Source organism: Bos taurus, chromosome 21, assembly GCF_002263795.3.
Source record: "Bos taurus isolate L1 Dominette 01449 registration number 42190680 breed Hereford chromosome 21, ARS-UCD2.0, whole genome shotgun sequence".
NCBI classification, from domain to species: Eukaryota; Metazoa; Chordata; class Mammalia; order Artiodactyla; family Bovidae; genus Bos; species Bos taurus.
In genome coordinates this window covers 33,872,958-33,989,862 of record NC_037348.1, presented here as the reverse complement: position 1 = coordinate 33,989,862, position 116,905 = coordinate 33,872,958, and the positions used below count along the sequence as shown (strand labels likewise).

At 48.1% G+C, this 116,905-nt stretch overlaps 3 protein-coding genes and 1 long non-coding RNA gene across 7 annotated transcripts; 2 read left to right on the top strand and 2 right to left on the bottom strand.

The window, feature by feature from the left end:
* Nucleotides 1-34,634: 34,634 nt before the first annotated feature.
* CYP1A1 (cytochrome P450 family 1 subfamily A member 1) lies at nt 34,635-40,715 on the bottom strand. Of its 2 annotated transcripts, none has more exons than XM_002696635.6 (7): nt 40,615-40,715; nt 37,347-38,209; nt 36,666-36,792; nt 36,488-36,577; nt 36,272-36,395; nt 36,040-36,126; nt 34,635-35,877 (listed from the first exon to the last, which is right to left on the bottom strand). In XM_002696635.6, the coding sequence occupies exons 2-7, from the start codon at nt 38,181-38,183 to the stop codon at nt 35,592-35,594; spliced, it is 1,551 nt and encodes a 516-aa protein (XP_002696681.1). In that variant the 5' UTR covers nt 38,184-38,209; nt 40,615-40,715; the 3' UTR covers nt 34,635-35,591. The 2 variants fall into 2 exon arrangements, with proteins under 2 accessions (XP_002696681.1, XP_005222075.1); XM_005222018.5 differs by having other exon boundaries at nt 37,347-38,206.
* Nucleotides 40,716-59,786: 19,071 nt separating this feature from the next.
* CYP1A2 (cytochrome P450 family 1 subfamily A member 2) lies at nt 59,787-66,754 on the top strand. 2 transcript variants are annotated; one of them, XM_015459269.3, is made up of 8 exons: nt 59,787-59,835; nt 60,471-60,570; nt 60,972-61,811; nt 62,587-62,707; nt 63,175-63,264; nt 63,534-63,657; nt 65,231-65,317; nt 66,036-66,754. In XM_015459269.3, the coding sequence occupies exons 3-8, from the start codon at nt 60,981-60,983 to the stop codon at nt 66,331-66,333; spliced, it is 1,551 nt and encodes a 516-aa protein (XP_015314755.1). In that variant the 5' UTR covers nt 59,787-59,835; nt 60,471-60,570; nt 60,972-60,980; the 3' UTR covers nt 66,334-66,754. The 2 variants fall into 2 exon arrangements, with proteins under 2 accessions (XP_015314755.1, XP_010815441.1); XM_010817139.4 differs by lacking the exon at nt 60,471-60,570.
* A 735-nt stretch (nt 66,755-67,489) lies between these two features.
* Nucleotides 67,490-73,929, bottom strand: LOC101903178 (uncharacterized). 2 transcript variants are annotated; one of them, XR_009492161.1, is made up of 3 exons: nt 73,783-73,929; nt 71,525-71,584; nt 67,490-68,281 (listed from the first exon to the last, which is right to left on the bottom strand). It is a non-coding gene; the product is annotated as an uncharacterized lncRNA (long non-coding RNA). The 2 variants fall into 2 exon arrangements; XR_814089.4 differs by having other exon boundaries at nt 73,793-73,929.
* A 23,773-nt stretch (nt 73,930-97,702) lies between these two features.
* Nucleotides 97,703-116,096, top strand: CSK (C-terminal Src kinase). The gene is made up of 13 exons (NM_001075397.1): nt 97,703-97,927; nt 111,474-111,553; nt 111,877-111,990; nt 112,095-112,207; nt 112,522-112,741; nt 113,500-113,593; nt 113,803-113,868; nt 113,950-114,049; nt 114,144-114,234; nt 114,688-114,761; nt 114,850-115,045; nt 115,152-115,238; nt 115,489-116,096. The coding sequence occupies exons 2-13, from the start codon at nt 111,539-111,541 to the stop codon at nt 115,669-115,671; spliced, it is 1,353 nt and encodes a 450-aa protein (NP_001068865.1). The 5' UTR covers nt 97,703-97,927; nt 111,474-111,538; the 3' UTR covers nt 115,672-116,096.
* The last annotated feature ends 809 nt before the right edge of the window (nt 116,097-116,905 follow it).

Genomic DNA, 116,905 nt, shown 5'->3' with positions numbered 1-116,905 from the left:
CTTAGAGAATTCTGCTGTATTGTTTTGGAACTTTGACCTCATGGAGAGATCAATCACCCAGACTTTTAAGTTTCTTAAAGCTTTTAAGAATTATTGAGTTTCTCCTTTGATCTACAGAGAATGGCAAATACATTCAGAATTGGAATGGAGAATCATTGTTTCACACAGTTTTACACAAATGGTATGTTTTCTCAGCAGAATTGGGGATGTTCATTAATTGCACAAAAAATTCAGATTAAAGATCAGCATCTTATAGAGTTAGGGAAGCCAGGGAGTCATGCTATAAAGTCCTTCCAAACTCCTTGTCCTTGCTACAACCACCATGTATACAGACTGACTCAGTGTGTTAAAACTGAACGCTAATTGGGACAAGAAATACACATGATGTGCCTGAAACATACTGTTGTACAAGATAGCAAATAAGCTATCAAAGACAACTACATTTTTGTTAAAATAACTCAATGCCAACTTGAAGAGGCTCCCATTGGTCAAAAGTAGGACAGTTTGGACATCAATAATAACAATAGAAATTCATCAACTATATTAAGATCCATGTGTCACTAATGATAATTTTTGAAAACTTAATTTGAAACATATTTAACTGTACACCTGGTGCTCTCACTCCTATTCAAAAGAAATGAAAAATCTATATTAAAAAAAAAAAATAGTACACGAATGTGCTTGGCAGCCTGAGAGTGGCAGTAGGCATTACCATCCCAGGACAACATTTTGGCATCCAGAAAAAGTTACATAGAGTTTGGAAGAGGAGGAATCCAGGCTGATTACAACAGAGGCACTTTTTATGGTTATACCCATTTGAGGATTATCATCTGCAAAAACAATGCTAGAAATTGATTTCAGAACTCCTCTATCTTATAGCAATTGATAGCATATAAAATTGCTTATTAATAGCATAGAGAAACAGTATTTTTTTTTAAGTACAGAGACTTTCCTGGTGGTCCAGTGGTTAAGAATCAGCCTGCCAATTCAGGAGATAAGGGCTTAAATGATTCCAGGTCTGGGAAGATTCTACATGCTGTGGGACGACTAAGCCCATGCACCACAACTACTGAGCCCACATTATAGAGCCTCATGCTCCACAGCAAGAGAAGCCCACGCAATGAGAAGCCCACGCACTGCCGCTAGAGAGTAGCCCCTACTTGCCACAACCAGAGAAAGCCCACACACAGCCATGAGGACCCAGCACAACCAAAAATAAATTTAAAATAAATTTAAAAATATAAATAAAATTTTCATTCCATAGTTCTTTGATTGGTTCAGTAAACATTTGTAGAGGAGCTGCCTACTAAGTGTCCTGCACTGTGCTAGGTACTGGGATAGGAATAAAGCACTGCTTTCAAGGTGCTTACATTCTAGAAGGAAAAACAAAGAATTACAGATGAGCATGATACAAAAGCACAGAGCACCAAGAAAGCACATAAAACAAGGAAGTGGGAGAAGCAGACACAGACAGGGGAGCACAGGGTTTCCTAGATGTGACATCTAAGCTGATGTACAAAGGATGAACAGGGATTAATTAGGTGAAACTTGGAGAAAGATCATTTCAGTAAAGGGAGAGTTACATAGAAGGCCAAGGAAATGTGCGTTAGCACAGCCCACCAGGGAAACACAAGGAGTTCAGCTTGGAAGGAGCATAAATGTAAAGGGAGGAAATGATGATAGATAGATCCAGAAAGTTAGACAGGAGCCAGATCCAAGAGAGCCTTCCATGCCATCAGGAGCTTGGATTTATGCCAAGGGCAATGGGAAACAAATGCAGAATTTTAAGCAACGAAATACCCTGGAGAATGGAGTTATGGAGAATGGACTTAAGAGAAACAAAACTGGTGGGAGTGATATCAGATGAGAAATGGCAATAATTCACACTAAGGCATTAGCAAGTCAGGCTGATAAGGAGAAGACAGTTTATAAAGATGTTTAGGAGAAATAGAATCAATGCCTAGGTTTATGGCTAAGACAGAAGATTGTTTGATGGTGCTGTTTGCTCAGATACTGAACAGAAGAGGATGACGATCTTATAGATAAGCAGTAAAATGATAAATTCTGTTCTGCTTATGTTGCATTTAAGGTACTGTGGGAGCAGCTGAAATCCTTAGATTTGGGACACTGGCGGCCTTGCCCTTGACTCACTCTGGAGGTAGCTTCCGCTCTGATTTTCCTTGAGCCAAGACTTTTCTGTGGTGTTCAAGTGACAGACTGCTCAGAGCTCACACCCCTCCTTCCAGACCTGCTTCATTTTGCCTTCGTAAAATTCCCTAACTGTCTCCCAAATGGCTCCAAGCCCACTTTCAGCCTGTAGACAAGCCTCTTCCCCAGGCCTGTCCTCCTGATTGTGAACCTCACCATCATACAAAGTCCCCAAGCCCAAGGAGTAGCCAGAAATGGGACTACTTGGGAGGAGTGAGGCTGAAGACTGGAAATTCAGGCTGAGATGAACACACCTGTGAACCTGAGAAACCCTCACCATAGAAGGGAGCAGGAAGGAAAGAGGAGGGGGATAGGGACCTCCGTGTGTCCTCTGGCCCTGGCCATGCGCATGCCAGGAGTAGGTCATTTTACAGTCTGGAATGTGTGGCCATCTGGTGGGAAACTGGATATATAGATCTGGAGCTCAGGAGAGAGATACGAGGTTTAGAATTCATCAATAATCAGGCAGTAATTGAATTTCCAATAATGGAGTATCCAAGAATAACACATAGCATAAAGAGGGTCAAAGGCCAAAGACAGAACTTCAAAGCACACCAACATTTACAGGATACACACAGGAAATAAGTGTTTGGGGGATAATGTTTTGTAGGTAAAACCAGTGAACAGCACCCACTTGCCTTTCCTGACTATAGGAAGGAGAGATTGTTTTAACAAGACTCGCTTCTGCCTTAATGTGCTTTTGGCCACCCTAACAGTCTCTATCAAGGATATCAACCATCAGAGAATTAAACAAAGTCTTAGGTCAGTAACAGCACAATACTCATCTATAGTTCTTGACTTGACAGTACCTGTCATGGAGTTCTAGAATGGTAGAGATGAAAGGAAACCTTTGAAATTATCTACTTCATCCCCCATTGTATGGGTAAGGGCTTAGCAAATTAATGGTGGATTCAACATTGGAACTCGGGTCTCCATGACTTATATGTAGGCAGAACATGTCCCAGTCTGCCTAAAACAGTCCCAGTTCACCCCTGTTACTCATAATAATTATTATCACCTACCTTTATCCTTAAATATGTTCTGGTTAGACAAAAAATTCCATAGTCACCTTATTTATATAGCATAAATTTTAGGGCCAAGCAAGCATTGCTATTTATTTATATGATTATTTATCTTTTATGTGATCTCAAAGGTTTAAGTGTCTCAAACTCTTACACATCATTTTATAAGTGAGGTAACTAACATGTGAAAACAGGTTCCAGACCATAAAATGCCAAACAAAGATCAAGATTAAAAATAAAAACCTTAGATTAGGCAAGAGTTTCTTAAATATGACACCAAAAGCCCAACAAAAAAAGTCAGTCAGTTCAGTCACTCAGTCACATCCAACTCTTTGCAGCACACCAGGCTTCCCTGTCTATCACCAACTCCTGGAGCTTGCTCAAACTCATGTCCATCAAGTCAGTGATGCCATCCAACCATTTCATTCTCTGTTGTCCCCTTTTCCCCCCGCCTTCAATCTTTCCCAGCATCAATGCCTTTTCCAATGAGTCAGTTCTTTGCATCAGGTGGCCAAAATATTGGAGCTTCAACTTCAGCATCAGTCCTTCCAATGAATATTCAAGGTTGATTTCCTTTTGGATTGACTGGTTTGATTTCCTTGCAGTCCAAGGGACTCTCAAGAGTCTTCTCCAACACCACAGTTGAAAAGCATCAGTTCTTCAGTGCTCAGCTTTCTTTATGGTCCAGCAACAAAAGTAAAAATAGATAAGTTGCACTTCATCAGAACGAAGGGAAATTGGGGCTTTGACGGACATATCAAGAAAGTTAAAAGATGTCCCATAGAATAGAGGGAAATATTTGCAAATTATATATCTGATAGGGCTATAGTGTCCGGAATAAATAACTCTCACACCTTAACAACAATAAAATGAACAACTCAATTTAAAAATGGGCAAAGTACTTAATAGACAACATCAAGTCTATCATGGAAGTTAATGGGAAAATGGATTTATCTCATAGGACTTTGTCTCACCCTCAAACTTGTAAATTCCTCATTTCATTAAACAAGAACTCCCCAAAGAAATGAATCCAGATTTGACAAGGGATAGTTTTGCATTTTGGCTGAAATCATCTAAGAATTGCCTTCCCCTTCTATCTCATTCTGATGAAATAAACTCAGGAATCACTGCAGATGAGGTTGGACTTGGAGGATCATCCCAAGGAGTCTGTAGTCAACCCCTACCACTAGAAACCTCTCTCCCTCAATGCAATGTCCTCTCTCCTCCTACACCTCTCCCACCACACCCTGTAATCCTTACCATGTCCTTGGTTTTCTCTTTTAAACTTCTTTCCCAGTGTCTAAATTAGAAAGAATTATCTTAATTTTTTTAATGAGTCAGGGATAGATATTGAGCAAAGAACAGAGGGCATCTAGAGCTGTGGTGGATAATAGGGGAAGGTGTGTTGCCCATCTGAAAAGACGTTCAAGAAGAGAACAGGCAGCACTGTCGCTGGCCAGGCCCCAGCTTCACCTGAGGCCCCTCCTAGCTCCAGCCGTCAGCCTCTGTGTCCTCCCCTTTCTTCCATTTCTGGGATCCTCAGAGAGAAACCAGCTCAGCAACAATTGGCCTTTTCAGATGCTGCCACTGAGTTGCCACTTCTTCCTCCAGTCCTGGGGCTTTCAATAGCTTCAGGAACATCAGCTTCACAACTCTCAGGTTCCCAGGCAAGACTAAGGGTTGCGTGCAGACACACTCGTGATTTTCCTCATCTGGTCCTGCGAGCCAACTATTAAAATGTTCAGGAGAGGCAATTTCACTGTGCAGACACATAGGTGGACCCAAAAGAAGTAGGGGAGGAGGTTGGATGGGAAAGCCTCCCAGCTCACCAGGTCTAACAGTCCACAGTCAGGGCTTCCTTCCAGGTTTGTTGAGCTCCTGGGGACTTAGAAGCTAGGTGTCCTCCCCAAGCATATTTCAAGAATCAGACTACTGTGCAGAATGTTTACGAGTTCAGGACACTTGTGCGTGTCCCCCATATCTCAAATAAGTGAGCACTGCAAGCTGTCTATCTTCTTGCTCTCCTCCTCACTACCACTCACCTCACAGCCATATCCTGACACATCTGATGCTCCCCTTGCAAGGGAAGTGTTAGGAAAAGAGGGAAGTAGATGAATAATTTCACATACAGGGTAAAAACATTTGCAAAAAGTGATAAACCCAAGAATGCTCTGTTTCACAAGTTTGCAATTTCTTTTTTAAAATGTATTCATTTATTTACTTGTGTGTGCCAAGTCTCAGTTGCAGCATGTGGAATCTTCAATCTTTGTTGCAGTATGTAGGATCTTTTTAAGTTGTGGCATCAGAACTTCAGTTCCCATGCAACTTCAGTGGCAGCATGTGGGGTCTAGTTCCCTGACCAGAGATCAAGTCCAGGCCCTCTGCATTGGGAGCATGGAGTCTTAGCCACTGGACCACCAGCGAAGTCCTTCTTTCTTTCTTTTCTTTTTCTAAAGTAGATTGAGAGTATTCTGTGAAGGAACCACCAAGAGATGCTCAGGAAAAGTCCCAATAGGGAAATATATCTTTACTCATCACCCAATCCTTTGGAAAGATCAGATAGAGGTGTGAACAAGAGAAAAGTTAGCCCAGAGAGGAAAACAAGATGCTCCAAATCACCCAAAAAGTTATCAGAGAGGGTCTGACTAATGAACAAGTATTTATGGTATGCTAACCATGTGCTCAGCCCCAAAGCTAGAAACTGGGATGGAGGCAACAAAGAAATAGGCCTGCCCTAAGGAAGCTTATTGGAGAAGGCACTGGCGACCCACTCCACTCTATTATATTCTATTATATTCCTCAAGTCTTCTGTCTGCTTAGCCCATGATCCTGGTATATTCCTTGCCAAAACATAGACCCCTATACTCTCAAGCTTAAAGAGAAATCTGATAGAGGTTAATACTGTCTGTGCCATTCTAAAGCTTAGTGGACATTATGGAGGCAGCTGTCTTAGGTCGGTCAACTCCAGGGCCCCCCTGGGAAGAGAAGCATCCACTCCCCAGTGCCTCCTCCTTCTACTCTCCTCCAGCTTTCCACCACAACTTTCTGTCTTGTGTCTCCGACACTACAACTATTCCTACCCCTCCTCACATACAATACCACTAACCTTTATGTTTACTTTGCTAACTTATCAGATCATATCCTCCAACAACATGACTTTCATATCTGCCACTTTGAACTCGGCATATTTCTAATATACTCCACAATACCACCAAGATATTGCTACAAACTCCAAAAAGTTCAGATCTGTGTTTGGCTAATGCTATATAAATGGGAAACTTAGTTATGGCCAGCCCACAAGGATTCCTCTACCTGTGTTCCTCCTTTCTTATCCCCATAATAAAAGGCTTTCTATGCTGCTTAGCAACTCATGCCCTGCTCTCTAAGGTTTCTATTATCATTACTACAATGTTGCCTTAAAATGATGACAAAAAGCCACAGAATCAATTGTTCTGCATTTTCTTAAATTCCGTATCTTTCTATTTGGCATCCATTGGTTAATTACATTAACTGTGTTTTCTTCAGAGAAGGCTATGGCACCCTACTCCAGTACTCCTGCATGGAAAATCCCATGGATGGAGGAGCCTGGTAGGCTGCAATCCATGGGGTCGCTAGGAGTCGGACACGACCGAGCAACTTCACTTTCACTTTTCACTTTCATGCATTGGAGAAGGAAATGGCAACCCACTCCAGTGTTCTTGCCTGGAGAATCCCAGGGACAGGGGAGCCTGGTGGGCTGCCGTCTATGGGGTCGCACAGAGTCAGACACAACTGAAGTGACTTAGCAACAGCAGCAGTGTGGCCTCACCAGCTTTACCATAATATATCCAGTATACACATTCTTAGAATAGGTAAGAAGTATCTCATTTTGTAGTTAAGAAAATGTAACATGAGGGGACTTAAGTCACTTACTGAGGATCATACAGTAAGTGAAGGAGCTGAGGTTTGAACTCAATTCTCATGACCTGATCTTGGAAAAACCTTAAATTGTAGTTTAGAGGTATTTTCCAAACCCTCCTTATAGTATCATTTGACATTTTTACCTCAGAGTCTTAAAAGCTACTGTACAACCACTATTTTGAAAACTGATTCATCAAATGACATTGCAGAGATAACAAAAAGATCAGTTATGGGATCATCTCCATATAAATACACCTGATGACACCTGGACAGACAGAAGGAATATACAGAGCTGTGAAGATCTGGGGGCCTAAAGCAGAATATTGTGGTCTTTTCTTCTGTTAGATTAAAAAGGTTCAAAAGGGAGACTTTAAGGCAATTCCCTGATGGTCCAGTGATTAGGATTCTGCACTTCCACTGCCAGGGGTCAGGATTTGATCCCTGATTGAGGAACTAAGATCCCACAAGCCACATATGGCAAAAAAAAGAGGGGGGGGGTGGTTAAAATGGACAGACATGGTGCTTCTTATCAGTCTCAAGGGTATGATATTAGAAATCATGTTCCTTGAAATTATATCAACATCAAGTACAGTGCTAAGGAATATTGTTCTTTTAAATAATAAGACCCTGAGAAATTTTGCTGTTGAAAGAGATGGTTGGATGGCATCACTGACTCAAACTTTAGTTTGAGCAAACTCTGAGAGATGGTGAAGGACAGGGAAGCCTGGCATGCTGCAGTCCATGGGATCACAAAGAGTCAGACACAACTGAGCGACTGAACAAAAGCAAAATCCTATCAGGGAAAGAGAAAAATAACGTTGGAGGAATTACAGTTTCCAATTTCAGTACTTCCTATAAAACCACAATGATCAAAACCGTGTGTGCTGCCATAAAGACAGACATATAGGTCAATGGACTACATGTGAGGGTCCAGAAATTAGTCCATACATCTCTTGTCAATGGATTTTCAACAAGGAAAGGGGAATGACTACTTAACACACCAATGTATCTATGTGATACATTATCTAAAGCAATGTAATGCTTAAATAATAAAGCAATGTAATTTGTTGGAACTATTACAACCAACTAGTCTTATTTCCTCAATATAATCAACCTGTATTATATACTTTCTTACATTAAAGTTATTAATTGTGCACCAATCTGATCCAGAAATTAATTTCCATGAATGAGCCTAATCATAATGGCAGCTGGTAGCAAGTTTAGTAGAATACACTAATAGAAGAGACCTCATCAGTATATTTGAATAGACAAATGAGAAATCCAGCAGTAAGTTACATTTCCTGAACTAGCTGCTGAATCTAAAAAAAAATGAGCTATCTCTATATAAAAAGTCAAGTTTTCTGACCATTAAAATGAAAAATAGTGAGAAAAATTAAAAATAGTTAAAAGAATTAAAAAGCTTCCCTGGTAGCTCAGTCGGTAAAAAATCTGCCTGCAATGCAGGAGACCTGGATTCGATTGTTGGGTCAGGAAGCTTCCCTGGAGAAGGAAATGGCAATCCACTCTAGTATTCATGCCTGGAGAATCCAGTGGACAGAGGAGCCTGGCAGGCTACAGTCCATGGGGTCTCAAGAGTCGAACATGACTAGCGACTAAACCACCACCAAAAGATAGTGGTGGCTACCAAAATCAGTAGCCCTTTTCATAGGCATGATCTTGATTGAAAGGTCTTGCAGTTGAGGTGTCCACTTCCATGAAGTCCCTGCCTCTGGACTACAATGGTCCTGCATATCCTGACTTGGTCATTTGGTATATTCTGACAAGTGTTTGTGATGAAACTTTTTGATGTTCCTTCAAGAAGACTGAGTTTTGATCTATAACTTGGAGCTGGGACCTTTAGGTAAGTGCAAGGAAACAAAACAGAAACTACTTGAGCATGATAAGACTGAATGGCTCTAGTTCATTTATTTTAATACTCAACTATACTAGGATGAGGAAAGCAGAATCTCTGTTGAGAATAATACACATAAATCTATAACGCTTTCATCAGCCGTTTATGCCATTAAGTATTTTCATGATTGTCCCCCTTTACCAGTGTTGTGTTATTATTGTCACATGTTTTCATGTTACTAATCGTCAGGGAACGTTCAACTGTAAGGAATCCAATATGTTGTACTTTTCTTTCTTTGTGTGTCGTTTCTCCAGGATTCTCTGTTCCTTATCAGTGCCTATTCCGGGAACGAGTAGAGCTGCATGCAGTTCTCAGGACTGAGATCATGGGAAAGGGTACCTGCTTGGATTCCTTTCAGTAACTCCCTTCAATGACTCTTTTCAACATCAGCGACCTTGTATGTATTAGACTATTTTGTTTCAATTGATGGGATTTCATCCTTTGTAATGGCTGAGTAATCATTTTACTAAAGATATATAAGCCTGCATTTCTGCTAATAAAATACCGTTGTTCCACTAGAGACTTGGGTCCCCGTGTCGTTCTTTCTTTCTCTTTCTCTCTCTCCCTCTGGCTAATTTTCTAGAGCGTAGAAACCTGCCAAGCTCACTTTCCTGCCTGGGTTTTCAAGACCTCTTTGAAAGGATGCCCTGTGCCTCCGTGAGCAGTACAAGCCCTGTCCTAGGGCTTTATTGGTTCTCTGCATAACCCAGGGAATACTAGTCTCTTTCTTTTGCTTTCTTATCATTGACTCCGGACCACCAGGTTCCGGTCCATTAGAGGACCGCAACAAGTGGTGTCCGAACAGGAAGGAACCTGGTATACATGACATTTTGGACGGAGTGACTCGGGACCTGTTGAGGTTGGGACCTATTGAGGTCAGTAAGTACTAAGACAACGGTCAAACGGCTGGAAAGCCCCATCATTTTTCTACTTTACTTCATCATTTATTTAAAGTTCAAAGACTTTCAGTTTCATGCAAACAAATAGCGGCTTATCTCCAAATGGTGGAAAACTATCTTGACTGTAATAATTGTAGTCATCTTATTCTTGCTGTTTGCTTTTTATGTCTGTAACTATTAATGATTAACTATTATATTATTAAATATTATTTAATAAATTATTATTAAAATAAATATATTATTTATTATAAAATAAATTATTTATTTTAATCAATATATTATTTATATATTTAATAATATATAATTATAAATATATAATTATAATAAATATACAATAAATATGTTGTTTATTATAAAAATAAATAATTGTTAAAATAAATATATTATTAAATATATTATTAAATATTAACTATTATATCTAAATGGCTTAGACATTTAAGTTACAAATGATTATTCATGCTCCTGCAGTTTCCACTGCCTCCTCTAGCTATTACTCAGGGCCCCTAGATCAGAGACCCTCTATATAAAGATAAGGGGAATATATTGCCTCAACAGTTTAAGGCCTATGCCCCTTCCCAGCAGGAAGAGGTTATAAAATGATTTCTCCACCCCTTTCCCTGACAACCATATTCTCCTAAAAACAGGAGAAAATGAAAGAGTCAAAGCTTAAGCAGACAGGAGTCCAGGGCCCTATAAAAAAAAAGCAAACACTCTTACTCATGCTTTCCTTAAGCCCTGTGCAACAATGTATCTTATGAAAAACTGACCTTTCTTTAGGTCCAGAACTAATGATTACACAACACAAAGTCTTACTCATAAAAATGCTTTTCTTAGGCTCTATGTTAATGATTATAATTGTAACAAATCTTGCCTAAAAACTTGTATCTCAAGACTTGTACCCCTGATTGCATAGCAACAATATATCTTGCCCAGAGATTATCTAGAACCTGTTCTCCCTGGCTAATCTTGTGCCAAAGTTATCTCTGGATGTATGTCTTGAGAAAGGGCCTAATAGAACTCTTACAGCATTGAGGTATTCTTTTTACCTATTCTCAACAACTAATTAAAAAATATATAAGGTCTCACTTAAACTAATGAGACAAGTACTCTTTCTACCCCCTTTTTGATATCTATGACAGAAGCTTTCTCTGTTCTTTGAGACGATAGAAGCTCAAATACAATGCCCTCCTTTATTGCATGAACAATTAAAAGAAGTTACCCGTGAAGCCTGAGATCAAATTACTCCTCAAGGAGAACCTAAAGGTAGTTACACTAAGATATTACAAGGACCTAATGAAACCTATTGGAGAAGGAAATGGAAACCCACTCCAGGGTTCTTGCCTGGAGAATCCCAGGGACGGGGGAGCCTGGTGGGCTGCTGTCTGTGGGGTCGCACAGAGTCGGACACGACTGAAGCAACTTAGCAGCAATGAAACCTATGCTGATTTTCTAGCTAGACTAAAAACTGTTATTTCCCATAGTATGATTGGAAAAAAAAAAAAAAAACAATATACAACTAGAAAAACTGCTTGCATATGAAAATACAAATAAAAAATGTCAAAAAGCTATAGCTCCAATTTGTGAGACTGGGACTATTATTGATTATTTGAAGGCTTGTCACAATCTAGGATCAAAAACTCAAGAAATGCAAATGCTAGCTGAAACAATGGCTGCTTACTTTAAAAGGGGAAATAAAAGATGTTTTACATGTGGAGGTAAGAACCATTTAAAAAAACACTGCCCTAAGAAGGCTAATAAAAAACCTTCAAAAATCTGCCCTCACTGCAGTAGGAAAATGCATTGGGCCAAAGATTGTAAATCTAAATTTGATATTAAAGAAAAACCTATTCCGAGAAATTCCAAACAGGGGACCCCCCCAGGCTCCCTTCAACAAAAACCTGGGACAAATTCCATCTTCTCCCTCAAACCCTCAACATCCGGCAGTGCTGCGGTCGATATACCAGCCCTAAATGATTTTCTCCTTTACCCGTGAACAGTCCCTCCTAAAATACCTACCGGACTTTTTGGTCCCCTGCCCCTACAAACCTTCGGTCTTTTACTTGGCTAATCTAGTTTGACTTCTAAAGGAATTACTGTTCACCCTGGAGCAATTGATTCAGATTATAAAGGAGAAATTCAAACTATGATGTCATCTCAGATTCTATGACAATTCAAAAAGGGGGACTTAGGGTAACTTCTTTCAATTCAAAAAAATTGCTCAATTACTTCTTTTACCTTACATTTCTATTAACTCCTCTGATGCTGTACAGTTAGACAAGGCTGTGGTCCTTGTGTGATTAGATGTGAAGAAAGCTGAGCGCCGAAGAATTGATGCTTTTGAACTGTGGTCTTGGAGAAGACTCCTGAGAGTCCCTTGGACTGCAGGGAGATCCAACCAGTCCATTCTAAAGGAGATCAGCCCTGGGTGTTCTTTGGAAGGAATGATGCTAAAGCTGAAACTCCAGTACTTTGGCCACCTCATGCAAAGAGTTGACTCATTGGAAAAGCTTCTGATGCTGGGAGGGATTGGGGGCAGGAGGAAAAGGGGACGACAGAGGATGAGATGGCTGGATGGCATCACTGACTCGATGGACGTGAGTTTGAGTGAACTCCAGGAGTTGGTGATGGACAGGGAGGCCTGGCGTGCTGCGATTCATGGGGTTGCAAAGAGTCGGACACGACTGAGCGACTGAACTGAACTGAACTGAGTGCTGTACAGACAGGTGGATTCGAAAGTACAGATCAAAAATAATCGTTATGGACATCATTGGTATCTAAATATGCCTGACCAAATATAAATATCAAAATTAATGGTAAAAGATTTTCCGGCCTCCTCAACACTGGATCTGATATTACTATTATATCCAAACATTTATGGCCCAAATCCTGGCCTATGCAAAAAATCACTTGCCAAATTGCCGAAATTTCTCAAACCAAAGTACAAGAGGTTTATCAGAGTACTCGAATTTATCCATGTGAGGGGCCAGAAGGCCAACCTGCAACATTAAGACCTTATGTGATAGATACACCCCTTAATCTAATAAAAAAAGATTTACTTATGCAATGACAAACTCGTATATACATTCCACATTTTTCTTACGGGCCACTGCTCATTTAACAAACAAAACAACTATTAAAATAACAAAAAAATGACAAGCCTATTTAGACAGAGCAATGGCCACTTACAAAAGAGAAATTACACGCTGCTAAAAAAATTGTGATTTCCTGACTTTCTTGTTATTCATTATATAGATGATATATTGTTTTCACCTCCATCCGTTTTAAAAACTCAACACATGTTTGATATAGCTCAACAATGCTTAAACAACTTTGGGTTAATCATTGCCCCTGAAAAAATTCAACCTCTATGCCTTACCAGTACTTAGGATTTGTTGTTAATAGACAACATATTACTCCCCAACTAACACAGATTCGTACTGATAAATTATCCACCTTAAATGATTTTCAAAAACTTTTAGGCAATATAAATTGGATTAGGCCCTCTTTGGACATTGCTAATTATCAACTAACTAATCTATTTAATACTTTAAGAGGAGATCCTAATCTAAATAGCCCTCGATCACTTTCTCAAGAAGCATGAGAAAAACTCTATTTAGTGCAAAATAAACTACAAAAACATTTTCTTACCCGCATTAGACTAGATTTACCTTTAAAATCATTTGTACTCCCCTCTCTTCATTCTCCCATGAGACTTCTTGCCCAACAAAAACACCCAATAAAATGGATCTATACCCATTTTAGAAAAATAAAGTCACTTAACACCCTACATTGATTTAATTGCTCTAATCATTATCAATGAAAAAAATAAGACTAAAACTCCAGTTGGTTCTGATCCCCATAAAATTGTAATACTTATTAATAAATCTCAATTCAAAAATACATTACAAACTTCTACCGATTTCCAAATAGCTTTTCTAAAATATTTTGGGAAAATTTCATTTCATTATCCCTCTAACAAGCTATAAAATTTCTTCAAAAATTCTAAATTTATTATTTCCCACATCATCAGCCCACAGCCTATACCTCAAGCTAAAGTTCTCTATATAGATGAGACTAAAAATGCCAAAGCCTCATTCTGGTCTCTCAAAAAATATAAAGTCTTTTATACTAAATTCCATTCTGCTCAACAAAACAAATTATATGCCCTTATTCAAGTTATTTGCCTACATCCCTACCCCATTGATATAGTCTCTGATTCTTTATATTCAGTTTTTGTATTAATAGAACTGCCATACAACCCAGCAATCCCACTGCTGGGCATACACACCGAGGAAACCAGAACTGAAAGAGACACATGTACCCCAGTGTTCATCGAAGCACTGTTTATAATAGCCAGGACATGGAAGCAACCTAGATGTCCATCAGCAGACGAATGTATAAGAAAGCTCTGGTACATATACACAATGGAGTATTCAGTTCAGTTCAGTTCAGTCGCTCAGTCGTGTCCAACTCTCTGCCACCCCATGAATCGCAGCACGCCAGGCTTCCCTGTCCATCACCAACTCCCGGAGTTCACTCAAACTCATGTCCATCGAGTCGGTGATGCCATCCAGCCATCTCATCCTCTGTCGTCCCCTTCTCCTGCCCCCAGTCCCTCCCAGCATAAGAATCTTTTCCAATGAGTCAACTTTTTGCATGAGGTGGCCAAAGTACTGAAGTTTCAGCTTTAGCATCATTCCTTTTAAAGAACACCCAGGGCTGATCTCTTTCAGAATGGACTGGTTGGATCTCCTTGCAATCCAAGGGACTCTCAAGAGTTTTCTCCAAGACCACAGTTCAAAAGCATCAATTCTTCGGTGTTCAGCCTTCTTCACAGTCCAACTCTCACATCCATACATGACTAAAGGGAAAACCATAGACTTGACTAGATGGACCTTTGTTGGCAAAGTAATGTCTCTGCTTTTCAATATACTCTCTGGATTGGTCATAACTTTCCTTCCAAGGAGTAAGCGTCTTTTAATTTCATGGCTGCAATCACCATCTGCAGGATTTTGGAGCCCCAAAAAATAAAGTCTGACACTGTTTCCACTGTTTCCCATGAAGTGATGGGACCAGATGCCATGATCTTCGTTTTCTGAATGTTGAGCTTTAAGCCAACTTTTTCACTCTCCTCTTTCACTTTCATCAAGAGGCTTTTAAGTTCCTCTTCACTTTCTGCCATAAGGGTGGTGTCATCTTCATACCTGAGGTTATTGATATTTCTCCCGGCAATCTTGATTCCAGCTTGTGCTTCTTCCAGCCCAGCATTTCTCATGATGTACTCTGCATAGAAGTTAAATAAGCAGGGTGACAATATACAGCCTTAATGTACTCCTTTTCCTATTTGGAACCAGTCTGTTGTTCCATGTCCAGTTCTAACTGTTGCTTCCTGACCTGCATATAGGTTTCTCACGAGACAGGTCAGGTGATCTGGTACTCCCATCTCTTGAAGAATTTTCCACAGTTTATTGTGATCCACACAGTCAAAGGCTTTGGCATAGTCAATAAAGCAGAAAGAGATGTTTTTCTGGAACTTGCTTGCTTTTTTGATGATCCAGCAGATGTTGGCAATTTGATCTCTGGTTCCTCTGCCTTTTCTAAAACCAGCTTGAATATCTGGAAGTTCATGGTTCATGTATTGCTGAAGCCTGGCTTGGAGAATTTTGAGCATTACTTTACTAGCGTGTGAGATGAGTGCAATTGTGCAGTAGTTTGAGCATTCTTTGGCATTGCCTTTCTTTGGGATTGGAATGAAAACTGACCTTTTCCAGTCCTGTGGCCACTGCTGAGTTTTCCAAATTTGCTGGCATATTGAGTGCAGCACTTTCACAGCATCATCTTTTAGGATTTGAAATAGCTCAACTGGAATTCCATCACCCCCACCAGCTTTACTCAACCATTAATACATTTGAATCAGTGCTGATGAGGTGGATGAAACTGGAGCCTATTATATAGAGTGAAGTAAGCCAGAAAGAAAAACACCAATACAGTATACTAATGCATATATATGGAATTTAGAAAGATGATAACGATAACCCTGTATGCGAGACAGCAAAAGAGACACAGATGTATAGAACAGTCTTTTGGACTCAGTGGGAGAGGGCAAGGGTGGGATGATTTGGGAGAATGGCATTGAAACATGTATAATATCATATGTGAAATGAATCGCCAGTCCAGGTTCAAGGCCTGATACAGGATGCTCGGGGCTGGTGCACTGGGATGACCCAGAGGGATGGTATGGGTTGGGGGTGGGGGGTGGGAGGGGGGTCAGGATGGGGAACACATGTACACCTGTGGTGGATTCATTTTGATGTATGGCAAAACCAATACAATATTGTAAAGTAAAAATAAAATAAAAGTAAAACGGAATTACCTTTAAAAAAAATAAATAAAAATAAAAATTATAAAAACCTCCACCATAAACTCCAATCAACCTATTATTCAACAACTTTTTTTTCGAACTACAATCCATTATTAAAAACCACACTTCTCCCATTTATATTACACATATTCGAACACATTCCTGTCTTCCCAGTCCTGTGACTCATGGTAATGAACAGGCTGATAAACTTGTTTCCTTTGCTACTCTGAAAAACAACATGCTCTGGTGCACAACAATGCTGGCTTCTACACCAGCTATGAAAAATCCCATACCGGCAGGCTAAAAAATTTATTAATAATTGCTCTACTTGTAGACCCCTACATCTTCGACCCATTGCACAAGATATTAATCCTCGGAGATTACAACCTAATGAACTGTGACAGATGGATGTAACTCATTGCCCTAAACTTTTTCCTTCTTCTTTCCTACACGTCTGTATTGACACAAATTCTTCTTTTTCTGGGCCACACCTCTTCGCGGTGAAGCTACACAACACATTATAACTCACCTATTAGCTTGTTTTGCTACAATGGAAACCCCTAGTTCTATAAAAACAATGGCCTGCCTATATTTCAAGTTATTTCAAACAATTTTTACAAACATTTTCTATTAAACATATTACAGGTATTCCTTATAATCCACAGACACAAGACATAGTCAAACGAACACATCACACATTAAAACTACAAATAAAAAAATTAAAAAAGAGAAAATACACGGGAACACTACTCTCTTCCTTATCTAAAACAGACTTTACTAGATTCCAACATAAGCTGTTCTTTGAACCTATAACTATTTGTTAATACAGCTTTATTTGTTTTAAATTTTTTAAACTTACCGCAGGGAGATATCGTGACAAGAGTAGAAAAACATTTTGAGGAACCGAAGGACACTTCTCTTCCTCTGCCCATTTGGTACTAAGACGGGTTAACTAATCAATGGAAATCTGGGAAACTAATCTTACAGGGAAAGGAGTATGCTTATATTTCTCCAGATGGATCCAAAGAAGTCAGTTGGCTCCTTCTTCAGAAGATCTGCCCCCAGGAAACCACTGTTGTTCAAGATAGAGAGGAAAAGACCAAATCCACGGAAAGAAAAAATTCCAGTACAAGCCATGGCAGCTTTAGAGATTTCCAAAAAACCCACTCGACGTCGTCTACCTCATGATCTCCCTACTTGGGGACAGATGAAAACCCTTACTAATCAAGCTGAAAATCTGATTTCTCAACAGGGAATACCTCGGAGTCCTGAAAATATTTTTGTTGCTATGCTTGCTTTGCTTGCTTTCGCTTCCCCCCTTGAGCTGAACTAACTAATCATACTTTCTGGGGTTACATACCCAACCCCCCTTTATTACATGTTGTAGAATGGACAGAAAAGGGACTGATCGTATCAACCAATGATTCCATACATATGTCTTCTCCCTGGAGCCTGAAAGGGCCCTCACATCCTGAGGAGGAGGGAAGACTAATTAATATTTCTTTAGGTTATGAAGTCCTTCCTTTATGCATGGGCCCATCGGAATTATGCATTAACATTAGCCAACTAACTTGGGCTTTCATCCTGCCTCCAAAAAAGGACTTTCGGACATTGCTTGGATTATTTATTGCCCTTTCTTTTTATGAGAACCATGTCAACACTACTGAAACTCTAGGGAAAGGACAAAAAAACATTATTCAAAGGGTTTACTTATAAGAACTTTAAGTATATTCCTGTTCACTGGGACAGGTGTCAAGACAATCAGGAAAATTAATGTTTGTGGCTAAGCACACCATTGTCGATTGGGGACCCCACGGTGTGTGGTTATCTAACTGTTAAGATGATATTAAGGGTACTGTGTGTGACTATGCCGCTCAAGTAGCATAGAAAGTTACTAATACTATGATGGAACATTACCATGACAAAGGACTTCTTGGCTGGCTTGACGGTGAAATGGCACCCCCTCATTCTCGAATCATCCTCAATAAACAGATTGGGCCTGAACAATGGGACATCTGGAAACTTGCTGCAAGCACTGAAGAACTTGGGACTTGGACCAGACATTTCACAGGACCAGTCTTAGTCATAGTAATTATTTCTTTCGCTATAATCAATCATATTTCATACAAGCTTGTGTTCCCCTTCCTTTTGTTATAGCTATAGGAAACTTACAATTCAATAAGATTTTACGTTCTGTAACTTGTATAAATTGCAAACTCCTCTATTTCCTTAAGAAATGAATCCCTTTTTATTCTTTGATCTCGAAGTAATTTGTGGTTACCAGTAAATCTCCCACGGCCCTGGGAAGAAGGCCCCATAGCCAGGCTTGCTTCCCCGTTACTTACTAAATTACTCCAACTGTCTAAAAGATTCATTGGATGGCTGATTCTTGGCATTTGGGGATTAATAGCTATTTGCACCACTGCTGCTGTCGCTGGCATTGCTTTACAAACTTCAATTCAAACACATAATTTTACCCAAAATTGGACCAAAGATGCTTATACTATGTGGGCCACTCAGGCTCAGATAGAGGAGGAAATTCAAGATGAAATACAAGAAGTAAAAACAGCCATCAAATGGGTTGGAGATCAATTAATAGATTTACAAAAATGGGCTTTGCTATAACGTGATTCAAATTCTACTCAATTTTGTATTCAGATCAGATCAGATCAGATCAGTCGCTCAGTCGTGTCCGACTCTTTGCGACCCCATGAATCGCAGCACGCCAGGCCTGCCTGTCCATCACCAACTCCCAGAGTTCACTGAGACTTTGTATTACCCCTGTTCAGTTCAACTATAGTGCCTACAATTGAAAATAAATCAAATTTCATTTGCAAGACTTACATGATAATGCTTCCTTAAATGTACAGTTATTATAAAAAGAAATCTTTGAAGCCTTCTCTAAGAGTCTGCCTTCTTCCACTAATTTGGAAACTTTACCTGAACAACTAGCTGATCAATTATCTGGGCTAGACGCTCGAGGATGGTTACAGAGCATTATACATAGTATTAGATCTGAAATTGTAATGCTAATAATTGTCCTAATGGTTATATGCATATTATACTGATGCCTTTCAACTAAAATTCTCCAAACTAAACAAACTCTTTTGGTCAGGACCTTTTTCACTAAAGTATCTACGGTCACTCCCAATTATGAAAAAGTAAAAGAGGGGGAATTGTCAGGGGACGTTCAGCTTTAAGGAATCCAATATGTTGCATTTTTCTTCCTTTGTGTGCCATTTCTCAAAGATTCTCTGTTCCTTATTAGTTCCTATTCTGCGAACGAGTAGAGCAGCACACAGTTCTCAAGACTGAGATCATGGGAAAGGGTACCTGCTTGGATTCCTTTCAGTAACTCCCTTCAATGACTCTTTTCAGCATCAGCGAACTTGTATGTATTAGACTATCCATTTTGTTGCAATTGATGGGATTTCATCCTTTGTAATGGCTGAGTAGTCATTTTACTAAAGATATATAAGCCCGCACTTCTGCTAATAAAATACCGCTGTTCCACTAGAGACTTGGGTCCCCGTGTCGTTCTTTCTTTCTCTTTCTCTCTCTCCCTCTGGCTAATTCTCTGGAGCGTAGAAACCCGCCAGCTCACTTTCCTGCCCAGGCTCTCAAGACCTTTTTGAGAGGACGCCCTGTGCCTCCGTGAGCGGTACAAGCTCTATCCTAGGGCTTTATTGGTTCTCTGCATAACCCAGGGAATACCAGCTTCTTTCTCTCTTTTGCTTTCTTATCATCGACTCCGGACCACCAGGTTCTGGTCCATTAAAGGACTGCAACAACTAATTAGCATCTTTTTGTTTCAGCTTGAAGAACTCCTTTTAGCATTTCTTTTGAGGCAAATCTAGTGATTATGAACTCCCTTAGCTTTTGTTTGTTATGAAAAGTCTTTATGTCACTTAGGGCTTAATATAAAATAGCAGCGAACGTGATTATATGCTATCTGATAATATAGCCATTAAATTAATAAAATTAGTTAATAACATTAATTGTATTTTTAAATTTAAACTTTAAATAATATTGTCACCCAACATTGTAGCGTATGACTAAATCTTTACATGTATCCATATAATAATGTTACTAAGAAAAAATTTTAAATATGATAGGAAAAGGGGACTTATAACTAAGGGAAAATTATGACCTATAATAAATAATAATCTTTGTCCTTTGTTTACTATTCAAGCTTAAACAGAAAGATGCTAATTAGTAAAAAATAGACTGTTAAATCTATAAGATGCTCTACGTCAGCCTCATGGTAACCACTAAATGAAAAGCTACAGTAGATTCAGAAAAGATAAAGAGAAGGGAATCAAAGCATACCATTATGGAAAATCATCAATTCACAAAAGAAGGCAACAAAAGAGGGAAAAAGGACAAGGGATATACAAAGTAACCAGAAAACAGTTTTTAAGATTGCATTAGCAAGTCCCTGTGTGCATGCAGGCTCAGTTGCTTCAGTCATGTCCTTCTTTTTGTGACCCTGTGGACTGTAGCCCACCAGGCTTCTCTGTCCATGGAATTCTCCAGGGAAGAATACTGGAGTGGGTTGCCATTTCCTCCTCCAGGGGATCTTCCTGACCCAGGAATGGAACCCAAATCTCTTATGTCTCCTGTACTTCCTGTACTGGCAGGCAGGTTCTTTACCACTAGCTCCACCTGGGAAGCCAATATCCTTATACTACCTGTCAGTTACATCTCAATAAGGCTGGGGGGAAAGGTTAAGCTTTATAAAGGGTAACTGTGTTTGGATGTAGCCAAAGAATAAGAAAAAGCTCTTATCTTAGTACGTTTGTTCTAACTGTCCTTTAAATGCTAATTTTCTTGGGTAATCATACAATTGTTTGTTGTTATTGTTTAGTCGCTAAGTTGTCTGACCCTTTGTGACCCCATGAACTGTATCCCTCCAGGGCCCTCTGGCCATGGGATTCTCCAGGCAAGAACAAGCAGTGGGTTGCCATTTCCTTCTCCAGGGGATTTTCCCAAACCAAGGATTGAACCCACATCTCCTGCATTGGCAGGCGTATTCTTTACTGTTGAACCACCAGGAAAGCCTTATTTATTTTATAATGAATAGTAACTTTCAAGAGATCAAATCAGTTATAGATCTTAAAAACTAAATTTGTTACTTAAAACAATTAATACAATGTTAAAAAATATTAATAGGAAAAATTACCAGAAAAAAGAAATTTTTAGAATTTACATAGATAGCTCCATTTTTAAATTATTTTTTAAAATTATTTTTAATTGGAGGATAATTGCTTTACAATGTTGTGTTGGTTTCTGCAGTACAACAATGTGAGATGCCTCAAGTTTTTGAATTTTTTTAATTTTTATTTTTTTTAATTATGAAAGTCCGATAACACATTTACAGGAGACTTGGAAAATACAGAACAAGGTTACATATAGTCCCACTATACATTACAATTTTAAGTAGATAAATTAAGATTTTTAATTAGAGTTTCAATATCAAAGTCTCAAAAATTAATAGAATAAATATACAGAGAAGTAGAAGGATATAGTCAGAGAAGGCAATGACACCCTACTCCAGCACTCTTGCCTGGAAAATCCCATGGATGGAGGAACCTGGTAGCCTGCAGTCCATGAGGTCGCTAAGAGTTAGACATGACTGAGCGACTTCACTTTCACTTTTCACTTTTGTGCATTGGAGAAGGAAATGGCAACCCACTCCAGTGTTCTTGCCTGGAGAATCCCAGGGACAGACGAGCCTGGTAGGAGGCCGTCTATGGGGTCACACAGAGTTGGACACGACTGAAGCGATTTAGCAGCAGTAGCAGCAGAAGGATATAGTAGAACTAAAAAACACTGTGAACCAATTCAACATAATTAACATTTATACAGTTTTCACAGAATCAGTTCAGTTCAGTTCAGTTGCTCAGTCGTGTCCGACTCTGTGACCCCATGAATTGCAGCACGCCAGGCCTCCCTGTCCATCACCAACTCCCGGAGTTCACTCAAACTCATGTCCATCGAGTCGGTGATGCCATCCAGCCATCTCATCCTCTGTCGTCCCCTTCTCCTCCTGCCCCCAATCCCTCCCAGCATCAGAGTCTTTTCCAATGAGTCAACTCTTTGCATGAGGTGGCCAGAGTACTGGAGTTTCAGCTTTAGCATCATTCTTTCCAAAGAACACCCAGGACTGATCTCCTTTAGAATGGACTGGTTGGATCTCCTTGCAGACCAAGGGACTCTCAAGAGTCTTCTCCAACACCACAGTTCAAAAGCATCAATTCTTCGGCGCTCAGCCTTCTTCACAGTCCAACTCTCACATCCATACATGACCACAGGAAAAACCATAGCCTTGACTAGACAGACCTTAGTTGGCAAAGTAATGTCTCTGCTTTTGAATATGCTATCTAGGTTGGTCATAACTTTCCTTCCAAGGAGTAAACATCTTTTGTTTCATGGCTGCAGTTACCATCTGTAGTGATTTTGGAGCCCAGAAAAATAAAGTCTGACACTGTTTCTACTGTTTCCCCATCTATTTCCCATGAAGTGGTGGGACCAGATGCCATGATCTTAGTTTTCTGAATGTTGAGCTTTAAGCCAACTTTTTCACTCTCCACTTTCACTTTCATCAAGAGGCTTTTGAGTTCTTCTTCACTTTCTGCCATAAGGGTGGTGTCATCTGCATATCTGAGGTTATTGATATTTCTCCTGGAAATCTTGATTCCAATTTGTGTTTCTTCCAGTCCAGCGTTTCTCATGATGTACTCTGCATATAAGTTAAATAAACAGGGTGACAATATACAACCTTGACATACTCCTTTTCCTATTTGGAACCAGTCTGTTGTTCCATGTCCAGTTCCAACTGTTGCTTCCTGACCTCCATACAAATTTCTCAAGAGGCAGATCAGGTGGTCTGGTATTCCCATCTCTTTTAGAATTTTCCACAGTTTATTGTGATCCACACAGTCAAAGGCTTTGGCATAGTCAATAAAGCAGAAATAGATGTTTTTCTGGAACTCTCTTGCTTTTTCGATGATCCAGCAGATGTTGGCAATTTGATCTCTGGTTCCTCTGCCTTTTCTAAAACCAGCTTGAACATCAGGAAGTTCACGGTTCACATATTGCTGAAGCCTGGCTTGGAGAATTTTGAGCATTACTTTACTAGCGTGTGAGATGAATGCAATTGTGCAGTAGTTTGAGCATTCTTTGGCATTGCCTTTCTTTGGGATTGGAATGAAAACTGACCTTTTCCAGTCTGCCAAAATCTATCGAACTATATCAAAGTTTTGAGTGAATATAAGTTAGAAATCTAGCATTCTATTCATACTAAGTAACTGGAATCAAAATGTCACATTTTTTTTAGCTAGGCAAAAATTCATAAACTTTCCATAATATATATTATATTCTACATAATATGTGTGTGTGTGTGTGTGTGTGTGTGTGTGTGTACAAAAGCTGTTTACTACGCCTGATAAAGACTTAAGAAAGAACAACAACAACAAAGAGATGGAGAAATAGGAAAACAAACTAAATGAAATGGGAGCTCTGAATATGAAACAAAAAAGGTGAAACAAACTAGATAAGAGTAAAAGATCATCAGATAGTCCAGTTGTTTTTAAACATGGCTGCTCATTAGAAATACATTTGGAGCTTTGGAGAAGAATAGCAATACCTGGGCATTTGTAGTTTTCAAAGAATTCCAAGATAATCTGCTATGCATCTGGATTTTAAAAAGTGATTACAAGTTTTTCTATTAAATTATAGTTTTACTGATATAGAATTCTATTATTTTCTGTTGACCAATCATGACACAATAGTGTTAAGCGAATAGTTGCATAATCACAGTAGTAAAAGATGTTTATCAGTTTTCACAATCAACAACCAGACAAAAAATAAAAGGTCATTACAATTGCAAGCCATAATGGGAACATGATTAACCTAACAATATAAAATAATTACACACAATTTGGGGAGTTAAGTAGAGTGATGAGGTAAATGAGTGACCTGTATTTAACCCTAGACAGCATATTAAAAAGCAGAGACATTACTTTGCCAAGAAAGGTCGGTCTTGTCAAAGCTATGGTTTTTCCAGTAGTCATGTATGGATGTGAGAGTTGGACCATAAAAAAAGCTGAGCACCAAAGAATTGATGCTTTTGAACTGTGGTGTTGGAAAATACTCTTGAGAGTCCCTTGGACTGCAAGGAGATCCAACCAGTCCATCCTGAAGGAAATCAGTCCTGAATATTCATTGGAAGGACTTATGTTGAAGCTGAAACTCCAATACTTTGGCCACCTGATGTGAAGAACTGACTCCTTGGAAAAGACCCTGATGCTGGGAAAGATTGAAGGCAGGAGAAGGGGACGACAGAGGATGAGATGGTTGGATGGTATTGCTGACTCGATGGACATAAGTTTGAGCAAGCTCTGGGAGTTGGAGATGGACAGGGGAGCCTGGTGTGCTGCAGTCCATGGGGATGCAAAGAGGCAGACACAACTGAGCAACTAAACAACTGACTACAACTTATTAACCAAGGCCATTAACTTAATTATTCCCTTTTTTCCCCTTTGGAGTTCAGCTTCAGCTACAAAGACAAATTTTTTTTTAAGTCTTTAAAGAATTAACGTATTTAAAATGCTGTATGTTAAAATCTTCTCTTTCTTTTAAAAATTCTTTGAGTTTTCTTATTATATATTCACATGAGTCTGTAACAGATAACACAGAGCTCTTACGGATTCTAAGGGACCTTATAATCTGATTTAGTAGTTTTTTTCTCTCTCTCTTTTTTTTAAATGTTAGATTTGTCTAAATGGATTAGATATTCCTAAAGTGTACATTAAATGAAAGCCTTTCCAACAAAAAGACTTAAAAAAACTGAGTTATTTTCGTTTTTGTTTTGAGGAAGATACTTATAAAATAAGACTCCACCTGCCAATGCAGGAGACACGAGCTCAATCCCTAGTCCAGGAAGATCCCATATGCCACAGAGCCCAGGGTCTAGGGCCCACAAGTCACAACTACTGAACCCCTGCGGCTGGAGCCCGTGCTCCACAACAAGAGAAGCCACCTCAATGAAAAGCCCACGCACACAACAAACAGTAGCTCCCACTCGCCACAGCCAGAGAAAACCCTTGCAAAGCAATGAAGACTCGGCACAGCCGGAAACAGATAAATAAATAAGTAATTTTTTAAAATCCACAAAAGTTCCCTAAAATGACCACTGTGATTCAAACAATCTTTTTTAAATTAATTTATTTATTTGGCTGCATTGGGTCTTAGTTTCAGCACATGGAATCTTCCATCTTCAGCATGCAGGATTTTTTAGTTGTAGTATGTGGAATCTAGTTCCTTGATTAGGGGTCAAACCCAGGCCCGCTGCATTGGGAGTGCAGAGTCTTAGCCACTGAACCACCAGGGAAATCCCTGATTCAAACTATCTTTAATGAAAAATTGCTATTTTAACCAAACAGGCTTAGGAATTAGGGTTACAAAGAGAAGTAGCATGAAGCAAGAATTTAACCCAAAGGAGTTTGAGGTAAGCTGCTGACAAACCCAAATAGGTACGGGAAGAAAATAGCATGATTAGAACAAAATATGGATGTTTGAACCTAGCACACAGCTGGGAAGTACCATACTGGTGCAGAGATCTCTGACTTCACTTCCAACAGCCACCATGTTATCCTGTAGCAAGGCTGTGGAGGAAGAAATACCATATTCCTGCCACCAAGGCACTGCTTTTCTCCAGACAAGACATAGAATGCCCAGCACTATTTGTCCATGAGTCTGATGAAGCTACAATCATTAAGATTGCTAGATTCAGCAAATAAAAACACAGGATGCCCAGCTGAATTTAGACTGCTGTAAATAATACATTTTTTTAAAGTATAAGTATGTCCCCAAAGTTATTAGAACTCTCAGGAGCCAGTGTGGAAAGGGACTTATTAGGTCTGTGCCTCTATTCCCTAAAAAAAAAAAAAAATGCTCCCTTATGACAATCAGAGCAAAACTACCAAGGAATGAGGAAAAATCATTTGACAAATCAAGTAAAAGTAACAGAAGACAAACAGGTTTAGTAAAAGATTGCCTAATGCTTTCCAAGTATTAACCAGAGCGAGAACCACAAAGGAGCCTAGGATATCCTAGGATAACAGAATACAGCAATGAGAACTCAGCAGAAATATGTGAAGCTCAATATTGTCCTCAAGACAGACCCAGCAACAAACCAGAAAATAATCAATGAAGGGTATACAATGAAGGGCTCTATTCTATCTGAATAGAGGGCTTAAGCATGGAAGGTTCTGTGGAGTTGCCACGATGTGAGGGCGTTCATTCTAATGAAATTTCCAAACTGTTAAAATAAGCAGATCAGCAGAAAGAGTAAGTTGAATTTATTTAACTTGCCAAGCAATAGAGTTGTGCGTTCATTTGGAAATACCATCTTTCCCAAACCTTTCAGCCAGGACTCTAACTGTTAATATTACCCTGAATATGCAGAGAGAATTCTGATCGGCTCTTACACCGAATATGAACAGCTTCAACATTCTGTAAGATTGTTGATTCTGGCCTCCTGGTCCATTCGTTAAATTGAGATATACATCATATGTATACTGTAATAGTCATCCCTGTATTTATTTGGATGAAGTAGTATAGGCTTTTTTCTAACTGTTACATTGAAATATAGCCAATTAACCATGTTGTGATAATTTCACGTGCACAGCAGAGCAATGGAGCCAGATACACGTATCCATTCTCCCCTAAACTCTGCTCTCATCCAGACTGCCACATAACATCGAGCAGAGTTCCTTGTGCTATACAGGAAGTCTTGTTTCTGCCCCTTTAAAGTGTGCAATTCAGTGGCTTTTACAATACTATATTCACAAATGTGCAGCCATCACTGCTAATTCCAGAATGCTTTCCTTACCCAACAAGAAACCCTATATGCATTAGCAGTCACTCTCCATTCTTCCCTCTCCCCTGGCAACCACTAATCTACATTCTGTCTCCAGGGATTTGCCTATTCTGGATATTTCACATAAATTGTATCAAACAATATGTGACCTGCATATAATGTGTGTTCTGGCTTCTTTCACTAAGCGTAATGTTTTCAAGGCACATTCGTATTATCTCAAAAATTAGTGATTCATTCCTTTTTATGGTGAATAATATGGATATATCACATTATCTTATCCTTTCATCAATGATGAACATGTGAATTGTTTCCACTTTTTTAGCTGCTATGAATAACACTGTTATGAACATTTATGTGCAGATTTTTGTGTGATATTTTGTGTAATATTTTCACAACAATCATGTAAAAAATTTTAAGAATGTTAGGCACAACTAAAAATGGAATTTCTGGGTCATATGGTAATTCTATGTTTAATCTTTTGAAGAACTGTTTTCCAAAGCACCTACATCATTGTACATTTTCACAGTGATATATGAGTGTTTCTTTTTATGAACACTATGATATATGGACACAAGCCTCCATAATGAGGCAAGCACAGATTACTCAGGAGAACTTCCAAGAGGAATAACTGATTCCCTCTTCATACATACTCTGCCAATTACAGTTCCTTGAGTGGGAATAGCACAGCTAAAAAATGTTCAAAACTTGTCTCTGATGTACCAGAAATCATATAGGACCCTACTTCTGCTCTGAAAGCCCACGAAATACTCTAAATCAATTAACAGGAGTTATCATGGACAATCATATACCCCATGGTTTTCTCTACTCCACCAAGTCAACACTGCTACACTTATGCAAATACTACAGGGCAAACAGAGAAAGCAACCTGATTTTCTGAAATAGATCCAGTTGAATTCTGGGATATGTTTTGATTGCAAGTAGTTAATAATCTAGGTCCTTGGCTTCCAGACCTATCAAGAAAACTAATAGTCACCTTGATCTTGATAATTGCCTATGTTCCAATACATAACAAACAGCCTATCCAAAATCTAAGTACCACTGAGGCACTACTAGTAGGGCAGCCATTGTCATATAGACGGTCCAGTTCAATGATTGATTGCATTCAGTGATGTCCTTCTTAATTAGCAAATTGATCTTAATCAGCAAAACCTTGGCAATGATGAAAATCTGAATATAATGTAGGTATGTCCTGAGACCTAGCTTTGTCTCTTCTTGACCAAAAAGGAGGATGGAGAAAGAGCAGCTCCTGACAGCTGGAATTGATGTGATACTCCCAGCTAGACCACAAAGTATTATTACAGGCTGTTCTGGTGCTCCTAGGCCATTTTGTTCTCCCCTTCTCTGGTTCTTTCCTCACAGAACACCAGTCCCATACAGGTTATTCTGAGAACATATAAAATGAATTCTTCATAGACACACAAGTAGAATGACTTCAGGAAGGAAAGAATAGGGAGTTATTGCTTAATGAGTATAGAGTTTCAGGGTTCTGATACTATGGATATGAATGATGCTGATGCCTTCCTAACATTACAAATGAATTTAAACACTTAAACTGGTTAAGATGGTTGATTTGAGCGTAAGAGACATCAAGATGTGGCCATAAATGCATTCAGTTCAGTTCAGTTCAGTCGCTCAGTCGTGTCTAACTTTGCAACCCCATAGGCTGCAGCACACCAGGCTTCCCTGTCCTTCACTATCTCCTGGAGCTTGCTCAAACTCGTATGCATGGAGCTGATGATTCCATCCAACCATCTCACCCTCTGTCATCCCCTTCTCCTCCTGTCTTCAATCTTTCTCAGCATCAGGGTCTTTTCCAGTGGGTCAGTTCTTCCCATCAGGTGGCCAAAGTATTGGAGCTTCAACTTCATCATCAGTCCTTCCAATGAATATTCAGGACTGATCTCCTTTAGGATGGACTGGTTTGATCTTCTTGCAGTCCAAGGGACTCTAAACAGTCTTCTTTAATGTCACAGTTCAAAAGCATCAATTCTTTGGTGCTCAGCTTTCTTTATGGTCCATCTCTTACATCCATACATGACTACTGGAAAAACCTTAGTTTTGACTAGACAGAACTTTGTCAGTAAAATAATATCTCTGCTTTTCAATATGCTGTCTAGATTTGTCATATCTTTTCTTCCAAGGAGCAAGCATCTTTTAATTGCATGGCTGCAGTCACCATCTGCATTTTGGAACCCAAGAAAATAAAGTCTGTCACTGTTTCCATTGTTTCCCCATCTATTTGCCATGAAGTGATGGGATTGGATGCCATGATCTTCATTTTTTGAATGTTGAGTTTTAAGCCAGTTTTTCACTCTCCTCTTTCATTTTCATCAAGAAGCTCTTTAGCTCCTCCATAAATACATTATGGATCAGTAACTCATTGATGTTCACTTCTGCTGCCTTCCAGACCACTGAACTTAGCCAGGATCAAATTCACAATAAATCGCCTTCTAATCTCTGGAAAAAAAAAAATGGTCAAGATGGTAAATTTTATGCTATGTATATTTTAACAACATTGTTAATGGAAAAAAAAACAAAGCTACTTTATAATTTTGTCTAAGCGCAAATAAAAGCAAGGTCACAGTGCTACCCACCAAATACCCTATTGTCCCCACTTTCTGACAACATCTAGTCTAGATGTTGTCTAGATGTAGTCCCCTACATCACTCCACAAAGCCCAAATCATTTAATTCTTTCCTAACATCCTTTTATTGAGATCCTCCAGTTCCCCATGATGTGTTTTCTCTCTCACTGTGATGAATAAGAAACCCAGCTTGCCTAACTAGGTGTGTTCTTGGTGGCCTTTGACTGAAGGGCACTGACAACACATATAAATTATATTTCTGTTTGGTAAAAACCAACACAATACTGTAGAGCAATTATCCTTCATTAAAAAATAAATTTTAAAAAGTTAAAAATTCTATTTCTAAAAAGCAATGAGCAATACAAATTATTTATATTATTTCTTTCATTTTTTAAAACAAGCACTCTTGAACCACACTCAGGTTAAGAAATAGAACTTTAGTGAAGGACAGGGAAGCCTGGCATGCTGCCGTCCATGGAGGTCTCAAAGAGTCAGAGAGGACTTAGCGACTGAGCAACAAAAACAAGCCTTCTATATATCCTATTTCAATTATAACTCATTCCCTCCCTGCAAAAGTAACCATTTTCCAAACTATTATAGTAATTATTTCCTCATTCTTACAAGACTTATAGCCAAGTGTGTATTTCCTAGACACCATAGTTTAGCATCGTTCATTTCTAAAAATCCAATATGTTGGGACTTCCCTGGTGGTCCAGTGGTTAAGACCCTGTGCTCACAATGCAGGAGGCCTAGATTCGATCCCTCATTAGGGAACTAGATCCCACATGCTGCACCTAAGACCTAATGCGCACCCCCCCCCCCAAATTGATGTCTTTTAAGTCGACAAGTTTTCCTTCCATCTGCTTCTTTTCCTTACTCTTTTTCAGTTGAAGACCCCAGGGCTTTTGACCTGTAGAGTTTCCCAAAGTCTGAATTTTACTGGTTATTCCCTGATATTTCCATTCAGCGTGTTTCTTCATCTCCTATATTAATTGCAAATTGGCAGTTGGATGCAGACAGTTGACCAGACTCTGGTTCAGTCCCTTGGGAAAGACCGTGGCAGTACTGGCTTCTTTTACCAGGAGGCACATATCTGGTTTTCTCTCCTTTTATGATGCTGGCATTTGTTGGAAGCAGTGGCGGATGCAAAATAGTGACATTCCAATTCCATTGTTTCTTTTTTTTAGCATTTTATTTTGTATTGGAGTATAGCTAATTAACAATGTTGTGATAATCCAATTCTATTAATTCTTTTTCAATTATTCATTGGAATACTTTCATTGAGAGATGTTTCTTCTTGTGGTGAGAGGTGGAAAGAAGATTTAAGAGGGAGGGGACATACGTATACCTATGGCTGATTTATGTTGATATATGGCAGAAACCAACAAAATATTGTAAGGCAATTATCCTCCAATTAAAAATAAATAAATTTTTAAAAAGAGATGCTTCTTACATACTATTTGGTTATCTGCAAGTATAGTTCATATAGGAAACAGGATGAATGCTTGATTCTGCTTTTGTTTTTCATTTTTTAAGGTAATGAATTGGTTTTTCTGAAGATAAACAACTAGTCTAAACAGATATGTGTATATGTGCATGTATATATATGTCCTTGTAGACTCATGGATTCAAAGATATTTGATAGGTTTTCATCCAGGGCAATTTTATTATTGACAGTCAAGTTGTCCAATCTTTGACCTGTTGGAGGCTCTTCTGTTGGGCTCCTGCTTGGCTTGATCAACTTGATAGTATTTGTGGCTTCTTTGCTATCTGATATGAACAACTGTTTCAGGTCATCTTTTACATTTTCTGCCCTGGTTCTGTAACCAGCATTTCTCCAAGAAGCCTTGGATGGTAATTTAAACATTCAGGATGCTCACTGTTGAGTTGGTCATGGTTTCTAACATTTAGAAATATATATACATAAGATATATTATATATAATATGAAATGAAGTGAAGTGAAAGTCGCTCAGTCATATCTGACTCTTTGCGACCCCATGGACTATACAGTCCATGGAATTCTCTAGGCCAGAATACTGGAGTGGGTAGCCTTTCCCTTCTCCAGGAGATCTTCCCAACCCAGGGATTGAACCAGGGTCTCCTGTGTTGCAGGCAGATTCTTTAGCAACTGAGCTATGATGTATAATACATAATACATATTACATATATACAATGTATTTTTTAAATTAACCTTTTGTATGTTCAATGTGTACCTCCTTAACCCACAACACTCTATAGTCTCAAAATAAAAAATACTAATATTACCATTACCAATATAATTAGTGAGAACAGTTCCATAAATTGTTGTGCATATGCTGTCTCCATTTCGCCCCTTCTTTAGAATAAAGATTGGTATAGATTTTCTTTTTTCCACTGTTTCAGCTATTTTAAACTGCATAATTTGGTGGATTTTAGTATATTCACAAATTTATACAACCATCATCACTACCTAATTTCAGAATATTTCCATCAAACCTAAAAAAAAATCCTGTATCTTTCACTCTCCCCACCCCCTATCCCCTGGCAACCACTAATTTATTCAAAACTTTCTGTCTCTCTGCATTTGCATGTTTTAGACATTTCATATAAATGGAAACATGCAATATGTAGCCTACTATCTCTGGCTTCTTCACTTAGCATCATGATTTGAAGGCTCATTTATGTTATATCATATAAGCTTTTTATTTTATTGATTTTTTAATTGATTCTTGGCCATGCTGGGTCTTCATTGCTGCACACGGACTTTCTCTAGTTGTGACAGTGGGAGCTACTCTCTGATTGTGGTGCATGGGCCTCTTGCTGTGGTGGCTTCTCTCGTTGCGGAGCACAGGCTCTAGGGCGTGCAAGTTTCAGCAGTTGTGGCGCAGGGGCTCGGTAGTTGCAGCTTGTGGGCTCTAGAGCGCAGGCTCAGTAGTTGTGGCTCAGGGGATTGGTCGCCCAGTGCATGTGGAATCTTCCCCAACCAGGGATCAAACCTGGGTGTCCTGCATTGGCAAGTGGATTCTTATCCACTGGGCCACCAGGGAAGTCCTATAAGTTTTTTTTTTTTTTAAGTAAAAAATAAATCAATATAAGAATGATTGGATGCTAAGTTCCTCATCCTCCTATATAAACAGGGTTGCCCCAGCTGACTTCAGCTCCTTCCTGGAAGTAGCCTGAAACTTTTGATGAATGGGAGTGCTTTCCTGACTGAAAGCACAGTGCATGAATGGCAACCCCTGGTCACTACACAGTGCTTCAGGAAGAAGGCTGGGCTGGGGTCCCAGCACGAGATACATCTCCTCTCGGAGTCCCTTAACCAGAATAGCTCCTGACTATGTAGGTCCAGGGGCTTCCCTGGTAGCTCAGCTGGTAAAGAATCCATCTGCAACACAGGAGAGCCTGGTTCGATTTCTGGGTTGGGAAGATCCCCTGGAGAAGAGATAGGCTACCCACTCCAGTATTCATGGGCTTCCCTGGTGGCTCAGATTGAGCGTCTTCACTTTCACTTTTCACTTTCATGCATTGGAGAAGGAAATGGCAACCCACTCCAGTGTTCTTGCCTGGAGAATCCCAGGGACAGAGGAGCCTGGTAAGAGGCCATCTATGGGGTTGCACAGTCGGACACATCTGAAGCGACTTAGCAGCAGCAGCTGGTGGCTCAGATAGTAAAGAATCCGCCTGCAATGTGGGAGATCTGGGTTCGATTCCTGGGTTGGGAAGATCCCCTGGAGGATGGCATGGCAACCCACTCCAGTGTTCTTGCCTGGAGAATCCCCATAGACAGGGAAGCCTGGTGTGCTGCAGTCCATGGGGTCGCAAAGAATCGGACACGACTAAGTGACTAAGCACAGCATAGCATGTATGTCCAGTCTCTGTCCCTACTTGTTACCACTACGACTTGAGTGTTGAAATCTGGGCCAAAGTCAGCTTATGGAACCCGATGATCAAACACCTTGTTCTCCATCTGTGACCAGCCATGGGGTCTAATATAGTGCAGGACCTGAGCCCGGTATGGCTAGTGAAGAGCAAACAGACCGTGATTTCTGAGCTGAGACCCGCCCCCCACCCCCTCCAATACAGTGACCATAGTCTACCTCTTGGACTTGAGATCTACTGCTGTGAGACCCAAGTGAGTCTGCCTCCCACCTTTCAAGGAGGGCCCTGTGCATATATCCCCAAGACCTGGTCACCTTTCCCAGCACCCACTCCCCTGCCCACCCAGCCTGCTCTGGCTCTGTGCTTCACCCTCCTGTTGTGTATCTGGCTGTTAGAGACCTGGTCACAATGAATTGGGGTCTTCTCAGTTGGCTCTAGTGGTAAAGAACCCACCTGCCAATGCAGGAAACATAAGAGATGTGGGTTCAGTCCCTGGATTGGAACTCTGGAGGAGGGTATGGCAACCCGCTCCAGTATTCTTGCTTAGAGAATCCCATGGACAGAGGAGCCTGGCAGACTATAGTCCATAGGGTCACAAAGAGCCGGACACAACTGAGGCAACTTAGCACGCATCCACGGACAATGAATTGGATGATGTGTTAATGAGTTAGTTCCCCTAACCAGCTTAGGAGGCTCTTGAAGGCACCATTTTTTCATTCACTTTATCTCCCCCAATGCCTGCTTCAGAGAATGTTCTTTATCAATGTGTGATCAGTTAGAGAAGGAGGAAGGCAGTGAAGTGACAGAGTCTTGTGCCCAAACCAGACTGCGAGCTGCCTGAGAGCAGTGGCTTCTGAGAGCTCCTGAGAGCACTGCCTCCTCCTCCCCCTGTGTCCTCCCACAGCAAAACCCAACACGAGACTAGGCTCAGACTGGGCACATAGATGCCTTCATTCAAGATTTTAAAAGTATCCACCAATAAGGACTTCTGAATAATATCTTTATTTTAGCTCAGGTAGATAGATATTTCCTACACATTTCTGGATACCAGGGTTAGAATTTTCTTCATGGCTCTCAATAAGCTGCTCTTAAGCTCTCGTATATGGTAAATACAAACATGCAAGTACAATACAGGCTAAAATGAAAAGGTCCTTGTATACAAACATTTTTAAAAGACTTTTAAACACAGGGTATATTGAAAGGAGATGCAGTAGAAGGTAACTCGATTACCACCCCCCTCCCTCCTGATCCAGTCCATACCTGGATTTGGGCCCTCCCTCTGCTCTCTGCTTCTGTTAGACACAAGTCCTCAGCCCTCCCTGGACAGGAACAGGGGCCTCACAAGACCAGGTGACAGCCCCACCCCTGCCTGCAGAGAGGAAGCTCATCTCCCAGGCAGAGTGTCCCAGACCCTAGTGGTCAGATTGCTCAGCCTTGTTAAAGCAGGGAGACCACCTCCATGTCAGTATTCTGGACTGCCTCTCCCCTTCAGTCTTGATGGCTTCCAAATGTCAAAGAGATTGGTCAGGCCCTGGTGGGACCTGCTCTGAATGTTTACCAAGCCAGTCAGCCTCCATGGAAAGCCAACCAGCTTGTGGGCCAGGCCCAGGGGCTTCCCAAAACCTCTTTAGAGGTTTCCAGAGGCCTGAGGACCCTCTAGCCCTTCCAGCACAACTTTGGAAGGGCTCCATCAGCTCCTGTGTGGCCCCTGATGTGTCCACTATCTGTGGTCACTGTGAAGAAGGACAAGTCCAGGGTAGGGGGCAGGTATGATCCCTCAGGCTTGCCCACAGCTCAGACAGCAAAAAAGTCAGCCCGACAATGTCTGTGGGTTTTAGGCTCCCCTGGGCTAGGCCCCTGGCCTGGCTGCCCAGACAGGGACAGGGCTGTCTGTCCCCCAAGAGCGCATGGGCTGTCTAGGCTACAGGGCTGCCTGTCCCCTAAGAGCGCATGTGCGCCTGAAAGTGCTCACAGCGGGCGTACTTCATGGTCAGCCCGTACACGGGGGTCATGTCCACCTTCACACCCGGGGTCACACAGAATTCCACCTGATGCAGCAGGATGGCCAAGAAGAGAAAGACCTCCAAGCGGGCAATGGTCTCACCGATGCACTTCCGCTTGCCCAAGCCGAAAATAATCACCTTCTCACTCAGTACTTTGTTGATGGTGCCATCAGCAGTGAGAAACCGTTCTGGCCGGAACTCAGATGGATCCTCCCAGAGCTTCCTGTAATCAGAGAGAAGCAGCTGAAGAGGCAGCCTGGGGACTCAGAACCATCAAGCGGGTTGAGCCCCAGCTGAAAAGAATAGGGTTCAGGCAAGTGGCCCAGAGACAGCAAAGTGTGAAGCTCAGGAGTGGGGGAGCTTTCCCTGCCCCCTCTCAACTTACTGGTCATGGTTGATCTGCCACTGGTTCACAAAGACACAGCGCCCCTTGGGGATGTAAAAGCCGTTCAGATTGCTGTCTCTTGTGGTACTGAGGAGGGAGGAAGCTCAGTCAGGCTCAGACCCACAAGCAGATCTCCCTGCCTCCCATACCCTGTCCTTCCTACCACCCTGATCAGGTACATGAACTGAAGTAAGGCCCAGCATCAGACAGCAGCAGATCCACGGGGCCTCACCTGTGTGGGATGGTGAAGGGGACAAAGGAGGAGTGTCGGAAGGTCTCCAGGATAAAGGCCTCCAAATAGGGCAGCTGGGGTCTGTCAGAGAGCCGGGGCCGCCGCGCCCTGCCAATCACTGTGTCTGCAGAGCACAGAGGACCAGACAGGTCAGGGGCCACGCAGACCTTGGCTGGGCCTCCTGCCTTGAGTGCTCTGAGGGAAGCCACCACCTACCCAGCTCCTCCTGAATCTTTTTTTGCACCCTGGGGCTTGTCACCAGGTACAGGAGGCTCCAGGAAAGGGCAGTTGTGACTGTGTCAAACCCTGGCCAGGGGAGAACAGAGGGAGAAGTTAGGTGCTTAGTGGGTCAGGGCAGCTGGCCATAGGAATGGTATAACGGGGTAATTCATACCGGCTCCAAAGAGGTCTATGACAACATTAATGATCTTCTCATCCGACAGCTGGATATTGGCATTCTCGTCCAGCCTCTTGTCCTGACAGTGCTCAATCAGGCTGTCTGTGATGTCCCGGATGTGACCCTGGGTAGGGAAGGCCCACAGGTAAGGAAGATCCCAAACCCAGAACTGCCTCTCCATCCAGACCTGGTCCCTTCCCATCCCTAGCATCTTCGTCCAAGAGGTGACCACACCCCCCATCCCCCACCCCCCCAGCTTCTCTTGTCTCTCCAAGGCTCTCTCCTGACCCAGAATATTTGCCTCCCCAACTCAAGGGACATTTGACACAGAGTCTAATAATATTATCATCTGCACATGCCCTTTACACCTTTCTCTCCCATGAGGCCAGAAGACCAACTCTTTAACTCTTCTTGGTTCCTGCCACAACTAGCCCAGGGTCCTGCATGGACTGGCTATCTACAGTAGATACTGCTGTGTAATGGAAAGTTAGAGGAGCTGGACAATAAAAAGTTCTATTTTCCTGCCAAGGATGGAATCCCCTCCATTACTGGCTTCAAAATCCCAGGCTGAAGGCCTGTGAGAGCTTGCCAAACTCCACTCTGCTCCAGCTATCTCTGACTCCTGACCCCTGACTCTACCTGCTCCCTACCACCCACCTGCCTCTCCCTAGTCTATACCTTCTCAAACGTTTTATAGTGTTCCTTGACTATCTTCTGTACAAAGACGTAGAACCTCTGATTCAGGTCCTTGAAGAGGTCCAGGGCAGTGTTGGGCAGGTAACGGAGGACAGGGATGAAGTCAGATGGGTTCCCGGAGGCAGTTATCTCCCCAAACTCATTACTCAGGTTGACGAGGCTAAGAAACTCTTGGTCATTGTGGTCATAGCGCCGGCCAAAGCATATGGCACAGATGACATTGGCCACTGACACCACTATATACCTGTAGGGGTCAAAGCGCCCAGGCCCTGACATCAGCTCTTGGAACTTGCCCAGGAGGTACTTGGCCTCCTTGTTCACATGCTCTTCCAGATAGCAAGAGGATGAGGATGCCGGGTCTGAGGCAGTGGAGAAACTCTTCAGAGCATTCTGGGCCAGGCGTCGTCGGGCAGCCCACACCGGTCCAGAGTCTGGGTTGAAGGTCATGCTCTGGCCGTTAGTGATCAAGGTGAAGCTGTAGAGGTCGGGCCGGCCCTTGAAATCATCGCCCTGCCGCACGAGGGCCTGCCGGACGGTGTCCAGGCCGCTGAGCACCAGCACGGGTGTGCAGCCAATGCGGATCTGCAGCACGTCCCCATAGCGCTGGCTCAGCTGCGACAGGACCACGTGTGGGTTCTTCCCCAACATCAGCATGTGCCCGAGCAGGGGCCAGCCCCAGGGCTCCGGGGGACTCTTCAGGCCTTGAGGGACCCGAGGCCGCCAGGTCCTGACCACCCAGAATACCAGGCAGAAGACGGCAGAGGCCAGGAGAAGTTCTGTGGCCGAGATGGGGATGGGGAGTCCAAACACAGAAAACATGATCCACGTAGATTCCAAGGTGGCTGCTGAGAGGTGAGATGGGAGGAAAAGGTCAATAGATCTGACAGGTGGATGGAAGGAGCCATGTGTCCTAAAATGTCAGCACACCAGTCAAGTAAAGGGAAAACCTTATCCAAAACTGTTCACTGGGCATGAAATGGGAGAGGAGATAGGAGAAGCTGTTTGTGGAGCTGCCAACTCCATACCAAGAACTTCAGTCATTCTTCATTCAGTCCTGGCCACAGCCTTTTTGGTAGGCAGCACTGAGACTCAGAAAAAGTACATAACTTGCCCAAAGTCACACAGCCAGCAACGACAGAATCCAAACCCAATCCCAACTTGTCTAATTCCAGAACACCTTACCTGCCATACCAATCTCAGTGTCAGTCTGTGATTTCCATAGAATACCTATACTATTATTTATTTCATATTTTTCTAAAATCAACTTTAAATCCACCCACTTAGCACCATTTCACACAGTAACATCTGTGTGAAAATACAGGTTTGTTTTTTCCCCTAACATATATTAAAATAAGCACATAATTGATGTGTATCACCCAATTCCCCTTGAGTATTACCCACCCAACTTGGGACAACACTACCAAAGAACTAAGGATCCCCTCTTCTTCAGCCTCATTTCACATTTGGGGAAACTGACCTCCAGAGGAGGCACTAACTTGGCTAAAGGCACCCAGCTCTCAGACAGAGCTAGGACTCAGACCTCTTGGGCAACGTTCCCTGGGAAGATTCAAGGCCCAGTCTTCCCTGTTTCTATATTCCTGTCATAGGCACCTCTCTTTGAAGAGTGGTCAGATCAACTGATGGAAAGGAATCTTCTCAGTACCGTTAGTTCTCTACTTTTCAAAGCCAGGATCTAGGGAATCTGGCCAGACACCGGGACACAGTGGGGAGGGAACAGGGGACTGCCCCCTTTCCTTACTGTCTAAGCCACAGTGCCCTTAGCCCCAGCTGTCTGAGCTCAGCGGACTCACAGTTAAAAGCAGCTGGAGGCCAACTAGATTGAGGCTCCCAGTCACAAAATTCCAGGCCAAAGTTTTCACTGGGCTCAATTCTCAATGAATGAATAGTCTGGACCTCCCCCGTTTGCCAGTCACTCAAGAGCTGTGAATAAATGGAAGGATCCTACCAGGCAAAGGCTGTAAGAAAACTCTGGACTGGAATATAAGAAACTAGGAATGGAGCTAAATTTAACTGACACTAACACAATACTTTCTCTCTCTAGGTTCAGTCTAGAAAGGGTGTGCAAATTCATGGACTCCTCTCTTCGAGGCGTGGGGCTATGACAGGGGCATCTTACTGATGCCCTGGACTGGAGGTCAGGAGACAAGGGTTCCAGGTTTTATGACATGGCCTTGGATTGGACAGTTAGTTCATTTTACCCTTCTGGGCTTCAGTCACATCACCTGAGAGAAGGGATGGGACATGATCTCTGATTCAGGGTACTCAGCTCATCTCAGATAAGAGAAAACTCAGATCTTTCCTTTGAGGTTAAGCATAGTCTGACTAGTGAAGTTTCCCTGCAGAAGAGCCACCCGAGATGGGGAGGTTTATGGTTCCTACCTGAACTACTATAGCTGTTTGTCTAGGGAGGCTTCCTGAAGGAGCTGAACCCCAAAGCACACTTGAGTCCAGACTCCTTGAGTGAACTGGGGACACTTCTAGGCCTTGGCATGTCATGAGGTCCCCTTCTGCACACTGGGTGCTCCAAAGACCCCTAGCCTTAGTAAGATGATAGGAGGCCAAGAGAGGTGTGATTGCTGAGTTTTCGGGGTCAAGTTTTCTGCAGAGGGCAGTCTCCCACACTGATCCACCCCCAGCAAAGGCCAGAGAAGATAGTGGAACAGGGAAGGCCCCTGGACAACGCCCAGGACTCCCTCTCAGATCAGCCTCCTTTGTCCAGCCAACACCTCTCAGCACTGACAAGCTATGCCTCAGGAGGGTGGCCCCAGCCAGGGGCAGCTTTTGGATAAGGCAGGGTACAGCTGGTAAGAACCCAACTTGCCTCCTTGGACACCCTGACCACGAAGAAGCCTCCTCCTCACAGAGCCTGAAGGAGTGCTGTACTGATCCCCAGTCTCTCACACTTACATCCTATTCCAACCTTCCAGGTGACCTCCATGGGGAAGCCCCCAGGCATTCCAGGAGTCAGTAGGGGATGAGCTGGAGCCTAGTCCTGGAATGCTGAAAGGGGAGCAGTTCTGGTGCTACCCATGGAATCTTGGGTAAGTCCAGCCCTTCCCCTGGCTTCGGTTTCCCCACGTAGTGAGGGAAGCTGGACTGCCTCCTTACTAAGGACACTCATAGCCTCCTTTTTTTTTTCTTTTGAGGTGCTAGACCAGGAAGACATGGAAGCATCAAAATTTTCCTTTTGGCGGAGGGAAGCGACAACCCAGAAACTCCCAGCACTCACCTGTGGCTGTGAGGGGGTGCAGAGCTGGGCTGGGAAGAGTGGTCTCTGGAACCAGGGACCCCAAAGAAGATCAGGGAAGGCTCCAAGGAATTGTCACCTTCAGAGTGAGGGTGAAAGCAATGCCACCTTTATAGACGGCTTGGGCGTGTGGCCACGCCTCCCGGAGCGCGGGGATGGGGAAAGAGGGAGGGGCAGGGGGGAGGAGAACTGGTCGCTTTTGGAAGCTTTTGGACGGAGGAAGGAGGGACAAGAGAGGACGCTGGGGGATAGGTTAAGAACCAACTCTGGGGATGCCTCGATAAAGTGCTGGCTCTTAAAGGGATGAAGGCTAGGGACCCTTGGGACTCTCAGTTCCAAGGTACCCCTGGACAAGCGCAGAGCCCAATTGGGGAGGAGTTTGGGGAAGAAATCCCATGATAGCCCAAAAGAGGGTATAGGGGTGCTCCATCCCGGGGCACGGGGACCAGTCACCCTCATTTTTGCACGCACTGAACACTGGGAGTGATTCCTCCTCTCTACCAGCAGATAGGAACCAGGCTGGTATGCAGGGGCGGAGCTGCCCGGTGATGACCTCCTAACCCCTGTTATTGAGTCCAGGCTCGCGTGAGAAGCACGGCGACCCCAGCCCCGAGGTCACTAGGGCCGGAAGGCCAGAGGCGCCGATGGGCTGGCCCCTTTCCCCAGAGCCTCCCCGACCCCCAGAACCTCCAGAGCCCGGACGAGTAGAAGTCCGCGCTCCCTGATGGAAGGTCCGGAATGCGGGAAGGGATGGAGAATGTGCAGCATTGCTGAGAGCGCACTAGCTGGACGCGTTGAGCCGCCCCTAGGATCACTCAGAAAACCAAGGGTACTTCGACCCAGAACCCTCGGGTCCTCGAGGTTCCTGGGGCTATTAGCGCTTTGGCAGGGCAGAGTAATCGGGCGGCGAGCGGATCTCCCAGCGGAGGAGGAAAGGGTTAGAAGGAGGCCTTGGGGGTGGGGGTGGAGGGCAAGAAAGGGAGCTCAGGGACTACTAAAGGGGGCGGGGAGGGGTGGCGGGCGCAGATGCCTCCCCAGGCTAGCGTGCCTGTGTCTGGTACATCCCTCCAGGGGGCAGAGGTCACGCGGCCCATCCCAGCCCCACCTGGCCGGGGGCGCGGTGCCCAGGAGTTGCGTGAGAAGGACCCGGAGGCCGGCGCAGCCACCCAGCAGCCCAACTCCCTGGCCCGGCTCGGGTCCTGGCACAGTCACGCGAGCGCGGGGGGGTGGGGGGAGTCGGGGGCGGAGCTCTTAAAGGGCCAGTCTCTAGCGGAGCGTGGGGGCAGAGGTGGAGCAAGACAAGCCGCCGAACCCTCGTGGGTGCGTGATTGGATGGGTGGTAGGGCGGTGCAAAGGGCCTAGGTTTGCGTGCAGAGCTGAGCTTTTGCAAACAAGCGGGCGCCTGAGTGTGTCCATAGTTTTGGCCCACGCCTGTGGCGGGACACGCAGCCCCAGCACCGCCTGGGTCAGCTGGTCTGTCCCCGCCCCTGCCGAGCCTTCCCAATGTAGGATGTCTAGGCAAAAAAAAAGCTTGTTTAGCTCAATCTGTCTCCAACTAACTACATCACCCGCCCTCCGAGCTCAACCGCGCTCCCCAGCCCTACAAATGGCACTGCCATCCGCTGGCCCATGCCAGAAAACAGAGCCTCATCCTACCCACTCACCTCTCACTGCAGTCAGATGCCACCTCGGGCACTGCACGAATAAATATTTACCAAACGCCTACTATGTACCAGACACTGTTCTGGATGCCAGCGACTGATACAGAAGTGAACAAAACTGACAGCCTCCTGCTTCCCTGTAGTTTACATTGTGGGGCACGGGGGATGAGAGGTGAGGCCAGAAAATGCCTAGAGAGTCTCAGAGGATGAAAAGTGCTCTAGAGAAAAATAAGACAGAGAAGGGGTAGGAATCATGTAGGGGCAGATTGCAATTCAAAGGACATTGAGGAAAGGACACCCAACCCAGGCAGAAAGGGCAGACACCCAGCCAAGAATCAAGGCACACAGGTATCTGGAAGAAGAGTGCAACTGGTAGAAGAAACAGCAAGTTCAAGGCCCTGCACAGTGGTCCTTGAAAGAAGGAGCAGTGCCAGGGGCACTGGAAATGTGCAGTGTCCTGTGACTGGGGAGTTCTGGAATTTGGTGGGAGTGAGGATGCTGAGGGTGGGGAACAGCCCTGCCCTAGATGCTGGGAGCACCCTGCTGAGAAGGGACTTCCTTTGTGTGAGACAGAGGCACTGTGAGGTCTGAGTCAAGGAAGATCACTGGCTAACATGCTGGGAACAGACTGAGGGGTAAAGGACCTGTTTCTCCACTTTGATTTCTGTCCATCCTCATGCAGGCCCCCATCATTGCTCCCAGAGTACTAATGACCTCCAGCCTGGGTACCATCTGACTTTCAGTGCCTCCAGTTCCTTCTCCAACCTGTGGCATCCCAAGTGTCTTTTCAAAGATGAAAAATCTCATTCCATCACCACCTTGCCCCTCCAGTAGCTCCCATCTGAATAGAAACCAGAATCTTTTGCAGAGCCTAACAGGAATGCCCACTTCTACTTTGAATCTTTCCTACTTAAAGCCTCAGCTAAGACATCACTTCCTCTGAGAACACTTCCTGGATCCTTTCCACAGCAAGTTAAATTTCTCCTGGTTTATTTCCAGCATTGCTTCATGGTAATTCTCAGAACATTTGATTCTTGACAGGACACGGACCCAAACTGTCACTCCATCCTCCATGCTCTAACACAGAAAATCAGCCTTGGGAAATGATCTGATAAGCCAAGACCTTGCAAGATATTAATAACAGGTAAAGGAGTTAAATCCATCTGTATTAAGGTGCATGACCAGGGTGTTGAGCCCAAAGTGCTAATGATATAATGGTGGAATTTAGGTAACAGAACAGGCAGGAGACAGGGAGGTATTGCTAGACTTCAATTCTGTCCAGCATCCTTCTATTCATTTCACCTTTGCATCTCAGGCTCTGTCTGAGAATTTTTGCAGTACCCGAGAAAGGTCTATCCTTTACACCAAGTAGGAGCTAGAGCCACAGAGAGTGGAAAGAATTTATGTGGAAGCTGTGGCAAGTCCACTTCCAAGTCCATCACCTTGCTCTGTAGCCCAGTCTCTCCTTTGGCTCTCAGAGTCCCCAGCAATTCTGTAGCTCTAGAGAATCATCCCAGAGCTACTCTGCTGGCTCAGGGGTAAATAATCCACCTCCCAGTGCAGGAGACACAGGTGTGATCCCTGATTCAGGGAGCTCCCACATGTGGCGGAGCCTGTGTGCTCGAGCCAGGGAACCACAACTACTGAGCCCGTGTGCCTCAACTACTGAAGCCTGGGAGCCCTAGAGCCCATGCTCCACAAGAGGAGCCACCACCGTGAGAAGCCCATGCATTGCAACTAGAGATTAGTCCTCTCTCTCTCCCCAACTAGAGAAAAGCCTGTGCAGCAACAAAGACCCAGAATAGCCAAAACAAATAAATAAATAAAACTTAAAAAATAAAAGAAGACTCATGGCAGCCTGCTCTTCACAGCTGAAATACCATCTGCAGAAAAACTCTTCTCTTGGTAAAAGATATGTTGCTTTCCTCACATTTCCAAGGGATTTTTTTTTCTTTTTTTCTTTTTTTTTTGTGGCCATGCTGGGTCTTCCTTGCTGTGCACAGGCTTTCTTCTGATGTGGCAAGCCTGGAATACTCTCTAGTTGCGGTGCTCTGGCTTCTCTTGTTGAGGAGCACGGGCTCTGGGGCATGTGGACTTCAGTAGTTGTGGCCCATGTGCTCAGTAGTTGTGGCACACGGGCTTAGTTGCACCTCAGCATGTGGGATCTTCCCAGACCAGGGATCGAACCTGTGTCCCTTGCATTGGTAGGCAGATTCTTAACCACTGGACTACCAGGGTCCACCAGGGAAGTCCTCCAAGGAACTCTTGATTCCAAAGAAATTTTAGCTAATTAAGCCAATTCCTGTCCCACTTCTTGGCTGGAGAGACTGAAACCAGAACAAAGAAAGCTGAAGGACAAATGACAAATCAAAGCAGAGCCCAGGCCCTTGCTTCCAGGCCAGAGCTCTTCCCAATTTGATTTATTGTCCCAGACTACCAGCAAAGCCCCAGGGGGCCAAAGGTAGACAGGCTCAGTGCCTCAGTCAGAATGCCCCCCTCTCCCCATCTTCCTGGACAAGAGTCTAATGCACTGGGGTTATGGGAGGCCCTGCGCTTCTCATCACCAAGCCTGTCTTGGAGAATAGCTCAAAAGACAGAAGGGGGCCCACAGGGGACCGGGGCAGACAAAGAGGGAGACAGGCGGGAGGTTAGAGGACCTTGACCTGGAGTTGAACAGCCAATCCTGGGTCAAAGTTTGTATGCCTTTGCGTGAGAAGCTCTTTGGCTAGAATTCCCTAGCAATCGATACTAGGAACACAGAGGGAAGGGTGGGCAGTGCAAAAAGGAGGGGTCTCTGGGCTAGACACAGTTGAGGGTTTTGGCCCAGCCTAGCCTGGAGTCTTCAGTCAGCACTGCTGAGGGCTGTGTGGTCAGGGGATGAGGAGACAACCAGACCCAGAACGAGCTCACTACCCAGTGGTGGCAGCAGGAATCACACCCGAACAGAGCCTAGGCTAACTCTGCAAATGCCACAGGAGCTGTGAGAAGGCTGAGGGCCCTAGGGGTGAGCAAAGGAATAGAGAGGCGTCCTGGAGTATGAGGAGAATAGGAAGGGCACCCCTGGCACGAGGCAGGGCCGTAACTTGAACAAAGCATGGGAGTGGAAGGTTGGTGTGAGACAGTTTGAGAAAAGTGGAGTTTAAGTGAATATGGAGAAATAGGATTTGTCTTCCAATGTGTCTTCACCCCACCAAGCCACCCACCACCCTACCTGAGATCCGAGCCCTAAGCGCCTTCCTCTCTCCTACCTGTGCCCAGAAAGACAGAGAGATTCAGTCTGCAGGATCCAAGGCTCAAATGGGGCAGCCCCTGGCTCTCTGGCTCTTCGCTGCTCTAGTCAGGCTAATGATACTTATCTATTTAAAGTTCTCTCTTTCATTCTCAAGAGAGTCTTGGCTTGGGACTTCCCTGGTGGTCCAGTGGCTAAGACTCCAGGCTCTCAATGCAGTGAGCCCTGATTCGATCTTTGGTCAGGGAACTAGGTCCAACCAGACCCTGCATGCTGCAATGAAGATCAAAGATCCAGTGTGCCACAACTAAAATCCAGCACAGCCAAATAAATAAATTTTTTTTTAATGAGTACTGGCTTGGACATACATTATATGGTTACCCCAGTCGATAGTAGAAGACCTGTGAGGGGTTTTGTGTGCCCAGCATCCATTCTCTCTTCATCTGGAAATATCACTTCATTTGTCCTTTGGGGACCACCCCACCCCTACTCTTAGCTGATAGGCTTGGTGGAACTAACCCCATCCCAGGCCCGTAGGCTAAAACATGACTCAGGCCAAGCCACTGAGAACCCTTTATGGGAGTTTTCATGAAATTGTTGGAAAAGCAAGGTTCTCTTTCTGCCAGAAGTGGCTAAGCTGGTTAGAAAATAATTCTGGACCTACCAGTGGCCATTTTTAAGAAGCCCATTAGAGGAAAGCAGAACTGAGGGATGAGGGGAGGGAGGAAAAGAATTGATGACACTGAGCAATGAGATCCAGTTATTCCTGAAGCCAGGGAAGTTCACCATAGAACTTCTCTGTTATGTGAACTGATAGCATCACCACCTCTCCCATCTTCTCCTTTCTCCCCTTTTCCTTCTTCTTTACCACTTCCTCTTCTTTCTCCTCCTTCTCCTCCCCCTCTTCATCTTTCTCTTCTACTAGGAGTTGGGTTTGGGGGCTTGCAACTGAAAGGATTAGAGCCGAAACCTGCAGGCCAGAGAGGCTTACCCAACAGTGCTCTCTGAGTGATTAAACCTCAACATTTGAGGCAGATCCAAGAAGTCCTGGGCAGGTTGGACAGAATCCTAAGAAGTTACTCTTATCTAACAGCTTCTGTGCCAACGGGTCTGCCCCTGTGCCAACAATGCCTCCATCAGCAGCATTGTGAGAGGCTAGTTTTATCTCCAGAAGGCCCCACGATGGAGTTGAGGAGTTGTTGGCTGGGGAGTGTCTGGAAAGAACCCACACTTAAGGCAGAGACCATCAGATGAGTCTGTGCCATCTCACTGCACTAGGGGCAGAGTTCATGCCCTGCTGGCCGGCTGACACCCTCCCTGGCCGGGAGACACCCTGGGAAGGAAGGTGCCCTATTTTCTCTCCCAGCTGCTAGCTGAGAAAGAGATACCATCCTTTCCCCAAGTTAAAGTTTTTGAAGACTCTCAGAGGAAACAGTCCTTATAATGGCCCGCAAGACCTTTTCAGCTGTGGCTCCCATGGCCTCTCTGACCTCCTCTCCTATCCCTCCCCCTTCCCTGGCTCACTCCTCTCCAGGCACCAGAGCAGCCTGAGGTTCCTAAGACACTCCAGGCAAGTCCCTCCCCATATCTGTCAAGATTAGTCCTTTCAGGAAACAGAGGGCCCCCTCAAACTGAGTCATTGAGGAGAATTTAATAAAGGGACCACTCACAAAGATTCGAGGTTTAGGGAAATCAGTAGGACAATGCAGCAGCCCAGGGCAAGCAACAGCAAGGCCAGAAGTGATGGGAAGAAGGAGCAGAAAACAGAACCCAGAGAAGGTGGCTGTGGTAAGGCTATGGAGAGGAGCTGGAGCCTTTGGGAGAGTTGTAGATGGCATGCCAATACCCTACAGGGAGAGAGCCTAAATACTCTGACCTCATTCCATTCATACCCTCTGATGTCCTGCTGGTACCTACCACAGACTGAACCTAGCTAGAAGCCAAAAAGCAGAGGGTCCATGCCTGTAGCCCATGGAAGTCAGTCCTCGGGGACTGAGAGAAGAAGGGTGGAGAGTGGTCTGGAGAGGCAAGTGGACAATATCAACATCCGGCCTTTGCTTCTGCCGTTCCTGCCACCTAGAGACGCTTTCCCCCCAGATCCTCATATCTTACTTACCCGAATATCATTCTCAGTATGCCTTCCTTGGCCATCCTATGTAAAACTGTTACCCTGAATCATAGTCTCCATCCCTCTTCTTAACTTGCTATTTATTCGTAGCACTTGTTTGACAGGTCTGTGGCACTGAACAAACTTTGAACATATTATGTAGGGACTTCCCTGGTGCTCCAGGGGCTGAGACTCCATTCTTTCAATTCAGGGGGACCAGGTTTGATCCCTGGTCAGGGAACTAGATCCCACGTGTGGCACAAATAAGAGTTCACATGCCGCAACTAAAGATCCCAGATGCTGAAAGATCCTGAGTACCACAACTAAGACCCGGTGCAGACAAATAAATAAAAAATAATTTTAAAAAATACAGTAGCTCCTCCCCACATGTGGCTGCTGAAAATTTCATACCTGCTCTGTATTTTACTTCTCAACGCTCTGTATGGTGTATATTCCTCAACTGAATGTAAGTGTCTGCAGAACATGCACTTTTGTCTGCTGTGCCCAATGCTTCATCAACAGCAAACTGGCACATGGTGGATGCCAAATAAACATTTGTTAAATAAATGAATTGCTGTGGTTGTTCAGTCACTAAGTCATGTCTGACTCTGTGACCCCATGGACTGCAGCCTGCCAGGCTTCCCTGTCCTTCACTATCTCCTGGAGCTTGCTCAAACTCATGTACATTGAGTTGGTGATGCCATCCAACCATCTCATCCTCAGTCGCCCCCATCTCCTCCTGCCCTCAATCTTTCCCAGCATCAGGCTTTTCCAACGAGTTGGCGCTTCGCATTAGGTGGCCAAAGTATTCGAGCTTCAGCTTCAACATCAGTCCTTCCAGTGAATATTCAGGGTTAACTTCCTTTAGGATGGACTGGTTGGATCTCCTTGCTGTCCAAGGGACTCTCAAGAGTCTTCTCCAAGCACCACAGTTCAAAAGCATCAATTCTTTGGCATTCAGCCTTCTTTATGGTCCAACTCTCACATCCATACATGACTGTTGGAAAAACCATAGCTTTAACTACATGGACCTTTGTTAGCAAAATGATGTCTCTGCTTTTTAATATGCTGTCTAGGTTTGTCATAGCTTTTCTTCCAAGGAGCAAGTGGAAAATGTCAAACCTCCAAATAGGAAAATATGTCAAGTTTGAAATGGTAGTGACCTGGTAAGATTCTGGGTCTTGTTAGGCAGGGCACCTAGTCCAAAATGGCTGGCTGAATGGATCCCCTCTCCAAAGCCAGGTCCCTTCTTCAGTACCTGCCAGATAAGTGCTAGTCATCCTGTTGCCAGGAGACACATGATCAGGCATGGTCCTGCCTTAAGAAGCTCATCTCAGCCTGGCCCAGCTAAGGCATCTGCCTCATGCCACCTTCACATTAGCCCAGGGCCAGCATCTGGACTGCATCTCACTGTTGACCACATGGCCATGATCACCAGGAGTCCTTGACTGCTTTCAGTTTCGGAGTCGCCTGGTTCCTCTCAACAGGTCTCGGCTCCTCTCCCTACAATCCGGCTCCACCACAAAAATCAGAAGAGACCAGGCACCATAGCTACTCTCAGCAGAGAGAGCTCTGCAGGGTTGGGACAAGAGGGCTCCATATTTTGATGGGCGGGGAAGGGCTGCGACAGTGCAGACCTGGGGACACTGCCCAGAGAAGGGGCTAAGGGATACCCCAGAGGTTCTCCAGGTACAAAATAATGGAGATAAAGGCAGATCTTCTTTTTCCTTTTTCTCTTCTTCCTTCAATAATATCAAATATGATTAATTTAGACCCACACTAGATATCATAATTTGACTAATTCTGCTCTGGTTGGCAGTTGCCTTTATTGTTGGGAAAATGTTTGCTGAGCCAACAAATTGTGAAAACAGCCTTGCAGGGAAATGTTTGCACTAGTGTACTGAAGGGCAAGTTCAACAGCTCAGGGGACTGTTCTGTTTCCAAGTTAGAGATGCCCTTTTACATATAAACACAGAGGTTTGCTGATAATGAATGTTCTAGTCCTCTCATCAAAGCAAGGTCTCCAAGGACCCTGCTTCATCAGCCAAGTGCTCCTGGACGTGCTCACAGTCTTTGCCAAGAAGGTGGCCCTATTCAGACCTATCAATGCACAGCCTGGCTGTCCTACCAGCCCGTCAGGCCATTTTGTTAACTTTAGAATCCTTTCCCAACTGCTTCTCAACTTGTCAACACCCAAGAGCCCTTCCCTCCACTTTCATTTTCCTCCTTCCCAGCACCCTCCCCACCCCAATTTTATCTAAGTATCCTCCATCTTTCTTTGCAGGGTTATGTGCTTCTGGGGAGGTGGGCCCCAGGGAATGGGTCTTGGTTGGTCTGAACCAGTCATTGTGGCCCAGTTACCTTGGATGAATCTGTAACATGATTCTGGCCAATATTATGTTGTAGAGATCTGGTGGGACTAAACTGAGGAAAGATTTCCTCACTCTTGCCTAGAAAATCCCACGGACGGAGGAGCCTGGAAGGCTGCAGTTATGGGGTCGCAAAGAGTTGGACATGACTGAGCGACTTCCCTTTCACTTTTCACTTGCATGCATTGGAGAAGGAAATGGCAACCCACTCCAGTGTTCTTGCCTGGAGAATCCCAGAGACAGGGGAGCCTGATGGGCTGCCATCTATGGAGTCGCACAGAGTCAGAGACGACTGAAGTGACTTAGCAGCAGCAAAAGGGATACATGACAAGAGATGCACTCTTGTCTCTCTGACCCTTGTCCTGTCTGGATATTATGGCCGGAACTTTAGCTGCCATCTTGCAATCCTAAGGGAGACAGCTTAGGGGGAAAACTGATATTCCAGGGATGGTGGAAAAGAAATTTGCAAAGAATCATTTTATTATTCGAGTTCCTTGCAAGAACAGAAACCATTCAAACTAGATCACTGAGAAGAGTTTAATAATGGGATTCTTTATAAAGGTGTGAACAGGGTATAGAGAGACTAACACAGGATATTGTGGTACCATATGACTTGTAGCAGAGAGGAGCCTTTACTGTCTTGGACCTGAAGGGGCAAGAAGAAGGATCTGTTTCTGGAATCCAGAGGGAGAGACTGTAAGTAAAGGAGAGCTACCTGACAGCAGCCGTGGCCTAGCATGGTGACTTTGCAGGGAGGGTCTGGAGAAAAAATACCCCAACTTCACTCTCCTCCCACCCTCCCATTTCATGTCAATACCTCCCATTGACAGAACCCAACAAGAAGCCAGAAGATGGGAAGCCCATTGACATAGTCCACAGAGATCAGCCTCTCAGTGTATAGAGCAGGGCGGAGAAGGGGCGGGGGTAGTGAATGTGGAGGTAAAAGAGGATTTTCAGCACAAGCTGGGTCTGCAATAATCTCATTCATCTGTTTGTTCTCTTGTCATTCTCCTCTACAAAGACAAGATCTGTCTTATTCTCTGCTGTAAGTATCCTCCTAGAACAGTGGCTGGCAACATAATTTATGCTCAAAGACTACAGTTGGACATCCACGATGTAGCAGGCACTGTACTGAAAACTGAGTGAATGAGAACACAGTTTGTCTCAAGTTGTTCATAGTCTAGAGAGAGCAAATGAAACCAAAGTGATATGGCACCGTGGTGTTTGTGCCACGAGAGAGCTATGCCCAATGGAGGAGGATCTCACCCAGAATAGGGTTCGGGACACCCTGCAGCAGGTGGACCTGGAGCTGAGTTTTGGAGGATTTGCTTTAATGGAGAGATGAGAATGTTTTGTCATGCCTGCATCATAGTACTGCAATATAAGTAATCGTTTCTAACCTGGAAGCAATTAATTTCCATGACCGTGTTTGTTGGATGGGGAAGAAGTGATTGGGAGGAGGGTAGGGCATTCCAGGCAAAGGGAACAATGCCCAGAGGCAGAAAATTAGGAGAATTCTAAGAGTTCCTTCTGACTGATGGGAAAGATGCGTGAGAGGAAGAGTGTAATGGGAAATGATGTGAAAGAAGTGAGTAGGAAATGACTCACATGCTGACCTAAGGAGTTGAGTTTGGCTTCTGAATGTCTTAAGAAATCAGTACTAAGGGATTTTACATAGGAATATGATGCTAAAAGAAGAAGAAAGGAGTATGGTGCTAGAGATAAAGAATTCACCTGTGCAGGAGATACAAGAGATGCAAACTTGATCCCTGAGTTAGGAAGACCACCTGAAGTAGGAAATGGCACCCCACTCCACCCCATCCCAGTGTTCCATGGACAGAGGAGCCTGGCGAACTACAGTCCATGGGCCCGCAAAGAGTCGGACATAACTGAGCACAGCAGCTGCTGCTGCTGCTAAGTCACTTCAGTCGTGTCTGACTCTGTGCAACCCCATAGATGGCAGCCCACTAGGCTCCTCTGTCCCTGAGATTCTCCAGGCAAGAACACTGGAGTGTGTTGCCATTTCCTTCTCCAATGCATGAAAGTGAAAAGTGAAAGGGAAGTCACTCAGTCGTGCCCGACTCTTAGTGACCCCATGGACTGCAGCCTACCAGGCTCCTCCATCCATGGGATTTTCCAGGCAAGAGTACTGGAGTGGGTTGCCATTGCCTTCTCTGCACGGATTGCACAGATGCACAATTTCAGAAAGTTCATTTGGGTAGCAGGATGTAGGCTGGGTAGTAGGGATGGGATGGGAGGAGCCTAGAACCATGCCCTCCAATACAGTACTCACTCACCACTTACACTTCAAATTGAACAGAATTAAAACTTTGTATTTCAGTTGTACCAGCCATTTCAAGTGCTCATCAGCCACATGTGGCTGGTGGCTACCCTACTGAATAGCACAAACATAGAGCATTTCCATTATCACCGAAAGTTCTACTGGAAAACACTGGCCTAGAGACAGTGAGACCAGTTAAAGACAGTGGGAACCAAAAGTGCAGGCAGGAAGTGGCACTGAGAGTCACCTCCAGGCAAAGCCGCAGTAATGGAGAGAAGGGGTGTTCAGGCAGTAGAACCTTGAGAGTTTGGTGGGAGGTGAATAAGAGAAGGAGTCTATGAGGATTCCCAGGTTTCTGGCTAGGGTGATAACCCAGAGAGAAGGTGTCTCGGCAGGGAGGTTGACAGACAGCATCCATGTGGACATGTTGAGGATGCTGGGGCCTCTGGGTGGACACATGCATCAGGTGATTAGATGTCCAAGACTGAAGCTCCCGGTCTTTATGTAATAGATTATGAGACACCCTCCCCCTTCAGCTTTAATTATTTGCCTGTGTTTCCCACAGCACCTGTGTCCACCAAGGTCTTTCCTCTCTGCCAGGTCTGGGCACAGAGATAAATGGGACTCAGCCTCTGTCTCTGAGGGGCCCATAGTCTGATTTAGGGTTTAGATTAAGTGATGATCTGGCCCCAAACTACAGCTCTTAGTGGCCAGAGCCACGTCGGAGATGAGAATGGAATGATGAGGGTCACAGAGGACTCGCCCACAAGAAGCAGGGCGAAAGGCTGCCAGTTACTGCATTCTGATCATTGGCCAGGTTGGTGAATGTGCACTAAATAAACTTGTTAGGTGACCCACAGGTGCCCATTCCCTCACCCTAACCTGAGCCCCACCCTGTGTCTCCCTAGACTCCTCTCTGGATAGTCAACTCTAAATCACCCTTCTCTCATGATAACCTCCCGATTAGCCCTCTTCCCCACCCCATGCTCACTGAACCGCTTTTCTCCCATACTCTAGTTCTGGGAAAAATTACTTAACATCTTCAGGCTTTCATTTCATCAACTGTAAAATGAAGCCAATAGCAGTACCCACCTCACAGTGTTGCTGTGAAGCTCAGATAGAGATGGCTGATGTTAAGCATAGAGCACAGAGCTTGGGGCATAGTGGGTACTCAGTAAATTTCAACTGTAAGGATTATTATTTACAAGTTCCAGAAAACCAATGCAGGAAAATGCCCAAAGTTGTTTTCACAAAGCTCTTAAACAGGTTAGCATTCTTACTTGAGAACACTAACCCTAATTCAACAGATCTTTTTCAGGATACATGCTGTGTGTCATGCCCTGAGCTAGATACTAGAGATCTGAAGAAAAGCAGAAGCTGCCCTGACCTTCAAGGAGCTCACAGTTGAAGGGGGAAACAGCATGACAGGTGCTTATTGAGGAGGGTAGCATGAGGCCTGTGGGAGGTCTGTGGGACCTCAGAGGAGGGGGTTGAACCCAGCCAGCATGGGGCAGCTGAACAGGGTATAAAATGAGGGGCAGGTATAGAATGGATAAAAAATAAGGTCCTACTGTATAGCAAAGGAAACTATACTCAATATCCTTTGATAAACAAAAATGGAGAAGAATATTTAAAAAAAAAAGTATATATATGTGCAAGCCTGGATGGGTGGGCGGGCTTGCAGGAGAATGGATACGTGTGTATATGTATGGCTGAGTCCCTTCACTGCTCACCCGAAGCTACCAGAATATTGTTAATAGGCTATATTCCAATACAAAGTAAAAAGTTCAAAGTTTGGAAAAAAGAAGGTAAATGTGTATATAATTGAATCACTTTGCTGAAATGGGACCAGAATGTGGTGGCAAACAGAGCCAGAGAGGGCGAGCAAGAGCTGCCGCTGAAGCCTTTGGGTGCCAAGCAAGGGAGTCTGGTTTTTATCCTGAAATCTATTGGGAACTTTGAGGGGTTTTAAAAAGGGAAGTAGTCAACACACACTCCAGAAAGGCTAGAGTCAAAAAGATTAAAAGCAATCCAGTAGTGGTGAGCATGAGAAGTAAATTGAACCCTCAGTCACAGCCAGTGGGAATAAAATTGGTTCAACTATTTCAGAAACTTGTTCAGTGCTAGGATCTACTAGCACAGAACTCTAGTGCAAGCCTGAGTTAGCCTAGCCTGTCATCTAGCATTTCCACTCGTAGGTCCATAGACAGCAGAAATATGTACAAAAATATGTGCGAGAGTGTTCACAACAGCAGGGCTCATCATAGCCCAATATGGAAAACAAGCCAAATGTCAATCGACAGTTGAATGGATATGGATACCTCATTGTGTATTTATATGAGGACTCATTACGTGTATTCATATTAGAACACCATACAGCAACGAGAATTACACCCAACAATAACACCCGACATCGTGGCTGAATCATCTAAAAAAGAATAAATGACAGAAGCCAGAAACCAAAGAGTACACAGTCTGCCGAATCATACACTTTAAAAATGTTTGAAATCATAAATTTCATGTTTTATATTTTACCACAGTTTTAAAAATGAAAAAATTCATGGAATTGTACAACATATAGACTGCATCTTAATGTAAACTCTGGACTTAGCTGATAATATTGTATTAATATTCATTCACCAATTGCAACAAATGTATCACACTAATGCAAGAAGTTAATAATTGAGGAAACTGGAGAAGGAGGAGGCATATTGGAGCTCTCTGTTCTTTCACCCAACTTTTCCACAAATCTAAGACTGCTATAAAAAATGAAATCTAACAGGCAACCTTGATAAATCTCAAAAATTTTATGTTGAACAAAGGTAAAACTATTCTATGATTTTAAAAATTCATAAAGTGGTTGCTTGTGGGGGTAGGCAAGGGAGCTGATTGCAAAGGGGCACAAGGAAAGTTTCTGTTGTAATGGAAACATTCTTTATTTTGCCTTATATATTGGATTGGATACATGAGTGTACCCCATATCAAAACCTCAGTGAAATGTTCACTTATCATCCTTGTATCTTACTATAGGTAAATTATACCTCAATCAAACAAAAATAACAATAAACTCAATCAACAACAACCAAAAAATGAAATTTATTAGTTTTTATAAAAATTCCATGCCAAAAAAGTACACAGCATGATTTCATTTACATGAAAAACAAAAACAGACACAGCTAATTTATGCCATTAGGAATTGGGGTCATTGTTCCCCTTGGGGAAGGAACATGGGAACGGTTTCTAGGGTGCTCCTAACATTCTGTCTTTTAATCCGAGAACTGACTACATGATTTTTGTGAAGTCTATAAAATGTTCATTGAGTTGTACAGAGTATTTGCACTTTTCTGTATCTTGTAATTCAATAACAAGTTTTAAGAAATTACTTAAAAAGATAAATCATCTCTTACGCAGTGGTGGTGGTTTAGTCACTGAGTCATGTCCGACTCTTGTGACCCCATAGACTGTAGCCCGCCAGGCTCCTCTGTCCATAGGACTTTCCAAGCAAGAATACTGGAGTGAGTTGCCATTTCCTTCTCCAGGAGATCTTCCCGACCCAGGGATCAAACCCAGGTCTCCTGCACTGCAGGCAGATTCTTTACTGCCTGAGCTACCAGGGAAGTCCAAATAATTTACGTAGAGATTCCATCCTCAGGGAGGGGAGCAGAACCCCCAGTCCTTAGATGTGGACTATGCACGTGACTTCCTTCCAAACAGCACAATATGGAGACCGAGGATGAGTGATGTTCCCGTGGAGAAATCTGGTAAACTCTGCTTCAGTCAGCTGATCACTACGAACATCAACCTTCCTGTCAGGTTGACAGTATGTACCCTTAATACGATGTGATGAAAACGGCCCTTTTCTCCTGTGGTCTTCCTACCAACAGCCCATAAGCCCAGTCTTACCTTGAGGAAAGCATCAGACAAATCCCAATAGCTGGACATTCTACCAAATATCTGTCCAGTTCTCCTGAAAAAACAATGTCTGAAAAACATTTCAACCAAGGGAAGCCTAGAGAAACAATGACTCTGTGTAACATATCTTCCTCCTTGATGAGATCTGAGAACAGGAAAGGACAAAAGGACATTAGGAAAAAAAATGAAAATCTGAATAAAGTATGACTTTAGATCATTAGAGAGAGAGAGGAAGGAAAAGACAGGAGGAGAGAGAGACAGAAATAGTCGATTTCTACTAAACCTACCCTAACCTCAAACCTCAATCATTTTATAAGAGTGAGCTAAACCCAAAGCAGATACAAAGATAAAACAGCTTTCCTTTCCTCTCAGCCACGATCCTCCAACAGGCCTTGTGCCTTTGTCAGATTCCCCAGCCTTGCCCTTTGACATCATCACAGGTTGATCTCACAGCTTTCTTGTTTTTTAGGAATTAAAAAGTCCAGTCAGTCCTAAGTAAATCAAAATGCTTCTCACGTGAAATTTCTGGTTTGTGGGAAGGGGAGAGACACACTCTCTTTCTGCACTTTCTTTCCCCACTCCCCTACCCTGGTCCCCACCATGTCCCGACTACCCCCCATCATCCCACCTCACACCCTCCTCACCCCCGACTAGGGAGAGGAAAGAGGGAGGGTGCTGGAAGATGAACCAATCTCTTTCTGTTTGGCTGGTGCTGTTTATCTTCTCTCTTAGCTCCAAATGCCCTTGTGTGTAGCAGACATTCCACTGCCAGCTTTTCATCGAGTGCCTTTTAGCCCCAACGTGTCCTCCTCATCAAACAGTTCCTAGCACAGATGCTGGACTCTGGCTGACCTCTTGCTCACCCTCAGCTTATTCTCACAAAGTACTCTCCGTAGCCTGTCACTGCTGCGGTCCCCTCCCCTCTGTAGCCAGGTCTCATCCATGCAGTTCAAGTCCAGCTCCCTTCAGCATGTCCACCCAGCCCTTAGGAGACTCACATGCTGGTAAGGTACCCTGCTTGGGCTATGCAGGCTGCCCTCTGCTACCCCTGTCATCACAGGCTGCTCTGCTCAGCCTTCGTGTCCACAAGTCTCCCCCAGATCCAGGGACACATGTCAAGCAGGTGCATGCTGTGGGCTGGGGCACAATCTCCTGAAGGTTAGCGTCCCAGCTCTAATGCACTGCTATGTGCTGCGCTTAGTCACTCAGTCGTGTCCGACTCTTTGTGACCTCATGGACTGGAGCCCGCCAGGCTTCTCTGTCCATGGGGATTCTCCAGGCAAGAATACCGGAATGGGTTGCCATGCCCTCCTCCAGGGGATCTTCCCAACCCAGGGATCGAATCCGGCTCTCCAACCCAGGTCTCCCACATGGCCAGCAGATTCTTTACCATCTAAGCCACCAGGGAAGTTATGTGACCTACAAAAAATTGTATAACTTCTTTGTGCCTCTTTTACCCCATTGTAATCTGACAATAGTATTAATTTGCACTTCACAGGATTACTGGGAATGTTTTCTAACAAATATAAAGCTTTTACAACAACACTGGGCCCATAAGCATGGAGTGCTGTAAAGCGTGTGACAGACACACAAAGGCCATAGGTTCCTCACCCCACTTCTGCCCATCTGCACTTACAGCGGAGGCATTCCCTTCCCACAGTTATCCCGCTCTTAGGGTTTGAGTCTCCTGAACTTCTTCACTTGGCTTTGTGAGCTGGGGGAGGAGAGAACCACCAGGGGACTCCTTACCAAGCAACAGCCCTCCACCTCAAGGATCCCTTTCCTACCGTAGACAATCACATACCTTCTCAGAGAGCTGACATCTGTCCTGTCTACTCTCTCCTCTCTATAGAGATAAACAGATGGTTGTATATTTTTGAAGAAAACCATTTAAAAGTAAACTGCAGAAATCATGCTGACACTTCATCCCCTAAACATTATGGTATTGAGAACTTCCCTGGCAGTCTGGTGGCGGGCCCGTGGCAAGCCAAAAACAAAATGAAACAACAAACACCACCCCCAAAAACCCTTATAATATTCGTTTCCTAAGAATGTTAATCTCCTAAGAATATTTTCTAAAATATTCCCCCACCTAATCATGATACTAGGCTTGTACCTAAGAGAATTAACATTAATTCCATAATATCATCTAATCTCCAATCCTTGTTCGTATGTCTTCAGTTGTTCCCCTAATGTCTTTTGTAGCTTTAAAAATACACTTTTTAAAATCCAGTGTCCAACATGTTTCACATACTGCATTTGGTAGTTGTGTCTCTTTAGTCTCTTTGCTCTAGAAAACGCCCCATCTTCTTTTTTTTCTTTTCTTAATGAAATCCACCACTTTGAAGATTCCAAGCTAGTTGCTGTGAAGAAGAGCCCACAGCACGAATTTTCTTCATCCACTTTTACCATCTCTCACCAAGAGGGAGGAGGCTGAGGGAGCTTCTCTTTAGAATATATGATCCTCACCATCTCTTGTTTGCAGATTAAGGACCCAGGCTGGAATTCAGAGGTGGCCAGAACATTGTTGTTCGGTTGCTAAGTCATGTCAGACGCATTGTGAACCCACAGACTGCAGCCTGCCAGGCATCCCTGTCCTTCACTGTCTCCTGGAGCTTGCTCAAACTCATGTTCATTGAGTTGGTGATGCCATCCAACCATCTCATCCTCAGTCATCCCCTTCTCCTCTGCCCTCAATCTTTCCCAGCATCAAGGTCTTTTCCAATGAGTTGGCTCTTCACATCAGGTAGCCAAAGTATTGCAGCTTCAGCTTCAGCATCAGTCTTCCAATGCATATTCAGAGTTGATTTCCTTTAGGATTGACTGGTTTGATCTCCTTGCTGTCCGAGGGACTCAAGAGTCTTCTCCATCACCACAATTCAAAAGCATCAATTCTTTGGCACTCAGCCTTCTTTATGGTCCAACTCTCACATCTGCACATGACTACTGGAAAAACAATAGCTTTGACTATATGGACCTTTGTTGGCAAAGTGATGTCTCTGCTTTTTAATATGCTGTCTAGGTTTGTCATTGCTTTTCTTCCAAGGAGCAAGCGTCTTTTAATTTCATGGCTGCAGTCACCATCTGCAGTGATTTTTGAGCCCAAGAAAATAAAATCTGCCTGTTTCCATTGTTTCCCCATCTGTTTGCCATGAAGTGATGGCCAGAACATGCCTATGCTTTATTTGGTTTCACAGGTTGTTGGAGGGGCATTACAGGAGCCTACCCTACTGACAAGCCTGGATGGAGTGCCCAGGCAGGGGCCTTCCTCCTGAGGACAATGGGAAAGTGGTCTGGACTAGCCCAGAGGGCTTTCACTCCTGGCACCCTGTCCTGCCCATGTGAGAAGGAAGCATTCCCTCCTGACTCTGGATCCTGAGAGGAGCTGGATCTTCCTCCCCAGGGACATAGCACCTATCCCCAGAAGAGCTGCCCCTGGGCCCTGGGAGGTAGGTGGAGCTGGGTTTTGTGGCCCAAGGCCAAGAGCTAATCCTTTCAACTTTTTTCGGCCACTCTGCTATCAGGTGACCAGGACAGCAGGGCCAATCTGAAAGGGGTGCTGTTTATAAAAGTCCCTCATCTGGGGCCAGAAGCTCTGGATCAGCCCCCACAATCCTGCTGACCTCCAGCACCTGCCTCTACAGGTACCTTTCTCGGGCCCCTTTCTTAGCCCTTGGGATCCCCTGATATATATCCGGGGAACCACTCGAGATAGAGGGATGCAGGGACCCTGGGTTAGGTGTAGGAAGCCTGAGTTCTAGTTCTTGCCACCCAGTTCCAGACTTCAGTTTCCCCAATGTTAAATGAGAAGCTTAGACTGGGCCTTGTCTAGGGACCCTTAGTGTGACAAGTGGAGAGGTGGGTAGGGCTCCCCACCTGGCAGGAGGATAGCCCTGGCCTGGCTGAAGCGCAGCCTCAGCCTTCAAGACTGTGGGAGGAGGATTTCCCTGGTGGTCCAGTGGTTAAGAATCCTCCTTGCAATGCAGGGGACGAAGGTTCAATCCCTGGTCGGGGAGCTAAGCTCCCATACGCTACAGAGCAATAAGTCCACACACTGCAACCAAGACCCAAGGCAGCCAAATAAATAAACATTTAAAAGCGATGAGAGATGTGAGAGACTTCCCTGGTTGTCCAGGGGTTAGGACTCTGCATTTCCGCTCCAGGGGGCACAGTTCAATCCCTAGTCTGGGAACTGAGATTCCCACATAGTGAGCTGCACAGCCAAAAGAAAAAAGACTGGGAGAATGAGGATTTGTCCTCTCTTTTGGGTCTTAATAAGGAATGGCCTAGGGAAGACAGCATCAAAAGCCATTTGCATGAGCCCTGGGACCTTGGTCTCATCAGTGTTGCGAAGAGGGGAGCAGCTCCCTGTTCCCAAGGTATGAGGAGGTATCAGCAGGAAGGGTCCCCAGGCAGGTTCCCTTTGGCACAATGCCCAGCATACACCCTGCACTGGGGTTCGCAAGAGTGCTCCCCCGTTTTGAAGTGATCACACCGGCCTCAGAATTGGAAACAGGTGATGGGCAGAGGGGAGGGCCAGGGCTGGGAGTTCAGACACTCACGTTGGGAAGCTCAGGGCTCCTTTCCAGGCTTCAGATTCTGTGATGCACCATGGATGAGGTCCTGGGATGCAGAACCTACGTAATTTACTGGATGTAACTCAGTCTTTCTCAATCTGTCTGGCTGGGAACCAAGGAAAGAATGTGAGCAAGTGCTTATTGACTGAATAAACAAGTGAATGAATGGCTCCATCTCGCCCCTCCTTCCTCTTCCCCTGCAGTAGGTACAGATGGCATTGTCCCAACTCAGTCCCTTCTCAGCCATGGAGCTTCTCCTGGCCTCTGCCATCTTCTGCCTGGTATTCTGGGTGGTCAGGACCTGGCGGCCTCGGGTCCCTCAAGGCCTGAAGAGTCCACCGGAGCCCTGGGGCTGGCCTCTGCTTGGGCACATGCTGACGTTGGGGAAGAACCCGCACGTGGTCCTGTCGCAGCTGAGCCAGCGCTATGGGGACGTGCTGCAGATCCGCATTGGCTGCACACCCGTGCTGGTGCTCAGCGGCCTGGACACCGTCCGGCAGGCCCTCGTGCGGCAGGGCGATGATTTCAAGGGCCGGCCCGACCTCTACAGCTTCACCTTGGTCACTGATGGCCAGAGCATGACCTTCAACCCAGACTCTGGACCAGTGTGGGCTGCCCGGCGACGCCTGGCCCAGAATGCTCTCAACACCTTCTCTGTGGCCTCAGACCCATCTTCCTCCTCCTCCTGCTACCTGGAGGATCATGTGAGCAAGGAGGCTGAGGCCCTCCTGGGCAAGTTCCAGGAGCTGATGTCAGGGCCTGGGCGCTTCGACCCCTATGGCCATGTGGTGGCATCAGTGGCCAACGTCATCGGTGCCATGTGCTTCGGGCAGCACTTCCCCCAGAGCAGTAAGGAGATGCTCAGTCTGGTGGAGAGCAGCCATGATTTCGTGGAATCCGCCAGCTCCGGGAATCCTGTGGACTTCTTCCCTATCCTTAAATACCTGCCCAACCCGGCTCTGCAAAGGTTCAAGAGCTTCAACCAGAGGTTCCTGCAGTTCGTGCGGAAAACGGTCCAGGAGCACTACCAGGACTTTGACAAGGTAAGCCCAGGGTGCAGGTGGTATGAGGGTACCTAGAGTCTGGGTGTGGCCCCACTCGCCCAGCACCAAGGCACCCACACAGCTGGGGTGTGGCCAAGGCCCAGGAAGTCTCTGGGACACCTCGGACCAGCTGTGTGACCTGGAGCCAGTGCCTCTCCCTCTCTGGCCTCAGTTTCCTCAGGCCTACAGCATCCTTCTCAGGGCTGCTCAAAGCCCCAGAGAGGTAACCCCGTGGATGGGGCCCTGGCAGAGCCCGCAATGTGGGGTGCTGTTATTAGGAGAAGGCTTTTGTTTTACAGGAACCTGAACCCTGACAGAGGCTAATTCCCAGCTCACGTGTCACTTTGCTTCCCTGTACTCACACCAACCTCCTCCTGTGAAATTGGACCCCTGGAGTTATTGAGAGGAAGGGTCAATGGAGTATGAAATGATACTTTAAGCCCTACCTAGGGCTGCTACTGAGCTTCCCAGGTGGTGCTAGTGGTAAAGAACCCTCCTGCCAAGGCAGGAGACGTGAGCTCAATCCCTGGGTCTGGAAGATCCCCTGGAGGAGGGCATGGCAACCCACTCCAGTATTCTTGTCTGGAGAATCCCATGGACAGAGGAGCCTGGTAGGCTACAGTCCGTACATGACTGAAGCGACAGCACACAGCTGCTGCTGTGAGCTCAACTTCCTGCCCAGAGGCCAGCAGCTGGGGCCAGAAAGGATGGGACAAGGGGCTCCAGCCTTCCACCCCAGGAGTGCTGGGGTGACCCTAAACTTATGCCCCCTCAGAACAGCATCCAGGACATCATAGGCGCCCTGTTCAAGCACAGTGAGGATAACTCCCGAGCCAGCAGTCGCCTCATCTCCCAGGAGAAGACTGTCAACCTTGTCAACGACCTCTTTGCGGCTGGTAGGAGCCAGACTCTTGCCCCTCCATCCCTCAGTGCCTGATGCTCACCCCACAGCCCTGCCCAGCCCTGGGGTCCATCAGATAACCCATCAACCACAAGTCAGGTGGTACAGGACGCAGAGACCAGGCCCAGGCTCAAGGTTTGAGCCCCAGAGGCACCACCAACTCCCGGTGAAAACCCAGCCAAGTCCCTCTCCTCCTCTGGGTCAGTTTCCCCATCTAAACAATAAAGGCTTCTTTAGTCTATAAGTCCAGGCCCTTGTAATCCCAGCAGCTAAACTTAAAAGCAGTTACTCAAGTTTGTGCAGAGGAGACTCTGCCTCAGCCCTTAGAAAAGTCAAGGTGAGGATCTTCGGGGAAGGAAGCAGAGAAAGACAGTGCTTAATACATACTTGGTGGGTGCTTGGTAAATACTGCCTTCTCATTCTTGTCTTCCTTTCTTCCTCACCATGCTCCATGTTGTCCAGGGTTTGACACCATCACAACAGCCATCTCCTGGAGCCTTATGTACCTTGTGACAAATCCTAAGATACAGAGAAAGATCCAGGAGGAGCTGGGTATGTGGTGTCCCCCAGCCCTCTGGTGGAGGGAAGCCTTGGGGTCCAAGGTCATCTGTACAATCTACATACAGCTGTTATGTGTCTACTAAGCCCTGGGTATGCGGTGGTGCCCATCCTTGCCTAGAAGATACTGGAGGGTCACTGGGTCTCAGACCTGTAAACTTGCATAGTACCACGTAGGGTGATGCCTGGTATGAACAGGGATGCAGATGCCATGGAGCAGGGGAGACAGCCCCTAAGCCTTGTGTGTCCTCTGTGCTCTGTAGACAGAGTGGTTGGCAGGGCACGGCGGCCCCGGCTCTCCGACAGACCCCAGCTGCCCTATTTGGAGTCCTTCATCCTGGAGACCTTCCGACACTCCTCCTTCGTCCCCTTCACCATCCCACACAGGTGAGGCCTGCTTCTTCTGCCCTCGCATCCCTGAAGTCTTTGCCCTCTTTTCCCTCCTGCTTCTCAGCCCTGGCCTTGGCATCTCCTTCCTGGCTATGACACCAGATTCCTCCCAGACCTTGGCTTCTACTCTGCCCCAATCCAGTCCAAACATGATCAAAGTACCCAGCTCTCAGAAAACCAAACTCTGACCTCAGCTCTCATTCACCTCCACTCACATTCCCTCCTTCAAGTATGCTCAACCCAGCCAGGCTGGCCTAACCACCCCTCACGAACATGAACCGGCCAGCCTCCAATTTTGCTTGTGCTGGAGCTTCTGCTTGGAATACCTTCTACCTCTTCTCCGGCTACCAGAATCCTATCTTATCCTATTCTAACACAAACTTCCCATCCCCTAGAAGCCTTTCTTGACTCATCCAGCTGGCATAACCTCAGTCTGATATTTTGTAAGATTTAGAGCCATTTGTGCTATAGGATTAGGTCCTGGGACGTTAAGAATGTCAAGAGAGTTAGCAAGCACTTACTTCAGTCCATATGTTGGTCTAGTTATTCCCAGAGGAAGAGGCCTAACTCCTCAGCCAGACTGGGAACTCCCCAGGACTGGCCCAGACTCCCTGCTATTTATTTAGCTCCGGAGAATGGCCAAGGGTAGAGTTGGCTACAGACAAAAGTTTAATAAACCTTTGTTGAAGAGCAGGACCTGAGAAAGGGGAAGAACCGTTTCAACCCTTCTTTGCTCCTGATATTCCCTCCTAGTATACAGTGGGGAGACCACGGTGGGCAGGCTGATGGAGTAGGGTGGAGGTAGGCGCAGGAACCTCCTAAGGTGGGGGAGGGGGCCTTCATCCTGGAGACCTTCCTACCCTCCTCCTTTGTCCCCTTCACCACCCGCACAGGTAAGGACTGCGTGTTCTGCCCTCCCACTCCTGTAGTCCTTGCCATGTTTTGTCCCCTACTTCTGGAGAGAGAAATTAGGAGTTTGGGATTAACGTATATACAACTATTATGTATAAAATAGATAATAACAACAAGGATATACTACATAGCACATGGAGGCATATTCAATATCTTCTAATAACCTACCATGGAAAAGAATCTGAAAAAGAATACGTGTATATCAATTTACAATGTTGTATTAGTTTTGGATGTGATTTGTTTCAGCAAAGTTTCAGCAAACTTTGAAACAAACTAATTTGTTTCAATTAGTTTCAGCAAGGTGATCCAGTTTTACAGATAAAATTAGGAGTTTGGGATTCAGTTTTACAGATAAATTGAATCACTTTGCTGTATATCGGAAACTAACACAACATTGTAAATTAGCTATATGTCAATTTTTGGACTTCCTCAGTGATCCAGGGGTTAAGACTCTGCCTTCCAGTGCAGGGGATGTGGGCTCAACCCCTGGTTGGGGAGATAAAGTTCCACATGCCACAGGCATGGGACCAAAAAAAAGTTTTTAAAAGATGCCAATAATTATATGTCCATTTTTTTAATGGTTAAAAAAGAAACCCTTCCAGAGACACACCTCAATTTTCCAGCCCCTGAAACTGACAGAGCCCTCTTCCCTCCTTAGCACAACAAGGGATACGACACTGAATGGCTTCTTCATACCCAAGGAACGCTGTGTCTTCATAAACCAGTGGCAGGTCAACCATGACCCGTGAGTACACATCCCCCACTGGAAAATGTGTGATGTTCAGCAGTCAGGAAAGCCGTTCGGCCCCCTAGGAACTGGTTACACAATAAAGGAATGCTGCCTCGATGGCTAGTTAGCCTGCTCTAAGGCGTAAAATGTAGGTCCATGTTTCTCACTCTAGTGCATTGACTAGGAAGTTGGTTATAGATTATGGTGCTCTGTACCCCAGCGTTCTGCATCGGGTGGTAAGGTGGAGTACCTCAGGTGATTCTGATGTGAATAACTTAGGGACTTCTTTGGATAATCCCATCTTAGTCTCCCACTTTAGTCGATAAGTAGAAGAATCATATAATTTACCATCCAAACTAGGGCCCTTCTGAGTGTAAAAAAAGATGCTATCGATAATTACTACAAAACCATAAGCATAAACGAGGATGGACTGTTGGTCCCCTTTGTATATTGAGTAGGATAGAGATGGACAGATGTTCCTTCTTTGAACTTCTTTTAAAGTATGATTTCTTTAAAATAGCAAGTTACTATTAAAAAGCACTATTTCCAAGGCTGGTGATTTTAGAGAGAGCTATGTAAAGAAACAAGCATCAGAAAACAGTTTGGCTCCTTTCTCCACTCTCCTTTCATTGCTCTATCAGATCTATTCTAACACAGAAGTCCCCCCCACCAGGCCTTTCCCCTGAAGGGTCTCCCCAACCCAGAGATTCCACTTCCTCTGTTCATCTTGCAGGAAGCTGTGGGGGGACCCATCTGTGTTCCGGCCAGAGAGATTCCTCACGTCTGATGGCACCACCATTGATAAGACGGCAAGCGAGAAAGTGTTACTCTTCGGCATGGGCAAGCGCCGGTGCATAGGGGAGGTCATGGCCAGGTGGGAGGTCTTCCTCTTCCTGGCCATCTTGCTGCAGCGGCTGGAGTTCAGCGTGCCACCAGGTGTGAAAGTGGACCTAACCCCCACCTATGGGCTGACCATGAAGCATGCCCGCTGTGAGCACATGCAGGCACGGCTGCGCTTCCCCATCAAGTGAAGAAGTTGCTGGCGTTCTGAGGCAGAGGGAAGGGAAGGGTGGGGGGTCACTGAGGAACCTTGTTTCTTTTCCTTTCTTTCTTTTTAATTAACAGCTATATATACCATACAATTGTAGGCCAACTATACTTCAAAAAATAAACAACCTCATAGAAACAGAGATTAGATTTGTGGTTACAGTGGGGGAGGGAAAATTTGAATGAAGGTGGTCAAAAGGCACAAATTTCCAGTTATAAGGTAAATAAGTACTAGAAATGTGATATATAATGTGATTGATATAATTAACACTACTGTACATTATATATGAAAGTTGTTAGGAGTAAATCCTAAAAGTTCTCATCACAAGAAATAATTTTTTCTATTTCCTTAATTTTGTATCTATTCAAGATGATAGATGTTCAGTAAACTTATTGTGATAATCATTTCATGATGCTTATAAGTCCATCATTATGCTGTACACCTTAAACTTACAGAACGCTATACATCAGTCATGTCTCAACAAAACTAAAAAAAGAAAGGGGCAGAAGACACAGATAGACAGTTCTCTGAAGAAGATATGCAAAGGGACAAGTACATGAAAAAATACTCAACATTATTAGTTATTGCATGCATGTGTCCAATTCTGTGTGACCACAAGGACTGCAGCCTGCCAGGCTCCTCAGTCCATGTGATTCTCCAGGCAAGAATCCTGGGGTGAGTTGCCATGCCCTCCTCCAGGGGACCTTCTCAATCCAGAGACCAAACCCATGTCTTTTATGTCTAACCTGCATTGGCAGGTGGGTTCTTTACCACTAGCGCCACCTGGGAAGCCCTATTAGTTATTAGGGAAATGCAAATCAAAAACACAACGAGGTACCATTTCACACCTACTAGAACGGCTATTGGAGAAGGCAATGGCACCCCACTCCAGTACTCTTGCCTGGAAAATCCCATGGATGGAGGAGCCTGGTAGGTTGTAGTCCATGGGGTCGCTAAGAGTAGGATACGACTGAGCGACTTCCCTTTCACTTTTCACTTTCATGCATTGGAGAAGGAAATGGCAACCCACTCCAGTGTTCTTGCCTGGAGAATCTCAGGGACGGGGGAGCCTGGTGGGCTTCCGTCTATGTGGTCTCACAGAGTCAGACACAACTGAAGCGACTTAGCAGCAGCAGCAGCAGCAGCAGAATGGCTACAATAAAAATTAAAAACTAGACTGTTATTTGGGAATCCCCTGGCAATCTGCTAGTTAGGATTCCATGCTTACACTGCACAGGGCCCAGATTCTATCACTGGTCAGGGAACTAAGATTGTGCAAGCTGTGCAGTGTGGGGAAAAAAAAAAAAAACTAACCTATGATCATATGATCACCTCAATAGATGCAGAAAAAGCATTTAATAAAATTCAACATCCATTTTTGATATTTAAAAAACTCAACAAAGTAGATATAGAGGGAATGTACCTCACATAATAAAGGCCATATATGATAAGCTCACTGTTAACATCATACTCAATGGTGAAAGCTAAAAGCATTCTTCTAAGATCATGAACAAGACAAGGATGCCCACTCTCACTACTTTTATTGAACATAGTGTTGGAAGTCCTTCCCAGACCATTTAGACAAGAAAAATAAATTAAAAAGCATCCAAATTGAAAAGGAAGAAGTAAAACTGTCCTATTTGCAGATGACATGATATTACATTTAGAAAACCCTAAAGACTCCACTAAAAAATTACTAGAAATTATAAACAAATTCAGTAAAGTTTCAGAATTCAAAATCAATATGCAAATATCTGTGGCATTTCTATACACTGATAGTGAACTATTGGAAAGAGAAATTAAGAAAGCAATCCCACTTACAATTGCTTCAAAAAGAATAAAATATCTACAGATAAATTTAACTAAGGAGGTAAAAGAAACCCACTTAAAACCGGACTTCTTCCCAATGGCTCAGCAGGTAAAGCATCCACCTGCAATGCAAAAGACATAGGAGTCAAGAGTTTGTTAAGCCACTCCAGTATTCTTGCCTGAAAAATCCCATGGACAGGAGCCTGCTGGGCTATAGTCCATGGGGTCACAAAGAATCAGACACGACTGAGCAACCAAACACACATGCAAGCACACTGAAAACAATAAGATACTGGTGAGAGAAAGTGAAGAAGAAACAAATAAATGGAAAGATATTCTGTGCTAATGGATTGGAAGAATTAATATTCTAAAATGTCCATACTTTTCAAAGCAATCTACAGATTCAAGACAATCCCTATCAGAATTCCAATGGCATTTTAAACAGATACATAACAAACAATCCTAAAATTGGCATAGAAGCATAAAAAAAGATCCCAAATAACCAAAACAACTTTGAGAAGAAAGAATACGGTTGGATGCATCATAATCTCTGATTTCAAACTGTATTACAAAGGTATAGTCATCGAAACAGTATGGTATTGGCCTAAAAACAGACACAATAGAACAGAACAGAGAGCCCAGAAATAAATCTATGCATACATGGTCAATCAATTTTTGACAAAGGAGTCAAAAATATCCAATGGGGATAGGGTGGTCTCTTCAACAACCAGTGTTGGGAAACAGGACAGTCAAATGCAAATGAATAAAATTGGATTGCTATCTTACACCACACACAAAAATTAATTCAAAAGGGATCAAAGATATATCCATAAGACCTGAAACCATAAAACTAGAAGGAAACATAAGTGGTAAGCTCCTTGATATTAGTCTTGGTGGTGATTTTTTGGGTTTGAAACCAAAGGCAGTGGGAACAAAAGCAAAAATAAACAAACAGGACTACACCAAACTAAAAAACTTCTTCATGGTAAAGGAAACCATCAACAAAACAAAAAGGCCGACTGACAGAATAAGAGGTGTATGCTAAGTTGTTTGAGTCATGTCTGACTCTTTGTGACCCCATGGACCATAACCTGCCATGGGATTCTCCAGGCAATAATACTGGAGTGGGTTGCCACGACCTCCTCCAGGGGATCTTCCAGCCCCATGAATCTGTAATTATATACATTATATATATTAATTATCCATATATTATATAATTAAAATTTGCAACAATATGAATCAATCTTGAGGGCATTATGCTAAATGAAATAATCCAGACAGAGAAAGCCAAATAACATATGAACTCACTTATATGAGAAATCTAAAAATAAACACAAAGTCCCAATACCCCAAACAAACAAACAAAAAAAACAAGCTCACGTATCTAGAGAACAAATTGGTCATAGCCAGAGGTAGGGGTGGGGACAGGGGTTTCATAATGGGTGAAGGATGTTAAAAAGTACAAACTTCCAGCCATAAAGTAAGTAATGGGAATGGAATGTATAGTATTGTAACTTTAGTTAACAATAGTATTTTGAATATTTGAAAGATGCTAAGAGAGTAAATCTTAAAAGTAATTATCACAAGAAAAAAATTGTAACTATGTGTGGTGACTTATGTTAACTAGATTTGTGTGGTGATCATTTTGCAATATATACAAATAGTGAATCATTATGTTTTATATCTGATACTATAATAATGTTATATCAATTATATCACAATTTAAAAAATGGACATTAACATGTTGGTGGGGACCTGGAAAAACTGTAACCTTTGTGCATTACAAGGATGAATATAAAATGATACAATCCCCGTGGAAAATGGTTAGGCAGTTCCTCAAAAAGTTAAGCATATAATTACCATGTGACCCAACAAGTCTAAGGTATTTATATAAAAGAACTGAAAACAGGTGTTTGAACAAAAACTTGCATAGAAATGTCCAGAGCAGCATTATTCTCAATAGTTAAAAGGTGGAAACAACCCAAGTGTCCAACAACAGGTGTGCGGATAAATAAAATGTGGCATCAACATATAATGGAATGGTATTCAGCCATGAAAAAGGAATGGCATTCTACAATATGTGTAAACTTTGAAAACATTATGCTAAGTGGAATAAGCCTGGTACAAAAGGACACATATTATATGATTCCACTTACGTGAGGTATCTGCTGCTGCTGCTGCTGCTGCTAAGTCACTTGAGTCATGTCCGACTCTGTGCGACCCCATAGACGGCAGCCACCAGGCTCCGCCATCCCTGGGATTCTCCAGGCAAGAACACTGGAGTGAGTTGCCATTTCCTTCTCCAATGCATGAAAGTGAAAAGTGAAAGTGAAGTCGCTCAGTCATGTCTGACTCTTAGCGACCCCATGGACTGCAGCCCACCAGGCTCCTCCGTCCATGGGATTTTCCAAGCAAGAGTACTGGAGTGGGGTGCCATTGCCTTCTCCGACGTGAGGTATCTAGATTAGGCAAATTTATAGAGAAAGAATTTTAGAGGTCACCAAGGGCTGGGGAAGGGGTTGGGAAGGGAAGAATGGAGAGTTACTGTTTAACAACTGCAGAGTTTCTGTTTGGGATGATGAAAAATTCTAGAAATGAATAGTAGTAATAGTTGCATCGTGAATATACTTAATGCCACTGATTGACACACAAATAGTTAAAATGGTAAATTTTGTTGTGCATATTTTACTACGGTTTTAAAGGCAAGTAAAACATAATAAAGTATTGTGTTCAATAAAAGGAAACAAGGATAAAAGCCATGAAAAGACACGGAGGAACTTTAAACACATATTGCTAACTGAAAGAAGCCAATCTGAAAAGGTTACCATTGTTATGAATCCAACTATATGACATTCTGAAAAAAGTAAAACAATGGAGACAGTAGCAGATTAGTGGTTGCCACAAGTTCAAGGATAAGAAGGTGGCCGGGAGGAGGGGGAGATGAACAGGAGGAGCACAGAGCGGTTTTAGGGCAGTGAAACGATTCTGTCAGTGCCATAACGGTGGGTACACGGCATTTGTCTTGACCCAAAGAAAGTACAACTTTGTTGTAAACTATGTACAACATAGTTGTAAACTGTTGTAAACTATGGATTTTAGTTACTAGAAATGTATCAATACTGATTCACTAATTGTAAAATGATTACGATTATTGCAAGTAATACAAGATGTTAGTAACAGGGGAAACTGGGAGCAGGGAAGGCAGGTACACGGGCACTCTCAGTACTTTAAAACTGTTCCAAAAATGGCCTATCAATTAAGAACACAAAAGGCAAGTAGTCCAACAAAAATATTGCAAAAACATTAGGGAACAAAGGCCCAGGCTGTCCCCTGTCTTCATGGGGCCCTGGGGGAGGCGCACTCACCATGCTCATATCTGTAGTTCCAGAGCCCTCTCTTCCCATCCGATGCGCCAGTGTTTCCACCTGCAAAATGGAGGCAGAGAGCAGAATTACTTCCATCTTATAAGAGCACTCTCTTCTAAGTGCATACTAAGTTTTCTTTGGTCTTCACAAAATGAGAGACCTATGCACTATGTTTTTTTTTTTTTTTTTAATGTTTATTTATCTGGCTGCACCAGGTCTTAATTTCGGTATGCAAGATCTTTAGCTGTGGCATTCCAGATCTAGTTCCCTGACCAAGGATGGAACCCTGGGCCCCCTGCATTGGAAGTTTGGAGTCTTAGCCACTGGACCATCGGGGAAGTTCCTGTTCATTATGTTTCATATGTATGAACAAGGCCCTTCACACACACACACACACACAAAAATGGATACAGAAAAACAGAACTTGAGGATGCTAAGACTTGGTCTTCATCTCTTCCCACACACATCTGAACTGACCACCTGCCTCCTTATTGCCCCTCCAGCCCAAGGCTCTTTCCAAGGACACATCTTTATACTTGAGAGACCGACTGGGTATAGTGTGACTCCCTTGGCGGGTTAGGGAAAATGATGGAAGAATTCTCAGGGAGGGTCCTAGGAGGTAGAAGAGAATGACAGAGAAGAATGGCTGTGCCCACACAGCTATCCTGAAATAGCTTCATCCACATGGACAGTCGAGTGAGTTCTGCAAAGTGAATCCTCTTTTCCTATTGCCTCTTATCCCTGTATTAGAGATGTATTCTGTAGGAAAAATAGCCACTAAATAGTTCAAATTGAAAATTTAGTAAGAAGATGGCTCAGATGGTGACCAGTCCCTAGGTGTCCTAGGAGGTCCTAGGAGGGACTTTACTGACTTTTGATCCTGCCAGCACCCCTTTCCAACTAGCCCATATACTTGACTGCTGGACCTCACTTCCTACCGCTTCTGAGCGATAACCACAAGGACTAACGAGCTAAGCTGCAATGCCACCTTTGGCCAACAGGACCGCTACTACCTAATACGCGCCATCTGCACTCTTGCTGACACGTTCCTTCAGTTAATTTTTGCCTTCTTTGTTTCTAATCAAGATTCAGCCTTATATGTCCTACAAATTGCAGTTCTCTGAGATGAGATGACCCACTCCAGTGTTCTTGCTTGAAGAATCCCAGGGACGGGCGAGCCTGGTGGGCTGCTGTCTATGGGGTAGCGCGGAGTTGGACATGACTGAAGCGACTTAGCAGCAGCAGCAGCAGCAGAGATGAGATGAAAACAAGCCAGACCTCATTTCCAAAGTGTTCATGCAGTGGCTGAATTGCCCCAACCTTCTGGAAATAATCATGGCTGTCTGCGGTTTTGAAGAAAATAATATAAGAGTAAAATCAGGACTTCGCTGGTGGTCCTGTGGTAAAGAATCTGCCTGCCAATGCAGGGGACACGGGTTTGATCCCTGGTGTGGGAAGATCTCACATGCTGCTGGGCAATAAGCCTGTGCACCACAACTACAAAGCCCGCGTGCCTCGAGCCCATGCTCCGCCGCAAGAGAAGCCACCACAGTCAGGAGCCCATGCGCTGCAACTACAGACTAACCCCCACTCGCCGCAACTAGAGAAAGCCTGCACACGGAAATGAAGTCCCAGCACAGCCACAGATAAATAAATTAATTAATTTAAAAAAAGAAAAAGAACAAACCCAGCCAGATTCTCTGTTAAAGTCCTGGAGGAAGAAAGCACCTCACTTGAGCTCCACTTGTCTGTTTCCAGGCCTGTCCTCACACCCAAAGCAAACTCCTCAAGGAAACCTCTGAGGAAAGCCAGCTCACCTGTCAGACGAAGGAGGCATAGCTCTGCCCCAGGGAATTGTGGTCCGAGGGAGAGGACAGTCCTATCCTGGGAACCTGAGACCCGTTCCTGCATGTCGCAAGCTGAGGAAGGAGACAGCAGCCCTACCGGGGGGCTCCAGTCTGAGGGGGAAATGAGCCTGCTCTGCAAGGCCCAGTCTAATAATTGGGCTGCAGCCCAGGCCTGGGAATCTCAAGAAACACCTCCCTGTCTGAGCAAGGAGATGGGCCCTTGCTCTGGGAGCTCCAGTCTGTCAGGGACATGGTCCTATCCTTCTGGAGCCTCTAACTACTGGAAAACTCCACTAAGGCACCCTATCGGCACACGTTCAGTTCAGTCTCTCAGTTGTGTCTGACTCTTTGTGACCCCATGGACTGCAGCACACCAGGCCTCCCTGTCCATCCCCAGTTCCCAGAGTTTACCGAAACTCACGTCCATTGAGTCGATGATACCATCCAACCATCTCATCCTCTGTTGTCCCCTTGTAAAGACCCCCAACAAGCAACAAACAGACACTACCATACTTTGCCCATCCAAGACTCAGTCAAGGCCCAGCGGCGGTCACCCTAGGTCACTGCCCTGGCTGGCTCCCTGTGGTCAGAAGTTGGCCTGAGCTTCTCACGCACACCTGGCCAATCTTTAACTCACTTGGGCTGACTTAGGGTTCCCTTCGTGCCAGGGCCAAAGGAGCAGAAATGGGACGTGGAGACTTTGCCCCCCATGCACCTTCTGCCTCCCACAGCAGGCTGGAGGCAGACTGAAACAGTTCTGTCCTGTCCCTTTCTGGGCAGGCCCTGGACATACATCATCCCAGGTTGTTCTCACAAAAACCTCAGAAGGCAGATACTGTGACCACCCCTTTAGAGATAAGGAACACAAGGCTCAGAATTGGTGGGGGAGGGACTCAAGGCTGGGTCTATTCCCCTGCCTCACCTCCGTAGCCAGGACTGTCTGGCTAGAACAGGGCAGCTCAGAAATGCAATACGATCATTGAACCGTGTGAAGAGTTGGAGAGAAAACTGGGCTGGAGGATTAGGAGCCCTGAACTCAGGTTTTAGGTGTGGTAAATTTGGGCAAGTCCCTCCCTTTCACTGGGCCTCTGATCCCCCATCCTCAGCCAGCTCTGAGGTCTTACCATAAACCAAGATCAGGCCACTGGCAATGATCCCTGGTCTGCTATGGGCAACATCCCACGAGAATCTGGCAAACTGCGGGGTGCAGGGCACTGGGGAAGGGTAATTTGGCAAAGATGAAATGGGGGGGAGACCCTATACTGGGAAAAGCCCTGGGCTGGGAATTTCATGTCAGCCTAACAGGGGAAATTAAGTGATTTTTCAAAGTCTCCTATCTTGTCCAGTTCAGACTCTCAACTCCTTTTATCAGAGGCATCCACCCCTAAGTAGCACTTTCCTTTACATAACTCAGTTCATGGGACTTCCCTGGTGGTCCAGTGGCTAAGTCTCCTCGCTGTCAATGCAGAGGGGCCAGGTTCCATGCCTGGTCAGAGAACTAGATCCCATATGCTGCAACTAACCATTCACATGCCTCAACTAAAGAGTCCTCGTGCCACAGTGAAGATCAAGGATCTCAAGTGCTGCAACTTAGACCTGGTGCCGCCAAATAAAACTTTTTTTTTTTTTTAATTAAAAAACAACCCCTCAGTTCAGGTTCTTGAGAGAGGAGTTTGATTGAACCACCCATTTGTCAGTCAGCGTTGGGTCCCCTCAGAACAGAATCTACCTTTGGTCCAAATAGTCACAGCACACCTGCCGCCTTGGCAGGTGGACCCTGCAAACCAGGCCCAGGAAAGACAGTGGCGTAGAAAAAAGCTAGCAGAGCCACGTAAGAGACCCCGTTTGTCATCTTCTCCTGCCCTGCCCACTCCTCCCCATGCCTTTAGTGCAAAGCAATCTTACCCTCACCCTCAGTACTCCCTGAGACTCCAAAAGGCTGGGTTTCTTGGCAAATTGTAAAAAAAAAACACATCACTATTCTTTTTTTTTTTTTTTTTTTACTGTGGTGTAGTTAATAAAACTGGAGTAGGAAATAGCAACCCGCTCCAGTATTCTTGCCTGGAAAATTCCATGGACAGAGGAGCCTGGCAGGCTACAGTCTGTTTGGTCACAAAGAGCTGGACACAACTGAGCTCACACACAACCAGTTAGTAAAACATAACTATTCTTATTGTTGGCCCAGCTCAATCCTTCTCTGAAAAGGAGTGTGACACTGAGGTGGGTGGTCCTTCCTGGTTCCTCCTTCTCCTCAGGGTGACCTCTGCCCAGGATCCCCTTGGTCCCTATGCAAATGAACCCAGTCACTAGGAAACCCTCCCACCCCAGATCTGCCCAGATTAGTCTTAGTCCAAAGGCAACTTGCTGCCCAAGAAAAGATGTTCCAACTGACAGAGAAATCTGAGGAGGGAGCAGATGTCTGAAAGAAGGGTGGCGAGTGCACCATCTGGGTGGGGGAAACCAGAGGCTGGATTTTCGTACTGCAAACTTTATGTAGTTCAAAGAGTCAATCCCTGAGTCAGCCCTCCACCTTAACCCTGGCATTGGCTCCTCTCTATGAGAGGGGGCTGCCACCAGAGGTCATTCCTCCACCCTGAGCTGAGTTCTCCATCCCTTAATGATACCCTCTTTCAAAATGTGCTCCCCAAGACCCTGCACTCTGGTTACCCCTCGACCCATAACGTAACACCTGATTCACAAGATGCCCCTGAAATTGGGGACATAATTCAAGGATCTGTAGCTGTAGCAGCAACTCTTAGGCTGTGCAGGGGAGGGGATATTTTTGACTGGGGAGCCTGCCTAACGTGGTGCTAGAAGTAAAGAACCCACCTGCCATCGCGGGAGACATAAGAAATGTGGGTTCAATCCCTGGGTCAGGAAGATCCCCTGGAGGAGGGCATGGCAACCTACTCCAGTATTCTTGCCTGGAAAATCCCATGGACAGAGGAGCCTGGGGGGTTACAGTCCATAGGGTTGCACAGAGTTGGACATGACTGAATCAACTTAGCACGCAGCGCACCTGCCCAATGCACCTAACCCTCACTAAGGGGGGAGGCAGCCTCTGGTCTCCCTTGAGGCCACCTGTACTCTCCCTTTAGGTCCTGTGTGCCAGCGACGTTTCTAGTATTAGAAACATGGTGATACTCAATATGCTTCCCCAGGTCAACCCTTCGCCTCTGCACCCTCCCACTCCTCCTGGACAGGTAATTAATAAGAGTCTGATCTCCAGCAAGGCCTGGGAAAGGGCGAGGGGATAAGGCAGGAGGCTGGCTCACAGAAAGAAATCTAAATCTCAGCTCCCCCACACACCCTGGGCCAGTTGCATAACCTTCCCAGGTCTATATTTTCTCAACTTGCAACTGGAGATAATAATCCTACCCCACAGGGCTGGGGAGGAGATGGAGTGTGTAATACGTCAGGTATTAAGTCAGTGCTCCACACATACATGCACACACACACCAGGAATACTGGGAAAGTCTCAGGCAGGACTGAACTCAGGATCTGGATGTGGCTTGAGCAGCTGTGTGTATCCCAGGCCCCATATGAGCGAGCCAGCATTCCTGGGACCCCGCACCCTCTCAGAGGTCTTGCCAGGGCCTGGGTTCAGCCTACTTCCTTCCACTGCTCCCCCCACCCAGCAGCTGGGGAGGGATAGGGGTGCTGGCGTGCCAGGGAACAATGGGCCCCCAACCCCTTCCGGCCCATTGCGTGAGAAGGAGCTGCGGGAAGGAAACTCACCTCCCAGTGGGACTGGCCTCCTCCGCCTTGATGTCTGCCCTAGGGAGGGCTGGAGACCCCCCATGCTGCTCAAGGAGGGGGGGCACCTGTGTACTCCAGGCCTCTCACTCTCAGTACATTCTGTTCCTGCACCTGGACTGGCCACCCCTACCCCCTTTCAGAGGCATTCCTGCCCCCCTCCCCAGGGGCTGGGCTGGGTCCTCCTGCAGGAGTCTACGGCCCTGTTCTCATTCATCTCTGTGGCCGCAGTGTGGCCTGGCTAGAGCAGTCCCGATTGGTAAGTGTTGACAACTGATTGAGTGACTGAACACAAGAAGCCAGCCGAGGGATGGTCAGGGCCCAGGGGCTGAGCCAGGAAAGATGGAAGAAAGAGAAGGCTCCAGCTCAGGGCTCAGCCAAAACTCTTATATTGCAGACAGAGATGAGGTCAGGGCCCCAGAAAACCCCACAGAGAGCACAGGGCACACTGCTGGGGGAGCCACGGATGTTCTCCCTGGAAAAGCCCTTCTGGTCCTCGGGGTTCCATTGATGTAGCAGCATCTTCACTCACACCCCCGACTTCTCCTTCACGCACGATCACCTTCACTCCAGTATGCCCAGTGCCTCCACCCTCAGACTAGGAGCCCTCTGATATGGGGGTGGGGGGCTCTTCCACTGTACCTGACCACACCTGGCAGGATATCTCAGAGGGTTCACACCTGACGGGCTGCTGACCAGAGGCTCTGGACAAGACACACCCTGTCCAGGCCTCCGTGTCCCCACGTGGCAGCCAGGGGAGTCAGTGGACTGGGTGGGACTGTCCGCAGAGCTGGGCCCTCCTGGCCTGGCTATGGGGTGGGTGCTATAGCCCAGCGCACAGCTGCGTCTGATTTGTATCTTGTTCCACAACTCCTTTTGGACACCACGACCCACCAAAGCCCTGGGCAAGGTCTTGGCTCCACCTGTCCAGGCAGGCAGCATCACCCAGTCCAGATTTCCATGCTCTCAGGTGTGACCACTGCCAGCAAGGGGGAGGAGCAGAAAGACACTTTGCAAACCTGCCTGATTACCCCACTGGCCGCCTCCCCACATCCACCCCCACCTCTGAGGATGTGCTAACCTGGGGCCTGAGAGATTCCTCAATTCCCACGGCAGGAAGGACTCTCAAGCACGAGAGCAAGCAACTCCCGTGGCCCTGGGGGCACACCTGCAAACACACGCCTGGCTGCAAGCACGCACATACCCGGCTGGCGTGCTGTTGCAGCTGAACGCACACCTGGCAAACTCAGGCACGCGTATGCACCTGGCACGCTAGGATCGTGCTGGCCCGTGTGCGCGCACCACGAGAGAGAGGGTGCCCCCACACGTGCAGCCTTATACACCCCACAGGGCTAGCTCTGAATTGCATGTCCACCCTCACCCCACTCCCCACCAGCCTACTGGTACTCCTGGCTGGGCCACCCCCCCAGGAACTCCATCTTATTGTGGACCCACACCATGCCCACTTTGGAGGTTCAGAGAATCCTCAGGGTGTGACTTGAATCCCGGTGGGGCCCAGGGATAACAATAGAGTCTAGTGCTGAGTAACACATGATACAGCAGTGAGTTTTTGTGCCCAGAAATGCTACCAGTTCAGTCATTCATTCATACAAGCTTTTACTAAAAACAAGTTTTTACTAAATTTCCCCACTGATTTCAAATCAATGGGGAAAAGATTCATTATTGCATAATTGGATACCTCCCTCCCTTCTAACACCAAAATAAATTCAAGTGGATCAAAACTAAATGCTGATAATAAAAACCATAAAAGGCCAGAAGGAAACATGGAATTGATTTTTTTTTAAATAAACTGGGAGTGAGAAAAGCATTTCTAAATTTGACATAAGTTCGAAAGCTTTACAAGGAAAGATTGATCCTACTACATAAAAAGTAAATCATTTCTATGTTTTAAAGAATCATGAACAAATTCAAAAGACATACAACAAACGTGTGCTGGATCTCTTCCATTTTGCCTCTCCAGACCCCCTCTTTATCCACCTCGACCCTGCTCTCTGTCTTGTGAAGCTGACCTGCAGTGGCCTGGGCCACAGGCTCCCTTGCCCTCTGGTTTCTAATTGGGTTCCTGGAATGGAATCTCCAATGGGAGATGGAGAACCTGTACTCTAAGTCACCCCTCTCCAACAACTCTTTCCCTGGGACTCCAGCAACAGGTCCCTCTAGTGGTATCCTTCAGGTGTCACCCTGCTTATTGAACTTCTATGCAGAGTACATCATGAGAAACGCTGGGCTGGAGGAAGCACAAGCTGGAATCAAGATTGCCAGGAGAAATATCAATAACCTCAGATATGCAGGTTGACATATGCAGATGACATCACCCTTATGGCAGAAAGTGAAGAGGAACTAAAAAGCCTCTTGATGAAAGTGAAAGAGGAGAGTGAAAAAGTTGGCTTAAAGCTCAACATTCACAAAACGAAGATCATGGCATCCGGTCCCATCACTTCATGGGAAATAGATGGGAAAACAGTGGAAACAGTGTCAGACTTTATTTTTCGGGGCTCCAAGATTGCTGCAGATGGTGATTGCAGCCATGAAATTAAAAGACGCTTATTCCTTGGAAGGAAAGTTATGACCAACCTAGATAGCATACTAAAAAGCAGAGACATTACTTTGCCAACAAAGGTCTGTCTAGTCAAGGCTATGGTTTTTCCAGTGGGAAAAATGTCATATATGGATGTGAGAGTTGGACTGTGAAGAAAGCTGAGAGCCAAAGAATTGATACTTTTGAACTGTGGTGTTGGAGAAGACTCTTGAGAGTCCCTTGGACTGTAAGGAGATCCAACCAGTCCATTCTAAAGGAGATCAGTCCTGGGTGTTCATTGGAAGGACTGATGCTAAAGCTGAAACTCCAATACTTTGGCCACCTCATGCGAAGAGTTGACTCATTGGAAAAGACCCTGATGCTGGGAGGGATTGGGGGCAGGAGGAGAAGGGGATGACAGAGGATGAGATGGCTGGATGGCATTACAGACTCGATGGACATGAGTCTGAGTGAACTCCGGGAGTTGGTGATGGACAGGGAGGCCTGGCGTGCTGCGATTCATGGGGTTGAAAAGAGTTGGACACGACTGAGTGACTGAACTAAACTGAACTACCTGAAGAACTCCCACCATTCCCTGCCTGAGGGAGTGAGAAAAAGGTGCTCAGACATGTCCCACTCTGTGTGACCCTGTGGACTGTAGCCCGCCAGGCTCCTCTGTCCATGGAGTTCTTCAAGCAAGAATATTGGAGTGGGTTGCCATGCCCTCCTGCAAGAGATCTTCCCAACCCAGGTATCAAACCCACATCTCCTGCATTACAGGCAGATTTTTTTACCACCTTAGCCACCAAGGAAGCCCCATTCCCTGCCTATACCCTTGTAAACAATCCCTTATTAACCCTTCCCGAAGTTAACCTAGCGCTAGTGATAAAGAACCTGCCTGGCAATGCAGAAGACATTGGTTGGATCTCTGGATCAGGAAAATCCCCTGGAGAGGAGCATGGAAACCCACTCCAGTATTCTTACCTGGAGAATCCCATGGACAGAGGAGCCTAGTGAGCTATGGTTCCTCGGGTTGCAAAGAGCTGGACATGACTGAAGCAACTGAGCACAGCACACAAATTAACCTAACTTGAGAATTCCATCTGTTTCCTGCTGGAATGCTGTATGACATACAGAAAAGAGAATAGCATCCTTAGTATGCAAAGAGGTCCAACCAACCAAAAATCCAATAAAAAATGGACAAAAACATGATTAACAGAAGAGGAAAGTACAAATAAATTTTAAACTATAAAGAGATGCTTATAAAGTAGTGTACTTCAGTTCAGTTCAGTCGCTCAGTCGTGTCCAACTCTGCGACCCCATGGACTGCAGCACGCCAGGCCTCCCTGTCCATCACCAACTCCCGGAGTTCACTCAAACTCACATCCATCAAGTCAGTGATGCCATCCAACCATCTCATCCTCTGTCATCCCCTTCTCCTCCTGCCCTCAATCTTTCCCAGCATCACGGTCTTTTCAAATGAGTCAGCTCTTCGCATGAGGTGGCCAAAATATTGGAGTTTCAGCTTCAACATCAGCTCTTTCAATGAACACTCAGGACTGATCTCCTTTAGGATGGACTGGTTGGATCTCCTTACAGTCTAAGGGACTCTCAAGAGTCTTCTCCAACACCACAGTTCAAAAGCATCAATTCTTCGGCGCTCAGCTTTCTTCACAGTCCAACTCTCACATCCATACATGACCACTGGAAAAACCATAGCCTTGACTAGACAGACCTTAATTGGCAAAGTAATGTCTCTGCTTTTGAATATGATATCTAGGTTGGTCATAACTTTCCTTCCAAGGAGTAAGCGTCTTTTAATTTCATGGCTGCAGTTACCATCTGCAGCAATCTTGGAGCCCCGAAAAATAAAGTCTGATGCTATTTCCACTGTTTCCCTATCTATTTCCCATGAAGTGATGGGACCAGATGCCATGATCTTCATTTTCTGAATGTTGAGCTTTAAGCCAACTTTTTCACTCTCCTCCTTCACTTTCATCAAGAGGCTTTTGAGTTCCTCTTCACTTTCTGCCATAAGGGTGGTGTCATCTGCATATCTGAGGTTATTGATATTTCTCCTGGAAATCTTGATTCCAGCTTGTGCTTCCTCCAGCCCAGCGTTTCTCATGATGTACTCTGCATAGAAGTTCAGTAAGCAGGGTGACCATATACAGACTTGACATACTCCTTTTCCTATTTGGAACCAGTCTGTTGTTCCATGTCCAGTTCTATACCTCAATAAAAAAGAGAAAGAGAGAGATGCTTGGCCTCACTTATCAGAAAAGAAATATAAATTATATATAATTTTTTACCAATAAGATTGGCAAAGGTAAAATATTAATACATGGTGTTGAAAACAGGCACTCATATTCATTTTGGTGAAAGTGAATTTAAGTTAAAAAGTAAACCGGTAAAAAAGAATTTATTAGTTTCATTAAAATTTTGAAAGAATATATATTCTTTGGCTCAGCAATTCCACTTCTAGAAATTCATCCTTCAGTTAAGTTCACACAAATGACAATAATATGTTCAATATCTTTGTTGCAGGATTCCAGTAATTCTAATAATCTGGAAATGACTAAATAAATTACGATGTGTGTGTGTGTTAAGTCATGTCAGTCGTGTCCGACTCTTTGCGACCTTATGGACTGTAGCCCACCAGGCTCCTCTGACCATGGGATTCTCCAGGCAAGAATACGGAGTGGGTTGCCCTCCTCCAGGGGATCTTCCTGACCCAGGGACCAAACCCGCATCTCTTATGACTCCTGCATTGACAGGCAGGTTCTTTACCACCAGTGCCACCTGGGAAGCCCAAATAAATTATGATAGATCCATACAAAAATAATATGCATGGCATGGAAGATTCTCCAGAACAAAATATCTACTTTTGTTACCATTTGTTTTAAAGCAGTATACTAAGACATGGGGAGAAGATCCTTGAACATCAAGGATGTTCAAGAAAAAGCAAGCCTCTTCTCTAAACAAAGTAACAGATATCCATCGGCCATGTGTTTGAGAGAGATTTTATCCTTTTGTAACTTTAGAATTTTGTATCATGTGTATAGATTTCCTATTCCAAAAAAGTAATTTATATCATATTGATTGAATATGCACTCGGGGCTGTGCTGGGTAGGGGAGACATGGCTGTGAACAAGATCAGCATGGTTATTTCTGTTCTTATAAAGCTTATGGTCTAGTGAAGAAACAGACACTAAAAAAAGGAGATGCAAGTAAATAACCAATTACAAGTTGCAATGAGCGTTATGAAGAAGAAGCAAACATACTATAAAGAGACAAATAAGGATGATGACTTTAGGTGGGTCGACCAAGGCAGGTTTCCCCCAGAAGACAGAATTAAATAAGAAGGGAAGAGAGAAAAAAAAGAGAGTTCTGGGCAGAGGGCCCAGTATGTGCTAAGGTCCTGAGGCAGGGAGGGGCTTACCATGTGCCCGTGGGCAAATCACCACCCGTCTCAGGGAAGGCACAGCCTCACAAGTGAAATAATCCCATTTTAAGAGATGGAGAGACAGACGCTCAGAGAGGGAAGACGGTTTCCCCAGGAAGGCTGGCGAGACGGGATGGGCACCTTGATCTTTTGAGTCCATGGACTCTGCTATTCTCAGTTCACTTAGGGACTTTTTCGCAGGATCACAGAGACCAAGAGCGGAGGGAAAGAGGGAAAGAAGTTGGCCACTCCCCTATGTCTTTCCACCATCTCAGGGATGAGGGAGGGGAAAATCAGAGACTTCACACACGTGCAAGCATGTACTCACACAAGGCGTGAGCACCAGGCACATCCCAGACAGCTGAGCGGCTAGCCGACCGTGGACCTCAGGCCTGAAGCCGGACACCTGCCTCTACCTGAAATTTGAAATGTGCCTCTTGTAAAACGCTCCTTCTTGGTACTTACCTGGGTGATCCAGTGGTTAAGAATCACCTTCCAATGCAGGGGACACGGGTTTGATCCCTGGTTGAGGAACTAAGACCCCATACGCCACCAGGCAGCTGAGCCTGGGCCTCCATAACCAAGCGCTCGGTGCCACGATGAAAGATCCTCCTGATGAGACAAAGACCCCACATGCTGCAGCTAAGACTCAACACAGCCAAGTAAATATTTTATTAAAATAAATAGAAAGCTGTCTCTTTTGTGCACAAACTTCAGGGCACACATGCACGTGTGTCATTGTGTATTTGTAAGCTCACGTGTGAGTATTCGTGGTGTGTTTGTACTGAGAGCTACTGAAAGACAACATCCAGTTCCTATTTTCCTCACTGTGTAATAATTTAATCAACAATCTTATGGGGCACACTATATTATTTAACCCTTTTACAGATAAGGAAGGGCTTCCCTGGTGGCTCAGCAGTAAAGAATCTGCCTGCAGTGCAGGAGACTGGAGTTTGATTCTTGGGTTGGGAAGATCCCCTGGAGAAGGGAATGGCAACCCACTCCAGTCTTCTTGCCTGAAGAATCCCACGGACAGTCCATGGGATCACACAGAGACACCACTGAAGCGACTGAGCAGGCACACACAGATAAAGAAACTGAGGCACGGATCATCACATAAATTGTCCAGCAAGTAAGTGACAAAGACTGAAACCCAGGGGTGTGGGATGGCAAAGCCCGTGCTGTTAGTTCAACAGTAGATAAATGTGCAATGAATAAATGAATAAGTGAGCCTTATGGCACAGAAGGGAAAACTGAGGTCTAGATGAGCACCTAGCAAGCTGATGTGTGCAAGGCTAGAAACCTAGCCATCACCTTCCCAGGTGCAATCACCCCCCACAGGAGCCACCTCCCTCAGGACTGCAAGATAGTGTCTCGCTCCTGCCAGGTTCCAAAATAGTCCAGCAGGCAGGAGGTGGGAATGGGCAGGATCTCCTCTTTGTCATCCTGGGATGTGTCTGAGCTCTCCAGTCCCTCTCCTGGACCTGCAGCCCAAGGGAGTCCTGGCCGTGTCTGCCCTGCACCCCCAGGGATGTACCAATGATGTGTCACAAGTGTGACCCTCTCCCCCCTCCTCGCCCAGAGAGGGCCACAGGCCCCAGGCCCCACCCTGAGGGCAGGTGGAAGTCCCTGTGCTTCCCCACAGCTGTGCCTGTGCTAAGCCCGTGCTAAGCCCCTGCAGAGCCCAGGGGAGCAGCTGACCTGGGAAGAGGCCAGGAGCTCTGAAATTCGCACACTCATCACACACAGGCCTGCTCCCTCCCACACCAGCGTCCCCTTTTAGCCTCCATACCGCACCCCCCCCCTCAAAAAAAGGCCTGTTTCCCTGCAAGGAGAGGTGTGTAAGCCCGAGATACTGGAAAGCCTGTACCATGATCTGCCCTCCCAGGGGATGATGTGAGGGACCCAGGACAGGCTACAGCCCACAGCTCAATCCGGTGCCTGAACCATCTGAGGTCAGCACTGCCCCCCTGGGTTCCCCTCCTCCTGTGCTCCTCCCAGCACCCGTATGCTTACATTGTCTTTGCCTCACGGGAGAAATGCGTCTCTAATGCCAAGCTGGAAGGCTTCCTAGACACTTGCTACAACTGTTTTCATCAAATTCTGCACTTTTCTCCCCAGTAGCTGGACTTACTGTTCAAAGGAAAGCTTCTTACGCTTCCCCATCTCCCCATCCCCACCAAACAAAGTCAGGCTTGTGATCCATTGGGAAGAAAGTTCTCCACCCATCTCACAGCTGTCCAGTTCTGCATCCCTCTTCCTGCCCCCCAGATGTTAGATCGGGTTCTGGCCCCATGTTCCTGCTTGGAGCTGGAGCAGCAATAATGCATTCTGGCCTGACCCCTCGTGGCCACTCTGAGAAGCACATGCTTCCCGAAGTCACTGACCCTCACCTGCAGTCCTGGGAAACCCCATGCCAAACAAATAGAATCTCTCTGGTAGTTCAGACGGGGAAAGAATCTGCCTGCAATGCAGGAGACCCAGACCCAATCCCTGGGTTGGGAAGATCCCCTGGAGAAGGGTATGGCTACCCACTCCAGGATTCTTGCCTGGAGAATCCCATGGACAGAGGATCCTGGAAGGCTACAGTCCACAGAGTCACAAACAGCCAGACACAACTGAGCAATTAACACTAACTAACCAAGTAGGGAAAAGTGAGTTTATTTCACAAACACAGCTTCAAGACAACCCTCAAGTCCTTCCTTCCCAGAACTTGTGGAGGATCCACCGAGAATGGCCAGAGGATTCTCCTCCCCACCACTTCCCCATCACTCCCTGGCCCGGTCTTCAGAGACACCTAAAGTAGAAATTCCTTGTCCAGCTTCCTGATGGGAGTGCACCTCTGTTCTCTTACTTCCAGAGACAGGGAACTCACTTCTCCAAGGCTGACTCATCTTTTCTGATCTGGAGCCCCAGGAACACTGATGGTGTAGACCCACCCCTGACCTCCCAGGACTCACACTGCCCACCCCCCTGGAGCCACAGGTGAGCAAACAAGGACCTCAGGTGCACAGAGATGGGCATGCCCAGTGCTACAAGGACCTGCACACCCCCTACCTCTTCTCAGGGGTCTGGTGGTCTAAGGAATTTAGGCCCGGAACCTTGGAGACATCTGAATCTGGAGGCTAACTGCTCCCCTAATTCTGCTTGAGAATCAGCCGAAGCCCCCTGAGCACTCGCTCTCTGCCAGGTCCCTCCTGAGGCTCTGCCCTGCTTAGTGCTTATGACACTGTGAGGTCAGAGCACGTGTGTTCACCGGGCAGATGGCGGTGGGGAGCAGAGCCAGAGGTTACCTACCCAGGACAACACGGCTAGTGATTTGCAGAGTCCAGACTTGACCTCGGCCTTGCTGGTGGCTCCTGCAGAAGACCCAGCTTCCAACGCATGACACCTGGACCCAAGCCAGGCCTGCTGAGAAGGTTTGGGCCAGTGGCTGCTGTCTGGCTTTTTCACGTGGGGTGCTGGTAAGGGACAGCCAAATCTGGTGCAGGTGGGGGACAGTCAGATCTGGTGCTTCTGGGTGACAGCCACTTCTGGCTGCCAGAATTCTCCAGAGCCCCCCACCTAGAGTGTTCTGTGATTCCAAGGCCATGACCATGTTGGCCCCAGCTGCCTGGACTGACCTGGTCATTGCTGATGCCCCTGAAATTCTCCCAAATAACAGGAGCAACGCAAGGTCAGGAAGGAAGGCATGCTTTGTTGAATATCTATGGTATACTGTATGCCGAAGCCAAAAGTTCGATCCCAGCCTGCCCCCTCATGCTCCTCCCTTCCAGCCCTACCTCCAACAGTGCCCCCATCTTGGAGCCCAAGGCCATCCCACCCAGACCATCCTGCTCTGCACTACCAGCTCCTCCGTACCTCGAGGGTGGACTGGCAGGCAGGATGCAACCATCCCCCCGCCCACAGCTCTCTACCCCTTCACTGCTAAACAGACGCCTGGGGACTCTGGAACTGCTGTCAGAGAGCTCCCTCATGGGGCAGGATAGAAAGCCCAGGCTTTGGGGTGGTTCTGCAAATCACATTCTGCAGGCCTCCCTTGCCATTCGGATAAGATCTAGACACTATTTTCCTTAAGGATAAGGATCAAATGAAATCCAGTGTACAAACACCCAGAATACAGTACATGTTCAACAAGGCATCCCTTCCTCCTGGTATTTGGGAGAATCCCAGGGGCATCAGCAATGCTCAAGCCAGTCCAGGCCCCTGGGGCCAGCGTGGTCATGGCCTCAGAATCACAGAACACTCCAGATGGGGGTGGCCCTGGAGAATTCCGGCAGCCAGAACTAGCTGTCCCCCACCAGCACCCCATGTGAAAAAGCCAGACAACAACCACCGGAGGAGGTTTCTGGAACAGCTGGATTCTGCCCCTCTGTGAAGAGATAACCAACCCGTCCATGCTTTCCAGACATGGCTTTTTCTCCTCCATTTCTAGTCGCTATGGGTCATCTGTCCTCATCTACTCTGGCCTGCCCTACTCAGAGCCCGCCCTGTGACACTCTCAGTTGGTAGGGGTCAGCTGTGGCTATGGCGCCAGTTGAACCCGGGACAGTGTCCAGCCCAGGCTTCGAGCAGCCAGCTTTTCCATAGCAGACTCCTGCTCTACGGGCTGCCCTGGGGCTGTCGGCCAGAACCTTGAGACTTTGCTCTGCCTGAAGCCCTGTCCCCTTTCCCTTCCCCTTGGGATCTGCACTCTGGCCACCAGGAGGCGCTATTCCCCCTCAGACCGGATAAGACCACAGGCCAGCATCATTAGAGACCAAATTCTACAAGAGGGCAGAAGGCAAGTAGTCATGGCGGGGAATGCGTGGGGAGGACAATGGCCTTTGTCTGATCGCTGCTATGAATCTGGCACTTCCCACGCAGGACCTTACCTCATCCTCCAGCCGCCACGATGAGGGCGGGGTCAGGGGGCACGGGGCAAGGTTCTGAGTCACAAACAACAAAAACCGTCCTCCGGCTAACAAGCAAAAAATAAACGTGTTCACCAAAATAACAGAATCTCAAAGAAGATAACCACAAGGAGACAGCCAGCATCAGGCCTCCAGTGCGGTTTGAACAGGATGCTGTCCCCAGCCTCTTGGCTCCCAGCTGCAACTGAAAATAACCTCCAAGGGTCCCTGGTATTTGTGGTACTGCTCCCCTTTCTGCCACACCCTCGCCCTAGCTGACCTGAAGCCTCACATTCTTTCTGCACCATGAAGGATGTAGCCAGCTCCTCTCAAGTTTTGGTCCTATCGCTCCAACCTCCATCAGGCACTCAAGACTCAGACAGGCTGCCTTTCCTCTGAGATTGCCACACTCACCGCTGACTGGCCACATGGGTGGAGGACTGGGGGAGGCGGGCAGGGCCAGCCACCCTGCCTGTAGCTGAGATTGGAGTTCCATGGCCTCAGACAGGGGGAGAGGAGTCTCTGAAGACAAGAGGACTATCTCTACCAGCTGAACTGGCTTCAGCTGGAAAGAGATGTGACCTGGAGCTCCAGGGGGCTACCTCTATGTCAGAAGAGTACCCCTGGAGACCCAGTGGTTAAGAGCTGGGGTCTAAGAAGATGGGCTTAGGGGAAGGACAACAGGGAGGCAAGCAAGAGCCTTCTTCTTGGGACTGGAACCCTGAGACCTCCAGCAGGAATGGTAGCCAGAGACCCCACGGAGAATTCAGTTGCCCATTTACTCATTCAACATGCATTTACTGCTACAAGCTCTGTGTGCCCCATGGAGAGGCAGGACAGGGACTCCCCACCTAGCCACCCACTCTGCAGAAAAGCCAAAGGATAGGGACATGTCCCTCCAGGTCCCCTGGGGCCCCATCTCGGTCTCAGCTTCTAAAACCTCCTCAGCTCGAGGAGGATCTCCTCGCTGCCCAGTTTCACCACACCCTTTAGTCAGCTCCCAGATCTCAGACACACACACAGTGGTTTATTTACAGGTACAGCACCTGGCAAGATTTGCATGTGATTTGCAAAAGCTTGACCTGAGGCTCACCAGCACCCAGCTGTTTGCAGCCCCAGCCAGGCCAGCCTCCTGCTCCAACTCCTTGCCCACCCTCAATCTAGGCCAAGTTTCCAACTTTTATACTGTGAAGACCCAAAACCCCTTTTCAGCTTTCCCCAAACAGTTCCCAGGAGGAAGCCAAAACAACACCAACTGGGCTTCCAATCCATGAGGCTGAGCCTGGGAACCTCTGGGTGGAGGTTGGTCCAGCTCAAAGACGACACTTGTCAGGTGAAGGGCTTCAAAGGGAGCCTTGAAGGGGAAACACCAAACTTTAAGAGGCTTTCTTAGGACTCCGGTTACCAAGAGACTCTCGTTCTGACTCTTTGCCACCCTATGGACTCTTTGCCACCCTATGGACTCTTTGCCACCCTATGGACCATCCTCTGTCCATGAGATTTTCCAGGCAAGAATACTGGACTGGTTTGCCATTTCCTTCTTCAGGGGATCTCTCCGATCCAGAGATCAAACCCTCATCTCTTATATCTCCCGCATTGGCAGGCGGGTTTTTACCACTAGTGCCACCTGGGAAGCCCTGGTACCTGAGAAGTAGTAAGTACATACATCCCCAGTATTTGATGAATGGATGCAGGAGGGTTACGGTTCATGAGCCATTTTGAAACTGTAGGCTCGGGAATAGACAAAAGCCTCGGGAAGCTGGATTGAACACTCAGAGGGCAGCAGGAGACAGCCGGGACTACACAGCTTGTTTCCTGAATCAGAGAAAAATATTCATCTCACCACCAGTGAGTGCAAGAGTGCCTGGGGCCACAGCACTGCGCTAAGTGATGAACTCTCCTTCATCCCTATTTAGCATCACAAGGGAGGTGAGCCTCTCATCTTAGCGATGAGGGAAGTGAGGCTCAGAAAGTTTCTGTGACCTTTCCTTTAGGTCACACCGCTGGGCGGGAGTGAGACCAGGACTCTAACGGAGAAGCTGTTTAAGTCAATTGGGTTAGAAAGGCACAATGGCATCCCGAATTCTCTGTCCCCTACCCAGGGTCTGGTGACTAAGTTCACTCATGGAATTCCCTTCAGTTTCCTTTTCTGCAAAATGGAGAGAGTAATGGTAGCTACTTCTCGAATACATCACAAGGATTAATTGACACTTAAGACATGTAAAGAGGCTTCCCAGCTGGCGCTAGTGATGAAGAACCCACCTGCCGATGCAGAAGACATAAGAGATGCTGGTTCAATCCCTGCGTTGGAAAGATCCCCTAGAGTAGGAAATGGCAACTCACTCCAGTGTTCTTGCATTGCTCCCACTTGGGTAATCCAGGATAATCTTTAAAAGGGGCTTCCCTGGTGGCTCAGATGGTAAAGAACCCACCTGCAATGCAGGAGACCCAGGTTGGATCCCTAGGTCAGGAAGACTCCCTGAAATATAGGAAGTGGCAACCGACTCCAATATCCTAGGCTGGAGAATTCCATGGACAGAGAGCGCCTGGCAGGCTACAACAGTCCATGGGATTGCAAAGAGTCGGACACAGCTGAATGACTAACAATTTCACACTTTCAAGATATGTAAAATGCTTTGGACAGTGTCTGGCTTATTGTAACCCTTACATTATTGCTACTTATTAAAATTCATGTCATGGGCTTCCTCAGCAGTCCAGTGGTTAAGACTCTGCCTTCCACTGCAGGGAGCATGGGTTCCATCCTGGTGGGAGAACTAAGGTCCCACATGACATGGGGTGTGGCTGTCCCCCCCAAAAAAATTCGTGTCACTCATTCATGCAGCCAACATCTGAGCACCATGTTGCAGCCTCCAGCGGCAGACCAGAAAACCCACACAAAGCGAGCAGTCAAGGCTACAAAGCTGAGAAGAGGGCCCACTGAGGGGCCCTGCAGAGGGGAGCAGTCCAGGCTTGGGATTTGGAGAAGGCTAGTGCCGCTTCCTGGAGGACAATAAGTCAGTCAGTTCTCCATCCACGAGCAGAAGTGACCTTTTAAAAATGCAAACACACAGCTGAGGCTATGAGGAAACCCTCAAAGAGCAGGGTCCCTCTGCCCCAAGGCGGACACAGGAGGCCCTGCAGACTCTGGTCACTGGCCTCTCCTCCTGACGCAGCCCCCCACACCCTGCCCCTCAGCCCATCCTGGCCTCTTTCTGCTTCTCCCAAAGCTCAGCCCCTTCCAGCTGCAGAGCCTCTGCTTCTATTATTCCCTCGGCCTGCCTTCCAAGCACCTCTCTTCCTGCAGAGCTCACCTGAGAGCTCAGGTGAGGAGGGCTTCTCTGCTATGTACCTGCATACACCTGCACATCCCTCCTAGCAGCAATAACTCTCATCACCCTGTTTAGCATCTATGGACAGAACATTCCAAAGCCAGGGACCCCAGAGAAAAGAAACATGTGCCATGGGGAGGACACCAGACAATTTGCAGAAATCCCAGGTTCCTTGACCAATTCATGCCATGAACTTAGCTCTGCATCTGCCTACTCCAGAGGGACTATGAACTGGGGAGCCCAGACCCATGACCTTCGAGGTCAGGAGACCAGCCAATTAACTCCTGTGTTGTGGTTGGGGAGGCCCTATATACAGGCTGCCTCAGGCCACAAGAGAGAGGTCCTCCAGCTTCCAGTGGCCTTTGGTTGGGTCACCACCACCGCTAATACCACTAAAGCCAAAAAGCCACCAAATCATCACTACCAAGATTTCTGCTACTATCATAGTAGAAATAAAGAAGCTTCCTTAAAAATTCCCCTAAAGCAAACTATTACAGTAGAGAAGAGACATTAATCTGACATTTTAAATGCTTGTGCATAGTAAGTGTCCAGTAAATGTTAGCATCATCATCAATAATAATAACAAAGTATCACACATGTGACAGCAGTCATGAAATTAAAAGATGCTTGCTCCTTGGAAGAAAAGCTTTGACAAACCTAGACAATGTATTAAAAAGCAAAGACATCACTTTGCAGACAATGGTCCATATAGTCAAATCTATGGTTTTTCCAGTAGTCATGTATGGATGTGAGAGTTTGACCATAAAGAAGGCTGAGTGCCAAAGAGTTGATGCTTTCAAACTGTGGTGCTGGAGAAGACTATTGAGAGTCCCTTGGACAGCAAGGAGATCAAACCAGTCAATCCTAAAGGAAATCAACCCTGAATAGTCATTAGAAGGACTGATGCTGAAGTGGAAGTTCCAATACTTGGGCCTCCTGATGTGAAGAGTCAACTCATTGGAAAAGACCCTGATGCTGGGAAAGATTGAAGGCAGGAAGAAAAGGAGGCAACAGAGGATGAGATGGTTGGATGGCATCACCAACCCAATGGACATGAATCTGAGCAAATTCCAGGAGACAGTGAAGGACAGGGAAGCCTGGTGGGCTGCAGTCCATGGGATTGTAAGGAGTCAGACACTACTTAGCAACTGAACAACAGCAACATTGTGGATGCTCAGAAATGGTAGTTCCCTGGTCCCAGGGGGACGGAAGTTGGAGGCCATTGGCAGCTGCCCACCCCGCTCATGCCCAGGGCCTCCACCTGTTCACAAGGAATCAGAGCTACAGGAGATCATCAGGTGCAACCCTTTAGTACAGATAAGAGGGGGAACCGAGGACAAGGGGAGAACTTGTCCAAAGTCAGGAGCCAGTCTGTCCCTGGAAACTGGATCTCCTGGGCCAGTGCCACCTATTCTGGATAAACAAGCCGAAAGAGGGAGATTTGCAATATGTGATGACTCTAGGTTCAGGTGGGTAATGCTTTCGCTCAAGGACAGCTTTGTGAGGGTGGGGACTCAGGCCCCTTGAGGAGAGCATAGGGCTTATCTGGAAGGTCAAGGCTTTGCCTCTGCATGAGGTAGGTATAGCTTCTTGCTTGATAGAGCCCACAAAAGCCGCCGTGGGTCAGGAAGGGAAAGAGGTCTCAGGGGAGGCCCATCCTGGCCCCTGGTCCCCTGAGCCTTTAGCAGCTATGGCTATCAGCCGGGCCACCCTACCAAGTGGTCCCTGATGTTGAGATAGCCACTGTGGTCACTTGCTTTCTCCTGGTCCTGCCCTTCCCTAGGCCTCTCAGCCCCTAGTGCTGATTCAGTCTCCCCAGCCACCTTCCAGGGAGGCCCTTTTTCCATTGCATCTACCTCTTGATCCACCCTACAACAAGGAAGTGGCATTCACACCAGGCCTGAGTGATACCAAAGCCCATGTCCTCTCCACCTGGTCTCCCTGCCTCCCCCATGTCCTTAGGTGCCGGTTCCTGTTGGTGCCACCAGCAGGCGTCCTCACCAGTGACCACTCGTCCACAGCCTCTTTCAGAGGATGCTCACTCCCCCAAGGGCCTGGCGGGAATTCCTAGCTCCCAGTGGGGATGGTGATGATAAGACTGAAGATGGGCTCCTAAAGCAGGAGGGCCAGCCTCTGCAGAGCCACCCAGAGGTGCTGCCAGCAAGGGAAGCTGCTGTCAGTGAGCTCAGCCTGAGCACCTGCTCTGCAGGAAGTCGAAGGGGACTTTGCTGGAAATCTGCCTTTAATCTTGGCTTCCTGTTTTCTGCCCTGGGGGACCGCCCAGACCTCTGAGTTTCAAACTATTTCACACCAGCTTCTCTAAACTGTCAGCTCAAAGTAGAGAGGCTGGGGGAGGGGAGGAAGCAGGGTGGAGGGAGGAGAGGCCCTTCCTCTCCCAGCGGATCCTGGATCCTGGGAGCAGAGCTCGTTCTACCCATAAATTTGCTTAAGCTTGGGACTTCTGGTGACTAACCCAACTTTGCATTGAGCTAGTGTGGTGGTCTTGTGTCATCGAACGCAGCCAGAAATCCTGAGCCCTGTTCCCCACATCCAGGGGTCTCCAGCCTGCCTTCTTTTCTCCATTTTCCCAAGGTAGGGACAAGTAGCCCAGCCTGGCAAAGCTGGCACTTGAGCCTACCTGGCAGGGAGGGGGCTCCTCCTAAATTTCCCCCCATCCTAAAACCCGCAGATTCTTCTCTCATCAGTTCCTTCCCTAGAGTCTGCTGAAAGGGGAGGCTGTCTGGTGCCCAAGGCTTTGGAGGTCCTCAGACTGGAACCCCAGTACTGGGGGTCAGACTCTGGGAAAGTTCTTCAGGGTTGAGCCTCAGTGGCTTTGTCTTTAAAACATGGCTCCAAACGCCAACTTGACATCTCCCCATCTCATGGATGTCCTAACCTCAGCTTGTCCAAAATACAGCTCCTGAGCGCCACCCCCAGTCTGCCCCTCTCCCTGGCCCTCCCTACCTCAGCAGAGCACCAGCATTTCCCCGTGTTTCAGCTGTACTTGATGATCAGGTCCATTTTCCCCTGGGGCCTCTGCTCTCCCCAAACAGCGCCATCACCAAAACTGCCACGTGGCTGTCCCTTGTCCGCTGGGGCCCAGGCCCATCATCAATGGCCCCACTGTACAAAGCCTCTGCACTGGTCTCTTGACTTTTGCTCAGTCGTGTTACTCCCCTACTTTAAAATCTATCATTGGGTCCACATTGCTCATATAATAAAATCCAAACTCATGTAATAAAACCTCTTCCCTACAACACCCTACCAAATCGGGCCCCTTCCTCTCATACAACCCTCCTCACTGGTCTTGTCACCTTGACCTTCTGGCTGTCCCTTAAGCCGTTGGGCCCTCTGTGTCTCTCCATCATCCCCAAACCACGCTGTCTCCTCCATCAAACATTCATTGCCCTTAAGCCAGTGTCAAATTATCCTGCTTATTTATTGATCCCACCAGGCAAGAACCAAGGTGGTCTCCTCACCCCTTCAACTCCTACATCCAGAAGGGTGCCAAGCACTTAGTAGGTGCTCAGTAACTATTTGAGTGAGGGAATGAATGAACGAATGCTGTTGAACTTGAAAGTGAACTGGCTCTTCCGCCATAGGATAGCTCTGTGGGGCCTGTGCTCGTGTATGGATTTGCCTCCTGGGCCAGGATTCAGGGAAGTTAACAAATCTATTTCATTTCTGCTCTGAAGAGGTGGAGCCAGGATGCAAATACAAGTTTATTTGACTCCAAAGTTCACACTCAGGCCACAGCAAATCCACGGGAAGAAGTCAAACATGTTTGGCGGAAAGGAAGAGAGACTGGTGACGAAACTGGAATGAGGGATCCTCACAGCCCTTTCCCATTTTGCCAGCTGATTCAATTGGGGGAGGGGAGATGTCAGTCAGGTTGACCCTTCCCAAAGCTTTTGCAGAGCTGTCGAAGTGCTTTCCTTTAGGCTGAGGGGTGGCCCCATCCGGTCCCACTTTATCATTCCATCTTGACCTCAGAGGAAAGAAAGGGAAACCAACCAAATTGAGTGCCCTCCCCACCCCCCACCCCAAGGCCTTTATCTTGCTGAATCTGCACCATCTCTCTCTCTTTTTTTTTTTTTTTTTGCACCATCTCTTGCAAGAGAGGTGCATTTTGAACTTGATCTTATGGAGGAGGAAACTGAGCTCAGAGACATTAAGTAACTAGACCAAGGTCACACAACTAGGAAGTGGTTCAGCTGAGATTTAACTTTACTGTGAGAACCCCAAATCCATGCTTTTTTTCTATTACACCACAGCTGTCTCTAAGACTTACTGGACATCTCAAAGGGCAGTGGTGTGACTACACTTACTTCCCTCCTTGCAGGGCTGGCTTCTTACTGGAAACTGGCCCAGGGGTGCATTGGGTCAGAGGGCCATCCTGTGGTTTGTCCGGGGAGGCACACCCAACTCAGCTCTGCAGTGTCTTCTCAGCTGGCTCTCCCACAAGGCCCTTGACTGTCCCTCTCACTCCCGAATCCCTCACTTCTCTTGAATTTCACCTCCTGTACACCTCCTTTCCCCATCACAGAATGACCTTCTCCTGCGCCCATCCAACCCTCAACCTACCTTCAGGAGCCAGTCCCTAGGAAGTGCCCTGCCTCCCACCTACACTGGAGTCTCTGGTCTCTCCTCCATCCTGACCGCCCCCCCTCACCCCCAACTCTACACTCCCCCCCCACACACACACTCACTGTCTGCTCCTGAGCTCAGAGCCCATCACACCCTGTCCTTCATTAACAATAATATATAGGAAGAAATGAAACCTAGCTAAGGGCTGAGTAAGTGCCTGCCACTGCACACTAAGCACTTTAGGCATATTAACTCATTTCCTCCCCATGGAACCTTAAGAAGTTGGTGCTATTACTTTCCCCATTTGGTAAACTAGAGCACAGAGAGGTTAAGTAACTTTCCCAAGGTCACATAGTCACTGACAACTTCCTCATTGCCTCCAGGCTGAAAACAAAGTCCAAGAAAGTCCCATAAGGCCTTTTGGATCTCTGTGCTCTGTGGCTTGAGGGGACCCCATCTCCCACGACTTTAGTGGCTTGAGGGGACCCCATCTCCCACGACTTTACAGGACCTACCCTGCAAACTTGCAGCCATGCTAAGCCATTTACAGTTCCCAGAGCCGTCAGGGGGCTTCCCTGGTGGCTCAGACAGTAAAGAATCTGCCTGCAATGCAGGAGACCTGGGTTCCATCCCTGGGTTGGGAAGATGCCCTGGAGGAGGGCACGGCAACCCCTCTCCAGCATTCTTGCCTGGAGAATCCCCATGGACAGAGGAGTCTGGTGGGCTACACTCCACAGGTCGCGAAGAGTCGACAAGACAGCACAGCGCAGCACAGAGATGTCAAGTGCTTTCACCTCTCCCGACCTTTGCCCATGCTTATTCCTTCTGCCTAAAGTCCCAGCTCTATCAAGTCTCCCCGTTAGCCCTCCCCTCTTTTCTGCTTCCTGTGAGCCTTGTACACCACTCCTTCACTTTTATCAATTATTTCCTAGCGCTTGTCTGTTGGCCTGTCGGCCCTGGGAACTCCTTGACAGCCACCAAGCGGCCCTGCGGGTAGACTCCAGAACAGGGCCTGTCACATTGGCAGCGCCAGGAAATGCTTGTGAACGGATGAATGCTCCTGCGGGTGAGGGCCCCTGTGCACAAACAGATCCGAGCAGAGGGGCCGAGGCCTGGCCTCCGTCGCTCCTACACTGGGGAAGGCTTGGAGGTTGCTCTAAGGCTGGCTGGCCGGACCTCCCTGAGGGACCTTCGGGAGCCTCAACGCGGGCGGGCAGGCGGGGGCAGGGCGTGCGCGCGGACACACCCCCCGCAGTGTCCCCGGCGCCCGGCAGGGGGCGCTGCTCCGTCGGCCCACGCCCCGCCGCGCGCCGGGCCGGCTCCCTCGCGCAGGCGCGGTGCCGCGGGTGGAGGATCCGGGCCGCGCTTCCTCTCGCCAGGCCTGCGAGCTTCCTCCCAGCGGAGCCCAGGGCCAGCCGAGCTTGGCCGCTGCCGCCGTCGCCGCCGCCGCGACCGCCGCCGCCCTCCCGGTCTCGCCCCACCCGGCACCCCGCGCGGAGGTCTTGCTGGGGTGGGGTCCGAGCGGGGCGGTCTCCCGGCCGCGCCGCCGTCGGGGCCACCCCCCCGGCCAGCGGTCCCTCCCGCCCCAGCCAGCCTGTGGCCGCCGGAGCCTCCGGGGCGTGGAACGCGGGGACCTTCTGCGGCGCCCCGAACCAGCGTCCGGGGCCGCCCCGGGCAGCCGGCGCGACGTCCCCGCATCGAGCCTCGGTGGCGGCGTTCGGAAGCGGAACTCTGCCGGGGCTGCGCCGGCTACATTGTTTCCTCCCCCCCGACTCCCTCCCGCCCCCTCTCCCCCGCCTTTCTTCCCTCCCCGACCCGGGCCGCGCGGCCATCCCCCTGCCTCTGTCTGGCCGTCCCTCCTCCCCCTCCTCTCGCACCCAGACCTCTTTGTACCTCACCACCCGGGGACCCCTGCGCCCCTCCCCTCCCCCCTGGCCGCATGGACCGTCCGGCAGGCCGCTGATGCTGCCCGCAGCGAGGTGGCCCGGACCGCAGTGCCCCGAGAGAGGTGAGTGCCTGGCGGGCCGGGAGGGGAGGTGGGCGTCCGGGTGCTTCCCGGAGGGAGGCGGGCGGAGGTCGCTCGTCCCGCTTCTCTTGCAGCTGCCGTGGCGTCCACACCCATCCCCCACCTCCCTTACCCCCACCTCCTTCCCGGGTTCGAAATCTCCCGGGAGTCCCTGTCAGCCGGACTGGGAGGGGAGCGCACGAGGGAGGTACTGCCTTTCCAGCCCCACAGACTTGTCTCAGGCCACCCCGAGTCTGTCTTCCCCCCACCCGCTTCGTGGGTGCTGGCTGGAGCCTGGAGGGAGGGGGTCAGCATGGACCAGGGCCCTCGGAGAATGGGCGGTTTGCCATTCCCTGCCCCGGGCCTCGCTGCAGGTTCCTCGGACTGCCTGGTTCTGACCCCTCCCTCATTCCCCCCCCGCGGAGGCCCTGCTGTCTCCAGGAAGCCCAGGGCCCAGCCACCTTCCTTGAGCCTCTGCCAGAGGTTGAGCCTGTCACCCTGAGCCTCCCAGAAGACTAGGCCTAAGCCAAGGGACCTCTGACCCTAGGGTGGGGAAACTGGGCAGGGCCTGTGTCTTGGGTGGAGGTGACACTGGGCATTATTAGGACCATGCCCCCACCTGCTGGCAGCCTTGTCAGCCCATTCTCCCAGGCTCCTCAGGGCCCAGGCCAGGTGTCAGGAAGGGGCGTGCCCAGCCATCGGATTCTTGAAGCTTAACTAGGGGTTCCTTTCCCCTCCCTTTCTGTAGACCAGGGAACTGAGGCTTAAAGGGGGAAGTTGCTGTCCCCGGCCTCTGGCAGTTAGGTTGTCGGTCCTCTCATTCCCCCCACTCTGCAGGGCTGGACTGCTATGGGCAGAGGGAAACGATACAGGTACCTTTATCCATGAGGGACATAAGCCCCCCAGCCTGGCCATGGGACCTTGTGGGATGAGCACGTGCTCCCTTACAGAGGGCTGGAGAGAAGCGAGAGGGCTTCCGGCCTCAGCACTGCCTTGTCTGGGCTCAGGCAGCATCGGCTCTGCCTATGGGGTTTCCCCCTGCTGTCTGAGGCTGGGTCCCACTCATGGGATGTGGCGAGTGCGTGGGGGCACCCGTGGGGTGTACCCCTGCTTCTGAGCTCAAGCAGTCCAGTGGGCTGTCCTGACTCAGCCCTCCTGTACACCTTTGGCTTAGCTAGTGACTAGGATCTGGAGGGAAAGACAAAAACCCTGTAGGGATCACGCTACCGCCTTGGCATCAGAGCATTGTCAGAGTGGGGACATCCAGATGGTCTCTTCCAAGCTCCCCACACCCTAATGGTCCCAGTATCTTTCTTGGTAGGGGCCCCAGCAGGAACAGGGCGAAGGTGGAAGGAGGGAGATTGGGAGTGTGGCAGGATCCTGTTGCTCCTAGAGGTGTGGGGGTCCCCTGGAGGATACAGGGTGGTGTTTGGGGCCCCAGGGGCCACCGGCAGGTTTATCCTGCTCAGGTCTCTGCCCTTGATTGCTGCTGTTTCCGGTTGCCCTGACAGGCACAGTGGAGGGTTCACAAATGTGGTGGGTCTGTGAGGTTCCCCTCACCCAGCCCTAACTTCCTTTCCAACCCGAAGGCCTAGGGCTGAAACCTGACCTGGTTGGATGCCTGTGAGCTGTCAGGTGCAGCCCAGGGTCCCGAGGCCCTCGTAGAAAGGGTCTGGCTTCAGGAAGCGTGTGTGCAGGGATTCACTTTTTCTCTGGCGAGTTTGGTGTCTTCCTCCCTGCTCTTCTGTCTGCGTTGGACCTGGGACTGAGAAGGACCGAGAGAGGGTCTCCAGCATCACTGCAGAGGGTACCAGGCTCCTAGGGGTTGAACCATCCCAGAACAGACCAGAGTTCGGGCAGAGACAGCCCCAGGGCCCACAGTGTGACGTGGCTGCCCCCTGATCGTCCAAGACGGCTGAGGTCCACTTCTTGGCTCCATCTTTGGGCCTTGGCTTCAAAGAAATAACCCAAAGGTGCTTGATCTGTGAAAGAGAAGGTAGGGAAGGACCCTCGTGTGTCTCAGGGGCTGTCCCAAATCAGAAAGGCCATTCCTTGAAATCCCAGACACCAGGACCAGAGCTAGGGGACAGGCAGGTCCCCAGAACGCAAAGCCTGCGTTGCTTACGAGAAAACTAAGTGTGTAGGTATGTAGTGTTGGGGTGCTTAATTTAGAAAGTAACAAAACAGCACTACAGACCATTTAGAGAACGAAAAACTCACCCACTGTTTCTTCCCCAGTGCCGTGGCTGTGAGTATCTTGGAGTTCCCAGCCCATCTTTCGCTGATCTTTTTTTCCTTCGTCGCTGTTGTCATTTGGGTGTGTGTGCCTTCACACCTTTTTTCATTTAATACTGTATCTGGGCATTTTCTCATGTTGCTACACAGTCTGTAACTTTGCCTCTAAAAAGCTACGGAATATTCCGGACGGCTTTGCCATAGCGGCGATACTCCAACCCTGTTCCCAGGTTTGTGCACTGTTGTTGCCCGTCTGTCGCTGCTGTAACTGTTGTTACTACAGGCCCCCATAGCCGCCGAGGGTATTGGAGAGAGTAGGCAACTTGGCACCCAGCCAACAAGTGACTCCAGGCCCAGCTGTGCCATTGAGGCCGGGGTAGAGGGATCTTGGGCAGGTCATCCTTGGAGCCAGATTTCCTTTATATACACAACAGCAATCCCTACTTCAGAGGGTAGTGTGCGGACACTGAACTAACTAACCCAGGGACTGGAAGGTGCCTGGCACAGCCCCTGGCGTCCACTAGATGCTCTGTAAGAAGGGTAGGCGTTGTTGAGAGAGTGCCCACAGCCGGCTGCCTCGGCATGTGCAGAAGACGCCAGGGCCAGGGTTGGCTGATGGCTCACCTAACCGAGGGTGGTCTCTGCCCAGGGAGCCCTTCTGAAACCCTGTGTTCAGAAACTGCTCTGGCCAGTGTCCTGTCGCCCCTCTCTGCCTTCCACCCGCCCCATCACCATGTGGAAGATGGGCTATGGGTTGGTTTCTGGGGCCTGGCCCTACCCCTTCTCCTTCTGTTCTTCCAGCATCAGAGCTGAATGAATGAGGCCTCTTCTCTGAAAGCCTGGCTGCCTCCTGTCCCTCAGCTTCAGCTACTTCCTAGGCTAGACCCACGTTTGCCCTGTAGAGACAGGGACCTACTCGCTAGGAAAACTTGAGTACTGGGCAAGGAACTCCAGGCATCCTGAGCCTCAAGCCAGGGACAGCCATGCCAGCTGCATCCTCCCACCAAGCAGCTGAAGGAGGGAAGAAAGCCGGGGCCAGGGGCCACAGACTCCAGAGCCTCCCAGCTGGGAGCTGAAGGGAACATAGATGGTCCACAGATCACTGGGAAATCTCGGGTGTTGGCAGCCCTCTCTCTGGCAGATGCTGCCCAGGTCTAACCTGAGTGTGTACTGCTGTGACATTACTTGCTTCCTCTTGTTCTGCTTCTGTAGAACGGGGGTGGCGGTGTGCCTTCCTAGCGCCACCCCAGGGACACTAGGAGGAAACCAGTCTCAGATCGGCACCCCTGGGGCCTATGAGACCATAGCCCAGATGACCAGCATGGCTCAGGAACAACGTAGGCAGAGGGTCCTTCCCGAGGTGGCTCCTTCAATGCAGAGGGCTCCCCGGTGCCTGACCTCAGGCTCCGGCCGCCAGACTTTTGCCTTTGGAGTGTCTGCCTCCTGCCTGGTCTTGGCGCAGGGGAAGTGGGCATTACAGCTGCCCTCCTGTCCCACAGCCCGGGCTGGGATGAGGTCACAGGGTGCGGTCCTCTCCACGATGCTGGCCTGGCTGGGGTGAGCACTTTGGGTGTTTCTCAGTGCCCCTGTTTCTTGGTTGGGGACAGGATGGGTGGAGGAGCAGGCCACCCCTCCATCCCAGGCAGGGAGCACCGCCTCCCCTCCTCCTCTCCTCTGGGTCCCTTCATCCAAGGGCTGGAAATAGAATCCGCTAAGTAATGATTAAAGTCAAATTCAGACCTAAAAATAAAGAGCTGGTGAGGAAGAGCTAGTGTGCTCCCTGTGTGGCTTAGGGGAGAAGCAAGCAGGGCAAGGCTGGCTGCAGAGGGCCAAGCCCTTCTTCCCAGGAGAGGCCAGAGCCCGCTGCGGGACCAGGAGTACTCCACTAATTGGGGGAGGGTCCCTGGCTTCAGGCATACCTCAGCCCATACCAGTCAGGGCCATAGTGGCAGAACCAGGGAGAGAAATCCCATTTTTCCCATGGGCAAACTGAGGCCCAGGAGGGCCAAGTGGTTTGTCCACTGACTGTCCAGGAGCTCCCCTTGGCAGGCCCCGGGAAGCTGGGGGCCCCCCTGTGCAGCCCAGCTCACCCTTCTGCCTGCTCAGTTTCTCTTCCTGGTTTTGAGGTCCTGTGATGAACGTGGCTTCTCATCACACACCAGCTCTGAACGCCTCGGTGGGGCTGGGCCTCCAACCGCAGCTTCCCTCCGCCTCCCCCTCCCCTTCCGTGCCCTGGGCCTCCAGACACAAAAGAGAGGCTGCCTGGCGCACCCCCCACCCCCTGCCGGTCTGCTCTCCACATGATTGGAAGCCCTGCCCCGGTGGGTGAAGACCTGGGTGTCACCTGACACCTGCACCCCCTGGCTGCTGCTTCTCAGCCCAACCTCTGCTCCTCACCCAGGCCCGGACATCTGTGGGCCTGGCCTGTGCTGGCCATGCCACAGGGAGAGTGGAGGGGAGAGGGAACCCTCAGAGCCCCCTGCCAACCAGTATAGGAGCCCAGGCTCAGAGAGGAGTCAGCTGGGGGAGGCCTGTGGTTCTAACTTCCTGGCAGGGCTGGGGGGAGCTCAGAAGCTGGGGATCTGCGTAGGCTGGAGCAGCCAGGAGGACTTCCTGGAGGGGCAGGGCCATGAAAATCAAGAAGCATTTGAGAAAGAGGTGGGTGGGGGCAGAGGTCCTTGGCCAGAGCCCTTACTCTCTAGGGCTGCTGACTTCTCTAGCTGCTGTGTGGCCCTGGACAAACTCTTGGCCTGTCTCTGCAAGGCAGGATATGGCACAGATGTAACCCGTGCTTCCCAGAACAGGAGGGCCGGCCGGTCCCCCCTCAGCTGCCCTCCCGCACCTGTCTGTCCAGGACGTCATCGGTCCTGCCCAAGGAGAGGGTGGAGGGTTTGCTGACCAAGTTCAGGCAGGCCTGAACTCAAACCCTCACTCTCCCCCTTGGAAGCTGGGTGATCGTCCTCAGCTGGGTGCCTCCTCTGTCAAGCAGATAAGGGGTTTTCTGAGGGTGAAGTAACGAGGGCAGGCTTGGGTCAGTAGGCTCTCGCTCCGTGCTTTCACTTTTACAGTCCATCCCGTGGGGGAGGGTGTTGGTAGCCCTTCTTCTCTTTCCCCTGGGCAGCATGGCTGTATGTTCTCTGAGACGGGGAGACCAGAGACGGGAATCTGGGGGTCAAAGTTCTAGGCCACTCACCGGCCACTGGGCCACAGTCTCCCCACGTGTAAGGTGACTAGGGTGAGGGACAAGGACAGTCTGGTTTTCAAGGGTTCGTTGGAGACCAGTGCTGAGAGGCCATATGTAAATGTAGTCAAATGAAGATGCAAAGACCACAGGCTGTGCCGAGGGGTGTGGCGGAACTGAGGTCTGGGTTAGGGCCCTGGGGAGCCCTGGAGTCCCCCCCTGCCCAGCGCATGTAGGTAATTAGGCTCCTGAGCGGTAATTAGAAACCTTTCTGGGCCAGGAGTGACAGCCTCCAGCCACAGCAGTGCCTGGGGGAGGAGGCACCCCATTAGGCTTCTCTCCTCCAGCCCCCGCCTCTCCCAAACCGCTAGACGGGATTTCCGGTCCCACTGAGCCACTGGGGGGCAGGAAAAAAGCCTGTGAGTTGCTGTAGTTTGGTTTTTAACATTTTTTAGCCATTCGTCTCACCCCTCCCTTTAGGACTGGGGTGCTGAAGGCTGAGGGAGCCCTGGGGTGGGGGGTGGACCGCACACACCAGAGGCAAAGTGAGTGGGACCCTCCTTCCAGTCCTCTCCTGACCCCCAGGGAGGTTCAGGCCTTTCAGGGGTCTTGTGCCCAGTTCTGCTGCTACCCGGCCCTGAGACATTTTGTGTAGTGGGTATGCTGAGGGCTCTGGGACCACCCGTCCAGCTTAGTGGGAACCAGCCCCTACCTCCACCCTGGTGTGTGGCCAGGGGCATCACAGTGCCGTCAGCCTGGGTGCCCCTTGCAAAACCAGAGGCGGGGCTGATTGTGCAGCTGCCAAACCAGCTCAGCTGCTGGCGTGCCCCGCCCTCCTCAGGTGCTGTCCTTTGCTGGGGTGGGGGGTGGGGGGGGTGGAGGGTCGCGCCCAGTCAGAAACAGCGCTGCTTGTGTCTGCCCCATACCTGTCAGCGGCTTCCAAACTGCCTGGGTTCAGAGCCCCTGTAGACCCCACCCCGCGCTTCTTCATTCTCAGCTAACCCTCTGCGTACCACGGTTTGAAATCCGAATCCTGGCCTGATCTAGCACAGTCGCTTCTACCTGAGATCACCTGAGATCCTCCCAGTCCCCTGCTAACACCACCCCCCCAACACTCCGCTTCCCCAGTGGCCCCGCCCCCTGTCTCTCTCGCCTGCTGAGGCATCCCTTGCACACCTGGCCGTCATTGACTGACCACCTGGCAGCTCGGAGATCAGCAGCAGGGCTGGGCACCAGGGAGAGAAGCCGAGTAGCATTCTTGGGGTCCCAAGGGCAGGACCCTCCTGGGCCCTTCCCCTTCCTGGCCATACTGACCCACCACACGTGGGGCTGGGCATACAGGGAGGCTCTTGAAACGATGGCTCGAAGAACGAGAGGGCAAGGTGGACCGGCTTGTTGCCTCCAGCGGGCTGCCCCCGCCCTGCAGCGACTCCAGCCGGGTCCTATGGCTGGACCAGAGTCTCTGGGGACTGTGGCCCCCGAGTCCCCCCCAGGTCTCCTGTGCACTTCCCTTTTCAGTGGGTATTTTTAGCTGGGTGTAAACAGTTACTGAAGGCTCCCACGCCCCACTAGGCAGTGGAGTTTTGGTGAGGGGGGCAGGGCAGGAGCCCCTTGACCTACTCTGGCCCTCAGCACGTGCTTGGCTCTGGGGTCTACAGCTGCCCCAAAGCAGGAAGAGGGCAGTTTCTGGGCTTCGCCCCTCCCTGGCAGCCTGGGCTCCCAAGAAAGCCTGCCTGAGGCTGCGGCCACTGACCTCAGTGCTTGGGCACAATGCCCAGCCTGTTCCCGGGACCCCAGCACAAGGACTGCTGGGAGCAGGGTTTGGGGCAGGAAGTAGGAGTGAAAGCCCCCTGTCCCCCAGCTCTGTGGGGGTGGGGTGGCAGCTGCTGTCCTTTTGGGGTTAAATATAGTCCTGTCGGTTGTGGGACCACAGTGTGGTGCAGCCAGCCTAGCTTCCCCCTGTTGTTTGTTGGTTCCTTCATTCATTCAGTACTCAATCACGGCCCAGCCGCTCTGGGCCTGGCCCCTGCTAGGACGTGAGTCAGCCTGGCTTTACTCCTGCAGGGCTCCCAGGCCAGGGTCGGGGAGGTTCTCACTGGACCGTGAGACGTGAGAGGCTCTGGAGGCCTGGAGCAGCCAGCCACCACAGCCAGGTGACCATGGAAGACTCCTGGCATAAGTCAGTTTCCAGAAGTTGTTTATTTTCTTACTAATCGCAATTTTTGCTTTTTTCTTGTTTTTTAATTCACTAAGTCATGTCTGACTCTTTTTCGACCCCATGGACTGTAGTCTGCCAGGCTCCTTTGTTCGTGGGATTTAGATTCTCCAGGCAAGAATACTGGAGTGGGTTGCCATTTCCTCCACCAGGGGGTCTTCCCGATCCAGGGGTTGGACCATATCTCTTGTGTTTCCTGTACTGGCAGGTGGATTCTGTACCACTAAGCCACCTGGGAAACTCAGTCATAATTTTTAGGGGGGAGGTAATAGATACATGTATGGATGTGAGAGTTGGACTGTGAAGAAAGCTGAGCGCCGAAGAATTGATGCTTTTGAACTGTGGTGTTGGAGAAGACTCCTGAGAGTCCCTTGGACTGCAAGGAGATCTAACCAGTCCATTCTAAAGGAGATCAGTCCTGGGTGTTCATTGGAAGGACTGATGCCAAAGCTGAAACTCCAATACTTTGGCCACCTCATGTGAAGAGTTGACTCATTGGAAAAGACTCTGATGCTGGGAGGGATTGGGGGCAGGAGGAGAAGGGGACGACAGAGGATGAGATGGCTGGATGGCATCACCGACTTGTTGGACATGAGTTTGAATGAACTCCAGGAGTTGGTGATGGACAGGGAGGCCTGGTGTGCTAAGATTCATGGGGTCACAGAGTTGGACACGACTGAGCGACTGAACTGAACTGAACTGAACTGAATAGATACATGGGCTTCCCTTGTGGCTCAGCTGAAAGAATTCACCTGCAATGCGGGAGACCTGGGTTCGATCCCTGGGTTGGGAAGATCCCTTGGAGAAGGGAAAGGCTACCCACTCCAGTGTTCTGGGCTGGAGAATTCCGTGGGCTGTATAGTCCATGGGGTCTCAAAGAGTCAGACAGGACAGACAAGTGACTTTCACTCACTCAATAGATACATGTTGTTAAGAAAACAAATTAAAGAACAGACAGCAGATATACAATGAAAAGGAAGTTGCCCTGAACTTGATCCTCACTCCTCCTTCCCCCTCCCAGAGATAGATAACCTCTGTTATCAGCTTCTTTTGTCTTTTAGCGATAATCTGTGCATTTCTGAGGTCAGGGATGAATGGTATGTCCTTTGGAAAAATAAGGATTGTAATATACCATGGATGATGTCCTGCACCTTGCTTTTTTTTTTTTCCTCCAGTCTTTGAGTTTTTCAGACCTACCAAAAAGCTAAAATAATAGTATAATAAATACCCATATGTGGGCTTCCCTGGTGGCTCAGATGGAAAAAGAATCTGCCTGCAGTGCAGGAGACGTGGGTTCAGTCCTTGGGTAGGGAAGATCCTCCGGAGGGTGTGACAACACACTCCAGTTTTTTTGCCGGAAGAATCCCATGGACAAAGGAGCCTGGCAGGCTGCAGTCCATGGGGTCGCAGAGAATCGGACACAACTGAAGCGACTTAGCACACACACACAAATACCCATATATACTTCACCCAGATGCACCGGATTTTAACAGTTCGCCACATTTGCGTTACCTCTTCTTTTGTGTACTAGACATATGTATATACTTTGTTTTTTTGCCAATTTGAGTGTGAGTTTGCAGGCATCATACCTTCCTCTTCTAAGTATTTTAGCACAGATCTATTATATAATCACAGTACCATGATCACAGTTAAGAAAATTAACGTTAATTCCATCATATTATCTAACGTTTTCATTTTTCAAGGTTGTCCCCAAGTGACCTTTATAGCTATTTTTTCCCTCTGATCCAGAATCTGATTCAGAATCACTCATTGAGTCTTGCTGTCGTGTGTCTTTTTTTTCTTTTTCAGCTTTATTGAGATATAATTGCTATTTAGTGTTATGTGAATTTGAGTAGTGTACAGTGTGAAGATTTGATACAGATGTATGTTGTGATACGATTACCACAGTAAGGTTACCCCCTAACACACCCCTCCCCTCCCATAGTTACCATTTTGTTGTGTCCTGTTTCTTTGGTGTCCTGCTTAATCCAGAACATCCCCCAGCCTGTGCTTGTTTGTTTTGTCTTTAATGACCTTGACTCAAGGCAGGCCGGATATCTGGGCTCCCTAATTGGAGTCAGGTTAAGCGGCTCTGCGGCCGTGGCACAGAAGATGCCATGCCCTGCTCAGGGCGGGAGGCACTCTGTATGCTCCTCTCCTCATTGGTGCCACTCCGTTTGATCACTTGGTGAACGAGGCATGGGCCACATCTCGCTGTGCTGGAAGTGCTCTTTCCTCTCTCTGGTTAGTCTGGAGCGTGGTCCCCAGATGCCATGTCACTGTCCTGCACCCCTAGCAACATGTCCTTCATGATCTGAGCTGGTTATTTGCCATTTCTACTTACTCTCTCACGGGGAGGCTTCTGTTTCAACACCTTGAGATCCGTCTTGGCCCTGTCTCAGCTGGCCTTTTTCCCTTTGGGGGATATCTGGTCATTTATTTACTTGGTTCCTTATTAATGGACATAAAGTCTGTCTCCCAGCCTCTTGCTACACCCATCAGTGCCGCAGGGACTGTCCTGCTACGTGTTTTTAGGCACCTGTGTAACCCCAAAGGTTGAGTGGAAGTTCCTTGGGTAGAGAATGGGGAGGGGTGGAGAGGGAATGCCAAGGCAGGGAGGCAGAGTCCTAGGAGCTGCAGGTGATAAAGGGATCTGGCTCACGTGCTGGAGAGCCAGTGAGTCCCAGAAAGCTCAAGGGACTTCCCCAAGGTCACAGAGCAAGTTGGTGACAGAGCAGGAACCGGATTGAGAGCCCATGCCTCCCAGGACACTGTTCCTGCACTTCTTCTGCAAAGCTGCCTGAAACAAGGTTCAGATAACCCTGGCAGGGCCCCTCTGTGCCTGACCAAGGCTGGATCAGAGGCCACGGTTTTTAGCGGCCCCTCCCAGCCGCTGACTCTTGGCCTCTGACCTGGAGGGGGATAGCCCATCTGGACCCTCAGGGCCCTAAGGACAGGGTCGTCCTGGCCTCATGACTTCGCCAGGGAGGAGCCATCAGAGAGTATCTGCAGCTCCCTCCAGCAGGATATCTGTGTGAAGAAAGCAGGCTTCAGAGCAGCCCTGGAAGCTGCAAGGTTGTCACCAATCCATTGTACAGGTGGGAAAACGGAGTCCTGAAGCCATAGCCAGTTGAGCAAGGGGAAGGCTAGCTCACACCTGTCCTTTCCTGATTGTCCTCTCCAAAGCCAGACCCTCAAGGAAGCCCCCCTGACCTCTCTGGGCTCGTCCATCCCCCTGAGCACTGCTCGCTTCTCCCTGTTCCCTTGCACTCTCTTCTCTAGGCCAGGGTGGTCCCAGCCTGCCGGCAACTCCATAGACATGTGTGGGCACGTTAGGCAGAGGGCACCAGGCGTGGGGGTGGGATGGCCTGCTGGCTCAGGCCTCTGACACCTGTGTGAGGCAGGATGCTCACTGGAGGTGTAGCCTCAGGTAAGGCCACTTGCCTCTTGGCCTAGCTTGGCATCCTCACCTGTAAAATGGGAATAATAATAGCCTTTCTCTCAGTTGTTAAGAGGATTTGATGAGCCATAATGTGTCAAGGACAGCCTGGCACAGAGTAAGTGCTCAGCCAACATGGCCTATTATTATTTTTATTATTATCCTCAAGTCAGTGGGGAGGCGGCGGCGGCGGCAGCTGCAGGCCGGGGAGAGAGTGTTTGCAAACTGACAGCTGAGAGGGTGACTAACGGCGCCTCAGCCTCCGCGCCCTCTGTGGAGGGAGGGGGAGACATGGGGATGCGGAGAGCTGGCAGAACCCCTATGCAGAAGGGCTTGCAGGTTGAGGACCCAGCCAACCACAGAGCGACCCCAATTCAAGTTCCAGACCATCACCCCTAACTAGTGGTGTGCCTTAGGGCAAGTTGTTGCAAGCTCCTGAGCCTCGGTTTCCATTTCTATGAAATGGGGGCAAGAGGAGCTCGTGGCTCCCACAGGTGGTTGTCGGGAGCCCGAAGTTGCTTCCTGTACTCATGGTGGCCCCGTCGTGTCAGTGTGTGTGTGTCTAGGGGGATCCGGTCTCCCTGCCCAGACGGCAGAGGCTGCCGCTCTGGCCTCGGGACAGGAAGCACTGTGTGTTCCGGGAGGAAGGGAAGCCCTTCATCCCCAGGCGCAGGAGGTTGATGCCAGACACTTCCAAGTCTGGGGGCTCAATCCACTCCCTCCACAGCCTGCTTGGGGGTGTCCCATCCCGCCTTCGGAGTGCGAGATCCGAGGATCAGAAGGGTTGAGTTTCTCGCCTGTTGTGTACTCGTCAGAGCCTGGTCTGCCTGACCCTTGCCCCAGGAGTGGGGCCTGGAAGCAGTGGTGGTGGTTCCCCTGGCTCCTTCTGGTCGCCCAGACCACACCCCCCCTGCTTAGGCCCCAGGTCCCATGGCCCTCAGAAGCCAAGCTTGTCTCCTCACCTGGAATTTGAAGCCCCACATCCCTGCAGGGTCTGTGCCCCGCGGGCCCAGTACTCACCATCCCCTGCAGCGGACAACGGGGTGCTCAGACCATAGGATCTGTTTCCCACCCTCCCTCACGATGGGCTTCCAGCCTGGGTGCCCCTGCCTTTCCAAGCCCTGCGACCTTCCAGGCTCAGCTCAGCGCTCCCTCCTCCAGGAAGCCCACCTGAGCTCTGCAGTCCTCACTCCCTGCACACCCCTAGGCACTTGCATTTAAATGTCTTCTTCCACTGCTCATGAATGTCAGCCAGGCCCCAGACCTTGTCCGTCACATGAATGAGCCTGGGAACAAGGCACATGGAGGCGTTTCTCTTCTGACACACCATAGGCATGGGAGAGCCACTGGCCCTGCCTAAGCCTCAGATTGCTCATCTGTCAGCAAAGAACAGTAGTCCCATCCCTCTGCTTCCTGAGACAGGTACACGGCAGCTCTGGGCTGTGTGTGGGAAGATGATGGTTGCAGAAGGAGTGCTGAGCTGGGGCCGCAGAGAGTGTGTGTGCAGGACGGGGCTGACTTGCTGCTCTGGGGGCATCAGGTTGGCTGGGGTCGCTTTCTTGGGGGAGTCCACTGTATTGAAGTCAACATGTACACCAGAAACTACACCAGTCTCAGGGCACAGCTCGGTGAGTTGCCAGAGCTCAGCTTACCCCCTTGCAGTCAGCTAGCCGTCTCCTCCGAGGTCTCCATCCTGCCCTGGGAATCCCCTGATTCTGAACCTGATTCAGATGGGATCACACGGCGTGTGTGCTTCCTGCCTGGCGCCTTGGTCAGCACGACGCTTGGGCACGCGTCAGTGTTGGTCCATGGTGGCGGTTGGTTCACGGTTGCTGCTGTCCGTTGTTGTGTGAACACACACAGCTTATCTCTCACTCCCGGCGAGCATCTGGGCAGTCCCCAGTGTGCACTTTGTTCAGACCAGGCTCCCGTGCGCTCTCCCAGGCCTGTCTTGGCAACACCTGCCCTGCCATCTCTCGGGTGTGTGCCCGGAAGTGGGGTGGCCAGGCCATGGAGCTGGCTTACATTTGATTTCAGAGATTCTGCCGGGGCAAGTTTCTGTAGGTGACAGAACTGAGAGGCCCACAGAGGACGAGTGACTTTCCCCAAATCCCAAGGACCTCAGTGACCTCAGCCGCCCTCAGTGACCACCCTCAGTGGCCCCTCGCAGACCGCTTAGCTGATATCCCGCCATGGGCTGGCAGGGCAGGTGCTACTCACCCGCTGTGATTTGTGGCCTCTGTTGGTCATTCTGTGGGCTATAAGGCCACAGTGGGCTCAGGGTTGGGGGTCCTCGGCCCTTCTCTCCTGCCCAGTGTCCGCAGCCTGCCAAGAGTGGAAAGGGCAGCCCTTGCCCCAGACCCCAGCTCCAGAAGCCACTGGCATCTGTTCACATTGCTGTGGGGAGGGAGCAGGATCTCAGTGACAGAGGCGCCGTCTCTTCTCACAGCTTCCCCTCAGCCCCCACTTCTCCCCACAGCTCTCATGGTACCAAGTGACAGGTCGGCCTTCCTGTGACACGGGGACGCCAGATCTTCTAGGAAGATGTCAGCAATTCAGGTACTGCGGCGATGGGGGTCTGGTGTGGCGGGGGTCCCCATGGCACCATGGGGTGCCGAGAGGGGAGAGAGTGAGAATGCAGGTCGATGCTCTCCCCTTCTCCCCAGCCCTGGCTCTTAGCAAAGTAGAATTCAGATGCAGGCACTCAAGATGGGAGCCCAGGGGGTGAGACTCAGCTAGCAGGCGCCCAGCGCTCTGTGGAGGAAGGGCGCCTCACCCAGGCTTGTGGAGGCTAGGAGAGAGGCTGTGGCCTTGCAGGCGTGCAGGCAGGTGGGTGGGGGTTGCCCCGGGCTGCACCTGCCCACCTGCTGCCTGCCCTGCAGGCTGCCTGGCCATCCGGTACAGAATGTATTGCCAAGTACAACTTTCACGGCACTGCTGAGCAAGACCTTCCCTTCTGCAAAGGAGATGTGCTCACCATTGTGGCTGTCACCAAGGTAACCAGGGACCTCACACCCCCACCCACCACCCACCTCTGGGTTTTTGCTCCCCTGCAGGGGTGGGTGAGCCTGAGAAAGTGTCTGGGCTCCCCTCTCCCTAGGACCCCAATTGGTACAAAGCCAAGAACAAGGTGGGCCGTGAGGGCATCATCCCAGCCAACTATGTCCAGAAGCGGGAGGGTGTGAAGGCAGGCACCAAGCTCAGCCTCATGCCGTGAGTACCTCCAAGGAGCGATCAGAAGCTCCAGTCTGGGAGGGAGGAGGATGGGAGCCCTGAGTCCCCAGGAAGAGAGTCAGGAAAGCATGAAGGCAAGGGTAAGAGCTGGGATGTCCATGAGGGCCTCTCAAGAGGAAGGGCGTGGGTGCAGACCTCAGAGGGGATGAAGGGTGGGAAGCAGAGGACGAGGGCCTCAGTGCCTGTCTGAGCCACAAACTCTGAGGAGGCACCAGCCAGAGGGAGGGCCTTCAGGACGTGGAACCCAGCACTGCCCTTGGGCTGCCACGACCCCAGGCTTGGCCTCCCTGCAGCTGGTTCCATGGCAAGATCACGCGGGAACAGGCAGAGCGGCTCCTGTGCCCACCGGAGACAGGCCTGTTCCTGGTGCGGGAGAGCACCAACTACCCCGGGGACTACACGCTGTGCGTGAGCTGTGATGGCAAGGTGGAGCATTACCGCATCATGTACCACGCCAGCAAGCTCAGCATCGATGAAGAGGTGTACTTTGAGAACCTCATGCAGCTGGTGGAGGTGAGCGGGACCCCAGGGCCAGCTGGGTTCCGGCTGCAGCCCCACCGCCACTGGCAGGGTGACCTTGGGCAGGTCCTGCGGCCTCGGCGAGCCTGCCTTTCCCTGCGCCTCTGTAGAGCCCCTGTCGTGTGCCGGGGTTTATCTCTGAGCCCACAGTGCCTCCACGTGGAGATGGCACCCCAGTATGTAGGCCAGGAAACAAAGGTTCAGAGCAGTTAAGGGGCCTGCTGCTGGTCACACTGCTGTGATTTGGAGGTGCCAGGACTAGATCTAAATCTTCTGATCCCAGAGCTAGCTTCCCTCCAGCCACTCAGAACTGTCTGCCCAACCATGTGTGTATAAGCATGTCTCCTCGAGCTCCACCTTGGTGGCCCCCTTGTCCGGCAGTTCCCAAGGCCGACTCTGCCCCAGGCAGCCTTCAGATGCCTCCTGCACCCACCCTCAGCACTGTCCCCGCCGCTGACCTGACTTGGGGCAGGGGTCCTCTGCACACCTAGCTAGAGGCTGAGTCAGGGCTGTTGGTGAGGCCAAGTGATAGCAACAGCTGGTGTCCGTCCAGCACCTGGGGTGTGGGGTGGCGTGGGAGACAGGCTGTGTGTCTGGGCCTCCCTAACCCTGCTAGAAAATGGGGAGCCCTCCCTCCCCAAAGCAACTCGACTGGGTGGGACCAGCCTCTGCTGCCCTCTGGTGGTCAGATCAGAGTGGTGCACCGGTGGTGCACAGGGCCTGGTCCTGAGGGGCTGCCCTGCGCCCTGCAGCACTACACCTCAGATGCAGATGGCCTCTGTACTCGCCTCATCAAGCCAAAGGTCATGGAGGGCACCGTGGCCGCCCAGGATGAGTTCTTCCGCAGTGAGTGCCACCCCCACACCCACCCCTCTCTTGCCCACCCGCCTCCTCCCCCACCCAGGCTTCCTGGCACAACCCCCATCCCAGAGGCTCTGGAGACCTCCAGGGAACCCACATGTCATAGTCCAGTCTTCCTCTGCTGCGACCCCTGCTCTGACTTAACCCCCGCTCCCTGACCACCGCCTCCCGCCCCCCTGTCACCTCCCACCCAGGTGGCTGGGCGCTGAACATGAAGGACCTGAAGCTGCTGCAGACCATAGGGAAGGGGGAGTTTGGAGGTGAGCCGGAGAGGGTGGGAGCCCTGGGAGGGGCTGGTGACTGTGGGGAGTCCAGGGAACAAGCCCCAGCTGTCTTCGCAGACGTGATGCTGGGTGACTACCGAGGGAACAAAGTCGCTGTCAAGTGCATTAAGAACGATGCCACTGCACAGGCCTTCCTGGCTGAAGCCTCCGTCATGACGTGAGTTGGGACAGGGGGTGGGTGGGGAGGTCGCCCCGGAGCTGGGAGGTGATGGGTTGGCTTGGCAGGCTCTGACCACCCTGTCCCGCCATAGGCAACTCCGGCATAGCAACCTGGTACAGCTTCTGGGCGTGATCGTAGAGGAGAAGAGCGGGCTGTACATCGTTACCGAGTACATGGCCAAGGTGTGTGCCTGCCCCAAGCCCCCCGCCATACCCTTGGGCCCATGCTCCCTCAGTCCCTGCTCTCCAACTGAGCTTTGAAGTCACTGGGGCTTGGCTTTTGTCCTGGCTCATCATTTATTCACTGGAGGTGACCAATGGCATGACCATTCCAGGACCATGGAAAAGCTGTGTCACCTCACCAAACTTCAGGTCCTCGTCTGTGAAGGGAGGTAGTAACAAAGCTTTCCTCAGAGATTTATGAGAATTAAGAGACAGTGCATGAAAATTGCTGAGTGCAGTGTCCAGCGTGTAGGATCTGATAATCTTTCAGAAGTGATGCCCTGACCTTTCCCCTGCCCCTTCGCTCTCCTCACACCTCCCGTGAGTGTCACCGTTTACCCAGCCCCAAGTACCCTGAGGTCTGGAGGGCAAGTCTAACCTATTCGGCCTGTTGGTCTGTCTGTCCTGCCCCAGGGGAGTCTAGTGGACTACCTGCGGTCTCGGGGTCGGTCGGTGCTTGGCGGAGACTGTCTCCTCAAGTTCTCACTGTGAGTGAAGCAACCTGATTGGGGGTGGGGGGAGCTGCCCTGCTACGGGACCCCTGCCTGAGGGGACGTGTGGGTGGCTCACCCCCAGAGACGTCTGTGAGGCCATGGAATACCTGGAGGGCAACAACTTCGTGCATCGGGATCTGGCTGCCCGCAACGTGCTGGTGTCTGAGGACAATGTGGCCAAGGTCAGCGACTTCGGCCTCACCAAGGAGGCCTCCAGCACCCAGGACACGGGCAAGCTGCCGGTCAAGTGGACAGCCCCCGAGGCCCTAAGAGAGAAGGTGGGCGGGCTTCTCCTCTGGGCCTGAGCAGTGGTGGATGGGGTTCCTGGTCACCCCCACCCCCAGTTCCCAGGATCTGACACCGCCTCTCCCATCCACATGGCAGAAATTCTCCACCAAGTCTGATGTGTGGAGTTTCGGGATCCTTCTCTGGGAAATCTACTCTTTCGGGCGAGTGCCTTATCCAAGAATTGTGAGTGTGGGCACTGGGGCTGAGACTGGGGCTTGGAGAAAGGGGAGGGTGGCAGGGTGGGGGCCCTCACTGGGCCCTGCCTCCCCCATCTGAGGCCTGGAAGCTGCAGACCTGCCCTGGGGTCCTCTCAGGGCGCCCCCGGGACCTGGATCTGAGACAGAACTAGGGGTGTCATGGAGAGGGGTGCTAAGTAGGGGTCCCCTCGGGGTCAGGCCTCGCACCGACTCACACCACCCCCACCTCTGCACAGCCCCTGAAGGACGTCGTCCCGCGGGTGGAGAAGGGCTACAAGATGGATGCCCCTGACGGCTGCCCACCTGCAGTCTACGAGGTCATGAAGAACTGCTGGCACCTGGATGCCGCCACGCGGCCCTCCTTCCTGCAGCTCCGCGAGCAGCTCGAGCGCATCAAGACCCACGAGCTGCACCTGTGACTGCGGCCTCGCCCGGGCCGAGGGCCTGAGGGCCTGCAGGGACTGAGCCGGAGAGACTGCGGACCTCGCACCCCCGCTCGCTGGGCCCAAACCTGAACTGAGCCCAGCAGGAGGCCGCTGGGCCTCTTTCCTGTCCCAGCCCGTGCCCCCTCTGGCACCCGGAGACCCCGCCTAGGCCTGGCACCTTCTTTCATGGACCCACCTGTGGGGCTTTGGGAGCCCTGCCCTCGGGCCCGGATGGGAGGAGGCTGAAGAGCCGGGGGATAGACGCCCTACCGTGGTCAGGCTCCCCCCTGGCCTCCCATCTCTCGCCTTCTTAGAGTTTTATTCCTTTTCTTTTTTTGAGATTTTTTTTTTCCGTGTGTTTATTTTTTATTATTTTTCAAGATAAGGAGAAAGAAAGTACCCAGCAAATGGGCATTTTACAAGAAGTACGAATCTTATTTTCCTGTCCTGCCCACGAGGGTTGGGGAGACCAGGCCCCTCTCTAGGGCCCCATCGCCCCGGCCCTGTTCCCCCCGCCGTGTCCCGTGTCCGTGTCGCCTCGGTCGCCCCGTGTCTGCGCTTGACCATGTTGCAGTGTTTGCATGCGCCCGAGGCAGACGTCTGTCAGGGGCTTGGAGTCCGTGTGCCGCTGCCGCCCACCCACCTGCCTTGTGAGATGGAATCGTAATAAACCACTCCATGAGGACCCCGCTGCCCGGTCTCGGCGCTTCATCCACCGAGCCTGCCTATCCCACCCGGCCCCCCATCCCTGTGCCATCTTGTCCATCCCCCTGTCTCTTGTGAGTGAGGCTGTGCTTGCCCTGTGAGGGGGGCAGGGTGGGGAGCACTGCGGGGAGATGTAGCCACCGCCTTGTGTCAGCTGCACGAGCGAGTGTCCTGTGTCTGCCGTGAAGGAGTTCTCACCACCTGCCTCCCTCAACGTCCCGCTGCCAGGCAGGCCTGGCCCTGGGGCCGTCCTGGGCTTGGGTCCCGCCCGCCGGCATCCCAACTGCCTCTCCTGCTGTGTTGTTCAGGCCCACAGCACAGGGAGGGCTGGAGCATGGATGCGGGAGAAAGCCAGGCCTGACGTGCTGGACATGGGCTCCCCTTGGTAGGAGGCAGGATAAACGTCTCTTGCCGATGAGACGTGACCGCGATGGGGAGGCTCTGAGCTGCTGGCCGTTCTCACAGCTCCCCTGAGACGGGGCATCGCTGACCCCGCCCCATGTGCGCCCAGCCCTGCGGGGCA

Coding starts and splice junctions, on each gene's coding strand:
- CYP1A1 (XM_002696635.6), bottom strand. CDS start 38,183: ATGTTTTCTGTGTTTGGACTCCCCATCCCCATCTCGGCCACAGAACTT. Junction 36,793..37,346: donor ACTATAAAACGTTTGAGAAG/GTATAGACTAGG, acceptor TTCCCTACCCAG/GGTCACATCCGGGACATCAC. Junction 35,878..36,039: donor TGGCAGATCAACCATGACCA/GTAAGTTGAGAG, acceptor CTCTGATTACAG/GAAGCTCTGGGAGGATCCAT.
- CYP1A2 (XM_010817139.4), top strand. CDS start 60,981: ATGGCATTGTCCCAACTCAGTCCCTTCTCAGCCATGGAGCTTCTCCTG. Junction 61,812..62,586: donor ACTACCAGGACTTTGACAAG/GTAAGCCCAGGG, acceptor ATGCCCCCTCAG/AACAGCATCCAGGACATCAT. Junction 63,658..65,230: donor CCCTTCACCATCCCACACAG/GTGAGGCCTGCT, acceptor TTCCCTCCTTAG/CACAACAAGGGATACGACAC.
- CSK (NM_001075397.1), top strand. Junction 112,742..113,499: donor ACCTCATGCAGCTGGTGGAG/GTGAGCGGGACC, acceptor TGCGCCCTGCAG/CACTACACCTCAGATGCAGA. Junction 115,046..115,151: donor CCGAGGCCCTAAGAGAGAAG/GTGGGCGGGCTT, acceptor TCCACATGGCAG/AAATTCTCCACCAAGTCTGA.